This window comes from Sebastes umbrosus, chromosome 16 (assembly GCF_015220745.1).
Source record: "Sebastes umbrosus isolate fSebUmb1 chromosome 16, fSebUmb1.pri, whole genome shotgun sequence".
In the NCBI taxonomy this organism is placed as follows: Eukaryota; Metazoa; Chordata; class Actinopteri; order Perciformes; family Sebastidae; genus Sebastes; species Sebastes umbrosus.
Genome location: NC_051284.1, coordinates 9,199,014 through 9,322,967, shown reverse-complemented (window position 1 = coordinate 9,322,967; position 123,954 = coordinate 9,199,014). Strand labels below are relative to the sequence as shown.

Sequence of the window (123,954 nt, the reverse complement as noted above, 5' to 3'; positions counted from 1 at the left end):
GGATATCATTTATGGATAACCACATCTCGGAGAAAGCGTGGTCACGTTGTGAAGGATTTCGCAGTTCATGAACTGCATCAGTTAAAGTTATTTCCACCTAACCCATAAATCCACTGTTTAACCATACTTAAAATTGAATACAGTCTGACCCCCACAGAGCAATGCTATTATAATGATATTTAATGTTATTCATATACATCTTGAAAAGGTGGTTAGCTCCCAAATGGGCCTAATGGTGTATCTGATTGATTGATCTGGTATATGGTGTGCCCTCGGGGTTAATTTAAGCCAGATGCTGCTTTCAATGCATACTGCACATCTCCACTTGGTCTCGACCTAAGATTGTATATAAGGAGTGGACGTAGTCACCGTGACATCACCCATTGGTGTGTGGACTGCCAGTTTTCAAAGCTCAAGTTTGGCGTTTTGGCTGTCACCATCTTGGTTTTTGGCTGTCGCCACCTTGGTTTTTGGTCATCACCATCTTGGTTTTTTGCAACCAGAAGTGGCACAAGTGGTTGGAGCTAAGTACAACCGAACGCTGAATAAGACATTTTTAGGTGAACAAAATGTTACAATAACTTTCATGAACTGAAAACACACTGTGAAAGGGTTAACGTTCTAAGACAACTCAAAGATTGGACAACACCGTGGTAGCAGCCTGTCAATCACAAGGTAGCCACGCCCTAACGCATACCCTGCTTTATGGCCTATTTCACTCTAAATAGACCCATAATTTACTAAATGAACATCATGCTGCATTGAAGAAGACTTGAAACTAGCGATTGAGACCATGAACTCATGTTTACAATGTTTACTGAGGTAAAAAATAAAATGAGAAGTAGGCTCATTTTCTCATAGACTTCTATACAATCAGACTTCTTGTTGCAACCAGAGGAGTCGCCCCCTGCTGGCTATTAGAAAGGATTGCAGGTTTAAGGCACTTCTGCATTGGCTTCACTTTTCAGACCCGGAGGTTACTGCTCTCAACAGGACATCTATTGCCACTGTGACTCACACAACACATTGCCAGACGTTATAACTTGATTTACCAACTACTTTACATCAAGATGTCAAAAAACTTCCTGCAGTAAAAGGAAAATATAAAGTACATTTGGCACACTCAGTTCCATTAACATTGTCAAGTACCGTCTTGGTTGATGGTCAGCCAAAATTGAGCTTGCCAATAGAAATCAGAGTGATGTTTCCATCAGCAATGATGTAAAAGTTGGCGGGGATTCTAAGAGGACCCAGCCAGAGAAGTCGCACATACATTTCAGTTACAGGAGGCTAGCATCCCTAGCTACGTTTGTGTCCCTCAAGGACTATTTCAGCATATTGATTAAAATAATGTAATGATTTAAACCACAGACTGTATATAAAGATGGACGATGCGTCTTACTTTCTCCCACTGAACAGAAGTGAAGCCAAAATATCCCAGATACTGAAGCTGCCAATCACGACGGCTCACACTCTTTTCATAGCATCAAATAACTAATTATAATCAAACTTATCAGAAAAATTAACATCTGCACATACATCAGTGTGATAAGAACTACCTAAAATGACAGAAACCATTTTTGCAAAAAAATTATTTGATGTGTACTTTGACTTTTTAGTTTGGCCCTTGTCCCATCCGCTAACATGGATGGATTTATGACCTATACTGCAGCCAGCCACCAGGGGGTGATCAAGATGTTTTGGCTTCACTTTTGGGGAGCTGTCATGTCATCCATCTTTATATAAATCTTATCTCTAAGATTTAAACTAAAAAACATTACTTTGCTCATTTCATTCTCTCGATTCTAATCCTATATGCGTATACAGATTACTTCAGATGTCATTTGTAGCCACGGAGGGTGGCTCAAGAGATATCAGTCTGTTTGGTCAGTCCACCACTATGGCCTGAAATATCTTGGATTGGATTGCCATGCAAATTGGTACACATTCATGGTGCCCGAGAAGATGAATCCTAATATTAGCGATCCATTGACTTTCCCTCCAGCTGGTCAAAGTTTTCACTTATACACTGAAATATTTCAACATCTAATATGGAATGTCACAAGATTTTGTACAGACATTCATGGCTCCCAGACAATGTACTGTATCCTAAGGTTTTTGAGGTCCCCTGACTTTTCCTGCAGTATTGGATGCATTGTCATGATAGACATTTATATCCCCCCTCAGGATGAATTGTAAACTTTGGTGATCCCCTGACTTGTCATCTAGTGACATCTTCAGGTCACAATTTTTTTACCATCCAATACTTGTTTATGACCAAATACCTGCAAAACTAATGACATTCCCATCAGCCTCACATTTACTTGGAGATGATTAGCAAATGTTAGCATGCTAACACGCTAAGCCACCCAATTCAACTATCATCAGGCCATTAAATAGGCGTTATCAGTCGCTATAAGCACCATAGATGTGGGTCATTAGGGGCCTACTACGCCTACTACGTTGTAAAAGTGAAAGTGAAACTTAAAAGCAACACATTCTAACATGTTGTAAAACTGAATGAAACGTCACGTTTTGAACTCAAACAAAAAGGCTTCTTTAGGTTTAGCCAAAAAAAACAAAGATAGGTTTAGGCAACAAAACTACAACTTTTTTCTTTCTTTCTGCTGCTGTCACAATTACTACAATCGCTGTTGTGTTCTTTAAACCTTCTTTTGATGATCTACCATATCAATAGATGTTAAAACCTACTATTGGGTGTAGCAGGCCCATATTGACCCACATCTATGGGGCTTGTAGTGACTGATATCGCCTATTTAAGCCCGACAACAGTCTAATCGGCTGGCTAAGCTAAGATGGTGAACATGGTAAGTATTATACCTGCTAAACATTAGCATCATTTAGCTCATAAAGTACTGTAAGTACAGCCACACAAAGCTGCTAGCATGGCTGTAGACTGTTACTATTGTCATAAGCTTTAAAGCAAATAAACAACAGTGTAAAAGATGTTCAATTTCTTATTACAGTCTTTATTATTTATCGAGTAGACAAAAGTTAATCGTTAAAAACATCAATAAAGTAAAAGTGAAGGAAGCAAAGTGATTAAATATAGAGAACATGTCTGTCATTTGATGGTTGGACTGTCTCTCCAAGTGGGAGCAAATGTCCTGAATTCAAAATGATATGTAAATGTAGAGGAAATGGAGAATGGCACAACATTATCAACTCAACACATTACAATGTCAAGACATTTTGCATCTCTGGAAGTAATACTCATGGCATATAAACTAGATTGCTTGACTTTAAGACCACCACTAAAGATGGATAATCCTAACAGCACATAACTGGGTTGTTGCTGTGGGTGGGAAAAAAAAATCAAATGCAAATCCGTTTTACGCACAGCTGGGTAAATGCATTTAATGATGAGAATCGCTGCCAGCTGCACACACAAATCTGCTTTGTCAGGAGGGATTGTGATAAGATTTCATTTACTGTTTATCTTTAATGAAATCTTCGTGATTACTCACAACCTTTTGGTAATGTCAGTTGATCTGCACCATTCACATTCAGCTAATTGAATTAAAAAAAAAAAAAAAAAGCAAGCGACAAGTTCAAAAGGTTGTGAGGTTATCGTATAATAAAGGCAGTGAAGAAACTAATAACTCATGTTTTAATAAATATCATTTTTAAATTAAATTGCAAATCTTCTGGTGGGCACCTCGGCCAATTTTAACGCCATAAATTAATACAGACCCTCTTCTAACAGAAGGCATAGAACACATGAATAATTCATCCAGCAGAGAATAATTTCTCAAAACATTAAAATCACATTATGCTTACAGTTGATCAAGGCGATATATCAAAACTTTAATTCTAATGGCTCATAACAGCAGTACCGATCAGTCTTTGAAATCACGTCTTGAATTGATCAAGACACAAAAGGAAGGCAAAATGTTTTCATTTCAGTAAAGCAGTAACAATCAGGCTTTTAAATGGTTGTCTCAATAATACACGTGTGCATGCATTGATGTAACAATAAAACAAAGACAATACAACATCTGTTTCCATTAACCGTCCAATGCATAAAGTGCAGGTGAGTCAGAAGCTCATGAGTACGTCTCGTTCTTGCATGCTGGTGTAGAACGGCTTCCCGAACACGAACGAGTGCAGCCCCGCCCTCAGCTTCTCGGCGAAGGCCATGACGATGTACAGGTCTCCTTCCACCGTCAGATCCAGGTCGGTCTTTAGGTTGCGCAGGGATCGAAACGGCTTCTTCCCTTTTTGCCTGTGAAAAGAGGAGGAGGAGAGGCTTTTGTAGTGTGAACTGTTAACAAGCTACAATAACTCGGGGTCAGGGGATTTGCATTAGCATCTAGTTGGGCTGCAGCTGTGCACAGGAACGGCCATGCCACGATGAATTATGTATGCTGCTACGGGATGGCAACTGAGCATAAACAATGTTGTCAAGGCACCTGTAAAATAGTATGGCCTTAGACCTCAGGCTGTTAGCAGCACCATAAACAAGACGCCTTTATCCTTCCACACGAGCACACAAATCATGGCTTTGCTTGTGTAGTTAGTGTTGTCTCCGGAGTGAGATATGTTCAGACGATCACATCTCTGGAAACATTTTATGCATTTTAGACAAAGGAGGAAAAATAAAATAAAATAAAATAAATAAAAAAGTAATGTTTTGTAACATCATGGTAACATGTCTTGTAGTGTTTAGTTAGGAAAGAAACAATTGAATCTCTGTATTATAATTTATAGCAATTAATAAATGACTGCACATTGCAATTTGAAGGAATCCAAAACAATTAAAAGAATTGTGCAATTAGTTTTTGCGATCTACAATTGAACATATCAAGCTGTCATAGTGGTAACATAGAATTTTGATCACATGATTGAATCATTCGCTTGCCCTACAATAATACAGATGCACTTTATGTGTCAAATCTGATGTGTTGGTTCTAACGTAAAACACCTATCTTGTTTCTTTTTTTTTTTTTGAATATGTATAACCATATATATTTGTGAACTTCAAACATCTACTCTTGGGGATTAACTATCATAAGAGTGCATTTGTCTGAAGATTAGAGCTACATAGGCCTCCCTGGAGACCTGGAGGTTTTAAATGCAATACTGTGCGTTTCCAATACCCATACTACCATACTATTTAGTATGAAAGGAAAGGATTACCAATATATAATACCAGGCTGTCCTACTGCATCCGGTCGTATTTTGCAATATGCAAGCCAGCATGCTTTTCTGGCTATTCTGACCCACAACCCTCTGCGCAGCGGAAGATACAAAAGAAACAAAAGATAGAGAGCACAGACATATAACAAACTGTGGCAAGATATTCGTGGATTTATCTTGGATAATATTATCTGTAACTTTGAACTTCTACTGTAGAACGTATTTTTTGTTTTCTTGAAAGGTTCAACACAATATATGAGATAGTACTTTCTAATCATGTTTGGTGCTGAGCAGGTAGTGTATAGTGGGTTCATCAGAGCTTCAGTCATTGAAAACAGCTACCTACTGCTGGAAACAAGGCTGATGAGGGCGGTGAGAGTGAATCAAAACAATAAAGTTAAAGTTAAGTAAAATCAAAACAATGAGCTGACAGAGTGACAGGAAATGCTCTGTAGAGATGAGGGGAACTGCAGCGTTGGGTGATGATTCTCGTTAGGTTGATCACTATGAGCGACCCTTTTCACATTACACAGAGTCATTTGATCCACTGGTAATATACAAATATTTATCAGTGCAGTTTTAACATTTTTAAGATGATGCCACAGTGTGGCACCATCTTAAAAATGTGTGTGCAGTGTCGAAACAGCAAGGTACTAATGGAGTCGTGGTGTGTGTAATTTTAGGTGTGTAAGCAATTTGTTTGCACATTTACTGATGCAACAATTCAACCTCTTTTAGCAACCTCAGTGTAATATATAACGCTGTGTCACATAGCTTGTACTATGCAGTGTTAGAATAAATTCACGGTTTTAAAATAAGGTAATAAATAAATAATAATAAATCAAAATAAAAGAAATGTAAGAAAAATGTAGAAAGTAAGAGAAGTATCAACATTACAACCAACCAGAAGTAAGAAGCGCCAGGACCAGAAGTTTAGAAATATTCCTGGCTGCTTCATACTTGTTGCACAATAGAGCAGCATTTGCTCAAGTGACCTCAAATGTCTTGTGTAAACAAGAGAAAAGCCAAATCATGTCGAAGTAGAAAAACAAACCGGGAGTGACTGCTGTCCTATAAGAGTGGGAAGGTCAGTCCACTGTTTGGGAGCACAGAAGGAGATGAGTCAAGCCCAGATGGAGCGATGACCAGGTCGCCACACGGACGGAGGCTTGAAAAAAATCTGAGGAAAGCTAAAGACACGGTGGGCCACAGTGTCTCAGATGAATTGTTGGGGCTTAAAGGGATAGTTTGGATTTTTTGAAGTGGAGTTGTATGAAGTACTTATCCATAGTCAATGTATTACCTACGGTAGATGGCGGTCAGCATGCCCCCAGTTTGGAGAAACAGACAGAAGTTACCGCACGGAAGCAAAGCTATGTACTGCTGTGGATGGGGTCAGCACCAAAAACGTTCTTTAGCCACCTAAAAAAATTATATCAGGATAAGTTTACGCTATACTTGGAATATTTTCACTACTTTACCTTGCCGTAAGACAGCCCTTTCTGGCGGGGAATCGAAGCCGTTATCTATGCTCTCTTCAAAGCCACCAGACTCCTTTGACAAAAACAGTAATTTTACCTCGCAGAACACAGGAGTTGCTGGTCTACCGCTGCCTCCATCAGTTAGTTTGTTTGTGTTATTGTGTGACTCTGGCGTTTTAAAGGGTTAGTTCGGATTCACCAAAGTCACACAATAACACAAACAAACTAAATGATCGAAGCAGCGGTAGACCAGCAAGTCCTGTGTTCTGCAAAGTAAAATTACTGTTTTTATCAATGGAGTCTGGCGGCTCTTAAGGGAGCATAGATGGATATGACGGCTTCAGTTCCCTCTCAGAAAAGGCTGTCTGACGGCAAGGTAAAGCGGTGAAAATATTAAAAATATAGTGTTCACCTAAACTGATACAGATTTTGTTAGGTGGCCAAAATGTGCTTCGCTGCCGGCCCCGTCCACAGCAGTACACTGCTTTGCTCCGGTGTCGGTACTCCTGTCTATTTCTCCAAACTGGGGGTGTGCTGACCACCATCTACTGTAGGTAATACACTGACTAAGGATAAATACCTCATACGACCCAACTTCAAAAAATCTGAACTGTCCCTTTAAGAAGGTGTTTTGAGAGCCAAGCCAGAGCGTGACTAGAGATACAAATATTTCTAGTTCTTTTACAAGCAACTGAACAAGGTCCCCAGAGAGCAGGAAATTCCATGGACTTAGGAGAGTGTAAAGCTATAGTACTGGTCTCTAACATGTTTTATCATTTAGTGAATGTTCTGTTAACAGCCTAAATGAGAGACACATTAATGCAAAGTCTGGTGTGAGGCCATCAAAAGCCACCAGGTCACCTTGACACCTGGCATACAGTCTCATTTCTGCACCTCAGGGGGGGAGGCAAAGAAGTGAGAACTTCTTGTCAGTGATCAAATGATGATCATAAAAACATCATTTAGGGCTTTGATGATGATGAGGGTCTATCAGATGGTGACTGGGGAGGCCATGGCATGTGCTTTGCATCATTCTCTTGCTCGGCACATTATTCACCAAACACGTGCTATGTAGACGGGGAAGCTGTCATTCTCGGATGATGCTGAGGATTCATCGCCCTGCATAGCTCGACAACCAGCCGGCCGCCTCTTCCCCGTTTCTTCCCAACACCAATCACCATCATAAACTGGTCCTGTGAGCCAGACTCACCATCAATCAGGCTATATTTTGTTCATGTCGTTTAAGGTAACAAATCATTTTTTATTATTGATTAATCTGTTGATATTTTTTTTTTTGATTATTCGTTTGGTTTTTAGGTATGTCAGAAAATTGTGAAGACAGAAGTTTACAGTTTGCCTGTTTCATCTTTCCAACAGTCCAAAACACAAAGAGATTACATTTACAATGATATGAAACAAACAAAAACAGCAAATCTAATATCAGCCATTAACTTTTGCAGAATTACCAGCTTAAAGTCACACGTGTGAAATTAACTTTAAAAATATTTGCCCATTCACTTCCATTCTATGCAAGCAAAGTGGCGAATTTGTCTCCTTTCGGTGGCAGAGCAATTTCGCATGGCGTGGAGTTCAACTTTGGAGAACTTTGACAGGTGAAGTTAAAGCCTCAAACAATAGCAAAGAAGTAGGTGTGATTGACCCATAGACTGTATATAAAGATGGACGACAGCTTCCCAAAAGTGAAGCCCCCTGGTGGCTGGCTGCAGTATAGGCCATAAATCCCGCCCCCTTCATGTTAGCGGATGGGACATGAGCCAAACTAAAAAGTCAAAGTACACGTCAAATACATTTTTCCCAAAGATGGTTTCTGTAATTTTAGGTAGTTCTTCTCACGCTGATGTACTGTATGTTCAAGTGTTAATTTTTCTGACGAGTTTGGTTTTAATTAGTTATTTGATGCTATAAAAAGGGGGTGAGACGTCATGATTGGCCGCTGTGAGGCTCTCTCGCTGACAAGCTGCGGCCGTGCTCGCTATTGGATGACCTTGAGACTGGGACTCTACCGCCCGATCACTACTGCAAAGATTCCGGCTCCAAATTACGTAAAAATCTCAAGATGGCAGCTTGAGTATCTTGGATATTTTTGCTTCAACTTCTCGACAGTGGGAGGAAGTGGAGACACGTCGTCCATCTTTATATACAGTCTATGGTTTAAATCATTACATCATTTTCATTGATATGCTGAAATTTGCCTTGCGGGACACAAACGTAGCTAGGGATGCTAGGCCCCTCCCCCTGTAACTGGAATGTATGTGTGTCCTCTTAGAATCACAACCAACTTTTACCGCACTGCTGATGGAAACATCACTCTGATTTCTACTGGCAAGCTCAATTTTGGCTGACCATCAACCAAGACGGTACTTGACAAGGTTAATGGAATTGAGTGTGCCAAATGTACTTTATATTTTTTCCATTTACTGCAGGAAGTTTTTTTTTACATTCAGTACTTGACGTCTTGATGTAAAGTAGTTTGTAAATCAAGATATATAACATCTGGCAAAGTGTTGTGTGAGTCACGGTGGAAGTAGAGGTCCTGTTGAGACTAAGTGGAGCCATGCAGTAGGGGAGAGCGAAGTGGAAGTCTTTTTCGGAAAAGTTTGGCTTTAATTAGTTACTTGATGCTATAAACAGGGCGAGTGGAGACGCGTCACCCATCTATATATACAGTCTATAGGTTGACCCCACTTGGCAATGCCCACATTCAGCACGAATATCGCCTCGGCAGGCGACGGTCACTCGCCTTCATTCGCTCACGTGTGACCGTGCTCTAATTCTGCTTTGCATAACTTCAGTAGTATCAAGGGTGCTACACTTTTACAGTCCTTCCCCACTGAATGTATAGTTTATAGTCTATTCATTGTTAGTCTAATATTATGCTTTGTTTTATATTCACAAGGGCCTTTGACCACTAAAGGTCTGAAATGGCGCACGTGTTGCTAACAAATGTCAAATCCTTTTCGGCTAAACTGAAGGACAAACTTTTTGTGCTCTTTCACCACATACATAAACATTATGAGGCATGTCCCCCTTTGAAGGGCAAAATGGAAGAGGGCAATATGAAAATGCCTCCACTTGTTTCATCAGACAGGAAAGTGCTAACCTCACCCCTCTGGTTGTGTGGGATGTTTAACAATCAGGTAAAGCGTGTCGTAACTTTTGCGTGTTAGAACATGGCTGCTGCTCCGGTGTTACAGAGAAACAGAGGGCGATCATGAATATAGATTGCCTGTTGTTATTCGGTTACTATTACAATATGTAATATCTACAGTACATCTTTACAGCTTCATAGAGGGGGCAGATAGTTGTTGCAAGCTCAGCAACACTGTTGGCTAGAAACATGCTGACACACTAACTCATGTGTGGATATACTATGCAAAAATAGAAAGACGTTGCTTTAATTATGCTCTGGGGTGTTTTATGTCTACTGTAATAATAAGTGTTAAATAAGTGACAAATTAACAAGGTTAAATGTCAAGGCAGGGTGCCTCATCAGTGGGAAAATGTAATTTAATCTTGCCATTTACTATCACCTGTAACTGTAAGGCAGGGGATATGTACCAGTTGCTATGGTAAACTGACAGTATGTAGATATTATTGGACTCCATCAAAACACTTAACAGCTAAGGTTTCTCAGTTAGTGTGTTTGTGCGTATCAGTAAAGCCAACTGCAGTCGTTTTTGCGATGTATCACAGTCAGAACTTGTCTGCTTGTTCAGAACAGGATGAAGAATGACTCACCCGATCATATGAGTTATTTTTCTCCTGCTCAGCAGAATTGTATCTGTGTTCTTTGTACTACTTCTTCTGTAAAAAAAAGTAGCCTGCATGTTCCCCAGGCCATATATTCCATTCTTTCTCCGCGTCCAAAACATTGTTTCGGTTTTAGAACTCTGCAGGTCCTCTGTACATGTACCTAGTGGCGTTTGAGATTGGTTTCAGCTGGGTCCTCACCTAGAGGCCTCTACTATACGAAGCAGGATTTGGGATTATTGAGGTAACTTCAGGGTTAACCCTGCTATGACGGTGGTTCACTTCTTATTGGGGTAGATCGCCATGGTAACTAACCTGCTCCGGAGCAGGTTATGTTCCAGATAAGACATCAACTCATATAAAAGCAACTCCTACTGACCAATCAGAGCTCAGTGCATAGATTGTATGATAATATTACACAAAGACAAAAGAAGTTAGAGTCATAATCCAGGCTAAAAGCAACACAGCTTAAACTGACAAATGCAGGAAGGACAGCTGGCTGTGTGCTGTGGGTGCTTATCGCTTTGAATTATGTTTTTGTATTTTTTTTTTTTTTCAACTTGCTCTCAAGTCTGTTTCACATCACCGGAGTAGCCACAACTTTGTAAAATGCCATAATGTGATTAAGTGTAATCTAATCATCATATACTCTGAAAGCTATTTATATTTCACTGCCCGATCTAAATGACTATGTCTGACTTTTGAGTATTCCGTTAAATCAATAAGTCTGTTAATTTACGCCGAGTTGATAACCACCGTCGTAAGACCGTTTAGTGGGATCGCGGTTGTTAGGGTTATTTAAGCCAGATAACGAGAAGATACCCTGTGTATGTTGAACTCGTTCCGTAGTACAGGCCTCTGGACTAACAGATGTTTCTCAACTGAGTTAACGTTGTAAGTTCCCAATCATTCCATGTATGGTCATTTTGTTCGTAAGAGCAGTGGTTCCCAACCTTTTCCATCATTGAGTAAACTGACGACCCCTGACTAAGTGACTATTTTATGGATGTTTCATATTGTATTCACTGCATAACAATAACAGTACAGAACAACGAATAAACTGTACGATGACCACCAAGTAATGAAGGCAACAACTGCAGGAAGTTTGTGTAAAATGAAAGATTGTGTAAAAGAAGATTAATTCCTGTGAATATTGCATCAGAGATTCTTCCTGTTTTTAATAGTAACTTTGAATACAGTTCTCTGTCTGTATTATGCTTTTTTTCATTTTTAACAATCATACATAATTAGAAGGCTTCTTTTTTTGACAAATTCAGTGTTTTCTTCTCCCTGATGCTTGGCCATTGCTCTACTAGCTCTTTGGTTTGTTTTAATTGCGTACTTTTCTAATAGAGGACGAGGCTGTTCAGCAGAGAGGGAAGGCTCTGTGGATATAACTTGTGTTCAGGTCTTCACTGTGCTCTTATCCTGTTTATATCTTAAATAATAATCCAAACTTTAAAAATAACAATTTCATTTAGCTTCACAAAAATTAAGGATATGCTGAGATAGAAAGTTGTCTCACACCCCTTAAAATGAAGAGGGCCTCGCGACCCACCATGAACCTTTGGTGACCCCCAGGTTGGGAACCGTTGCCTTATGGCCCTCCCTGACACACCAAGCCGACGGTCGGCCGTCGAACAGTTTGGGGCTGTCGGTGAGCATCCATTTGCCTAGTTTTTGTGGTGTGTTCTGGCGGAGCCCGTCGGTGAGAAAAAATCACTCCGATTGGCTGTTCAGCTTAAACGAATCAGTGCACGAAAAGAGAAACGGATGTGAGGAAAGCAAGCCAACGAGTAAAGCCAAGAGGAAACACACAGAATGCTCTTCTCAGTTTTCATCTTCATCTCATCTGATCAATCCAATACTCGGATATTTTCACAACGACATGACCATCTGGAATGAAGCTAAGTGGTGAGTGAGAGTGGTGTGAAAATGGTCGGCAAACCATTGTCTTATTTTATATATGTATCATAACAACGGCTTGGTATATCCGCCGTCCTCGGTCTTCCAGGTTCCCTTTTTGAATGACGAATACAGACTACCGCTATCTGCTGGTGTGCAGGGTGATTTCATCTCACGCAGGCGCAGAACGTACGTGGTAGTTGGCCGTCGGCTGTAGTCTTTGCGGTGTGTTTTCGAGGACAACTTTTTGGCGGAGACAAAGGCAACGTAAGGCGACACAACTTGTGGCCTTCGTCGCTGCTAGTTCTTTGATGTCGGGTTGGTGTGTCAGGGCCTTTAGAGCTTGCTGTATCTTCACCTCTGTACAACAAAACCCCGGGGATAACATTACCATGACTATCTAGACTCCAAACTTTAGGAAAGTGTGTTACATCAGGGCCACAGACTACAAAACTTTAGGGTGTGTCCTGTCTATGTCCCTATCAGAGTAAGGTCAGTGGCTGCAGTGCAAAGTCAAAGCAAATGCAATAAACTATGGCAGACGATAAGTGAATTATCAGCTCTGGTATTTAGGCTGTTTTTTCTGTGGAATGGGTGCGTGGTCTATTGCCAAACAATAATCCTTCCTGTTATTTTGGATTAAAGTCTTACTGGCGACAGCTCTTACGTTTCGTCCTCGATGTACTTGAGCAGCGTGAGGGCCTTCCTGTGGAGCAGCAGCAGGAACTGGGCCAGATAGGTGCTCCGCAGGGACAGGCCCGGCTTCAGCATGAACACCTGGGTAAGACACAGGATGTCAATTAGTAGTCCGGGCTATGGCTCTGCTGTGAAAAGGCTGCAATAATACACTCCACCCTCCTCTGTGCTAACCTTGAGAGAGAAACATACTGCTGTTGTCGCGAGAAAAACTTGTAACTCTGGGAGCATTTTCATAGGGGCGGATGACGGGGTTGTGACCCTTGGGAATAAATTCTACATTTCTGTACCTATGGGCTCTAGAGACTGTATCAGTGAGGTTGGAGCACATCATTCAAGTATTTGCTGCGGCCTGATACAGTACAAGGCCTGGTCTGCGTTCAATAGCACTGTACCGCAGACAAAATATGAAAATGCATCTGACACTTTCAGTGTTACACTGCAGTAAAAAACAAGACTAGTCGTACACCGCAATACGAAGCCAAAAACAACAATATATCTACATTTTTTGCAGTAACCCCTGAACAAGTATCAGCTGGTTGAATCCTCACTCAGAGCTGACAAACTGTCAGCAGTAATACCACTGCAACAACGTTTTGCAATAGAAATGCATACGAGACAGAACAGTATATAAATAGGATAGGCAAGAAAAAAAAAAAAATGTGGTTCCCTATCACTTTGACTAATTCTGACAAGAACAGTTTCATTTTAGGTATGTCATTTTCAGGCTTGTGCAATAAGAAGGGGGTACTTGTTAATTGTTAAACAATACTGAGAGGGCCATTGTAGGTAAAAAAAATATATATTTAAGGAGCCGGGGGAGGGGGGTCATATTCCGAGAAAACCCCCAGAATTTCTGAGATTGAAATCGTAAATTTACGCAAAAAAACTTGGATATTCTCTTTGATTAAAGAAGTAAATTTACGAGAAAAATCTCACAAATTTATTAGAAAAAAGGCTCAAATCAGTATTTTGTTTTCCTCTTAATAGTCCCAATTCAAGGCAATATCTCTTTTTAAGTCCGGACGATTTTTCTTGGAATATTCCCCCCCCCATCCCTCGGCTCATTCATTTATTTATTTATTTTTTACCTACAATGCCTTAATATGCCATCATAAATACACCTCAACTTGGTGTGGAAAAAACATATTTTATCCACATTCAAATTCAGTTGAAAGCTCTATTAATTGCTTATTTTTTGTTTTACCGACCCTGTTATTGTTACTATTTCAGATAGAACCCATTTACATACCTCTCACAAAACACAGCAGGTACGCCAGAACAATGTTAGAGGGTACATTTTTAGCAATATTTATATTCCTGCTGTGGGCTAAAAAAAGATATGACTCAGCAACAACCCCTCCAAAAGCTGCTATTTGATTTAAATGGTAAATAGTGCTTTTATCCAAAGTGCTTTACATTTTCTCTCTCTAATTTTTCTTCTGAATGATGATAATGAGAATGATAACAATGCTTATTGTTATGTTATCTATTATGTTCCTATTTTTGTCAATATGCTGCAGGGTTAATTTTTTCTTTTCTTATTTCTTCTGACTCGGTTGAGTTTTTTTTTTTATTGAAACAATAAAGAAATGGAAAAAAAAGCGTGGCTATATTCTTACCTCATCTATGAATGACCTCACCAAAGTGTCTTTATGCATGACGTCTTGAAATATGTTCCTAAGAAAAAAGGCATTATGGTTAAGATATGACATTGGCATTTTTTAATGTGAGAGGATTTTTTTTTAAACAGTGTGTGAAAAAAGTTTAAATAAAATAGTGTATTTTATATTATAGAATATTTGTGTAACCCACAAACACAACAGATACTGTGCGTGTGCATGGCTTACAGGTCAGGTGTGAAGCTCTCGTCAGTGTGGATGACTGTGTCGGGGGGTATGTCCTCCTCGCTGTCCGTCTTCCAGAGGGCGCTCAGCTCTGACCGCATGTAGCGCCGCTGGTTGTACGTGTGCTCGTGGCACGGCGGCATCTGCTTGACCGTGTTGATGTCGACGTCGATGTGCGTGGTCGGGTAGGGGGAGTAGAGCACCTGGCGGAAGGGCAGGACGAAGCTGCCTGTGGAGTCCTGGGAATTAAAAAAGAAAAAAAGGGGGGAAACCCACATTGAATACCTGCCGAGCCCTCAGATGATCTTACAACCTGGTCGGACTATTCTGGCCCCTCCACTGCATTCTGTGCCAATGTAAAGAGCACACAGCACTATGACACTATGTTTCTTTCTGACTTAACTGTACAATAATTTGTGCAATAATTCAACTATGCAATACTGTCATTAATACTGTATTTATACTTTATATTCAAGAAATATTCTTAATAATTTATTGTTTATATCATTCTGGCATTTATATTTAACACACTTAATATATACCACTTCTCAGTATTTTGTATTTACTTATAAGCATTTTGTATTTACTTTTTTGCACCGTGGTTATATGCTATATATTGCACGTCTTAATGAAAATAATTGTACATATTTCATATTTTTTATACTCTCAATGTCTTATTTGTAATTTTTAGTACTTATATTTCTTTAAATATATTTTGATAATATTGTAGCATCATGTGACTCCTTTTTCTTATGTTTATACAAGAGCAACTGTAACGCCCCAATTTCCCCCTGAGGATCAATAAAGTATTTCTGATCTGATTCTTTCTATCAGAGGAAACAACAACAACAGGAAGTTCCTTGCTGGCAAAAAAAAAAAAAGTGAAATTATTTATCAGACCTTCCGACCTGCATATATAAACAAAGAATGAACTTCAAGGTAGCTCTACCAAAAACCTCCTATATGCATGTCTTATATGCGCATAGAAGCTTTAATAAATTATTTCACCTCTTGCAAGCAAGCAGCTTCCCATTTCCTTTCTTGTTGTTTCTCCCTGGGCCTCTTGTTTCCTGCTGCATTTCATGTGGAAATCTATAAGAGGATCCTGCAGGAGCTCTGTGCACCATACTTACTCTTTATGGCTGAACTAACAAGCAACTGCCTGTGTAACATTAAGCCCTCCTGCCTTGTAAAACAGCAGTAAATAATAAGTAATTGTAATGTTGGAAACTGTGAATGGAATACACCAAGGACAAAACTATACATTTGTAACGCATGTAGCTATGGCAACATCATAACTTGCACATTGCAGTTGCAGGATGATTAAAAATAGAAACCGTATGAAGACAACACAAAAAAGCTGCATGCGTAAAAAAAATGATCTTAATCGTATGCAGTGTAGTAATAAAAAATATCTTATTGCAACAATTTCTAGTCAGAAAAAGAAATTAGGTCAGAACAACATCAAACAAGCAGGCAGAACAGAACAATAACCAGGCTCTAATTCAAATCACAGTGTGCTGTATAATGAGAGGAGAGAACTGGTGGCTACCTTGAGCAGACCCTGAACAAACAGGCCCGTGTCGTATTTGAAAGAAGAGTCAGCCTTGCAGAGGCGGGAGCACTTCCTCTCAGCCGGGGTGAGGAAGAGGCAGAGAGTCCGCACAATCTGTGGAAAAACAGTCAGATTTCAACGCTTTGACAAAAAAAAACTGAGAAAACAACTGGCTTTGATTCTTACATGTGTATTCAGTTAGACATAATTGCAACTATTTGCCATTTGACGGGGTGTGCAAACCAAACTAACAGGGCCAGCTCTAGCCCTTTTGGTGCCCTGGGTGAAATTCCAATGTGGAGCCCCCGCCCCCAGGTTTAAAGACAAAAATTAAGATTTTTATTTGCATAAATAACAGTATTTATTATAATATAAATAAACAATTGGGCCCTGATATTGTTGGCTTAAAAGTGTTTAGTCAGTTTCACTACAATTTACACGTTTATTAACAAATAAGTTTGTCCGGGCAGATGAAAAAGTGTGAGAAAGAGAGTTACAGGGATGAAAAGTGTACTCTTTTCTTTCTTTGTTCATTTGTTACCTCAATGCAGAAAATGAGGAAGGGATTTATTCAAGGAGCTACATCTCAGCACAAAATGTACTAAAGTAGCCATATTTTGGTTATAGACCTTAATCTGACATTAGGCTTGGGGCTTGTTGTTAGATACAAATAAAAGTCTTGATTTAATTGGTGCTCAGTTCAGGCCTCAAGTCAATAAAAGTACATATTAAGGCTGTGTAGCCCTTTGATATTCATTGGGCAAACTGTTAGTGGCTGTTTTCTGCTGTAAATCTCAAAAACAAACAGTGTATGGTGAGCAATATCAGTTTCCTCGGTTAGCATGTCCAACTTTTCTTCGTTTAATTCCAATATCTGCGAATTTGGAGTAGCTGATATGTTTTTTCATATGACTTCTATCATTTTTGGAAACAGTTGCAGCAGTGACTGTGCTGCCAAGCCCAGACAGACACTCAAAATACCGACCCAAGCAGTTACAGAGACTGAAAAAGTGCATGAGGGGCTCATTAAACTCAAAACAACAGCACTTCAAAACAATTTAAATTATGTAGATGCATTGCTTTTGTCTGTGTGCAGCCACTAATATGGTGCATTTACCTTATTTACTTTCTCTGGGTTGCTTCCAACCACTATTGAACAGCCGCAAGTCTGCAGATGAGAGCTGATGGCCCTGAACCACAGAGACAAAGACATGCAAATTAGAGTCAATTAGCTTCATTAGCATTGTTCTAATCATCAATGACAACTTTTAGGAATAATGATTGAGACAAGAGGAAGTGGGTCCGAGAAACAATCAGGAGGCTTTACATAGAAGGGCCAGTGGAGAGTTAACTCTTCCCAGTAATCACTACATTTCCCTATTAACTTATGTAGTTTGGTTAATATTCTAATAGTCTTATATTAATATTCTATAATATACTTTTAGAATATATTCTCAGGTAAATAGTCCATTTCTCACCTTCAGTCATCACAAAAAATAACAACTATTTTGCCTGATTAGTTTTAAACTTCATCTTACATTACCTCAAACATACAACTAGTCTGTACGGAAGCCCTGAGATGCAAGTGAGGAAAAAAAATTCTGGTGATCTATTTTCTATGTCTGATCTAAATTGTTTTCTCTCCTGTGTTTATGATTTAAGAACAGATGAAAAAAAATGTTTTGTCAGGATAATCTTTCTAAATTCCTTAATGTTTTTTTCATCGGTGAAACAGGTGGAAAGTTTTTTATGATTTTTTTTTGTCATGTTATTGTTTGTTGTTGTAATTTCTCCATGCTCTCTAAACACAAGGTACATACAGTATTTTGTGTGTTAGCAAATTATGTAGATTAAAACTCACCCGTCAAAAAAAAAATTAACACCTGCCAAAAAGTTTTTCCCCCCAAATGTTTTCACAGATTAAAAAAACACGTAGAAAAATAATCGTGGCAAAACTTTTTTCCCACCTGTTTCACAGATGAAAAAAAATGAAGGAACTTAGAAATATTATACTGCAAAACCTTCTTTTCACCTGTCACAAACACAGGACAGAAAACAATTTAGATCAGACTTAGAAAATGGATAACCAGAATTTTTTTCTGTACGGAAGCCCTGAGAGCCAAGTGAGGAAAAAAATTATCTGATGATCTATTCTCTAAGTCTGATCTAAATTGTTTCCTCTCCTGTGTTTATTACTTAAGATCAGGTAAAAAAAACTTTGGGGCTTTCATCTTTGAAATAGATGGAAAGTTGTTCAGGAGTAATTTTTTTTTCAGGATCAGTATTAGAACTAAAAGCATTCATGTTTTTTTCTAGAGTTAAATTTCTCCATGCACTTTAAACACAATGTACTTATACTGTATTTTGTGTAAACAAATTATGTAAATTAAATCTCACCTGGAAGAAAACATGAATACTTTTAGTCCTATTTAAAACATGTGGTAGTGGTGCACTTCAGCCTCTTGTGGCAACTTTAACAAACTTAAAAAAATTAATCCGTCAAAAAAAATTATTCCCACCTGAAAAAAAAGTAACTTTGCAATATTATCCTGGTAAAACCTTTTTTCACCTGTTCTTAAGTCATAAACACAGAAGAGAAAACAATTTAGCTCAGATTCAGAAAATGGATCACCAGAATTTGTTTTCCCACTTGCCTCTCAGGGCTTCCGTAAATCTGTTATTCTCTTATTAAAAATCTCCCTCAGCTATAAATATCCTTAAGAATCAAGCAAATAAATTCCAGTGCACAGATGCTTTGTCATCACCACAGGATGCCGAGCTAATCCTGTTCAACTCTGAGCAATTGGGGGCTTCATCGCTGGGATGGACTTTCCAGACTCTCAACACTAACAGCGATTTAGGTATGGTCCTTTCTCTGGAGGAAACTTCGGCTAAGTGGAGAGCCATTACTCATCACTGGAAGGTTGATGGGTGTTAAATGGGCATTGTTCATCATCTGTCTTCCATTTGCCTGTACGGGAGGGTGCTTACTTGTGGAGGAAATCCTCTCGGCAGCTGTCCCCGATGTCATCATCATTTAGCACGGTGTCTTTTATCTACTCGGCGGGAGCGAAACAAAGGGGTCATTTTTAAAAATTGGTCTCAACAAAGACAAAAGTGCTGATGGGCACATTTTGCAGGCACTGCGATGAAAATAAGATGTAAAACCACCATTGTGTAACAATGTAGGAAACAGCAAGAAAGATTCCAGGGAGCTTCTTTTGTGCTAGTATTTTTGTTTCATTTGCATATTAGAGGGGAGCAAATGTGTTGAATCGCACTGGGTGGTAATCTAGGCAGAGAACCCGGATAATTCAAACATCTTGGAAATAGAAACTATGTGAACAAGTGAAATAAGGGAAAAAAATGAAATTTACCAAAGTTGGAGACATTTTTCTTTCTTTTTCAAAAAGTCATATGTGATCGTATTCAATAGAAACTCTGCCATCAACAAGAAAATTATTCACAGATCTATAGTGTGTTTCCCCAAATCTTTACATTCCTGTTGCTGTCATGTTAACAATTATTCAATCGTTATGGTTTCTTCTAGTTCGTTTGCCTCTCATTGTTCAGTTTTGAAGTATGAGTTGTTAATGTGTGTGTATGTGTGCTGCTCACATCGATATCTTCTGGCACACTGTGTGTCTTCATAGAGGCCAACAGCTCCATGATAGGGACGATCTCCAAGCTCAGCACCGAGATGATGTTGTAGCCCTAAAGTTGAAGGAAAGTGGTAACGGTCAACTCAAGAAGTTCATTTCAGAAACATTCCTTTTTACCAGACGGACTTGACAGTTTTTGACACTTAAACTTGCAGTAGGCAGAATATTTTTGGCATCATTGGGCAAAAAATCCATAATAACCTTTCAGCATATTGTAATTCAAATGTTCTGAGAGATAACTAGACTTCTGCACCTCCTTATGGCTCTGTTTTCAGGCTTTAAAAAAATCCAATCACAGGTCCCTTCAGAGATTATTGAGTGTTCCTATTGGCTGTGCTCCAGCTGGTGAGCTTGGTATTTCCTCAACGGATCTCAACACATCAACTAATTTTACAGTTAAACAGTACACTACAAGATGTTTCTGAAAACATTTAAGGTGAGAAATAGGCATTACAGGAACAGAATAATGATTCATATTTGTTCAGCGCTGCCTGGTCTGACCATTTGATCGAAGTTCGCAAGTGATTGACAGCTGCTCAGAGACGGCAGCTGGATGGCAGACTCCAGCTCGGCTCTGATTGGTTGTTTTCCTCCGGTCTGTGAAATCTTGCAGATGCCATTAGGAGCACCGGAAGACACCGGAGGACACAGAGGCACATGATTTTTTTCAGTTTACCTATCTCATGCACTACTGTCAGGATATAGTGAGTTATAAAAATATATTTTTTTTAAATCATATTTGTTCCATTTCTACCCACTGCAGCTTTAATGGTTGGGGGTGTAAGAAAAAAAATCGAGTATCGCAATATTATGTTTTGTGATACTGTATCGATTTTTAATCAATAGTTTACATGCAATGATTAACTCAGTCAATACTGGTAAGGAGATGCGCCCTCTCTGTGTATGTGCCCTCTCAAAGTAGTGCTATGTTGATGTTACAGGGACTTTGATAAATGCAAATGCAGATCCCACTGTTCTGATTTGTATTCAGATTTTATGCATATACTGTATGTTATTCATATACAGGCGTAGGCAAAATTGTTGGTACCCTTCCGTTAAAGAAAGAAAAACCAACAATGGTCACTGAAATAACTTGAAACTGACAAAAGTAATGATAAATAAAAATTCACTGAAAATTACCTAATGAAAATCAGATATTGTTTTTGAATTGTGGTTCAACAGAATCATTTTAAAAAACAAACTAATGAAACTGGCCTGGACAAAAATGATGGTACCCTTAACTTAATATTTTGTTGCACAACCTTTTGAGGCAATCACTGCAATCAAGTGATTTCTGTAACTCTCAATGAGACTTCTGCACCTGTCGACAGGTATGTTGGCCCACTCCTCGTGAGCAAACTGCTCCAGCTGTCTCAGGTTTGAAGGGTGCCTTCTCCGAATGCATGTTTCAGCTCCTTCCACAGATGTTCAATAGGATTTAGATCAGGGCTCATAGAAGGCCACTTCAGAATAGTCCAATGTTTTGTTCTTAGCCATTCTTGGGTGTTTTTAGCTGTGTTTTGGGTCATTATCCTGTTGGAGGACCCATGACCTGCAACTGAGACCAAGCTTTCTGACACTGGGCAGCACATTTCGCTCCAGAATGCCTTGATAGTCTTGAGATTTCATTGCACCCTGCACAGATTCAAGACACCCTGTGCCAGATGCAACAAAGCAGCCCCATAACATAACCGAGCCTCCTCCATGTTTCACATTAGGTACAGTGTTCTTTTCTTTGGATGCTTCATCTCTTCGTCTGTGAACATAGAGCTGATGTGACTTGCCAAAAAGCTCCAGTTTTGTCTCATCTGTCCAAAGGACATTCTCCCAGAAGCTTTGTGGCTTGTCAATATGCATTTTGGAAAATTCCAGTCTCGCTTTTTTATGATTTGGTGTCCTCCTCGGTTGTCTTCCATTAAGTCCACTTTGGCTCAAACAGTGACGGATGGTGCGATCTGACACTGATGTACTTTGACCTTGGAGTTCACCTCTAATCTCTTTGGAAGTTGTTCTGGGCTCTTTGGTTACCATTCGTATTATCCGTCTCTTCAATATGTCATCAATTTTCCCCTTGCGGCCACGTCCAGGGAGGTTGGCTACAGTCCCATGGACCTTAAACTTCTGAATAATATGTGCAGCTGTAGTCACAGGAACATCAAGCTGCTTGGAGATGGTCTTATAGCCTTTACCTTTAACATGAAGGTCTATAATGTTCTTTCTGATCTCCTGAGACAACTCTCTCCTTAGCTTTCTGTGGTCCTTGTTCAGTGTAGTACACACCATGACACCAAACAGCACAGTGACTACTTTTCACCCTTTAAATAGGCAGACTGACTGATTACAAGTTTGAAGATACCTGTGATGCTAATTACAAGACACACCTTAGTTTAACATGTCCCTATGGTCAAATTATTTTACATCTTTTCTAGGGGTACCATCATTTTTGTCCTGGCCAGTTTCATTAGTTTGTTTTTTAAAATGATTCTGTTGAACCACAATTCAAAAACAATATCTGATTTTCATTAGTTCATTTTCAGTAAATTTTTATTTATTATTACTTTTGTCAGTTTCAAGTTATTTCAGTGACCATTGTGGGTTTTTCTCTCTTTAACGGAACGTTACCAACAACTTTGCCTACGTCTGTATGATAGTTCTAAAATTTGTTTTTTAAAAATATAGATATATATCACATTGCTTACAGTATCGCAATATATCTCAAAATATTGAATCGTAACGACTGTGTCATGATACGTATCGTATCACCAGATTCTTGACAATACACAGCCCTATTAGTGGAACAGAATCAGAACAGATACATAGTACCACATACATTTCGGTCAACGCCAAAAAAACACCGATGATCAATATCCAGCCCTAAGGCCAGTGAGCAGTATTTGTCAGCAATGACTACTCTGATATACTGCATGTCTTCAAAGCAAGACAAGACGACTGACAGAGCACCAAAAAGACCGATCTGTGGGTGCATCAGGCAAAATAAAAAACCTACTAAAATATTTACTATGTCAGGGAGAACAGTCTGACAAGAGAAACAACGTTCAGAACATAAGACATTGATAGATAGGCTTACTACTTGTTGACATTCAACCTTGAAGACCTATTTTTACAGCAGTGTCTGCAATGCTGATATATTTTTAGTGTTGTGCGTCACATTATTTTGTCGACCCCTATTATTACCTCCTCACTAGCTCTCTCTGTAGGAGCTCTCAGACCTAATTAGCTAATTTAGTCCTCTGTGCTGGAAGACTGCAACTTTATTATTCTGCCAATGTTGTTGTTGCAATCCCAATTGGGTAAAAGAGAGGTGATAGATTTACTTAATATCCATTTCAGATCAGGAAGATCAGGCCCTTAGGATAGATCAGGTTTCAAAGTAAGTTTATGGGTGTAAAGGGTAATAATTTGCCTATACTCTTGTGTCCGAGAAGTCAAGGGATCAGCAAGAATAGCATCGTACCTTCTGCATCCAAATGCGTCCCTTGCGGATAACGTGCTTTAGCCTCTCCACGCAGATGGTGTGCAGAGGCAGGTAGAAGGCCAGCTCCGTCTGAGGCAGGATAATGGACAAGGCACATGTGTTCTTGTCCCCCTTCAGCTCGCCATCAAAAATGAGCGACACAATGATGACGCCCTTTTCTGCTAGGACGAAGAACTTCACGTCCACGGCACCACACTCTGCGCTACGTAGAATCTCCCCGTTGAGTGTGTGATTGGCCAAAAACGTGACCTCTCCATCGCTGAGGAACATCAGCTGGTCTCCCTTCGGCGTCCAGATGTGGCGCACCCGCGGGCCCAGGATGTTGTCCCAGTAGGCAAAGGTGGCAGCCAGCAGCGGGCATTCTCCATCTACGGCTACCTCAGACTTCGCCACGGCTGGCGACTGGGGTGGACAGCCAGAGGACATCAGAAAGGCTTGGAAATGTCACCGTCTTCCCAAGTGTCCCGAGTGAATGATAATAAACCTACATGATAAACACAGTCACAGAAACACAGAAACAACAGTCATCAGTTCTTGGTAAAAAAAAGTAGAATCTAATTCAATTATAAAGGTCTTTAAAGCATCTGATTTACCACTTTTAATTGCAAAAATGATCAGAAATACCTGTTTTCTGCTCACATAGTAGCTACAAAGAATCATAACATAAGTGGAAATGAAAGTGATTTATTTAGGAAGTTGTTTAAGTCAGCTGATACTGGTTAGAACCAGCCAAAAGCAGCTTCTCTCTTCACAATGTCGTGTTTGACAAACATGAAAATCTGAATGTTTTCTGCAAGGACCAAGGTTTCACCAGACTCCTGTTAAAAGTAGTGCCAATATCATGCTTAATTGATTTTTTGGCAAAAAATACATCAGCAAAATGCAAACCCAAAAGCCAATGCCAGTCTTTATGGACCTCTGTGGAATTCGGCATTGATATTTAATATACTCTCACTTGATTTCAGTACGATTTCTCTTTTACTTTACACTATAGCTTTCCATAAGGTAACAAAGGAGGACAGTCTGCAGGACAGATAATAATGCACACAGTGCACTTTCATAGACTAAGCTACTGGAGTTACTATATTCATTATTAACAGTCTCTTCTGCACTATATTCACTTTTTTAATAATCGTGTATCACAGCTGTTATCCTGCACTATATTCACTTTTAACAGTTTTCTTCATGTCCTTGTATTTTTATATCTGGTATATTTTTTGGTACTTTGCACTACTAACTTTTTTACTGCCTTTTTACTAACATGTTTTGCACTATGGAACTGTGATGCTGGAAACTTGAATTTCCCTCGGGATCAATAAAGTTACTATCTATCTATCTATCTATCTATCATCTATCTATCTCTCTATAGTATCTATCTATCTATCTATCTATCTATCTATCTATCTATCTATAGTATCTATCTATCTATCTATCTCTCTACTTATCTATCTATAGTATCTATCTATCTATCATCTATCTGTCTCTCTCTCTATAGTATATATCTATAGTATCTGTCTATCTATAGTATCTATCTATCTATCTATCTCTCTACTTATCTATCTATAGTATCTATCTATCTATCATCTATCTATCTCTCTCTCTATAGTATACATCTATAGTATCTGTCTATCTATAGTATCTATTTATCTATCTATCTATCTATCTATCTATCTATCTATCATCTATCTATCTCTCTCTATAGTATATATCTATAGTATCTATCTATCTATAGTATCTATATATCTATCATCTATCTATCATCTATCTATCTCTCTCTCTTTAGTATATATCTATAGTATCTGTCTATCTATAGTATCTATCTATCTATCTATCTATCTAGCTATCATCTATCTATCTCTCTACCTATCTATCTATAGTATCTATCTATCTATCTATCTATCTATAGTATCTATCTATCTATCTATCTATCTATCTATCTATAGTATCTATCTATCTATCTATCTTATACTTTGAAGCTTGAGGGATAAGGATATATCAGACATATATTGTCATGTATAAGGCTAAATAAGAAACACAGTTGCTATTTAACTGATTAAATGTATGCCGAATTGACCAGCAGCTTCTGTTCATTTAAGTTGTGTAGCTGTTGTGTTGCCAGATATCTCTGTATGTCTGCAGCAAGCAATATGACTTTAAATTCACGGCTTTTTCAAGCGAATCTGGTGTTGATTTGCATGTTTAACGTTACACAGGTAAGAAAACTCCTCAGATTTACGTATTGTTAACACAAGTGACAGTCTAGTTGGGGTAGTTATAACATATAGTATTGGTAAGCAGTAAGGAACCAAATAACTGTAATGTTTAACCAGTCAATAATGTGTAGCATGCTAACAGGGTTGTGACAAGGCCTATGGAAGGAGGTTAGGACACGGGTCTTGGGTGTGAGGTATGACGCATGCGCAGTGTAACTCAAACTGCGGTCAGATTCTACTGCGCAACAGAGGTGTGACGTATTGCTGAAGCGTGACCTAACCTCCTTCTATAGGCCTTGGGTTGTGATTGAAACTAGCCCAGCTAAGCTAACACTGACAAAACACAGAGGAATGATATATCGCCATGACTTACTTGTTCGGCCTTCTTGGTGCTAACTCCACACAGCAGCGTTTCTAGAGGAATAATTTCAGATATTGCTGAAGAGTCATCATACATGTGTTTCTGTTATTGGCATATAGCAGGTAACACTTGAATTAGCCTGCTGCACTGTTGTTGTCTCTCTACAACACACTTCCTGGTACGTCACGCCTACGTCACCCATTGATAGAGATGCACAGTGACCTCTAGCGAGCGAGGCGTGACAGTGGACAGTGAGTCAGTGATGTCATTTTTATTCCACCTGCAGAAAAATAGAAAACATTTTTTATTTTTATTTTTTTTATTTATTTGCACATATATAAAACTGCACAAAAATCCAGTCAATGAAAAAAAAAAAAGAAATGTGTCAGGAGAGGTCAAGAAGCCACAGGCTTATTTATACAAAGGACCTCCCACCAACCCCCGGAGAAGAAAAACAAAAAACAATAACAAAAAAGGAAGAAAGATCTAAACTAACATAATTTTAAAAATACAACAAAAGTTAAACAACAACAAGAAGTACACAAAATGTGCAGAAAAACCTAACCAAACATTTGAAAACAATCCAGTAAAAACAATGAAATACATACAAAAAACAGTGTAGAAAAAAAAAGATGACATCATTAATTAAATGTGATGATAATTTCCTTTTAAAATGTTCTAAGGATAACGAGCTCTTGATAACATGTATTTTGGTGTTCCATTTAAATTAATTTACAGTCTGGTCATATGAATGAATGTATCTGCGGGCAAAACAGGCTTTTAATTTCATCCTCTGAGGGTGCTGAGTCCAAATTAATAGCAACCCACTTAAGTCCTGGAGAACTATTGCTTTTTTCTTCCCCCCCTTCAATCATAACACTGTAAATTACATTCACGGCATCTCCCTGCCATGAGTGGCTGCAGACCTCCTCCAGGGGAGCCTTAAATGTGTCAATAGCCCAGATGTTAACATGATTGTGTAATAATTTCCTTGAGGATATATATGTGATACTTTCAAATTTACAGGAATTTTAAGCACCCTTAAAGTGTGTGCAACATGAAGCAATTATCCAGTGAGCCCCTCCCATTACAGAAACTTGGCTGAATTACTGTAGGACCACAAATACCTTCACACCTATTTATCAACACTGTATATACACAGTTTACACCTCATTCACAATATTAATCCCAATGGTCTCAGTAAGACACTAATGGGATGGCAGACGCTGTTGGCTCTAAAAGGCTCATCAGAGTGAATGCTCCTGCAAACAGTAAGCCCTAATTACACAACTGCACAGAGTTGAACTATGTATATTCAGTTGTGCCGCCATCTAAGACACTTTTGGTTGTATCCTGTAATTTCAGGAAATATGCTTATTCTTGCCTAACAACATCACGATGACAGCAACATTCTACTGGCCAAGAAATAGTCCGGCACATTAACCCTCTGTAAAAAAAGAGAAGCAGAAATTGATGTTTTTATACTTTAATATTTGCACAAATTAATCAAATAAGATGTTACGTGATAGTTCAACCCAATATCACACCAAAGCGTGCAATAGACCCGCCTGTCCACCAGAGGATAGGGTATCGGTGTCACGTTTTGCCTCTGCTGAAGCGTGAATTACACGTGTTCAAGAAGGTGTAGTACCAGCGGGGGGCAACAAAACCACTTAGTTAGATTTAAGAAAAATGACATGGTTTGGCTTAAAATAAGTACGTAAATTAAGTAAAAATACTTACGGAAACAACGTAACATCATTACAAAAAACACGTCACTAACATCACAAACGTCACTAACGTAACTTTCAAAACAACATAGGTCTTCTGGTTGAAAGTCCTGTGTTTGTTGGGCCCATCCACCTCCCCTCCTGCCCGCCAAAAGCAGTCGTTCTCACTTGTTTATTCTACGTCACTATCTCTGAGCGTAGCATATTCACGTGGATGCTTTTACATTACAGTCAGTACAGACCTGTGCAAATTCAATTCAATTCTATTCAATACAACTTTATTAATCCACGAAGGCAATTCGATTATGGACAAGTAAAAACAGACAGGAAACAGACATAAGCAAAGACAGACATGCACAAGCAAAGGAGCTGTTTTTGGCTTTGTTGGACTGATGGTGCAATTTTTTTTTTAAACAATATGAAATAAATAAGTCATAATAAAATAACAATAAAAATAGATGAATAAAACAATAGTCCACATGGCAGGTAGGTACATTTAAAAATGACACACCTAAAGCAAGAACGGCGTTCTTATCACACACTTTTGACATTTCGAGCTTTAGAAGTGCTGGTAGGTGGGTTTGGTTACTTTCGGACAGAGCCAGCCTAACTGTTTCCCCCTGTTTTCAGTCTTTATGCTAAACTAAGCTACCAAGCTGCTGGTTGTAGCTATATATTAAACAGACAGACATTAAAAGGGGTTCTAATCTTCCCATCCAACTCTCACAAAGAAAGAGAATAAGTGAACTATTCCTTTAAATCATTTTTGCTACCATTTCAGTGATATTGATGGAGTATATAAACGCATAAGGTGACTGTGTCCTTCAGCTGAACTAATTACATTTTGACAGGAGTTGACAGGAGTGTTGCTGTCTCTGAATATTTAGGACCTATGAGAACTTGCTCTAAATAATACAGAATATTCTTTGACACATTCATATTCTTTCTATCACATCTTTCTGTGCTTCTTTCCGTCTGTCCTTTCCCAATGTGTACATTATCCCCTTTTATTTTGTGGATATCCCAACATTTTCTGTGTCCTATCAAAGAGCTTGCTCCTTTGCCTGCCCTTTCCTCTATGACTGAATTTCTCTATGAGCCACATCATGAACTTAGTCCTTTTGTTCTACAGAGCTCAGCAGCAGCAGACAATGTGCGGACGGTCAGCCAGACAGTCAGCTGAAAAAAGTTGGCTCCTGCTGAAGTTTGCAAGGTCGCTGACCGTCAATAGCCACTCTAAATTGTGTGGCTCTACCTCCTGGCCGCCCCACTGATGTGATTGCACTCTGTGAACGGCATTGCAGCCTTTACTACTGCAACAGAGGCTTCCTATTTCTCTGCATTCCTCAGAGGCAAAAGGGTAACATTCTTAAAAAGTATATGGCATATTCATAGAAGCATTTTTAATATATTTAGTTTTTTTTGCTGTGATAATGTACTCTTGGTGGATTGTCTCTAAAATCAAAGGTGTTATAAATACGTCTTCTCAATGAGGTCGAAAGTGTAAGGTCTTCATTTTTAACCGTAGTCACCCCAGATTAAAAAGGACTCTATAACTTGCTTTACATAAAAGTGCCTCAAGATCTTTTCTCTTCCTGTTATAATTCTTTTCATCTTCAAAAGCACTGTCAGGTTCCTTGTCAAGGTTTTCACGATTGAACTTGATTGAGTGCTTGGCTTTTCGTATCTCTTTCGAATCCTCACATTTTTGCCATTTGGTGAACAATTACCTCCATCCTTTGGGTCAAGGACCAGATTAGAATACTTTTATTTTTTCCGTTTATTTTGGGTTAATTCTACCTTATTATTGCCACTTGCCAGCCACCAGCTGTCTGCTGGTATGACGGCGTAACATGTTGACAAAAATACATTACATATTAGGTTTACCTATTCAGGCACTTTGTGGCTGCAGACAACCACAAAAATGCAATCAGACTCTCTAACCACCCACAGTCAGAACAGACCCGACCAGTAACCAATTTACTGGCAGTGTTAGCACACTGTAATGGTGTTACTTTGTTCCTTGCAGGTTTTCTTGCACCAGGACCAAGACTTGGATAATCATGTATGTCGCCCACAATATTTGTGTCTCTAAGTATCACTTCTGGAGGTCTGTTACTGCCCACTGTCTTATATTCACACTTTTGGATTTGTATCATTAGGCTACACTAAATATGTAGAAGCACAAAAAGAACTCTCTGCCTACATGATATCTCGCTTGGAAATGTGGGGATATAACCATTTCCTAATGTTCTCTAATGTTACAGTTATATCATATGTCAGGCATGGTTTAAAGTAACATTTTGGGAAATAGAGTTAAATGGGATGGATACCACACTCATATTTGTTCATAAAATAGGAAGCTGGAAGCTGGAGACGTTAGCTTAGTTTAAGACTGGAAATGGGGAAACAACAAGCCTGTTCAATGGCAGAAAAAAACCCACCTTGCACCTCTGAAGCTAACTGTTTAACATGCTATCTCGCTTGTTTAATCTGTGCAACTAGATTTACTGCCTCGTGGTTGTATGCCTCCGCCAACCAGTCGGGTTTACATCCATGTCTGTCCAAAATGTCATCACTTCATCATTTTATCCTGTTCGACATTTGTATGAAATTGTCATAATTAGGATATAAATTCTTGAATCATGGCCAAAAATGTGTATTGTGAGTTCACAGTGACCTTGACCTTTGACCTTTGACCACCAAAATCAAATCAGTTCCTCCTTGAGTACAAGTGAGCGTTTGTGCCAAAATTTGAAGAAACATGACTCTGGCCTACAACTGTTGCCAGCGCGGAGGCATAAAAACTGAAAAATGACAAGATTCCATAAAGTTTACTGTGCCCTGCCAAAAATATGACCTGCAGGCGCCTGTAAAAATACAACTTGCCTCTTTAACACTGCAGATTAATAGAGCGAGATATAACATGTTAAACGGGGAGCTTTAGAGGTGCTGGTATAGGCAGACTTCTTTTTAACCTTCGGACAAAGCCAGGCTAGCGGTTCCTCCTGATTTCAGCCTTTATGCTATAGGCTAAGCCTGGCTGTAGCTTCATATATACTGTATGAACATGTCGTGATCTTCTCATCTAAGTGTAGCCTATATTCCCCAAAACGTTTAACTACCCTTAACAAGGTTTTGAAGACTAATGCTAATAATAATTGCCCGAAAGCTGCCCATTGCCAATAGTTTGACGCTGTCTTTAAATTGACTGTTTACATGTCATAAAATAACATTTTAGAGACAGTTTATAGGCCTATAGAACCTCTCATATCTAATAAGAGGCTTATATCTGTGTGATATGTTGGCAAAATTATATAGCGCACTCCTACAAACAACTCTTTGTGTGACCTCTCTGTGCACTCACAACACATTTAAGCATCCTGTCTTCAGTCCTGGATTTACTCTTCGTCTGTAAAGATTGCATTGTAGCCTACTAACTTTTCAGCCTCTCTGATTTTGTTAGGGATGTTTTCAAAGTAGACTCTGTTCTCTTTGACAGCAGAAAGGCTTTATTTTAAGTGTGCATCATTTTCATCCTTGCTCATTATTCAACTCGGTGAACAGACTTTTTTAATGCAGTATATAGAACCGTTCTCTTCAACTACCATTTTATCTATACGTGCCTTAAATGAGTGGGAGGTAAATCTGTCTGTGTTGCCTTCTTTCCCCATTCACAGTTCATTTCTTTCCCATTCACAATGAGTGTAAACTTCAGCAGCCCTGGCTCCAAATGATGTCTTTTTTTTGACATGATAATCACTCGCTAAAAGAAACCTTCTGTTTCACACATAGAGTAACTAGCTGTTAAGTTGTGAATCCACAAGCTGCCAATGCTCCAACCTGCTGCTACAATGATTCTATAGGAAGCACACTTGACACAGCACTGACGGCATATTCAGTGACGGTTGACCTATTACATGAATGGAGTGTGTGTGGGTTACTTATTTATGTAAAGATGATGAAACCACTGCATTACTCATCATAAACAGATATAGCAAATGGGTGTCCGCAGTGGGTTTCTGCTTTTACCATGCCAGTGGTGCGGCTATATGGATGGCCAGTCGTGTCGGTTGGTCGGTCCAGACTGAAATATCTCAACAACTGTTGGCTGGATTGCCATGACCTTTTGTACAGACATATCATGCTCCCCAAAGGATGAAGCTTCATGATTTGGATTTCCTCTAGCGCCACCATGAGGTTCCCATTTGTGGTTCTGAGTGAAATGTCTTAAACAAATATTTGTCATGAAATTTGGTGCACAGATTCATGTCCCCCTCCAACTCATCCCGAGTTGCCATGACACTTTGTCAGACCCCTTTGTGTCACTTTTCGGTCGCAGTAAACAGGTGCTTAATGTTGTGAAGTAAACAAAAACACTTGTTTAGGATTAGGCAATAAAACCACTTAGTTAATTTTAGGAAAAAACAACATGGTTGGGCTTAAAATTACTATGATTGTACAGTGAAAATGTGACTGGACATCATGCCTTGTGTGACGGCATCGAACGCCAACTGCCGTGACGAAGCAATAAAGCGGCTCAACAACACCAGAAGCGCACGTCCCCTGACCACAGTTGCCAGAACTTAGCCAAGTGTACCACCTGCAGGGTCACATACAGCAGAGAAAGTGAAAGCCAACCCCCACGTTCACTCTCGTTTTGGGACGAGCTTTGTCAGCCTGGTGTTCGCCTTGCTATATTTTCTCAGTGCTATGTTCGCCATTTTCGTAGCTTCCACTTGGATGCGTGCTTGCACCCAGCGACCAAAGGCTGACGCCCAGAAACGTCCCGAACACAGAAAGGTAAGAATGATAATGTCTTGATGAAGACAGTCAATACACTTAATAGCATCTCGTTAAGTCATTTCTAATGGGTCTGTAATGTGTTTGGCATAGTAAAAACCTAATGAATTGCTAATTTAATTAGGATTAAACACAATTAAATCTGAATTTTAAGTACAAAGAGCTACATTGGATGACTGAGCAGCGATCTGTGCTGTAAAAAGCTCCGAGGTTATGGAGTCTGTGGCTGTGTCTCTGTGTCTGCGGTTCACTTCATTAGCGTCGCTGCTCCGGGAGACGTGATTGAGAGAAGTGACAGCGCAGCATCTCTTTTCATCTGACACTAGACAGACAGACGGGCCCCTGTTTCCGCCCATGCCGGCAGCCTGATGCTCACCGCCAACATCCATTAGGATCGGTTTAACATCAGTCCTTTTCCCCGCTAACCTACATGGCCACGAGAAATGGGGCAAAACTGCCCTCAGAGCAGCCTCCGGGGGCCTCCATGACTCCTAGCTTTCCTCATTCTACCATCCAGCTCCACTCTCTGTGTGGAATATCCTCCTTTCCTCCTTCACATACCCTGTGTTAGATCTGGAAATATCACATATTGGTGGGAAAGGTAGACATGCATGCTGAGTACATGCTGCACAATGACATATAAGATTAGACATCATAAAACACCGACATGAATAGGCTACTCGTTGCAAAATAGAGTGGAACGAAGAACAAAAAAATGATAAAGATGAATCAGATGATCACAAAGATCCAAAGTCTGTCACGCTCGTGATCACGCTCAGCAAAGGCTGATCCTGCCAATTCAAATTACTCCTCAGTTTTTGAAAAGGGGCAAAGTGTGGACAGGCTACTGGGCCGTAATAAGCCCGATCCCTTTGTATGGTTTCAAAGCAGCCTCCAGGTTTAAAACAAGACACAATAACAACGATCGGTGTTGCCATTCAAAAGAGGGAACTTCAAAGAAGCTCATTTTCTCTTGCCCAGCTGCACTGTGGCTCGCTGCCACGGGCCAATCATTATAATGAGTACAAAAAAAAGTACTTTGAATATCTGTCTCAAAATGAAGTCTGATCGTGAGATGTTAGAATGATCAAGAACGGGAGATTTAATGAGAGTTTATGTACTTGCTGTAGGAGTAGCGATACTATTAGATATCTCAATGGGTGTGTATTTGTCAAAGGATTATAATAATACATCAAAATTTGAATATGATGCGCAGTATTAGGAGCCTGTGTAAATGATATAAAGAGGCTTAGTTCCCCTGGGTGGATACATTTTTAGCATTATCAGGGATAAATGTATCTAATAATGTCAAAGTATGAAATGTTCCATTACATTAACATTAAAAAATATGGTGTTATTATGTTTCCCTAAATTGAAAAGAAAAGGCTTAATTTTTTTGAAGAAAACTGGAAATTTGCATTTGAAACGCTGAAACAGGTGAAGCTGGAAGTGGCAATATAAATAAAGTAGAAATCCTGAAAGAAGTTGAAATGACAGTAAAAATGGAAGTGCTTTAAGATGTGTAAGAACTAAATGAAGTTGAGGTGTCCTTTTAATTGTAGTTGAAGTAACAGTTTAAGTGAAAGTTTTGTTTAAAGGTGAAGACCTGAAAGGCTTTGAAGTGTCAGTCAAAGTGTAAGCACTGAACGGACTTGAATTTTTCAGTTGAGGAGAAAGAGATTAAAGGAGTCAAAGATTTAGTTGAAGTTGAAACCCTGAAAGTAATTGAAATGTCAGTTGAAGTGAAAGTGATAAATTAAGCTACAACTTTCAGTTGAGGTGGACGTCCTGGAAGAAATTAGTACCAGTTCAAGTGAATAAACTAAAAAATTAAGCCAGTTGAAGTGAACTTAAAGCAGTTGAGGAGTAAATGGCTTATGAACTGTGGAAGTTGAAGAACTTAGAGGAGGTGAAGAAGGTTTTGTTTGTTGATGTAGGTCAAAGGAGAAGACCTGAGTGCAGTTGAAATGTCATACAATGTGTAACTGGTGAAAGCAATTGAAGTGTCATTTGAAGGACAAGAAATGAAAGCAGTTGAAGTGTCAGTAACAGTGTAAATAAACACTTGCATGTTGAGGAACAAGAGCTTTAGTAGAAGTTCATACTTTATACTTGCTGTCTGAGTAACAATCTACTTTCAACGGCTACATACTGGATCAAAGATTATAATACAAAATGAATTTTAGAATATAACATATGGTATTAGGAGACTCCACGTAAAAGATACAGATAATATTTCGTTTTTCCCATGTTGTCTAAATTTTTAAGCATTGACAGGAATACCTAATAACTGTATCTAACTAGAAAAAAATGTCACTTATTGTCCCTCCTGGCTCCCTTACAGTCAAGATGGCGGCAAAGAAAACAGGGATTTATTCATCTCATATTGTGCCTAACTTTAGTGGATCATAACATGTCGGCTATGGAATGAATCTGCAGATACTCCAGTTCAAAATAAGACTAAACTTTTCTATGGATATCAGTTTTTGAGGCATGACAAAAGGCCACAATGTAGCCTGCAACAGACAAGGTTGACAAGGCTTGTTTGTTTTGCCAGAAATGCCTTGGACGGTTTAGAGGAGTGAGGAGTCAATAAAATAAGTTTTTAAAAAATTGTGAATCACTGCAACAATGAGAGGTCCTTGAGCACACAGTCATACATGAGCACAAAAAATTATTGCGAGATCAGCCGTGGACAGACAGATACACACACACGCGCGACTGAACACATGATCTCCCCACACGCTTATGCCTGGTGGAGATAATAATATCAGACAGTTAATTGTTACATTGTATTAACATTACCAACCTGGTGTTACTCCTTTTTACTCCTATTTTCCCTAAAATCTGCCAGAACTTCAAAAACTTTGGACCGGATCAATACAAATGACCTGAGGTGTTGGTAAAGATATCAGAGTGTCCTAGCAGAGAGGAATCAATAGCTGCTCCTCCTCTAAATAGAGACTTACCAGAATGTATTAAAAGCCCAAAACCATCCCTGGCACATTTTGAGAGCAAAAAGCCTTTATTCTGATAATCTGAATAGTTAAAACTCAGTGACACATTTCACCTTGAATACGTCTTCATCGGGGCGATGCTATGACAACAGCGAACCTCTGATCTCCTTTGATTTTTAAAGCATCACTTCAGGTTTAATCAAGCTCCACTTCAAATGCATTAAGAATGTGATTTTTTACCTTCCTTGTCTTTTTTATCTTAGCTGCTATTATGACTTTTAATATGCGTTGTTGTAGCAGAAGTCATGAACTGTTCACTCCTGGCTCGAAGGCACCAGTTATTGTCCAGTCTACTGGCTGTGTTTGTGTTGGGATTTCATGCCCCACATGTGCTCATCATGCTTTATTTGCTCTGCCGTAAGCTGTGAACCCTTCGAAACACCTGCCTCCGCTCGACCGTTTTGCCGTGATTATATAATTTGTTTATCCTGGTGTTTTCTGGCCACCCTCACACCCCGTGGCGAACATTTGTTTATCCTATCCCGCGGGATGTGATGATGCATGATGAAGAGGCTACGCTCTGCTCGCTCCTTTTCGGCCCGATTTCGAAGCTGCATTCTCTTGGCTTTGGATCAGAACTCAACGGTACACTGGAAATGAATGAGCCTGCAAATTAATATTACCAAAAAATTCCATGGACCGTATCCTGTCTTTGCAGCCTTCCAGCAACAGCCGCTACAGTAGCTCAGCGTACTGTACCTAAGCGTCTTCCTTTCATGTGTCATTTAATACGCCTCCCTGTGGGCCACGGAGCTCCACAACAAAGTTTTCCCAGTGTGTCCCCTGTCTCTGCTTGAGAATCTATTTTAACTCACCTTGCCACATCCTTCTTGCAGTATACTACCTCTGCTAGAGCAGCCTGCTGTTTTCTGAGGGTGTTGCTTTGTCCCTCGCAGGTTTTCTTGGGTCAAGACCAAAGCCTCCACAATCCCTTTGAACTTGTTTTCCAATTCCCTGTGTCTAAGTGCCAGTGGCACTCGGTGGGGCTGCTTTACTCAGAACTCAGACCTGAGCAGTCAGGCACAGAATCCACTCAGTATTTTGTAGAACTTTTTTATATATATAGCTTTCTATTGCTGTACACAACAACACTGTGTGGCCCCATCTCACATATAGGTTTTCATCAGACCATATCAGAGGAATTGCATCCATATGGTGATTTTTCCACAGCTCACGATTTAGATCTAATGCTAATGTGCAGTGCCAGAGCACAGAGTAGAGAGCGTTTTATGTATAGCAAGGCAGAAAGTACAGGTGTGTTTAGGTCGGGGTGGTGGAATGGGCATGTAATGAGACAAGAGTCTGTGTTCACCTTTTTATCAACCCTAACCACAATCTTTCCCTACAACCCGATATCACGCCAAAGCGTGTAATATAGACTTGCCTGTCCACCAGAGGATCGTGTGCCAGTGTCATGTTTTGCCTCGCCGAGGTGCAGTAGCCTACCAGCAGGGGTCAACATAACCACTCACTTAGGTTTAGACAACAAAATCACTTAGTGGGGTTTAGGGAAAATGTCATGGTTAGCCTTATAAATAAGTTCTTAAACTAAGTGCAATACGCACGGAAACAATGTAACATAAGTACGGACAACACGTCACAAACGTCACTAACATGACTTACAAAACAAAAACACCGGTCTCGAACACCAGTCCTGTGTTTGTTGGACCAACTGTCTCCCCTCCAGCATGCCATAAGCAGTCTTTCTCACTTTTTATTCTACGTCACTAGCTCACACAAAATCACTTAGAGGGGTTTAAGAAAAACTTCATGGTTGGCTTTAAAATAAGTATCTAAACTTAGTACAATACATACACTAACAATGTAACATAAGTACAGAAAATAATCACTAAAAAAACATGCTTTGGCCTTACGCATTATCGTGTCATTCCCTTGCCTTTTAGTGTGACCAGGCTGTTCCCTGACATTAACATTAACTTTTACATTTATCATTGTTTATTAGTTGCTATGTACAGGTATTGTAGAAAGCAAGAATTTTGTTTGCATTGGACTTTTAAGCAATATCACACAAGAGGGAGTGTTGTTGTACTGAATATCAACATGGCTGTGATTTGGTTGTAGGTACGACTCTGGTTTGTCTAGGTCGGCTGATGTCATATGTTCGCACCTGGAGGTTTGCACTGAAGTATCCAGGCATCTGTCCTTCCCTTTGTCCTCTTCTGACAACAATTCATAATATGACTCAAATGTTATTTGTGGAAATATGTTCATCTTTGCGGTGCAAAGTTTGTTACAATCTAGGATATTTTAGAACACCTGTAAAGCGGAGTGATTAATGTCATTTAACTTATCTGGGATAGGCTTGGTTTTCATTTAAGTAATTCCTTATTCTTGTATTATCAGTGATATTCACATGACCAACATATCAAGCTGACTCACTTGCATGCACAAATGTTCTTAGGGGTTCATTTATGCCTTGTTGCTCTTATTAACATTCTGCCTTCAGACACTGTTAAGTGTCAACCCCAGTCTTACTTGTACAGATTATAATTCCTCTAGACATCCTTGCTATACTGCAAAGACATTAAGGGACTCCCAGTCGCTTCCAAAGCAGTGACAGACAGTCTTTGGAAGGAAGCCAAGCAGACACAGCCGTCCGGGTTTCCCGTGCGTCTTTTATCCTGGATCAAACAATCAAACAGGCGACATGAAACGCGCAGCACCGGCACTTCTTCTGCTTATTGCTGCCTTTTTTGGGGAAAGAGCTGAACAGGCTATAATGATTATTCAGGCTGCTTCTCTCCCCAGACGTGCTTGAAGTGACATTCTGCCGTCTGCAGGCTCAGTCCGACTCATCCTGCTGAGACAGGGATGTATATATTTAGGAGCAGGTGATCCTTGTTACCCCGGTACACTGCAAGCTTTCTTTAGCTCATCATTTAATTTGGCAAGCAGGCCTCATATTGTCCATAAATTCCCTGACAGAAGGGAGGTATACTCATCCCTGCGACTATGCACTAACGATGATCAGAGTGTGTGCTGTGTGGTAATGAGCCAAAAGCTGTTTGTGCTGCGAGCTTCCTGCTGTACCCACCTAAAAGCGCTGCATATATTTGATTTTTAGCTTCAGGTATTTTAGGGCTTAAAGTTAAAAATTTATACTTTCATCAGCTGATATCTCATGGGTTTATCTCCTCTACTTATGCCTTTCATTCTGTTGGTAATTGCATTTACCCCCTCAGGTCCCCGTCATTCATTCTGTCTAATTAGCTCTCCTGACCCTCTAAGCATGGCTGTGACCTCTTCATCCAGTAAAGACGCTGACTTCTGGCTCATCACTTTGACTGCTGGCTGACACCGGACCGGCGCTAAGCGGAGGATGGATCCTTTTCGGGCCAGGGCGTGCAATTACAGCAAGGTATCTGTAGCGCCTTTAAAGGAGTTTTAATTGTGCATGTGTTAATTAATAAAAAAACAGTTAATGTTGGGCACACACTACACAAGATTCAAGACGATTTTGGGCCTGATTCCCCCCGTACTGACAATCAAAGCCCAGATTTTTTGATGATTCTAAAGATTATCCTCCCAGATATTCCTGTGGTGTGAGGTATGTTAAGAGTGTATTTTATATCTTCCAACCAGCTTGGAAGTCCATCCTGGCTGCACCGATTTCTAATCGTAAATATTAAACATGCTCAATATAAACGATCGGATCTCCTGTTGTGTGTGGGGAACCCCGAGGACAACAGATGACGCAGTCATGTGGGAATGGACGATAGCCAATTGAGAACCAAGCTGACTGAAGAAGGAGGGACAACCATTGGCATCATGGCGGCCCCGGCTAATGCATGAGTATAAAGTAGTAGAAAGATGGACCTCAGAAATGGAGGACCAACTTGTTGATTTGTGGGAACAAAACAAGTGTTTATTTAACCTGTCTCAATGATTTCACCTATATTTTTTCATTTTTCTTCGTGAATTTTCAGTACAAAGTATCGCTAATTCCTCCTACCCGTCGTCCGCCATGTTTGTTTACACTAAAGTCACGTTTTGATCGCGAGAGATTTTGCGAGATTTACGTTTTATTTTTAGTCGGGACTCTAATTGTTCATGAATGGAATCTGTTAATGCATGGTGTGCTGTTTTGGCCAAATCGTTGCTCACCACACACTATAGGAACAAAACTGTTCAATTTAACCTAACATGTCGTTATGTGTGGGGTCTCTTACAAATCTCTTAGTGTGGCCCAGCCTTAACACATGTATTTGCAGGTGTCCCATGCATAGCCTGTAAATAAAAAGTGGACATACTCACCATGACGTCCCTCACTGCCGTTTTGAAGCCTCGGGTTCAGCATTTTGTCTGTCCCCATCTTGGTATTTGCAACCAAAAGTGTCACAAGAGGGTGGAGCAAAGCACAACCAAATGCTGAATAAGGCATTTTATTAAGTGAGCAAAAAGGTTATAATTAACGTTCATGAACTGAAAACACACTGTGAAAGGGTTAAAGTTCTAAGAAGAAAACTCAGACAACACTGTGGTAGCGACCTGTCAATCACAAGGTAGCCACGCTCTAAAGCATACCCTGCTTTAAGGTCAATTTGACTCTAAATAGGACCATCATTTACTAAATGAACATCATGCTGTATTGAAGAAGACTTGAAACTATGTTTACAATGTTTACTGAGGTAATAAATCAAGTGAGAAGTAGGGTCATTTTCTCATAGACTTTTATACAATCTGACTTCTTCATGCAACCAGAGGAGTCGCCCCCTGCTGGCTATTAGAGAGAATGCAAGTTTAAGGCACTTCTGCATTGACTTCACTTTTCAGACCCCACTGGTCCCATTTAAAGTCCAAGAGCACTGCATGTAGGTCACATCTTCGCGTTTAAACCAGCTCGAAATGCATGCGATTGGTAACTAACCGCCATTGGCCAGCCCTCCAGAATACACCCAAAGTAATTGATGACTCACTGACAAGAACGCTGGCACAAAGAGACGTCTTGTGTCTTACGAGAGCAAATTTCAGTTGAACAATAGGCCTATTTAAAGCTGACTGGGAGGCTTGTTGTAGGAGAGTTAATGTTTGAATTAATCAGCACCTAGCTTTGCTTTTCTTCCTCTGTGATTTAGTATCTGCGGGAGGAAGCGGGGCAGGGAGTCATAACTCACAAATTAATCATTTATAATCATTCATCTCACTTGTTGGCTAACTGCAGTGCAACAGTAAGAAAAAAAAGAAAGAATTAACATGCGCTGATAAGATAGGTCGATATGTAAATGACATGTTCCTCCCCGTCCTTTATCCTTCAAAATAAAGTTATGGCTCTGGGGTTTCATAGGAGCTGTACCGCAGTGCTGCTGAGTGCATACGGCAGCTTGAACACTTAGCTGCCTACAGGGTTAGTGTTCACACGGGTTGCAAGTGAAGCCCAGAGGACATCTCTAATATGACTGCAATTCTCCATGGCCTCAGCACAAATCACACTGCATGCCTTCAGGCACCCCAGCTGTAATTCTTTATACACATGTAACACTCCGCAGGGACGAGGCCTTCATAAGCTCCCAGCCCGGGCTCATACAACTCAGGGGATGAAGCCTGTAAAATGACGTCACACTGAACCCTTTTCTACCCCCGGAGGTTTGGACGACGTAGCAACGCAATCCGCACCACGGGGGTCGACGGTACTCAATGCAATGTGCTTCTTTTCTGTTATTGCTCTCATCTTTCAACACTGCACCTCTCGCTGACACTCGCCACAAGCTTCGTTTTAATGGGGCAGTTCCGCTGAGATGAGATGAGTGGTGCTCGACTTTGACCGGAGCGGGGTTAAATGGGGGGGCTGCCGGTGAGTGCGGTTTCACCATCGCTGACAAAACAAGAGTAAAATTCACCACTCTTCAGCATGAAACATCATTACATTTACAAACTGCACTTACGTAAAAAAGTGTGTTTCAATCCACCTGTTTTTATGTGCGTTTTCAATTTGCGCATTAAAGCTGCAGTCGGTAACTTTGAGCAAAAATATGATAAAAAAGTTATCTTATTAAAACTGTTACTATATCCTGACAGTATAGTGCATGATACAGATAATCTATTAAAAAATCATGTTCCTCTGCGTCCTCCTAGTCCTCCTAATGGCAGATCCAGAAAACTTTTGAAATAATGTTTTATAATCATATTAGTTCACAAACAAAAAAAATTCTGATGAACAATTCATTCATTGTTTTACAAAAAGGATATTGTATCGATAAATTACAGCACTCTCGTTCTCATCCCCCTCCTCCGTGCTGTCTGTCGGCTCATCCAGATGCTCTACACATTGTTTTTATGTTCATACGACTTTTGAAGCTCGCCGCAAAAATGCTGGCGCTGTGCCGTTATGAATCTCCATTATGAATCTCCCAGAGAACCTGATATGGAGAGGGCAGAAAAGAGTAACTGCAGCTTGAGAGAAGTGCAAGAAAAAGTCACGGTACGCCAAGGACTAAAATGTAGAAGTGCCAATACATGCGTATACCTTTGAGTACACAGTAACAAATTTTGTGGAGTTCGCGAGTTTTGCTAGCAGTGATTGACAACTCCAAGAGACTGCTCGACTCTGATTTTTATTTTTTTTCTGGGCACGTTGAAATCTTGCAAATGCCATTAGGAGCACTACTGTCAGGATACAGTGACAGTTTTATACAACTTTTTATCATATTTGCTCAAAGTTACCTACTGCAGCTTTAAAGAACCTGAGTGGAAATGCTGGAAATTTTAAAAAAGTCAAAATATCTATTTGTAAAAGTTGAAACAAAATGTGATAAAGTGTGCAATGGAAACAGAATACATTATGACGTGCATGAAGCATTTGACTTATTTGCCACTCAATCTTTCTCTTACGATGACTGCAACGTTCCTCATACAACGAGAACAAACATAAATACCATATTTCCATCAGGTTTTCCACCTTCTGAGGCTTGACTTTTTAATTATGTCATGTCGCTGTGCCCTCTTATGCGATGGCTTTATGGCACCCGACTGGAGAATTAGTGCCACCAGCTGTTTTTCTTGATCCGGCCAGCTCCATATATTTGCACATCAACAGTAGTGGATGGAAAGGCACATTAATTTGCATTTTCTTTTGCAGATTTTCCGGAAATGCGGATCCAATTTGGCACTACATTCGAATGGAAAACTAACTACAGATTGGCACTGTGAAAAGCCACAGTTACCGGTCATACCAGACCAAGCTGTTAAGTAGCAAAATACTTGAGTGTATTAAATTGAGCCAGTGTGTGTTAAATTACTTCCAAATGCAACTTTTCAATGTGTTATTTCATCTTTCAAAAGTAAAAAGCCTTCTGAATGTTTTTCATCTTCTTCAGAAAATGACTTGCTTCCTTCTGTTATTCACTGTTGCAGAGATCTAGTATCTGTGGATGCTTCAGATGAAGAATTTTCCAACACTGTGAAAGATGCCAAGCTGCAATTTTAGGAGCTGTAAACACAATTATAAATCTGGGGCTCCATCTGTTTTTACACCATTAAGTGTATGATTACTTCTGGTCTGAATATAGGCCATTTAAAATATATATATATATATATATGGCACTGAAAACTATCAGTGAATTAAGTTTAAAGCTTGTAATAGCTTTAGTAGCTTTTAATTTCTTAGTGGTATGTGAAGTGACGGGTCAATAACTGGAGTATTTCATGAGTGATGAGAACAGTGATTAATGTACCCACTATATCAGCAGTAACGTACTGTAAATGCAAAGGAGGCTCCTGTGTTGATGGATGATCTGAAGGCGAATTAGTTCAACTATGTGGCGACAGAGCAAGCAAGCTTTTATTACAGCAGTACAACACCAGCACCATCAAAACCAACAGGCTTTAACATTACACTTTTACAGCTCCTCACTGAGGGGCCTTATGGGGTCCTGCGTGGCGTGAACCTGCAGGCCAGCTCGATTAGCGACTGACCTTTCATTATCGTCTGTCCATCATCAGCAGAGCCTCGGGGCACTGGGAAGAGCCACTGCACCAAACTCCAATATGTTTTATGGATTTGGGTTACTGTGAAGCACAGATGTCTGGAGCAACCAGACAGTGAAATGATTGGTAACACTAGTAAGGCAGGGGCAGTTTGGGGAAAAAGTTAAAAACTTAACAAGCTTTGATACAACAATGCAGTAAGGATGTAATTGGGGATAAGTTCTAACAAGCCTGGTGGTAAATTAACTATTAATTAACTATGATTATGAGGTTTTTATATGTTCATTCATTGTCAAACTGGGGAAACAAATAACTATGGACGGATCACTGAACGGGCATACTGGGCACAGAGGGTCTGGCCCAGGGGCCTCCTAACTGGTTGGGCCCCTGTTTGAAGTTACTGCTGCTAACATTTCTTGTTGGGAAGTGGCAAACAGACACAAAACTAACAAAAAGAGACAGGATACGACAACAAAGACATGCAAAATGACCAAAAAGAGACTCGAAATGTCTACAAAGAGGACAAAACAACCAAATAGAGACAGAATATGACCACAAAGAGACGCAAAACGCCTACAAAGAAGCACCAAGCGACCAAAAAGAGACTCAAAATGTCTACAAAGAGGACAAAACAACCAAATAGAGACAGAATATGACAACAAAGGGACACAAAACGTCTACAAAGCAACGCCAAGCGACCAAAAAGAGACTCAAAATGTCTACAAAGAGGACAAAACGACCAAAAAGAGACAGGATACGACAACAAAGAGACGCAGAGCGACCAAAAAGAGACTCAAAATGTCTACAAAGAGATGCAAATCGACCAAATAGAGACAGAATATGACAACAAAGGGACACAAAACGTCTACAAAGCAACGCCAAGTGACCAAAAATAGACTCAAAATGTCTACAAAGAGGACAAAACGACCAAAAAGAGACAGGATACGACAACAAAGGGACGCAAAACGCCTACAAAGAAGCACCAAGCGACCAAAAAGAGACTCAAAATGTCTACAAAGAGGACAAAACGACCAAAAAGACAGGATACGACAACAAAGAGATGCAAAACGACCAAAAAGAGACTCAAAACATCTACAAAAAGGACAAAACGACCAAAAAGAGACAGAATCCGACAACAAAGAGAAGCAAAATGTCTACAAAGACATGCAAAATGACCAAAAAGATGTCTCTTTGAATCTGTGGCTCTTATACTTATGTAGGAGGGGTGGGGACCCTTTACATGTCTGTGCCCAGCGGCCCATTGTCTCATAATCGATCAATGCAAATAACAACAGTCAAAGTTAAAGTTTGGAAATAAAAACATCTGTTTATCATCTAACATGTTATTTAAGTCACACACTCAAAAGCTAATTTCCTCCATTCAGACAGTGAATCCTGATTGGTACATGACATCGTCTTTTCCAAACTGGGCCCCGCCCACTTCAAACCAGCGAGACGAGCAACAAAGAAAACACAAGTGTCTCATGTGAAATAACCAAAACTGTTCTTACTTTGGCATAACATGTTGTGTTCTTGAAGAACCCAGTTGTTGCTCATTGTCAGAAGCTGATTGATTTCAGGACCTTTAAAAAAATCTGCTTTTTTTTCAACTGGAGAATGTAAATTCCTCTCAGTCAGTTCCCCCTCAGCTCAGAAAGCACTGAAGTTGGCTCCGATCTCGAAACCCATCGGCTATCGGTCTGACGACCATAATTGGCGCGTCTTCTCACACAGTAACAGAGTCATGGCAGTGCTGACAAATTCTGGATTGTGTATTAATATTCAAGCTGCTAGAGGTTGCGCGCCCTGATCTGATTGTACATCACACTTCCATGTGGTCCAGATGGGAATCGGAGAACTGTGACTCCATGCAGCTCTTTGCTGTTCACACTGATCAGTAAAACATCAAAACTGGGACACATGAAGGGAAAAACATCAGAATTGGGACACTTTTAAGCAGCAGCATTGCCTAAATATCCTGTAAGCAAGCGAAACATACCACATTACATGACCCTGACACTTAGGCTATGGTCATATCAGTATATTCTCACCCATGCAAAGTGCTGCATTGATAAAGACTTCTTAACAGCTGCCTCCTTCTCTGCCTCACCTGGCAATCAGATAAAAGGAAATGCTAATTTGGCATCCTCCTCAAACAGAAAGCGTCTTTTTCAAACAGCACTTCATGCTATCATGCTAAAGGTAACAAGAATATCTGTCTTTTGTGTGTGAAAGAAGCTCACAGGAAATACCGCTGTGGCATCACGAAGACAAGATCAAAGTCCCTCCAATAGGCTTTTATTATTATCGTTGCACTTCCTCTTTTACCGAGAGAGTGCTGTATACAATGGAGAGGAAATGTAATGAAAGAATTACCGTCTGGGTTCCCTCACATCATATCTCTCATTGATGGAGGATTTCCGAATCAGTTTCTTCAATGATTGGGGCTCATACAAGCAGTTAACGGAGTGTAATTTACACCTCGCTCAATGAGGCAAAGAAACACCATGTTATTAGCTCCGCTTTACGCCCGTGATTAAAATCTGAACCGTCATCTATTGCAGTAAATACAAGATGCCAGGACTGTAAGTGAATTAAAATACTTGAGGAGTGTTTGTTGGCTCTCAAGTGAAAGTGTTCACAGGCTCACGGCCGTGCACTCCTAAATGAATAATTTCAAACATCATAAAAGATCTTCATAAAAAATCTGTCACAACCTTGCAGCCTCATCAAAGAGCATGAATCAAAGCGGACCAGACTCGGTGAGCCCGAAGTGCTGCATCAGTGTGAGTTTAGCTCGGTTGTTAATAAGGAGGAGATTTGTCACAGTATAGAGATCCATCTGAACGTGGGATCTTTGACTCGTTGACCAGTGATTAGAAGCTAGTTTTTTTAGTCGTGGTTATTATAAGTTCATCCCGTCTCATGAGATCATCTTTCTTCCAGAGCCAAATGAATCTCTATAAACAGATGTCTGCACATGAATGCAGAATCTGTAGGCAACAGGACAAGATTTTGGTATCAGAAACATTCTGGTTTCCATTTCTAATCCGAGTATAGTATTGACCAATCACATTTGAGCAGTCTTTGGTTGCATGCAGGTAAACAGTCCTTGTTAAGCAAGCCCCCAGTAAGTGCGTCAGGCTTTGAAGCTAATTTTCGTAGCGGCCAAACGGTGGAATTCTGTGTCCGTTGCGTGATGCCATTGGGCCCAAAAATACTTTTTCCTATAGATTTGCTTTTGGAAAGAGACATCTGTAAATCAGCAGATCATTTGTTTTTGGGTAAATCAACTTCCCAGTACGAACACTTGAATAGCCCTTATTTAAATAATTAGGTCCTAAAAGTTGTAAAATGCACTAATAGCTGAATTCAGAGTTATTTTCCTTCATCCGTTCATGTGAATGAGACCGGGCTGGGAGGCGGAGTTAAAGGAAACGCTACAGCGCCTGCTCTATAGGCTCAATGGATGCGGAAGATTGCTGGACTTTATCACTCGGCTGTCAAGCCATTTCACCTTCATGTACCACTGAGCAACTTTCATTGGAATGAACGGGAGCCCTCTCGAAGGCTGTATCCAGTTCTCTTCATACATCCAGGGTGTGGAGAGCAAAAGAGGCGGAATGCATTGGCCAAAATGCAATCTCAGAACCCATTGGCTATTGTCGGACGACGATCTAGCTTATTACAGTATTAGCTTTTAGCCTCTGGGGGGCCACGGCCAATATTTCTGGGGTTCCGGTATTGCCAGCGGATATCGGGGCCTAGACTTCCTCTTCCGTGCGCCAGTCATTGTTTACAGTCCTATTAGAAACCTGAGAATGGAGTTAGAGTTTAAAGACATCTACGGCTAATCTTTATAAACAGATATCTGCATATGAATGCAGATCAATTTAAGCCTAATCAATGGCTACCTTGAACAGTGTCACCACCTCTTTTCCAATGAAAGTAGCTAGCACTATTATCAAAAGTCACAAAAAGTTGCCAGATGACGTCAAGGCATCAGCTTATAATGCCCATGGTATTGGGCGCTGGAAGTAGGGGGGCCAAGGGGCCATTGGCCCCCCACTTAATGGCCCTGTGAATCCCTGTATCCCTGCAAATGCCCCGATATTGCAACACGGTAAAACAAGACGTTTCAATCATCCCCGTGCATTTCAATACTGGAGGGTGTCAGAAGTGTTTTTGCTCTACAGATACGCTCTCATGTTAATCAATGCAGCAGCAGTCTGCACGGCTCTGTAACTGCAAACTGAACTGAAGTGTTTATTAGCTCAACAATACATGCATAAACGTGAGGTTGCATGCCCAATAAAATAAATCCCTGAATAATATAATTATCCACATTTGGCAATCGGCGGAGCAGAGCGTGCTGTGGATCTTTATCCAATCATAATCAACCATTGTGCAGCCCTAATTCAAATGAAATCAAAGCGATATGACATTCAGCCATTTTTTACACTTCTTAGCTGGTGAGCTTGTTTTACAGCACCTCTCGCCCGGACCTCGCCCCTGTGCCCCGGGGTCGTTGAGTTCTCGCCTGCGCAGTGCAACCTCTCTCCCTGTGGGGAGGGGTGGGATTCTCAGCGCGACTGTCAACCGAGGCTGACTGTCCTCAGTGCGAGGGGTCTGCGGTGATGTAAGCATGTCTCGTTTACCATGCTTATGCTGTGTGACTTTTTGCCATCAGCATTCATAACCATTCAACTTTTATTATTAAATTGTTTACTAGAGCACCAAGTTCTTCATAGATCTATAGCCTCGTAATTTTCCTCTCAAAGGGCTTCAGATTTATGCATTTAACTTTAAAATGTTCAAAATTTTCTTCCGGGGGTTCATGACCCCGGACCCCCCTAGAGGGTCAGACGTCCCCCACCACAGTCTCTCACAATCCTGTTGGAAACACTGTATTAGCCTACATCACCCAAAGCTGCCCCCTTCCCCACTTACTTAAAAACTCATTCTGGCGCCACTGGCCCAGGCGCTATGCTTTTATCACTGTCAGTGAATATTATTCACCATGTTGGGTACTGTACACTGCTCCTAATGTGAGTGTGTGATGATCAGTGTTCAAGCTTGACTAGTGCATTAACACCTGTAACCGCTCTGGACAGGAGACACAGACTGAGCTGTCAAAATAGCCTGCAAAAATGCAAGATGGAAACTGTAATATACAAATCACATCGCCCTTGTAATATTATACTGTAAAAATGACGTAAATGTTGAGTAGTTACAACAAAAGGTTTACTATATGACATGATATAAATAGCAAAAAAAAAGCTGGAATAGGTCATGACTGTAGATCAATACAATACTCAGTGACAGAGAAATATCATGGGTAATAGGAACATTTGTTTTAAATATTATAACTGCTATTATAATTTAGAGAAAATGGTGGTAACACTTCATTTTACAGGTCAGCAAATTTCATGGTAATTAGGAAGTAACCTATTTGAAATATCTTTGGAATTACTGCCAAATTACCCCAATATTTACCTCAAAATGTATTAATAATGACTTTATTATAAACATTATTTAATAATTATATTCCGCTGTTTCCCAATAGCTGGTAATTCATTTAATACATTTCCAGGAAAAGAATACAAAGTTAACTGATATGTTTTATTTCCATGTCTGCTGATAAATAGATAATAATTAGCAAATTATTTATTATAAATTTCTTTAAAAAACTCACTGAATCATGACATTAGCTACCAGGTTACATTAGTGTAGACAATAAGTCTGATCAGAAGTGTCTTCTATTAGTTTTTGGTTTTCCACCGCCGATGAAGAGCAGCGCACGGCCGCTTCTCAAGCCTAAGGGCCCTATTTTAACGATTATATGCTATTTTAGCAAATATTATTAAATCATGTTTATAATAAAGTCATTTTCGATCAATTTTGAGGTAAATATTGGGGTAATTTGGCAGTAATTCCAAAGAAATTTCAAATAGGTTACTTGCTAATTATCACTAATTACCATGACATTTGCGGACCTGTAAAATCAAGTGTTATCAAATTCAAAGGAATTAAAGGATTTAAAGGAAACATCACTGCAAAGTCAGTAAACAAAACGTCAACTACTGGAACTCCAATTTTTGGGGTATGATTAAGATTTATTTCCTTTTGAAAATATACCCATAAATTTGTCATATGAAAACAATTATACAACCTTGAACATTTTTATCACAACAGGATCACACAAGTTAACACCCACGTCCCTGCATTACAAAGAATTGCCCTTAATTGGTTTCACTGTTTTTTTTTTTTTTTCTAAACATTTAAAACATTTTCAACAAAAAAAACTAAACAATACAAGATTCCACTACGACTTTCAAATTTGCCATCTATTAAATACCCAGAACCCCCTTGGTGCCCTAGGGAAGAATCCGGACACGCTATAGTTTGAAGTGGTGCGATCAAAGAAAAAATGTGAGCGGGGGGAAATTCAACCCATAAATCTGTGAAGCTCAACTTTGTCTTGTCCCAAAGAGGGCACCGGCCCGTAAATCTTTGCCATTGTGTCTGGCCACCGACTCTTTTATATCATATCAGGGGATTTGTTTGGCAGGAAAATCTGCCCATGATTTATTATGTTATAAAACGGGTTTAACATGTCATTTCTGTTGCTGGAAGCTTTTCCAGAGTAATAACAGCACTGACCACTGCAATTTCTCAGGAAAAGTGTTGCTGGTAAGTGCGCTCTATGGTGAAGACAAAGCTCAGACTTCACACTGTAACTACTGTATGTGTGTTTCCTTGAGTTTAGAAAAATCCCCATCCAATTCTTGGAGTCCAAGGGGGGGAAAATGACCTATTTCAAAATCTATGCAGCATCTCTCTTGAATATAATAATTGTGATTTTGCATACAAACATAGAGAATCCTCTGTTTTACCCAACAGTGACAACACTGCTGTTACAACGACCGAACAAGAACAAAAGGCCTGGAAAAACTGCTTTGGACCCTATCACTCGTCTCAATTGTTCCGTCCAACGAGAAAGGCAATGCGTGCACATGCACAAGGAAACGCACGAATGTAACATGCGCACACGGATGCACTCACGCAGACACGCACGCACGCACACATGAACACAACGCACACCTCTCGTACTGCAGCTAAGATGGGGGTTATTTAGATGATTCAGTCCCGGCATGTTGCGGCGATGATAGCTCTGCGCGCCGCGCGAAGATGTCCCCGTCGCTCCCGGCGGCTAACCTCCTTCACCTTGATGTCACGGTGAGTCGACAACATCATTACTCATCACGTCACCACTGAAACACATGCCTAGTGCAGCACTATATCACTCCCATATTGATATGTTGGTTATAGTATTATATTCAATGTACTGTATGAGAACATTATGCCATATAAACACGTCCACGGTTTCATATATCACTTTTATATTCACATGCCCACTGTATCACTAGATCACCGTCATATCGACACCCACTATATTAGTACGTCACTTTCGTTTGTCACACAAATCCACTGTGTCATAGAAAAAAAACATTTTTTTCAGCTGATATGTGCACTTAGTTGTAGACTTTTGCTATGCATCAGTCTTCATTGTTTTTTTAAATCATTTTCATGTTGACCCGTCGTGGGCCACTTGATTCTGTCGCGTCTGCTGACGCCCCGTTGGATTTGCGAGGGACATACTCGATATCAAAGTTGCTCTTATGGCGTCCTTTCCCTCGGCTCCAGATGAACAGAATCAGGAAGCAGAAGATGACCACACCTAGGAAGGACAGGCAGCCCATGGCTGTAGATATAATGATAGTCTTAATGTCTATAGGGACTGTCATGTTGTACAGTACTGTCCCATTACCCCATGTGTTGTTAGAATCTGTCAGATAGTTTGAGCTCCTGTTGCTATAGTGAGGTCTGTCCCTAATGCCCAGGCTCTTCACAGCTAAAGAGGCTGACAGGCTAGCGTTGCCAGCAGGGTTGCTGGCAATACACAAGTACACGCCGCTGTCATGCAGCTCCGCGGCCTTGATCTCCAGGGTGCCATCTGGTTGGACTTCCACCCTGCCACTGCTCTTGGTTGTGATGTAGCGTCTGTGAGGTGTAATCCATACCACTGAGGGCCGTGGCGCTCCCTCTGCCATGCAGCTCAGGCGGGCGGGCTGACCCTCATCAGCCATCAGCAGCTGGGTCGTGTTGGGTCCAATCCGTGGTTTGGTGCAGGTCATGTATCTGGAGACCAGAGGCTCCTTGAGGTCACGGAGAGGTTTCCCTAGGAGGTGCTCGGGGGCGCTGCACTCTGGCTGCACATCCAGAATCTGCAGAGAGGGCGGCTTGTGGCTATTGAGCAGCCAAAGCAATCTGCAGTCGCACACTAATGGGTTTCCACCCAGACAGAGCCTCTGGAGGATGTCTGGTGAGGCAAACACTCCGCTCTCCAGAGAGTCCAGGCGGTTCTCTGACACATCCAGTAGTTGCAAAGATTTGAGGCCCACAAATGCAAAGGGCTCGATAGTAATCAGATGAGACCCTTGGAGGTGGAGCTCCAGCAGGTGTGGGAGTAGGCCCAGCTCTCCCTGATGGATGTGCTGGATGCGGCAGTAGGACAAGTTCAGATGTGTGAGGTAGGGCAGGGTGCGCAGGGCGGCGCCGGGGAAGGCAGACAGGTTAGTGTTGGTTATGAACAACGTCGTGAGGTTGAGGCCGTGCAGTGAGAGGGGAGGCAGCGTGTCCAGCCAGGGCCAGTAATCAATCTCTAGTCGGCGGAGACGTGACAACCTTTTATAGGAGAAAGGCTTCAGATAACTAATGCTCAAGTAGCGCATGCGCAGTTCGACCAGGCTGTGCAGATGTGCCAGAGCATCGGTAGGAACCACGGTCAGATTGGAGCGTTCCAGGGTCAGACTTTGGAGTCCAAGTAATCCCGTGAAGGCCCGCTGAGAGACGAAAACCAGCTCGTTGTCACCCACTTCTAGGGACGTGAGGCGGCGCAGATCTTGGAAGGCATGATCCAGGAGAACCACCAGTCGGTTGTGGCTGAGGTCGAGGCGGGTGAGGTTGGTCAAGCCCGACAGCACGCCGGCAGGAACCAGCTGAAGCAAGTTACTGCGAAAGTTGAGCGAGCGCAGGGCGAGCTGGAAGCGAAACGAGCCGGGCTCGACCACGCTGATGAGGTTGTCGCTGAGGTCCAGGTCCTCAAGCTGCTGGAACGAAGAGAAGTTGTCCGGCGTGATGATGCGTAGCTTGTTCTTGCTGAGGTCCAGGACGCGCGTCTCGATGGGGATGCCTTCGGGGATGGTGGACAGGCGCTTGCGGTGGCAACTAACCGACTTGCTTTGGGCAGAGCACTCGCATCGGGCGGGACAGCTCAGAGCCGGGCTGGCCAGGAGAAGCAGCAAGGCCCCTCCCAGGAAGAGGTGGCAGTGGTTCAGGGCCGGGTGTCGCATGTCTCTTTTACCCACGTTGCCCTCTGTCATGGCACAGCTTCTCGTCCATACAGAGCACCATCACGAACAAGCCCTGCAAGACACAATACAAGAAATGTGTTAGAAATACTCCACACTCTTAACTGCCTTCACCTCTTTACCCCCACAACCTCCGCCTTTTTTTACATTTCAACCTTTTACACTTTACGTCTCTTTAAACTGCCATGTCTTTTCTCCCTTAATGAACTGTCCCTTTTTCCTGGCAAGGTGGATGTAACGGAATTAAACTCACAGCGGGGTAAAGACACAGCAAGAGAAATATCAGCTGCAGAAAAATGTGAACGTTCATCAACTGTGTTAGCAGAAAAGGTTGCAGGCTAACTGGGGATGTTTCACGAGAAGAGAAGATGTTTCAGCCCGATGGCGAGAAATGACCCTCGTTAGAGTGCAGCGAGGCTAAATGCCCATGTGGATTTAGTGCTGCTGTATGTGTGCGACTGTGATGTTTGCATCACTGCTAATGGTTTGTATGTGTGTCTGAGGGGGTGGGGTGGTGAATGGACTATGTGGCAAGGGTTCAAACTAAAATACAAACTAAACAGGAAATGAAATGGGAGCTTATGTTTGCTCCTATAAGTGAGTTTAGAGCAGCGTGTGCTAAGTGCACATAACCTCAGCAACAAATATATATGGGTGTTTCTGCAACTAGGGTCAGTTTTGACTCTACCAAATAAAAAAAATAAAAAAATCAAACTCTATGAATTTGAATTTGAACCATCACAGTATGTAATACATATAAACAGGTACACACAATTACATATAGTCGTTATGGTCCTTACCGTAAGGACTCAGAAGTGTGGGACAGGTGCATTTTGATAAAAAAAGGATATAAATGATTTGTAAAAAATTATAATTTGGTGTCAAGTAATATGTATATGAAACAATTCCATTTGAAATAATGTAATATTATAATTGAATTAGCTCATTTTATGTATCTCAACATTGAGACCACAGTTGAGAGACATGAAGAAAAGTGGTGTTTGGAGCCATAACATGCTTCATAAAGTAAATTAAATCACATTATTTGGTAATATTTATTTTATGTCAAGATGGTTAAATTTTGCAGAAACACCCATCTATATACAAGACTCAGTATGTTGATTACTTATTAAGGAGTCATCTCAGTGGTTCTTACATTGAATGCACAGAGTTTCTATATTTATCACTAACATCTTGTGTTTAAACCGTACATCATCTTTATGCTGAGAATGCATATATCTCCTATTAAATAAATCAATAAAAAAAGCAAGCAATGAGCACAAGAACTGTGAAAAATAACAGATGCATACATTTACATAATCGCCTCAACAGTTTCTATTTGCTTTATTGCTCTTTTTTTTTTGCTTTCTGTTTACTGCTTATTACTGCAAATGACTTCTGCTTCTTTATATTCTATATTTGTTTGCATATTATGCCTGCATCACTTTTATTCCCTTAAATGACCCGGCCTTTCCGAAGCAATCAGTAAAGTTTTATCATATGATACAGCCATTTGATGTTTAATGTTTGCTGCATTACTTGCAGGCTAAAATCCCAGTCTATACAGTATATATGGCAGGGTAACATCTCTGCAGTCACTGCTGTGCTTGTCTCTGTAGTGCACACACAGTATCAGCTCATGAAAGCATACAGCAGTTTCTGCTTTACATAACAGGATAACTGCACTTTACATGTGTAAAGCAAGCAATAAAATGCCACATTATTTTACCTTTGTACACTGTAAACAATTGCTGTTAATTTACAGCAGGATTTCAACAGTATTAACCTGTTATTGCTAAAAACAGTGCTATACTGTTAATACAAAAGAAAACCTCATAGGCCGTTTTATAACTGAACTATAATGCATTCTTAAAAAACAGCACTTTACTGCTGATCAACTGTCTAAAGTATCATCAGTAACAGTTTCATGCAGTATTTTTTTAATTCTGGGACCTGATCTGCACATGTGAGGCTTGTACATTGTACATGATTGGAAAATCAGTGAATTAGCTCTGTTCTTCACTCACATCTTGTTCTGGTTGCATTCTGTGCTTGTAGCCAGCTATAGACCTAACAAGTGCCTTTAATTGTATTTTGTGTGACTATTCCTATGTCTGTAACCTGCTAAGTCTATTCATCTATAGGCAAAAAATAATGTTTATTAAAATGTATGAAAAAAATACAACTTAAATAGTGCATTAAAACAAATCAGTAAGATAATGTAAAAGAAAGGTGAAAAACAGCTATATAATGTATCTTTAAACAGTAAATTAACTGTAAAATACTGCGAAATTAATAAAAAAAACCCAGTTCAAACTGTATTTTTCATTAACAGTACAAAGCTGTAAATTTCAGTGACAGTATAATAATGTTAATTTTACAGTAACATAAAGGCAACCCTGCTGCCAGTTCTTTACTGTTATTTTACTGGGAAATTCTTAACAGTGCAGGTATTTTAGAATAAAATGAAATTAATCTGCAAAATTTGCAGTGATTTTTGAAATATTTTTGATTTTTTTTTTTGATTGATTTGATTTGTGAGTTTTGTTCTTTTTTATTTGACATTTTGTACAATTACTCAATGAAACATGGCTCCAGTTCCCAGCACCGCCATACACTGGGGGTGGGGGGGGTTTACGGGAAGAAGAGAAGATAACAGCAGGGTAATGAGGGGGAAGGATTCATCGCTCAACTGTACAACATTATGCTCTCTGAGAGCCGTGCCTCCTCGACACAGACCTTGACAGGAAAAAAAACACCTCCCAGCAGCCACAGGTTGTTGAATTGACAGATGTAGACAGTGAGGCTGACCATAATTGCCTCATTACCAGTACTATCTGCATTCTGCTCATGGCTATCTTCGCCAATTAGGTGTGTAAGACACATCTGTGAGCGTTGGAAAATTTGAGTTCACATCATAAAGGCAAAGCAAAAAAAAAAAAAAAAATGCTGGGAATATGAAAGGTGCCTTTTTAAAGGGCTTTTGACTGCTCTGTCAATCACTGCCGAAGCACAAATGCAGCCAAGGTAAGCAGGTGATGAGCACACGGACAGACACTTTGATAGCAAAGTGAGTGACATTCAGAAAATAGCTGAGATGAGGCAGAAGGAGCCGGAGAGAGCACACACACACTCACTCTTCTTCCTCTTTCCCCACAGCACTCACCCCTCCGCCCGGCTCAGCAGCTGCACTGCTCGCATCTCCACCCCTCTCCTCTTTTTTTCTTCCTAGCGCTGTTTTATCTCTCCGTCCTCCCGTTCACACATCTTCCACCTAACTCCTTTTTCCTCTCTCCTCCAGGTCCTGCCTGGTTTGGCAAAAAGCCCCAGTCCGTTCATCAGTCCCTGCAGGCTGGCTTTTTTATCGATCGCAGCGCAGAAACATCAGATGCCAGGAATGTAGCCTTTAACAAAGAGCAGGCCGTTGCCACAGCAACTACAAACCCTTACTCCCATCCGCTCTATGTAGTCTGCCAATCACATTAATGAAAAAAAAGAGGAAGAAATAGAGTAAGGAGGGTGACATTTTTTCATATACCCTCTTTCCCTCGCATTGAGAGAGCACACAGATTGAATACATTCCTGGAAAATTCAGTTTCAGAGCTATAGCAGAGCCTAGTTTAAGGTGTTTCCAATCTGTCATTCTGGCCGCCTTGCTATTTGTCGACCTGTCTTGTTGCCCATCCATCTGGTGCTCCGGTAACTATCTCTGTCTGTCTACCTTATTATCCGTCCACAAGCTTCGCTTCTGTTTTTGTGTATTTATCTTTCTGCCTTTACCCGTCAGCCTCTGTTCCTCTCTGCTCTCTCTGCTTAATAATTACAGTCCAGTTGTCTGTTGCTGCTGCAGTAGGGGAACTAGTCTGGTGATCTGCCGGAGAGTTGCGTGTGTCAAGCAGCAAGCAGTCTCTCTGCTCAGAGAGTTGGTGCGCCACATGAAAACACCACAGCCTTGTGAGTTATTTAAACTCATATCAGGGAAAAAAACAGCACATGATGAATTTGTTATGCTGGACCTTGTTTTTGCTTTCTCTGGAGTTAAGAATGAGAGAAAGTTCTGCTTCTCTGATAGGCCACTAAAAAAATGAATGTCTTTAATGTAAATATATTGGATTTTACAGAGACTAACAAGTCTGACACATTTACAGTAGATACATAAATAAATCAAAATCTGTCCAGATCCAGTGCAGACACTGAAATAAAGATGAGTCTCCAAAGACTGTAAACACGTCCTTGGATTAAAATACTATTTCAGCACTTGTTTAAACCTGCAGTAGGCAGAACGTTTTTGGCATCACTGGGCAAAAATTCCATGATAACCTTTCAGCATATTGTAATTCAAGTTTTCTGAGAGAAAAACTATATGTTTTTATTTCAGGCTTTAAAAATCTAGCCCTTGATGGGAAACTTTGGCCAATCACAGGTCATTTCAGAGAGAGAGCGTTCTTATTGGCTGTTCATTCAACAGAGGCAGCTGTCACTCACTCACTTAAAATGTTTTCTAGATTAGACAGTGGATACCACCATTATAGCAATAATGGCATGCACAGAGATGCCACTGAATTTACTCAGCAACTCCTTGACTAAAACTTTGCCAAAGCAGGTATAAATAACACAAAGCACATAGATTCTACAAAGGTTTTAGTAAGGATAGGACCAGGCGGACTCTCCATTTGGCCACTTGGATACCAATACTAGCTTGTCGTGAAGGAGGCTAAATAACGCTCCAAACGAGCTACATTTTGGCGAGGAAAAGCTGGCATGGCCGTTTTCAAAGGGGTCCATTGACCTTTGACCTCAGCATATGTGAATATAAATGGGTTCTATGGGTACCCACGAGTCTCCCCTTTACAGACATGCCCACTTTATGATAATCACATGCAGTTTGGGGAACATCATAGTCAAGTCAGCACACTGACACACTGACAGCTGTTGTTGCAGCATATTTGTCCACTCCAATGTTGATAAGAGTATTAAATACTTGACAAATCTCCCTTTGCGGTACATTTTGAAGAGATAAAAAATGTGTGATTCATTTGCGATTAATCACGATTAACTATAGACAATCATGCAATTAATCGCAATTAAATATTATAATCGATTTACAGCCCTAGTAATTATGCCAAAAAACTAAATATACTAAACAATAAAATAATTTTTAAAAATATTTAAAAAATCTAACCTAAATAAAGTAAACATCTAGAATAATAAATCAAACAATACTACTTATTATTAGTGAAACAATAAATAAATACTAACAATAAATAAATAGCTCCTATGCTGTAATCCTCCTGACAAATCTGACATATTTATAGTAAATGCATAAATAATTCAAAATCTGTCCAGATCCAGGTTTCACAGTGCAAACACATAGGCTATAAAATAAAGATGATTCCCCAAAGACTGTAAGCATGTCCTTGGATTAAAATACTATTTCAGCACTTGTACAAGAGCATACACCCTGAACGCTTTGATTCTGCTGAAGACCAGAAGTCTGTTTGATGTCCCAATCCATATCTGGCATACAACTGCTTTTTTTTGTTTTCAGTTATTTGCCTTAAAGACATGTTTCTTCCACCACAGAGTGACTGAATGGGCAGCTGATAAGGCTTGACAGGATGTAATACAATATAACAGTATGTGATCCTTCAAGTTTATATGTCAGAATGCCGTTTCAAAGAAGAATACAATACGGAGAAACAAATATCCAAGAAAAAGTGCTTTGACAATGGCAGTAACTGCTCGCAAATCCCTAAACTGTAGCTAGCGTTTTAGAAAATCACTTCTTCAAACATTGGTAGGATTACAAGAAATAAGTGAGGTCACTGTTGAAAGAAATTGGTGGCTTCTGCAGCTTCTATTTTCTTTTGTGCTGTGTGGCACCTGTTCAGAGTTAGCCGGAGATTTAGTAGCTTGTTTTAACGAGGTCTCTGTTTTTCCAGCTAAATACTGTAGAGCTAAAGCTTTTCAGACTCTCTGGCAATGGCAGATGGTGGTAGGAGTGCAAGGCAGATGGAAACAAAAATCATTTCCAACATGGTAAGGAGAAAGAACAAGAAAACTGCTATAGCTTCATGGGAAATGTGGTCTCACGTAACATTCGAAGGATACCAAATTCTGTGCTCTGTCATCTATTTGATTTGTGGTCATTGAATCAGAGTATCACAGCTAATAGCTAGCACATTTGCAGATAATAACAATGACCTTTTAAAGCACCATTATTTTTATATTAACAATGAGGAAAATGACTATGTGGAATGTGTTTATAATAGTGATAATTATCCCTTAACTCTGAAGTTCCCCTCAGCGCTAAGGAGCATTTTAGCGCCTTTCAACTCATTGTTTTGGTTTTTACGTCCCAACACTGTTAACATTTCTAATAAACCCACCATTGTTACCTGCCTAGCACTGCATTAGCTGGTGAACATAAGGAGCCATGCCATTGTTTCAATGGCCCATTACATCACATTCTGATGCTTTGTTAGCACCCCTTGATGTAACTTTCTAACACAATGGGTAGCCCAAATTAAGATGCTTAAGTTTAGAAAAAAACCCATCATGGTTTGGCTTAAAATTTCTACGTAGAGTGAAAATGAAACTTATGAACAGCGGCCCTGTGTTTGTTGGACGAAAAATGTCCCATTGGACCGAAAGCCCATTTGTCCGACAGCCCGTTATCCCAAAAACAAATACCCATTGTTTGGAAGGCCCATTGCTCCGATAAAACAATCTCCATACAATGAACAGAAGCACATGGCTAATTATTGTGCTAAATTACATCATCGACCCTCCCTGTCACAATATGTTTTCCTACCATGGCGAAGGCCAACCCTGCTCTGCCTCTAGATGGCTTACCCTGATAGGCTTACCCATTACCAATCTAACTCCTCATGCCTAAACCTAACCAACCCAACCAACGAAGGCAATAAGTAACAAGATGCAGAGTGGTGGTGGTCATGCCTTCACTAGTAGGAAAACAAATCAGGAAGGTCCGATGATGTCATTTTACATAATAATTAGCCACGTGCTTCTGTTTGTCGCACGGAGAGTGTGTATTTTAGGAGCAATGTGCCTTCGGAACAATGTTTGTTTTCATGATAACGTCGGACAAATGGGCTTTCGTTCCAAAGGGACAGTTTTCGGACTATTGGGGTTTCGGAATAATGGGGCGTCGGAACAAGGAGCAGTCCCCGAACAATTGTGTAGAATATAGCTACGAAAGAGCCAGATATTTCCCTCAAGAAAATAGAGCTAGAAGAGTAAATATTTGACTTTTATTTACTAGGTGGACAGAAGCACAACTCCAAATGAATGCTAATGTTGCTTCATGTCTCTTGGATGAGTAAATAAGCTGTTTGCTAACATGTTCGCAATATCAACTTCATATAATAAAGTTATTAATGGAAGTTCAAATAAATAATTTACAAACTTGAAGTCATCTAAAGCACATAACTGGCACATGACTCTATACTCTGAGTGGCCTAGTTCTATACAGCTGTGTCTCTGATAGTCTGACCCAGGCTGACCGAGGTTGCACACATATACAGTTCTGCAGTGGCAATTTCTTGACTCCCTTCGAGCTCCGCCATACTTTTTAGAAACACTCAGAGCCAACCGTGTCATGGGCAAGATGGAAAACATACAACATCCCATAGAATCCTGGGTAAATGGTAATGGTGAGGGGGGTCATTGAGAAGGGCAGCCTACAGGGTTGAGCGTTTTGGGATTTGGTTCTGAATTGGATTAGAGTCAGTGAAACTGTAGAAAATCTGACAGCCGAAAAAGGAGCTGTAGGGTGATGCATGAGTCACTGTGAGAGTGAGAGCGAGAGAGAGAGAGAAGAGGGAAGAATAAAGAGAGCGGCGTATAAGATAAAGCAGAAATACATGAAGAAATGAGGAAAGCCTCGCTTACGAGATTACACAAAACCCTTGTTTGCTTGAGTTGACTGTGATTTCTAATGTGAATTTAACCGAGTAAAGCTGGAGAAAGTGATTCCGGCTCTTCCAGGAGATCTTTCGCAACACTCAAGCAACACTCGGTGCACAATGTTGATGTTAATTTGTCAAGAGAAGCATCGCTAAAGCCCCGTTCATTATCACACCGCTTTCCAAATCTGCGGTCTTTGACAGGAGCAGAGTGAATGCGTTTTTTACACTGAGAAGGACTTAATTGGACTGCACCAATTAATTTTTAAAACGACTCCAAAGTACAGTATTGATCGCCGCAAAATTATTTATGAATTAGTAATGACTCTTATTGACAGAATGTGTGCTTGATACTTCTCTCTTTTTTTGCCTTAGGATGTCCATTAAACCTGCGGTAGGCAGAATATTTTTGGCATCATTGGGCAAAAAAATGTTTATGTTAATGTGAAGCGCTTTGGGTACCTTTTGGTTACTGTAAAGGGCTTTACAAATAAATGCTCATTGATTGATTGCTGTAAAATTAGAAAGTTTGCTCCAGCTGGTGGGTGCTGTTTGATATTTCCTCAAATGATCTCAACATGGCTGCCGGGTCACAAACTTTCTCATTTTACAGCTAAACAGTACACTACAAGATGTTTCTGAAAACATTTGAGGTGAGAAATAGGCATTACAGTAACAGAATATTGATTCATATTTGATCAGCGCTGCCTAGTTTGACCGTTTGATCGGAGTTCGCGAGTGACTGACAGCTGCTCAGGGACGGCAAGGTTCCAGCTCGGCTCTGATTGGTTGTTTTCTTGCGGTCTGTGAAATCTTTTAGATGCCATTCGGAGCACCGGAGGACACAGAGGCACATGATTTTTTTTCAGATTACATGTCTCATGTGCTACTGTCAAGATATAGTGACAGTTTTATAAAAATAACTTTTTTTAATCACATTTGTTCCAATTCTACCTACTGCTGCTTTAAATCAATGCTTTGTGAGAAGTACCATCTGCAGTACTGCAATTTAATGTTATTAGCACACCCAATATGTGTGGTTAGAGGTGTACATATTAAAAGGTCTGGGTGGCTGTTGTGGTGACCGTGCATGTTAATGTGGACTATAAATCCTCCCTCCTCCTCTTCACGCAGCCTTACAAACATGGGACTCGGAATTCACTTGCATGGATGCAATTATCTTGCACCAGACTCCTTGGAAAGAAGCCATTGTTATTCCCCTCAACATAAATCTTATTCAATACAACCTCTGCAAAGATGTTTAATGCACAAATTTACACTTATCTGCTCATTTAAAAAAAAAAAAAAGAAAAGCGTATGCATTTCTTTTACGTTTCCATTTGTCACTTTGGATCACCGGAGTCGTAAAAAAACTGCACAGTATTTATTCATCCTGCTGTTTTCCCTTGAATTATTAAAGACAGGCAAGACTGTTCTGCTATGCTCATTCCCAGATATAATAGTGGCATGAATAATGGAATTATTTCACATGAGAGAGTTCACATGTTGGCAATTGTTGCAGCAGAGTGAGCACGTAACATGACATACTCCGCATGATAATTGACCTGAAAGGACACGCAGTTAAACGCGATTATCCTTTTACTGCGTCTACGTGTTGATGCTCAAACAAACGTGCATGCAAATTGTGTTTACGGACCCGATAGCGGCGTTTTACATGACGATGATTCAAAGGGAGACCTTGTTGAGATACAGTGAATTAACAAAACATGAGGGTTACATTCATCAAGTTGTCTGATGAAACAAAGAAAATCCCTGTTTGATTGCTCTTTTGTCCATAGCATTACGCTGAAGATGTAAGGAGAAGCAGAGGAGCGACGGGACTTTTTAAGCTTTGAGACAATTGAGATGTGGATTGTGCAAAAAGCATCAAGCAATCCCTATCGCTTTGTACTGCCAGCCCGAGCTCAGATTAATGATAATTCACTGTTGCATTCACAACAAATGCTAACAAGCCGAGTGCATTTTCTATTCTGGGAATTGAGGCACTTTGCACACCCACTGACCACCCTGCAGAGTGCGAAATGTCAGCGGAGTTTTCAGGATGCTGTTGGGAAATCGGAAGTTGAACCGTGTTCTTCGCGGCTAATTAGTGCTTGTGCATTCAAACTCTGCCAATTATTAAGCAGCTCCTTTCTGCACCACTGGCCGTGTTTCCTCTGAAGCGGCGCCTTGTTGAGCCATCAACAGTGCATCCTGTCTTCCACCATGTGGCTTGTTGTTCGTCTGCTGTGCTGCAGGCTCACAAGGGATATTGCTTTACCCGGCAGTCTCTGGATTTAGAAAAGTCCAGTTAATACTTAGTCAGTGTTTGCTCATACTGATAGACGGGAGGGAGGGGATGGCATAGTGCCTCCAAACTACAGCCTCCAGAACTGAAACAAAGAGCACAAACACTCCGTCACTTTTAAATTCAAATTGAAAGCCCCTCTCACCCTTACCAAAATTAAGTTTATTCAAGTGTGCTATTAGTATACTTCTTTTGAACTTAAAATAAGAGAGTATACTTTCAGTTTACTTTTTATATGCTAATCAGAGATATACTTAAAGTATAGTATACAGAAAAATCTAAGTATACTTGGTTTATACTGACAAGTATACAGAAACATCTAGGTATACTTGGCTTATACTGACAAGTACACAGAAAAGTCTAAGTATACTTGGCTTATACTGACAAGTATACAGAAAAGTCTAAGTATACTTGACCTATACTGACAAGTACTGTATACAGAAAAGTCTAAGTAAACCTGACTTATACTGGCAAGTATACAGGAAAGTCTAAGTATACTTGACCTATACTGACAAGTATACAGAAAAGTCTAAGTATATTTGGCTTATAAGCCTACTTAAACTTTTGATCAAGATATAAGACAAGTATAATTAAGTATTCTTGCCTTGGAGGCCTACAGAAAAGAATACTTGGCCTGTAGTTGTGTTTACTAGAGTAGCCTATTAAAGTGTGTGAGAGTTTGAAAGATGATGTTTTGATATGAATTTACTTCAATTCATCAAGTTTTTGGATTATCCGGTCACTGTAGAGGCATACGAGAATAACACATTTTATAAATTTTTTAAATCTCATGACAAATAATTTTTTGCAAGTCCAAGTCAAGTTTCAAGTCCTGATATGCTCCTTGTTGCATAGATACAATGGCAATTTTTCACATGTCGGGCTCATGTCTGAATAAACACCCAAGACATTTTACGTAAAGGTCGTGACAGCAATCTTATTAGCTTAGACCTCATGACATTTCTGTGACACTTTCAACATGGCACTGTCGGCACACGTCTGAATCAAATGCCATCAGATTAGCAATGGATCAAATGACTGTGTATAATGTGAAAGATGTCACTCATAGTGACGAACCTACAGAGAATTATCACCCAACTGTGCAGTTCGTCACAGCTATCCGGGGAACTTTAGTGTCTTTTTGTTCATTGTTTTGGTTTCATGCTAGCAACTTTACTGTTTTGAATCAGTTTCACTGCTCTCATCAGTCTTGTTTTAAAGGGGACATTTGCTTATTTTCAGGTTCATACTTGTATTCATGTTTACATGCTTTAATGTTCAAAAAACGAAGTATTTTTCTCATACTGTCTGTCTGAATATACGTGTGTTCCCCCCTTTGTCGAAAAGCTCCGTTTTAGCGCCTGTCTCTTTAAGACCCCCTCCCGAAAAAGCCCCGTCTGCTCTGATTGGCTTGTGAGACAAAATATGGTGTACCTATGCCAAAGAACATATATTGCCAAGAACTGAAAGTCAATTAGTTCAATTGCAACATCAGCGCCCAACAGCAGAGCTACACTTCCGCCATTTTGTACTGAAAGCGACTACCAGACGCCAGTAAAACGTCCGCTTACAAAGTGCCGTACAAAAGTAAAACAAAATTATTTCTATTCTACTGAAGTGGCTTGTGTTGAACAATAAAATTGTATATACTGTATATCTAACACACGTTTTCAGTCCAAAATGGCATCAATGGCTGTTGTCAAAAACACACCAGAGTTTTGTCTCTCTGCTTCCATACTCTTTGCCTTTGCAAAGGTAGTTCTCAAGTTCTGAGCGGTAGTATACTCCAATGAGACTACATGTGCAACGTATCCTCATACAATGCTTTGTATGTTATCTTATGAAAAGTTATTCCCCATTTTTTGTGCGTTTTCCTACGGATGTGAAGCAACACGTGTCCGCTCGTTACATGCAAACAGTCTTTTCAAAATAAAACTTCCGTCTTCACAGCAGGAAACAACTTTTATGTAACAAAACTACTTAGTTAGGTTTAGGAAAAGATTGTGGTTTGGGTTAAGATAACTATGGAAGTGGAGTAACTTAAAGTATGGAAGTTATGTGACAAATAAATCAACGTTGACTTCTAGTTTCACACAAGGTATGAACGCCGACCTCCTGGGCAAAAGTCTGATGTTTGGTGTTTGTCGCTCTTTATAGCACTACTTTATAATACAAACATTTTTTTGTAGATAAAGCTACAGACGGTGCATGAGAACAGCCTGGCCTGTAATATAGGAAGGGGAGCCAAATGTGAATGGCTTGTTGAATCACATGTTTTTTGGTCAAGTCCACAAAAAACTGACTCGGGTTGTCTTATTTCACAGTTGTTGGTTGGTAGGCACTCAAGATACCCAAATGTATGTACACAAGCACTAAAAAAATTAGTTTTTCATGACATGTCCCCTTTTAAGATGCAGCAGGCAGCTGTTTTCTGCAAAAAAGCACCAAATGTACAGTAAGATGTTAACAACAAGCTGGTGAACATACTGAAGCATTTCACAGCTAAAGAGACAGATATTTCCCTCAGGACTTGGTGGACATAAAAACAGAGTTAAAAGGAGAGGAAATATTGGACTTTCAGGTAGATGCAATCACGACTACCAATTAATGTTGATGTCGCACATACCTCAAGTGGCCAAAATAATCAATTAAGATGAATGTCTTGTCATTTTACGCTCACGCTGGTGATTAAGGCTTCAACAGCAAAATATATTTTGAAATCCATCGCTGATGCAGCCTTTTAGAGAACAGAAAACATGCACCAAGTACGAATTATCTCCAAATTATCTCGTAGCACCACGTAAACTAACATTGTTATTATACTCTCTCTCTCAAAGCCAGAGAAAAGTACGTGTCAAACTTGTGATGTCATCAAACAGGGCAATTTTAGACTCTTATTAGGGGTCTTATTAGGGGTACATCTAAATTTCATCTCAGTACACCTAAAAACGAATTATCAAACCCCCTGAGACGTTGACATTATTGTCTTTAAGAGTCTGTAGCAAACTCAGTATTAATGCTAGAGTGAAGATATATTGTAATGATATGAAACTAGAAAACCTAAGGAATCCATGCCATGTTAGCTTATCGAGAAGGAGGTTAAATAACGCTCCAAAGTTAGGCTAAATTTTGGCGAGGAAAAACTGGTACGGCACTTTTCAAAGGGGTCCCTTGACCTCTGACCTCAAGATATGTGAATAAAAATGGGTTCTATGGGTACCCACGAGTCTCCCCTTTACAGACATGCACACTTTATTATAATCAAATGCAGTTGGAGCAAAGTCATGCAGTTGTTTGCATGCAGTATAAATGTGTTATTTACGCTTATTTTAACATGGTGTATTTGAATATTTCTGCATACTGGGGTCTCTAAACAGTCTTGGAATTGCATAAATTGGGTATCGCTAGAAGGCTGAGCCTCATGTGGATTCAATGTGTGATGATGTTAGTCCCTATAGTAGCCATGTCATATTCATATCGTAGACCATTTTTTGAAACTTGACGTCGCTGTATAAAATGACCTAAAAAGCCCTACAGAGCCTTACTGCATTATTCCATCATATTTTTGTTAATATTTTTGAATTGTCACCTGGTGCCTGAATTTTGTGTTTTCCTTTACATAAATAAAGACATTTCCAACATTACTTGATGCAGAAAAGGCAGAAATGGGTGCATAAAAATTAGCCAGGAGGCAGGAAATTAAGTGTTTGACACTCAAAAATTCCTGGGGGAGGACCCCCAGATCCCCCATTTAATATGTCTCCATGTGCCTCCCCCCCCAATGTTGAAACAAAATCTACAACAATGACTGTAGGGCACATTCTAATTGGGGGAAAATTACCTAAAAGCCTGATCCTAAAATCGCCCCCTGTCATAAAGTATAGTATGGAGCTGCTCCATAGACAATGAATGGGAGACTGATTTTGTGCACCCACAGAATGTTTGTTTTCTTCTTCATACCCAAATTAGCTTTTTCTGTTGTAGTGTTGTCAGTTGTGAAACAGAACATTTTCCCATATACTCAGAACATTCCCCCTGGGTGCTCTCAGTGTCATCTGTAACATCTCTCCCAATTCATTGTCTATGGAGCAGCTCCACACTTTATACCCTATGACATCACACGTTAGAGTTTTAGCACTCTGGTTTTTGGATTTGGGAGAGAGTAGTTCATGTTTACTAATATTTTTTGGACTGTCTTAGACCATAGGAATAATGGTCTAAGATGAATGAATTTTGAAAATAGGCCTAGTTCCCCTTTAAAAGGTGCTAAATGCGAGCATTCCTATTGTCTCTGCACAGCTCTCAACGTAGTGAAGGCCGAGCCAAGCGGCTCGCAGCTAAAAGCGCTAACAGCGCTAACAGTGAAAACAACGGCAACACCGCTAACAGCGCTAACAGCGCTAACAGCTTTTACCTGTGGGGGGAACTAGAGGGTGGGTGCTACGCTTTCACAATGGTGCCGTCGGTCGGGACGGCGTTTTCAGCTGTAACCGCTGTATAAGAGCAGTGCAGAGCGGCGGCCGTTAGCTAGCCAGTGGGGCACGCTTACATTCACATGCACTAAAAGCGTGTCAAACCGGCCCGGCTATGTCAACAAAGCACAGAGGAGCTTGGATTATAACACACACAGGGTGGGAGAGTGACTTCATTCTCTGCTGAGGTAGGCATTCCTCCACTATATTTTTACATAGAAAATAGTTGTTTGCTGTTATATTAATGCTCTGAATATCGTATAGGTTACCTTTAACAATCCTGTCAAGCCTATTAAACCATACAAAAATGTATGCAACGGACACCTTCTGTAGGTTTGGATGAAAAAAAGCAATTACTTTCTGCTTTCAGACACAACAAAAACTTTAGAGAAGGTTCAGGGTAGTTTTTGAGTGACTAACAGTAATACATGAATAAAAGAGCTTTAATTGATAAATTAATAAGCCATTAAGCCTGCACTTTTTAAATGTTTGTAAGTAATTAATTACTGGCTGCAGCTACAATTGCTTCTTCCAGAAGCTAAAGGACCCAAAAAAAAGTCCATTAATTAAGGTCTTTCCTCATTAATTAATGAACTAGTTAAGTAACACATCTATTAGCTGCTTGCCAAATTAGTCCACTTGAAATGTATTACCCCAAACATCAACATGCAACACACTGAAATCTGTGGCTAACAGTACAGAAAATTGTGTATCAATATTCATACTGTGTCGTACATTTATCCTTCGTGCCATTTTATATTCTACCTCAGCGCCGTTGTCACTCAAGGACAGTCACACAATAATCACATTGTGGGAAATGATTGCTCGAAAAAGACGTCATTGCTTCATTTCAATGGCTGCTTAGGTATCCTCCAAAAGGAATAATCAGATTCTCCACGGCGTGTCGACCGGCATTACGCTTCTCTACCTATCTTGGCAAGTCTTTTGTGGAGTAGCAGATTTTTTTTCTCTCACCCCGTGTGTCTTGTTGTTGCTTATAAATCAAAGTGTTACTTGAAGGACACTCACCATATTAGGTTCCTGTCTAATTTTAGTCTCGGGAGGTAGAGCTCATCCATTTTTCATGGTATATGTGTACCACCACTGATTCACAGGCCCTCGTCCCCATTCACCAAAATGAGATTTGTCTTTGCATATTACAGCAGTTTTTTTTTGTCCCTCGCACCCGTTCTAATAATGTTATCTTCTGCAAACAAGTTCCATGTAATGAGTTTCAAAACTGCATTATCGTTTAGTTCAGAGTTTCAGCAGTTTTTGTTAGAGTGCCGTCCAAGGCTCACTGCAACTGGGGTATAGGGGTTGGGATTATCTTTAGTTGAGCTTGTGTGAAATCCTAACAACCATAATAAAAATAGCCCACAAACAGGGTTTTTACTTAAATCCACACACAATGTAACACATGATTTTCTTTCCCAGTAGGTGAACAAACTCCCGTGGCTCCATTCAAATCTCTGTCTCTTTCGATTCCAGATGACGCCAAACCACAGCAGCGGAGAGGCGTCGCCACTCGAAAAAGGTCAAGTGTTAACTTACATCTATTCAAAAATAAAAGGGGAAAAGCAGCTCGGTGATGACGGTCTCTTGTTGTAGACATTTTTATGTTCGCCACAAAACTCAGGGGAGGCATTTGTACTGTCCGAGTAGGGGCCTGTTGCAATTATATGGTGCGCACATCGATCCCCGAGTATTGATTAAAGTCCGTCCTTGATTTTAAGATTCAACAGGCGCGTCTCTCCATTTCAGAGGAAATGAGGAACAATGGAAAGTGCTCTCATTTGAAAACGGTTGGGGACCTCATAAATAAGGCATTTTTATTTACTTTAAGAAGAGAAGCATAAATGACTTCCTACGTCTTGTGTCTGTGTTGTGTTCATGGGAACTGATGCCTTGATAAGAGCCAATATAAACAGCAGGATTCAATTATTGGGAGAGATAAAGCAGATATGATGCCATAGCCTTTTTTTTTAAATTCACTTTTATAGTACAGATGGTATATTGAAAAGAATCAAGTTTAATCCATCATAGCATTACGACATGAATACAGGAAGCAACACATCTCGCTCGCTGTATGCAGGTTTTGGTACAATGCCAGTTCTCCATGTCCAAAGGCTCTCAATATACTTATCTCATATGCACAAATTAATTAATGAGTGGAACATGATAAACGTCCATGTAAGTATAATATTGTTACTATTTTAATTGTAGTGTAAACCGGGAATTTTTTTTAGTGACTGTTGAAAACCGGGACATTGAATGTTTTTTACAGATATTTGTCGGGAGTCGGGACATCCAGCTTGAAACCGGGACGTCTGGTCACCACAGGCGCATCAGCTGTTTTGCTCTTTTGGAAGCGGCTGCGCCTATAGCGACGCGTCTTGATGTGATCGGCACTTTAGATGAGAACGTCTTATATCTGTCCATTCAAAGTTAAGCTGGAGTCATGCAGAGACGATTAGACATTAACGCGTCATATTGTGTTTGCTTGAATTAATTATGGAAGATTATGTGCCAGATTATTTTGTTTAGTGATTCCTGAAGTCTTGTTGTCAGCGGAGACTCCAGCAAGTCACTACTCCCGACCAACAAATAGTCCCACACATAATACCCCCCCCCCCCCCATGAAACCACATTTTGTTGTTTTTACGCTTCAATTTTGTACGGATTAAACAAAAGAGATATAACGTGTTAATTAGTGAGCTCTAGGGGTGCTGGTAAGCGGATTTTGTTACCTTGGACGGACTCAAGCTAGCCGTTTCCCCCTGTTGTCAGGGTTTAAGCTAAGCTTACCAGCTGCTGGCTGTCGCTTTATATTCAACCCACCATTTGTATCATATTTGATATACACAAGTTTCTGAGACCTCTGCATTGTGAACAAAATCAATAATTGCCTGACAAACCTATTGTATACCATCTGCCACGTTTAATGCCCTCTAGCAATGTAATGCTGGAAGAAGACGGCCCTATTTAACAAATTCAAGATGGCTTGTTGGATAGTGACTCACATGACTGATCAAGCTAATGATTTTGCTAATATTGAGGAATTTGTGGTAAGGTTTTTAAATGAGTGTATCAAATATGATACTATAGGTAGCTAATTATCAATGTACTGTATTGCATTTCATGTTTTCATGGTTTTAAATGTTGCAATAAGTAGAGGAGAGTGAGAAATAAAAATTAGATGCAATACCCTTAGTCCATGTACATAAATGTTTTATATGCATAAGTAATTAGTAATATTTGTGCAAAGAATGATTTCATCCAATAGTGGATATTCCCGAGGATAGTGAGATAGTGATAGATATAATAGTATATTAAATAGTAATATACTGGACTAATAAAATATCAAGAAATAAATAAAATAATTAAATACAACATAAATATGTATATGATGTTATATGTTATCAATCAATATGTACGTTATACGTGTTTTAAACTGTATAATGTAATATGAATATAATAGTTTATACATAAATAATATTGTATATATGTAAAATATTAGTAAAAACAAAACTAAATACATAAATATAATGAAAACATATTTTTGTTGACAACAAAAACCATTGAGATAAATAATTTATCATAAAAGTATACTCTGTGATACAAACAGAAAAAGATATATGCAAATTAAATTTCCATTATATATATATATATATATTTTAAAATCTGTCTAAATGTTCAATAAACACCTGAATTACATTTTTTGATAATTATTTCAGACAGAGTGATCTTCTCATCTATCAACTCTTGGCAAGCAAATGAATAAGCGTATTTCCTAAAATGCCAGATCATTCCTTTAACTTTGTCCATTTGTCTGCAAGCATGCTCTACAATCAAAAGATCATTTTTAGACCTTTATGTCATATCTCTCTGTCTCATTCCCTCCGAGCTTCAGCCCTCTTGTTCGGTCAGAAACGATGATTCATCTCCGTGAACGAGAGGCCCAGTTAACAATACTGTAGTTGCATCCGATTGCTAATAATTAAGCGAATAAGTCATGCAGTTTGAATACAAGTTTCCAATTCATTTGCAGTGCTTGGGGACATAATGCTTCTATTTTTGCACACTACCGCTGGGTCACTGCTCATTTCCATTATTTCCTCTTAAAAATAAATTATATCAACTTATTGTAGAAATTAAATATCGGAAACTAAAGCAAGATGCTCCTGACAGCTCTATAATTAATACCAGCTTTAAAAGTCACTCACTTCCTATTAGCTGCCAAGGGATTTGCGTTCATGATATGCTCTCATTCCCAATTTCTTTTCTCTTAGAACTTACACTCCTCTCATTCCCTGGAAAGTCTCCCCCACTTACAAACTGTGTCAGCATGGGACCTATAATATTTTCTCTGTATTCAGCTCCACATTTCTAGGAAGTAATTTTTGCCTCTTACCAATTATTAATAACAAGACCAAAGCCTGAATGCTGGGTGGATCTAGGGAGCAGCAAGTTTTTCAGACAGATGTTCGAACTCGTGCGGACGTTTTGTGCCAAAGCCACAATATGTTCTCACTGGCTTCAAATCAGGTTGTATTCAGGAAGCCGGATGAGAGAAATAAGCTTCTTTCAGTAGCTACACTTTTAAATTACACACACCAACCAAACATTTAGTGAGAGAAACATCTTATTATCCAATATTAATGATATTTGAATGTTATGCTTGATATCATATTCAGTTTCTCCACTGAAAAGATACAAAAAATTAACCCTGAAACAGGTGTAACTTTAAAAAAAGGTTTTTAAATTGCACAGAATTCCCCATCATGATTTCTATTCGGAACAAAATGTCTTTTCACTCTGCTGTCCATCACATTAAATGCGCTTTTGGCTTGGAATCAAAAGATATTTACTACAAAAATACACAGAGCAGCAGTAAATATTGGCGGTGTTAATATCAGTGTGTATTGGAAGCGTGAACTTTCTCCCATCATTTTTTTCCTAGAGAGCCGTTTAGTTGGCGTCATCTCTTTTTACATCAGACCCTCAGCGAGGGATTAGGCAGTCCTCACTGGCACTGAATAACATGGGAGGATTAGCACTTTCGCCTGTCACCAAATCATTCTGACGGATTAGCAATCTCCACCGTCACTCCCGAGAATTCACTCGGGCTCTGGGCGAATTCAAGTCGGTGTGACAGCCAAGGTGACATTGGAAGGGAAAGGGGAGAAAGAGTCGTGCTCATCAACCCTTGCTGACGGAGTCTGGCGCCACGCTCAGAATGGACAACATTAGCATTTAGTGGGTCAATAGACAGCATGAGCATCAGGTCGGCTTACATACTGTTGAAAGAGTGAATCAGCTATAGCTCAAGGGTCCTGTTTGTGAGCTGCACAATATAAAAGTTCACATTCACAGTAAGTCAGGTATCTGGGTAGGAAAAAAAAGAAAGTTTAAAGGGGAACTACACCCATTTTCATAATTCATACATGTTATTCCTATGGTCTAAAACAGTCAAAAAATATAAGTAAACAACTCTCTCCCAAATCCAAAAACTAGAGTGCTAAAACTCAAACTTGTGATGTCACTGGGTATAAAGTGTGGAGCTGCTCCATAGACAATGAATGGGAGGCTGATTTTGTGGACCCACAGAATGTTTGTTTTCTTGTTTTATACCCAAAATGAGCTTTATTCTGTTGTTCTCAATTGTGAAGCAGAAAATGTACCCATAAACTCAGATCATTCCCCTGGGTGATCTCAGTGTCATCTAGAACATCTTTCCCAGTTCATTGTGTTACAACCCGGCCTAGGGGAAACCCTGGCGCAACATGAAAATGAGGCTCCCCTCTTCCAAGCTCCCAAGAACCACCAGCAACAAGGAATTTGCAGCCCTTTTAAAGGTTGATTTAGTACATGTATCTTCAGGGTAGGCTTACAGCAAAACAATAAACAAAAGGAAGCTAAACAACCTAAACTTAACTACTCGAAAAGAAAGGAAACAAAAGAAAAATTAAAGCTGCAAGCAACAACGATCGGGCCCTCACACCTTCGCGCAAGTCGGGGTTACTGGTGGGAAACTGGTTGAAGCAAATGTGCATTTTTGTGACACAAGTGAACGTTATTTTCTGCGTGGATTGAGTGGCACAGGAAATGACGTATTGCAATTTTTTCACCACTTCCTGTGTCCACTATGTGGTGCTAGAGAACATGCACTAAACATGCATAATGTTGCTCTATATCATGTGGAGACCATACAATATAAATTTAAGGTAAATCGGATGATGTTTGTAACATAACTCTGACTTCCTGTTGCCAGTAGGTGGCGATATGACTATGAGTCAATATTGTCATGTAGATGTCCTCAAGCCTGGACTGCTATGAAGTAGGTCAAGTTGAGGCAGATTGGACCAAGTACAGTCGAGTTACAACAGTTTGTTGTTTAGTGGTGAATCATGTAAATTCTCCACCACGCCATGGCATCGCCGTTTTATGAAAGCTCAAACTTTTAACAACTTTTCACCGCAAAGGTCTTTAGATTGTACTGACCAAATTTGAGGTAAATCGGGTTAAATCTATAGGAGGTTGTTTGTTAAAGTACAGAGCCTGGAAATGGCCAAAAATACACGAAAAATTCACAATTCAAATAAAGTTAATTTCTAATCGTTGTGGAGTTACTTTGCCCATGAGGACCTTCTTAACCATTTGAAGGCCCCTCTCTTGGACTTTTAATCATAAAGACTCTTGGAACCACCCTTTTAGCTCTATCTTGAGTGTTTTTATCAGAAGAAACAGGACATCCATCCTGCCTGATATCACCACCACACCATCAACTACAGCTAAAGGCAACCAGCCAAGAGACTTTTTTTTACATCTACATATGATGCATGTGCCTACCAAATTTTGTATATCTAGGTGAAACGTACTGCGTGGGCTGCTTGGTGGAAATTTTGTAGAGGGCGGTATTGAGCCACCGTGCCACGCCCAAGCACAACAACCATACCGGATAACACATTTTAACATTTTTGATGGTTGTGCCAAGCTCTGGCCCTAATTACTAACCTAACTCCTGAACAAAAACAGGAGCAAAAAGGGTTAAACAAAAATGCAATCCAGCACCCTACCAAATCTGGGCTGTTATATTGATAAATTTGTATCGTTAAATTTCAGTACATTCCATATGGTGCGTTCTTGTTGACAGTCTGGCTGTAAGTGGAAAAAGGAGAGCCCACAGCGGCTGAGGGAAGTCGGCCTTTTAAACCACTTGCTTGAAGGCTTCACCAATCAGCTCCATGGAACCACCTACAAACTCCCGCACAATCAATCAACCACTCAGACAATCAACCAAGCTCACCTGCAACTCATCACACACACACACACACACACACACACATGCAGCAGAGAGAGAAGAAAATCCAGCATGTTCCAGCATGAGATAAATGGGATCTTTGGGTTGTAACAATTGTCTATAGAGCAGTTCCACATTTAATACTTGATGACATCACAAGTTTGAGTTTTAGCACTCTGGTTTTTTGATTTAGGAGAGAGTTGCTCATGTTTGCTAATATTTTTTGGACTGTCTTAGACCATAGGAGTAACATGTATGAATTTTGAAAATGTCCATAGTTCCCCTTTAAAGCAAAACCCCAAATCAATCCTCACTGGGGTTTCCACCGACCAAACTAAAGTGGGTCCTACCTAATCTCATGGCCCTTTCTTTGTTGTGTTGAATCATATTGCCTCAAGCTGACAGAAAAACAAAGACCATTTAGTACTCCATCAGGTGTACTTGATGGGGACGGGGGAGATTAATAAGAGCCTGACAAAACACGTTAGCCCCGGGGTCCCCCAACAGGTTAATCCGGCCATGGCTCTACACAACACATTTCACTCCAAACAAGCTTAAAAGCCTTGTTCCCTAGCCAGTAAACAAAAGCCAAATCACATTTAGCATTTTAGTATTTTTTGCAAGATGATTACTTCATAGGTTACCTCTTCACTAGAATGTTTCTGTTTGCCCTGTTTTCACAAAGGTTTGGATATCTGTCAGAAATAACATATTTTTCGATCATATTTTTGTAGAGCTGCCATTCTTCTTTAAGCATAGCCTCAATGTTACTGAACATATGAACACAAGACTCTCCCAGATAATGTCACAATACTGTAGGTTTATGTTATTGCTTCTGAGAAATCACGTCTTAGCTTTCCGATGCTAATATAGTGATTAATGAGTTAGGATGGACAGCAATAATCTATAAACAATATTGATCTACCTTCTAACATCAAACTAATCAATGCATAGCATTTAGGTTCGAGGACCATTACAGTCTCACGCTACATTCATAAACCTTGAATTTGATCCGATATGTGCTACTGACGTTTCTACCCCGGGGACCACCCTCAACATGCCCACAAGCAAGGGCATTTTCATTAAATTTTCATTTTAAATGTATTTATTGAGAATATTATTGATCCAAATAGCACGGACGAGGAAGTAGATGTGCTGCAGCAGCTCCTAAAGCAACCATCAACTGATAAAGTTTAAAGTTTAAATGATCTCATATCAGCAGCCAGGAACAACTCGACCAGATTTCAATAGAAAGCCGAGCCTGAGACCAAGACAAGTCCGAGTCCAACAAGGCACGAGTCCAAGACAAGTGCAAGACTTCAAAAAAGTGGACTGAAGTCCGGATTCGAGAAGGAGACCGGTCAAGAACTACAGCCCAGCCTAAACCTAACAAAGTGGTTTTGTGGCCGTAACCTAAAGTGACGCCAAGGGGGCGCGACAAAGCGGCAGTTTGTGACGAGTTGGGATGGGTTGATTATATTGTTAGGCCAATAAAATTGTCAAAAACAGCAGAGACCAATGTGACAAAATGGCCTTTTATTTTTTATGCAACTGACAATTCAAAATCCAAAGTTATTCAATCAATAATATATAAAGCAGGTAAAAGCGGCATCTAAAGTTGGAACCAGTAAATGTTTCACATTTTTTCTTGATAAATTAGTTTTTCTGTCAATCAACTAATTGATTAATCACATTGTTTGAGCACTATTTCAAATACAAACTAATTTCTTAAAAGATCCGGTTCCTCAGTTGGACCAGCATTGCTGCAGTTTGCACTGGTCAGCAGCGAAAGATCGATAATTACTTAATTCCTCTAATGTATCTGTTGTTTAGGTGAAACTCTTGCAGCAATAAGAGCACTGACTGCAGTCTACTGTTTGTGGATTTCTAACTACGAATGTGACAGAAGCCTGAGGCTCGCTGAGACTGAGAAGCTCTTCTCCTGTGATTAGTTTACGCCAGAATGCGGATCCACAGAATTAATGTAACAGCATCAAATTAGTGTGTGTGTGTTTGAGCTTACTGGATGCTTTCACAGGATATTACCTGCCTTTTACACCTGCTGTGTAATTGGCTGCCTGCGAACATAGTCTGAGACTGAACCCTTTTGGGAGCGAAGTGGGTCTGGACCGCTTAAATGCACTTAAATGCACTTAAATCCCAGGCTATCTCATATTCACATGCATGCATAAATATTCCGAGACATTATGCACAGTCTGATATCCACTTGAAAGCTTTGTGACTAAGTGAGAAGGAAAAAATTCTAGCGCTGCACAATGACTCGAGCTCGTACTGTTTCTGCTCGAAGGAAGTGTGGTTTGGATAGAGCTTCTATTACATGTTTAAACAGTGTTTCCCTCAGGTAGTCATCAAAACCACTGGTATCCTAAAATGTAAATCTCCTGGGGAAGCTAGTTTAAAGACCATCCAGCTGAGAAAGAAGCACAAAAAGAATCATTTAGCCCGACTCCTTTCTGGCAAAGCGAAGCCGCGCGTTTTCTCCTACAGACTTCTGTGTGTCTATATGAAGCGGCTAAGCTGTCCAAACATTCTGGATCTTACAAATTGTACCATTCAAGAAAACCAAGCATATGCCAGGAAATCAATACGGAGAAACTGAGGACAAAGGGGCCTCTGTAGCAAAGCCCGTGTCTTACACAGGATGGAGAACTACTGGTGGCACGCATCAATTAGCACCTCATCTATTTTCTATCAACGGAACACAGAGCAGCAGAGTAAATAGTGGCAGCTGCTCCGGCTAGCAGAGACATGTCGAAGCAATGGATGCTATACCTCTTTCTAGTAGTGTTTCAAATCTGGACCTTAATAATTTGTAATCCTGTTTTTTGTTTCCGAGCGCCCGAGTCAGATCCCTGTACAGGTGATCTAAGGCAAGTAGAAAAGGAGCACTGCAGTGGAATTCTGAGTGTGCCTTTTCCTTACAAAACGAACCCTCATCTTACCAACGCAGTTCACATAGAAGGACTACAGACTGGGGACCCTGGGGAACCCAAGAATAAGCTACTGCAAGAAGCAACCATCATAGCAAAATTATGTCTGTCAATCGATTCAAATATTTAATTGCGGTTTATCGCATAACCTGTTCGAAATGTACCTAAAAGGGAGATTTTTTCAAGTAGTTAATACTCTTATCAACATGGGAGTGGGAGAATATGCTTGCTTTATGCAAATGTATGCATATATTTATTATTGGAAATTACATAACGACACAAAACAATGACAAATATTGTCCAGAAAAACCTCACAGGTACTGCATTTAGCATAAAAAATATGCTCAAATCATAACATGGCAAACTCAAGTCCAACATGCAACAACAGCTCTCAGTGTCTGTAAAGGGGAGACTTGTGTGTACCCATAGCCATTTTTTTACCAATGGATTCCTTACATCTTCTAGTTTCTGATGCCAGTATCTTCACTCTAGCTTTAAAACTGAGCGCGGTACAACCTCCAAAATATCCAATAGTGGCCGGGCCCAACGGCGGCCTGTTGGATTTTCGCAAGTTATGTTAATGCGTTAAAGAAATTAGTGGCGTTAAAACAAATTTGTGTTAACGCATTAGTATTGCGTTAACTTTGACAACAAAAAGCAAAATGTTAACTTTGTATCGTTGCAATTGTGCAAGATGCTGTCATAAAACTTGAAACAGATATGAAGTCGACACCAAAATGATGGCCAAGTTTGAAGGTGGGTGTGGTCCGAGCAAGGGTGCCGGAAGTGTGTGTGTGGGGGGGGGGGGTCTAGGCATCAAAACTACTTAGTTAGGTTTAGGAAAAGATTGTGGTTTGGGTTAAAATAACATCAGAAGTGGTGTAAAGCCACCCACCCCAACCTCCTCCCTTTGCAGCGTTTGTCACTCTTTATACTTCCTGGTTACCAATTACGTGAATTACATACAAATTGGTTTTGTGGGATATATACGAATTACAGTGCATTACTTGTTTGTCGGTATAGCTACAAACAATGTATGAAAACAGCCTGTCCCATTGCAAGATGGTCTCCAGTTAGTTATGTAATCAATGTCATCTGAAGAAAAAAAAAAAGAGATTATTATGATTTTTGACAAGTTAATTTGCATGTTGTGTAAAACGAAAGTAGACAGAGCACATGAGGAAATCTGTGTCAGCTGCATCTGTGCCTTCACAATGATTGACAGTGTCCCCTACCCCCCTGATAGTGTGTGATACTATTTAATCTATTTTATCAATTAAAACTGCATAATTGGATGCTTTTGACTGGGATCCCCCAGGGCCTCAATACATTGGTATTTAATTACAGAAACATAAAAACAATGACATGAAGTCATTAGGAACAAATTGATTGACAAAATCATGAAAAATTGGAATGATGGAATAAAGCACCTGTGAGATATAACAAAAAGTGATGAGGGTAGAATACACTGGACCTAATAGTATGCAACTTTAGTTCAGGTGTTTAATATTCAGTTTTAACTATGTCTTATTTTTACTTACCGAAAAATCATAAGAAGAATTTGGGTATCAAACATATATTTTAAATCTAATGATGAGGTCCATCCTTCTGTTCAGTCACAAGCCATGGATTTTACTGCTCATTTCGTTCATATCTTTATGAAAAACCAACTAATATTCTTATATTACCAGGATTTTTGGAAACCCGAGAAATCAAAGCAACTTTTTTTGGGATGAAAAGCGTGTAAATAACACATGAAGAGATATTGATTTCAGAGACATGAGCAGCTTTGCAAATGATTATCCGAATATGGCAAAACCCAATGATCGTGGTCCTGTTCATGTGGGAAGGCTGAGTGCACTCTGCTGGTTCCTTCTCCTTTAATGACCCATTAAAACTGATAAACGGCCGGAAACATTACAACCACTTAGTTCCCCACAGAAATAGTATTCTTACCTTTCAGAGAGCGATCAGCAACAAATTGCTTAATTAATTTCCTTCAGGCTTTTGTAGCTCAACAAGCCATGTCCTGTTTGGCACAGGTTAGTACACAGATTTCTCCTTTTCCCAGTTAAATAAGACTCAATAGACCACAATACAATGCAGCCACACAATATTTTTAATACGGGATGTGATGCTGATTTTCTTTGGAGAGATATTTTGCTCTCTTTGTATTTAATTTACATGTAAAACCCAGCTGAATGCTGTAATGATCCTATTTCTGGCAGAAGTAAAAGGGCATTGTGAACTTACTTACTGTATGAAATATGAAGTAGGCGATGCAGTTTAAAGTGGGAACAACAAAAAGGTAAAATTACAACACTGTGTCACACCAGAAATCCCTTAATGCACGTAACAAGAGAATGATGCATATTGTGCAACACTGCAAGTGTCTGATGGTGAAATTAGACGCAATGCTCTCGTGAAAACTCTGACTTCGGGGAACTTCGGGTGAAGGAAAAGAATTGTTCTTAAGTAAAAGACTCCGGCAATAATTCTTCCTCTAATGAAGCCCAGGGCGAGTCACTGAGCACATTATGTCTCCAAAAAGGAGAGAAGGGGACACAACATCCCAAATAATCTTCTCAGTTTATGAAGTTGTCGGGATCTGCATTTAGAAGTTGAAACTTTGAGTGCATTAACACATTCTGTAATCCACTGACTTTATTAATGTAACCTACTATTGACGGTTTGGGATTTTAGAGTTATAGTCCTTAGGAAACCCAGCTTTATTGTATACTACTTATGGCTGGCATTTATTCTGCTATAGCCATTAAATGTAATTACACCCATTAGGTACCTCTCCATATAGTAGTTTGCATTGTCAGTGGCGGAGTCCGCCATTTCCGCACTGGATCCAAATGGCATTCACAAGGGATTTATAGAAAATGACGCATGCTCACTCTGCACGAAATTTGAAAGACAAGAGCCGTCGAATATGCACATAGCACATAACGACATAATGATAATTACAGCGGGAACACTGGACATTTTTAAAAATGTCAAAATTTATCAATATAGAGCTGATTTTCAGCAAATGCTTCAACTTAATAATAATTAACTTATTGCTGTGTGTCACAATCAACAGTTTCTGTTGGCCCTAAGCTAACGTTGGTGGGAGTAATGGACACAATATGCTTGTTTTATTTGGTGTAAATGGTCCCCATCTGTAGATATGAACTTTATAATGAACACAATTTTATAATTTATAGTAAATTATTTTCGCGGACCCCCCGACAGAGTGCCACGGACCCCACTTTGAGAATCACTGCACCAGAGGATAGCGTTTAAGTGTCAAGTTTTGCCTTGCAGAGACGTGAACATTACACTCCTGTATTAACGTGCAGTACCAGCAGGGGGCAACAAAGCCACTGACTTAGGTTTAGGCAAGAAAACCACTTAGTTAGATTTAGGGAAAACATCATGGTTGGGCTTAAAATAAGTATGTATACGAAGTAAAACACGTACGGAAACAATCAGATTACACGTGGCAACCGTCACTACACAACGCGTGACAAAAGTCATTAACGTAACTTACAAAACACCGATCTCGAACACCGGTCTCCCGGTTGAAAGTCCTGTGTTTGTTGGACCCTTCCACCTTTCCACCCGCCAACCATAAGTAGTCTTAATCACATTTTTAAAAATGTTTCCTTCTCCCAGTGATTAACAAACGTGTCATTTTGAACAGAACTTTGGAACTTGTGTTATTAAAACATTCTTAGCGTTCCACCAGTAGCCTATCTGCAGTTGTCATTAAATCAACCAGAACTGAAATCTTAAGGATTATAACAACACAATAACCTCTTAGCTGTTCCAAAATCACCTAAAATCAATCTAAAATGTAAGACAGCCTTGAGTAGCTTATTGTATCAGGTGTAAAAAGCAATAATAGTAATGAGCTAGAAGATTGTTGCACCAAGTGATATGACCCTCGAGCAGCAAAGTACCTGAATTTCAGTGAACACATTATACCTGTAAATAATGAACTGTTAACAGTCTGGTTTCACCCCTCAGCTGAAACTGAGAGAGTTAACAGGTTCACAATGCTGCAATTAAAATGTGTCAAACTACAAAAAACAAAGCAGCATCTTAATTTACACCCAGTGTAGGGCACTGTAATATTATGGGGTAGTGAAATTAATATAGTATTACTTTTGATACCAAGTAATAAGCAATATTGCAATATTGTTACTTTTAAATTGAGTGATAAATAAAAACTAACTTATTACACTTTCGGAGTAAGTTGCCCAACACTGTTTACACCTTTAGATCTGATGTTAATATGACACTGGATTTGTTATAACAGCTGACACTTGTAAATAAGAATTTGTTCTTAATTGACTTGCCTGGTTAAATAAATGTTAAATCAAAATAATAATAATAATAATAATAATAATAATAATAATAATAAAATAAAAATAAAAATATCTAATTACTCATTTATTTATTTAATTTTAATTATTTCCTTAATATTTTCACTTAGTTATTATTATTATTATTGTTGTTGTTGTTGTTGTTGTTGTTGTTTTCTTTTTCATTTTCAATTTATTTAAGATGTTATTACTAGAATTATTATGACTATTATTTCATCTTTTTTATTTTGTTATGTTGGTTTTGTTTGGTATTTTTGGTTTGTTATGTCTCATGTATTGTATGTCTCTGAGCGTCACCTTGTTTTCTTAGTCTTTTCTTGGGTATTTCTCCCCTGCTCTAATAATTATTGCACTGCTTGTAAAGTCACTGTCGTTTTGTTCTCACTAAAAAAACGAAAAACAACAACATTGCTGCAAAGATCCTCTTGTAAAACAAGTATTTTCAGCACGAGTGGGTAAAGAGGTCACGGTATTATTTTACAGAAAGGTGCATGTGACATTCCCCTGTTTGACACAAGCAACACCTTGCTGTTTCTACTCTCTATCTGTCGGTTTCCTGAAGCATGAGCTGTCTATTTCTGTGGGAGCGTGATGCTGGCCCACTAAACAGCGTGCGAAATAAGGGACAGTCTCATTCTGCACTGGATCCATTTCCAACACTGCTATGCTAATTAATCCCCAAAGCAGCTGACAAACACAGTGAGTAGGACGGCTTGCACATTTTGCAAGATTAGCGAAATGCAACACATTCAGGATGTTCTCTGTCACTGTCCCAACAGCAGCTCTCTCCGTTCGCTTACCCTCTCCAAAGTGTGACATTCAGATTGCTCCGCAATGTTTGTTCTGCAAAATCTGGCTCTCACCAAGTCAGACGCTTTAATTCATTCCGGCGTGTTTGCCAGCTGGGTTGTGAAAATCTTACAGCATTACAGCAAATGCTCTTATTTTGGCAAACAAGCAATTATTTAAAATATGCACAGCTTGCATTAATGCTGCACTCAGCTAGATGATTATGCATAAACTCAGCCATCTTATCTTATCTACATCTCAGTGTGGAGTTACAACATCCCATTTGCAAAGATCAGCTTCTTCCTATTTACTCTAATATTCTTTTGGTGAATGTTTACAGATGTCAGATTTTCATTGAAATGGAATATTTTATATATTTTAATATATCATTATCAATCTGATTTCAATTAGGGCTGTTCATTGATTTAAATATTTAATCGTGATTAATTGCATGATTATCAATAGTTAATCACAATTAATCACTCATTTCTTGTCTGTTCAAAATGTATCTTAAATGGATACTCTTATCAACATGGGAGTGGGCAAATATGCTTGCTTTATGCAAATGTATGTATTTATTATTAGAGATCAATTAACAACACAAAACAATGACAAAAATTGTCTAGAAACCCTCACAGGTACTGCATTTAGCATAAAAATATATGCTCAAATCATAACATGGCAAATGCAAGCCCAACAACAGCTGTCAGTGTGTCAGTGTGCTGACTTGACTATGACTTTCCCCAAACTGCATGTGATTATCATAAAGTGGGCATATCTGTAAAGGGGAGACTTGTGGGTACCCATAGAACACATTTTCATTCACATATCTTGAGGTCAGAGGTCAAGGGACCCCTTTGTAAATGGCCATGTCAGTTTTTCCCTCACCAAAATTTAGTTTAGAGCGTTTTTTCTGGTTTCATATGACACCAGAATCTATCTCTAGCTTTGAAACTGAGCCCGTTACAACCTAAAAATCACAAGTTGTGTTAATGCCTTAAAGAGATTAGTGGCGTCAAAATGAATTTGCGTTAGCGCATTTATTATCGTGTTAACTTTGACAGCCGTAATTTTTACTAATTTTTACTACCCAGGGAACATTTCTGCGTTAGTTTTATGCCTCCTTGACGGCAACAGCCGTGGTCGGAGGCATTATGTTTTCAGGTCATCTGTCCGTATCCGTATCCGTCCGATCCATTCTAGTGAATGCGATATCTCAGGAACGCCTGGAGTAAACTTCTTCAAATTTTTCACAAAAGTCCACTTAGACTCATGAATGGACTAATTCAATTTTGGTGGTCAAAGGACAAAGTCACTGTGACCTTACCTCGGTCCCATTCTTGTGAACGTGATATCTCAGGAACGCCTGATGGTCAAGGGTCAAAGTCAATGTGACCTCACAAAATGTGTTTTTCGCCATAACTCAAGAATTCATATCCTAATTATTACAATTTCATACAACTGCGAGTTGGTAATTCTAGTATAAATACTAAAGATAGTTTTAGTCCTCATTTTTATGATGTTTCTGCCAACTAAGTTCTCATTAATTTTTGTATTTCAACACCCCCTGAAAATCCTGTTTTTGCTGACTTCCAGTGGTTTAACTTCTCTCCTGGTTGCAGTGATGTAGAAGTGTACTCCAGGTTGTGTCAGTACACCGTGACATCACTGCTGGGTGTGGTTACAGGTGCAACAGAGGTACTCTTTAATGGGTAAGTTGCCTACAGTTTCAGTTTTATTTGCTGAGGTCTTGAGATGTCTGCTGCTGCATCTGCCATACAATGGAGGTGAATGGAATTTGAATTAAATTATTTCTACTGCTCCTTTGTCATCCTCCTCTCTGCCTGTCTTACACTATAAACTTTTTTTCTGCACAGTCAGATAAAGCGAAAATTATTGATGAAAAGCCATCTGTGGCTGTCTCCCGAATCTTTGATATACAGTATTCAGACAAACAACCCACATCAATGCAAACTTTTCTGCAACCAGAGTTCCAGAGTTCCTCTCTGCATGGAAATGTGAAACACTTTAGAGAATATTACAGGTCACACTGAGTGGGAGACGCTATACGAAACACTCTCCTTGTGTGACTTTGTCTCAATGGAGAAAGTCACAATCAAGCTACATAATTACATAAAACTTCCCCAGTTAGATTAACTCTTAGGTCACTTACTATTTTCCAGAGGGAATCAAAACAATGCCAGATGCCAAGGACAATTTGTTGCCGCTTCTCGCCTCGAGTGCTTTGAGCATGTGGCGCGTGCACATTTCAACAGTGAGGATACAGTCAGTCAGCACTAAAGATTACTTGGTGTATCTGAGCAGCACACTATAACTATTAATACAAATAACTTGTAGAGAAATTTTGTATATATTTATTTTGTTTTATCTATCTATCTATGCACATTACATGCATTATGCCAGTGATTAACAAAGTGGGGTCCGTGGCACTCTGTCAGGGGGTCCATGAAATAATTTGTTATAGATTATTAAATTGTGCTGTATCATTAAAAAATTGCATATCTACAGAAGGGGACCATCAAGGATATTGTTCCCATTACTCCCACCCATGTTAGCTTTTGGGCCAATAGAAACTCAATATGATTGTGACACATAACGTCAATCTGTCATGAATCAGTCTTTTCACTCACTCTAATGCAAATATTCCAAACCAAATTTTCTGAAGTAATATGCTTAATTACTATGATGTGTTTTTCAACACTGTTATGATACTGTAACTTCTGTTATGGTTTGTTCAGAGCTTTCTGCCAATGATTTCAATAAGGAGCAATACGTTCATTGTTTTAAAGTTGAAGCACTTACTGAAAGTCAGCATTAAACTGGCAATTTTATCTAAATTCATTACAACTTCGGTATTAATATGATTCAGTTTCTATTTATCACTATGAAACAGGTCTGAAGTATTTATGTTAAAAAATTTTACCTAAAAAATAGTTCCAATGGCTAAGAGTACAAATGGTAGTAAGCATATACTTATTACGATTGTCGATTACGATTAATTATTATGATTATGAGGGGGTCCCTGGGAAAGTTTTCTACCCTGTAAGGAGTCCGTGGCCCCAAAACATCTGAGAACCTCTGTGTTATGCCACCAATACGCAGTGTAAATACTCAACGTATCTTCATACAACGGTTTGTATGATATCTTACGAAAAGATGTTCCTTATTTTTCGTGCGTTTTCCTACAAATGTCCAGCAACGCATGTTTTTGTGGTTTGGGTTGAAAATAACCACATAAACAAAGTAAAATATGTATGTAAACAACGTGACATAAATACAGAAAAAACGTCACTAACGTAACTTCAATCTAACTCAACAACACTTTGGGACACAAACATCGGCCTTCTGGTTTTAAGTCCTGTGTTTGTTGGACCACCTCCCCTCCGCCCACCTCAAGCAGTCTCATTCAGTTTTTATTTTACTTCTAGCATATTCACTTGAATGTGTTTAAATTGCTTTCCTACGAATGTCCAGCAACACATGTAAATTTCCGCTCATTACATGTATACAGTCTTTTCAAAATAAACTTCCGTCTTCAGAGAAAACAACTTAGTTAGGTTTATGCAACAAAGTGACTTAGTTAGATTTAGGCAACAAAGTTACTCAGTTAGGTTTAGGCAACAAAACCACTCAGTTAGGTTTCAGCAACAGAGACACTTAGTTAGGTTTAGGCAACAGAGCTTCTTAGTTAGGGTTAGGGTTAGGTTAGGAAAGGGGCGCTGCATCCTAGCTGGGTGCACCGAGGGGCCCGGGCACAAGGGGATTTATGTTAGGGTTAGGAAAGATTATGGTTTGGGTTAAAATAACTCCTGAAGTGGCGTAACTAAAGTACATAAGTTACGTGACAAATAAATCAACGTTGGCTTCTGGTTTTACACGGGGTACAAACAGCGCTGTCCTTGGTGGAAGTCTGGTGTTTTTTTGACCCACCCATCCACCCCTACCTCCTCTCTACGCGGCATTTGTCGCTCTTTATACTTCCTGGTTCACAATTATGTGGATTACATACAAATTGATTTTGTGGGATATATACAAATTACAGTGAATTACTTTGCATAGGTATAGCTACGGACGGTGTACGAGAACAGCCTGTAATACACCACATAGAATGTGAACTACATACTCAAATATATATTCAAATCCAAACCTAAACTAAAACAGAAAATTCTAATTACCTCGACTGAGAGGCAGCTCTGCACACCAGTTTGGGTTCAGATGCTCAGTGTGGCAGCAGCACAGAAGGACGCAGCCATCACAGGGCATGTGGCCCCCGTTGACGCTGTCATCCTAAAAAAGCCACTGAAGCTGTGGCTTTGGCCGTCAACCAGCCACACATGGCCCCGCAGCAAGGAGTGTGCTCTCAGGCAGGAGGATCAACCAGAGCGCTGGCGTCCACACAACAGGACAGCTGAGAGGCCACGGGCTCCACAACCGGAGACACACACGGGCTCTGGCGCTACGCTGTCCGTTTAATGGCCTTTGTGTTCTTTGAAGTGCTTTATAATGATGAGGGGTGTAAGTGCATTACTGACTACAGCTCGCTGGGGCCGATCGTATTGACAGGGTGGTTACTAAAAGTATAGCAGGTGTTCCCTGGGAGCGCTGCTCTGTTTCCTGCCCGAGCAAACAACCTGTTCCGTGTCTGCACTCGCTGTTTTTTATTTGTGCTATTACCGAGCACTCCAGCGAAGCCATCCTGCATCCTGTCACAGAGGCGAAATAACACCATATTGACCACCTTAGATTGGAACAATATTTGTTGTGAAATGTGTAACAGCGGGGCCGTCTCTCCCCCTCTATCATACATGACAGGCAATCAGCAGTTGTTTTTATTACCGCGCATATGATGTCAGGAAATCAGTATGATTTGTGTTCGTCTATCACCCGGTGTCATTTATTACGCTGCGGTTGGGCCAGGAAGCCTAACATGCATAGTAGCTATTTATACTGGAGTTTTATTCTGCTCCTAATAAAAATATGATGTTGCATGATGACAGCATTGTTGAAGACGCTGCCTTATCTTTACTTGAATGAAATGCTTAAGGGTATGGTGTGTTATTTATCTCCATTGCTGCTGCAAACACATCAGAATCCAACACATCATAGAGAAAAAAACATGAAAGCAGAAAGAATCAATATAAGCCTTGCAGAAAATGAACTTTCAAGGCAAAACATCTCATTTAGATCATGCACCCACTCACCTATACCACCCCTCTCACTTTCACTTCCTGTATCAGATTTACTTTATTTTATGCTGCGCCGTTCGTGCACTTTAAATGACATTCCAAAATGCCTCCCTGTTGACTTTTGGCATCGTTTCCGCTCTATTATCAAGTTCAGTAAGGTCTTTACAACCTTTCCGTGCTCATTTCGGTCTCCTTCTGTTTTAGTTTAAAAAAAAAAACTCCGGGCTCTCACTTCTATCACTTGCGCGATGTGTAATCTATTTCCCTCGTATGTGTTTCTATCATTTTTACTGTACTTGTGACTAAAGTAAATTTGAAGTAGCGGAGACGGAGGGGAGGCAGCGGGAGAGAGGTCGGGGGAGCTAATGATAGAATATGGGCCAGATGCAGGCAGAACTCCTGGGGATGCAGGGTTACGGTCCCTGTTGAAATAAATAAATACCAAAGTGGAAAGAGATGAGGGTGAAGGCGGGAGGGCCGGCAGGTATACTCTGACATTTTGATATCAAAGCTACCTTTTGGCTTAATTCCTCACGTCTCTGTCTGTTTCCACAATAGTCTGTCTGCTGCAAAACCCAGTGAAACACAAATATGTTGTATGTAATCTTTTTTGTTTTGTTGCCTTTATAAAAGGTTTAACTTTTTGGACTAGAATATGTCTTGACCAGGATCCAACCAGGGTCCTTTCTGACACTTGTTAGATGTTAAAGAACACAATTTCCATATAGCTCAGGTATTATTTTTTTCATCAGAAAGTAGTATTAACAATGAAATTGTTACAGATGTCATTTGTTTCAGTCATAGAGGGATATCTCAACAGTGCTAAAAACATTTTGTTGCACTGACTTTTGAAGTTAATGGTGTTGAATATCATTTAAAGGAACAGTGTATAACATTTCGGGGGGATCTATTATTATCTATAATATTAATAAGCATGTTTTCACTAGTGTCTAATCACCTGAAACTAAAAATCGTTGTGTTTTCGTTAGCTTAGAATGAGCCCTTCATATGTACATAAGGAGCGGGTCCTTTTCACAGCGTCCGCCATCTTGCTCCGCCATGTTTAGCACAGAACAGACAAACTTTCATGTTTTTATGTTACCTGAAGGCCACCGTAGTTCTCTGACACGAAACTGGGGTAATGTGAGCTGCAGAGTGCAAAGCTGTGGTACCGCCAGACGCCATCTGACTTCTGTTGCTCCTAAAGTAGTGTTATTATGGTGAGGCAAACTGCGTTACCATGGTTCCATGGTTGGTTGCAATCTGCAACCACACCACTAAATGCCACCAAATCCTATACACTGTACCTTAAAAGTAAAAGAAATGACCGTGTTACTACTAGAAATCTATATCATTATGCTGCGTCATGACCCGCCTTACTCTGCCTCTGATTGGTTGTACTTGTTGCCTTCATTGGTTAGGTTAGAGTGAGACTGCTTAGGGATAGGGTAAGAATATCAGGGTAAGCCAATCACAGGTGGAATAGGGTGGGTCATGCCTAATGTAGCTTTCTGGCTAATGCTTAATTAATTGAGATATTGGATGAAGTCAGTTAAGGCTTTTTAAAGGTTGTGAAAAGGTGAAACTGTTTGGATATTCATTTTATATTAGCCACCCAGGAGAAGCATACTGCATGCCAGAACTCCTCGTTAGCTAACAATGACAGAACTCGCATAAAAAGCTCCGGAAATGTAATTCAGAGGGGAGAAAATATCTTCCTTAAAGTACACTACTGTGTTAATGAATGTGCTTAAAAAGGGCACCCAGCTCATTTTACTGACTGTGCTCTCTTAAATAATGTAAAAATAGGCTTCTGAGGAACAACTGATGTCAACCTTCCTCTCGGTTTGCGATAATGCCAGAGGAAGGGAAGCCCACACTAACCTGAGAACGCCATCGTGCTGAAAGCCGTTTTTTTCCTATTTTACTGTCATCTCTTGCAGGAGTGTGTCCTCCAGAGACCTGCCTGTTGCTTTTGTTTTCTCATTTCTCAATGGGAACTATGTGTGCCATTACATGCTCTTGACATTGCTGAGAGCTGAGCATCTTTATATATAGCAAGCAAGAGTGACAGGTACAGCTACTTATAAACATTTTGGCTTTTAACATCTCAAAGGTGTTTTCAGACATTAGCTTGTCTGTATGTGCTGTGCTACAAGACAGAATATAGATTACCTTACATTAAGGAAATAAATAGCCTTATTAGTTATTAATGCAATGAGTAATTGCGGTGGGTCAAGACCTTGCAGAGCAGTATAGACACAGAGCTCTTAAAGATGCCCCATGTGGCATTTTAATGGGATTAAATTGATGAATAAGGCAGAAATGTGTGAGAGAAGCTGTAACAATAAATCAATCTCTAAATTGCAGTTATCACAGTTTATTTGATAAAACATACAGATCTTTTAAAATACTACACAATACGTCATACCATCTGTACATCAACCAGCTCCAATCCTGATCTGTGTTCGTATTAAACTGTGTTTCTGTGTCTGTGGGAATATGTGTTCCTGACTTAGATAAAAGCTGTGTCCCCAGTTTGGCAAAAGATGATTTTTGGGTCAGTGTTTTTGGGTTAGGGTTAGGGAAGTAGTGGTTAAGGTTAGGGTTTGGGTAAGTCTACAGTAAATTAATGTATGGTTGCATTCACACCAAATCAGGCATTGTGGCAATTAGCGCAGGGTTGTGCATTGGTTTGGGAGTGTCACTTAATGGCCCAATACCACCAAGCAACTGCACAACGATTAACGTCTTTTGTTCCCACATGGCTGGCTTGTACAGCTCTGGATCGCCGATTACGCGATTGGCCACTGCAGCGTGATGTTGGGTTGTCGGATACTTCAACTCAAATAGTCACAAATAGACTCGCTTCTGTCTCTTTGTGTCTATTTGAGTCCTTGTATTGACTTTATACTGTATATAATAGCCTTTGCATTGCCTTGTATGTAATCGCGCCACCCAAAAAAGTTCACTTGTTTCACATGTTCACATGTTTGGTAATACGTAATGTCCCCAAAAGTGACTTAAGTAAACATAGATGTGTGCGTGAATGTGTGTGTGTTACTAACTTAGGCTACTTTTGGAGACACACGTCAGACTAAAGAACAGTTAACTGGGGACGGCTTGTCCAATTGGGAACAAAAGCTTTGTCAGCATGGAAAAAGGTAACGTCTGCACACTACTCCATGCTACAATATTTTTACTGACTACATTTCGATCCTGCTTGGATGTTCGTCAGGTCAAAACGTTTCTGTGACCTGACGAAGATCCAAGCAGGATCGAAATGTAATCAATAAAAATATTGTGGCATGGAGTAGTGTGCAGACATTACCTTTTTCTTTACTGACGCTGTTCTGATAACCTCGCACCTACATGATGTTCGTATAATTAATCTTCTTTAACAGACAAAAGCTGTGACCCCATTTGGGAAGAGGCTGATTTTTAGGTCATAGGTTAAGGTTAAGGTTAGGCAAGTAATGGTTATAGGGTTAGGGTTTGTCTCCATGAAATGAATGTAAGTCAATGTAATGTCCCCAAAAGTGACCTAAGTAAACATGTGTGTGTATTCAGCAGGTTGACACCAATACAGTATATGGATTTTCTGATAAATGACCCGATACTACAGGCTTTCATTAAAAATCAGCTTCTTACTGTTGTCTACAGCGATGGATATGATGCAGTGTGATTGATCACATATTTATTTTAAGATGGCTCAATACTGCGCTGGATGTCTGTGTGAGGACCGTGACCTGAGTACATTTTTTGTGTCTATAGGACCCCCTCGGAAATGAGATGCTACATCTCAAGGGGCTATCCTATCCGTTCAATAAATTCAAATTCAAGATTTTAATGTAGAATTTCAGCAGGGTTACATAACCATGCATATGGTATTATTGTTATGATCATTATTGTGCCAATGGGTGTGTTTGTTATTATGATTAGTGTTATGTTTATTACTATAATTATGACGGTGCTTATGTTTACGACTATGAATTTAGTGCAGGATTATGATTATTTGAAAGGTTTTTTAGCAGTGCTCCTGTTCCAGAGTTGTCTCCACACTGCCAATTATTGTCTTTTGTCCTTTGTATCTCTAGGAAATTCACGTGACTCACATTTCCAGCAATGTCCTCCTTCACATTCACACATTAATTTTTGATATCGAATATATGCAGAAAATAATAGCTGTTGGCAGCTTTGAGCCGATTTTGGCTCCGCCGTCGCAAAAACCCATGTGGGTCGAGCCTTTGTGTGTATTTATGTTTCGAGAGAAAGAGCATTGTGCAGGAGGAGGTGCGTAACATATACCTGAGCAAAAAATAGGCTCTGTGAGTGTCGGAGCATAATTCTGCTCTTGTGAATTTCCCACGCGCGACTGTTACATTTTAATCATGCACTGGAGACGGCGGGAGGAGGGGGGGGGGGGGGGCCTTGAGTTTGTTGAAACTGACGCCTACAGAAATTTGCATCTGCAATGCTAATCACACTCCAGCAAAGGGCCCTATGCACAGACTAGCCTCGTCTCCCCTGTCAAACTAAAAAATTCGTCTTCAATAACAGGCGAGCGCTCCACAGCTCGCTGCATGGCTAATGTGTTGCAGGGCTACATCTGGAGAGAGCCTTCACTGTCCTGTTACTTTGGCTAAATCTGTATTCAGAACAAGCGCACGGAGAAGTGTCAGCACACTGTCTGCTACACTGACTGTATCATTTTTATCCCACGATGATGCATGTATGTATGTTATTTTCTATTTTTGCTTGCTCTGTGATGTTAGTTGAGCGCAATCCATGTTCTCAATGTTTAATTCAAACATCTGTGAAACCATTTATCTGCCACTTCCTTTACATAACGGTTAAGTTAAACCTCAACAATCCAAGATTTGCAGAATCTTTTTTTTATGAAGTTGTCTTTTAGCGTTTTAGCCATTTTGGCAGAGCGCCGATCAGTAAACTGAGATGCACCCTGTTTTTGAGACTATTTTGAGAATACTCTCAGAGAGCTCTTAACATCACCTAAAAAGCAGTTCCAGTTTAGGAGTTGTTCCATCCCTGCAATTTGAAGCACTTAGCATCCGAATGACTTTTCATGTCATCACTTGTTGCAGTCACCCCTTTCTATACTTAAGACCTGTCTACACATATACAGATATTTTTAAGAATGAATATTTTCCTCCACATTTTGGCCTCTCGTCCACATGCAAACAGAGTTTTGGGTCACATAAACGGATATTTTTGAAAATGTGCAGATAGAAAAGGTGCAGATTTTTTCAAACTTCGGTTATATTGTATCAATGTGGACATGTAAAACGGAATGTTTGGGAAACAATGAAGTCCTCTCTTCATTTTGTGCGTGTTCATTATTGCGTTGTGTAATGAGCATGTGCCAGAAACAATAACAAAGATGGCGGACTAACAGCTTTTCTACATTTTATTAGTACCGCACGGACTAATTACTACTTTACATTTGAAAAAAGTGACAGTCACAGGAGGCCAAAGCAGGCAACACATTAAACATGTCGAGACCGAATGGTGATTGAAGATATATTTTGTAAAACGAAGGTCGTGTGGACAGATTTCTTTTTTTAAACAGAGGGGAAAATAATCAGTTTTTAAAAATATCTGTATGCGTGTAGAACCCTGAACTGAATGCACCTCACTGACATCTATGCAACCTGGATAGCTTTTATATTTTTACTATGATTTAATCTTGTTAGAGAAAATCCTTAGAATACGTCACATTTCTATTTTTTGAATGTCACCCCTGGGGCCAAATAGTACTCAACAGCTTTGTGTATATCACTCTTCAGGTGTGATTACATGTTTTTGCAGAGAACATCCTTTGAAATGAAAGTGAAGCTTTTTGTCTAATGCTTCTACTAGAACATGTTTGCATGCTTTAATGTTCAAAAAGCACTTTACTTTTCCTCATACCGGCTGTGCAGCAGCATCTCTTTTCACCCTCTGTCTGATATGCTCTTTGAGCTCCTGCCCAGTCTGCTCTGATTGGTCAGCTTGCCCACTCTGTTGTGATTGGTCAACCGAACCAAACTCTTCGGACTCCGCTCCAGCTCCGCTCTAACAAGTTTTATGTGAGGGCGTGCCAAACTAGCCGCTAGGCAGGTATTATGGAAATGTGTTACTTGGTGACATCACCACGTTACGGAAGAAAAGGCGGGACTTCAAGTAAGGCGTTTTCCCTGGCAGTTCAGGAGCAGAGTTTCTGTGAGGGAGTGTAACCCCCTGTGGCGTGGACTTGGACAAAAAAACTATGTACCACACTAAAGGAAAGGGAAAAAGCGCAAAAGTGTAAGAGGTCCCCTTTAACATTAAAAGAGAGAAAGGTTTTCTGCGCTGACTCATACACATGATGACGTGGTGGATCCTTTGCTGCTTTAAGACCTGATGACCCCAAGGCCTAGTTACCACAATCTACACAAGAACCTACAAGAAAGGACCTGAATTAATGATATACTCTCAAGGAATGTTACTGAATATTAATACAATACACTGCAAAGCACTACAATAGTTGTTTTCCAGTGAAAATCGCTTTTCTCTTGTTTGTCTGTCAAGACTACACTGGTGTTGTTGCAAAGGTAATCTTTACATTACTGCATTTTTGCGCACATGAGTGTTTTGCAGGCGGTTTAATGTTTAACTATCATCCAAGCATCCACTTTTTTCAGATAATCTCAGTACACTATTAAAATAAAATTGAAAAGTCTTGAAACTGGATTGGACTTGGTAATCCATTACATTTTACATTATCATTACATAGTAGGCTAATAGGGCTGGGCGATAAAACGATGTTGAAAATGTTCACGATAAAATCTTCCACGATAACGATGGTTTATTTATGAGATATATTTTTGATAGTTATTTTAGAATCTGTTTTCCTATACTTACAAAAACACTAGATGAACATTCAATACGTCGTAGGCTCCACCGTAGCTTACTCCATCGTTATTGTTGTGGCTGTAAAACGGTGGATAAATTGTTCCGGAGTGTCACAACCCCCATGAAATGACTCGTTTCACTATCAGGATTTAATCAATTCGGTCTGATAACATTTGGAAAGTCTAGAAGAGCCACATAAATTAATTATTCGTCACATACTGACACTTTGTCAGGACCCCTTGGCGTCACTTTCTAACGCACTGCGTAGCCCAGCGCGTCAAACTATGAGGCGCTGTGCTTAAGGTTAAGGAAAAAACATCATGGTTGGGCTTAAATGACTAAGTTTATGAAGTGAAAATGAAACGTTGTTGACACACATGAGACGCATAGCGGTCTCCTGGATGAAAACCCAGTGTTTGTTGTAGTTCTTTTTATGTTTCATCCCATGTCACTATGTGTATGTAAATTTATGTACATGCATAATGCATATGTCATTATCTTAGTGAACAGATGTAGATGTGTTATGCAATATTCCAGTAACTTGATTGTCATATGTAATGTCTACTCCATAATGAATGTATTATTATTATTATTATTATTATGAGTACTATTAATAATAATAATAATAATACTAACAAAAAACATTTAATAATAATTGTGATAATTGTTGACATCGATCATGAAAAAAACAAATCCTGACTACATTTTTGGCCATATTGCCGAGCCCCGTACACAGTAAAACAATTAAAAAGCGTGACATAGTTTTGGCCGAAACAGAGTTTTATTCATTAGTTATGCTGTAGAAAAATTAAAACTCAAAAGGTAATTATTAAAGCAATTAAAGTTGTGCGTGTGAATTTTTGCCAAGTCCTTGCATTAATAATGGTGCTGTTCGGCAGCCAGCTGTTCTTTTATTGTGGGTATAATAGTTGATTGCAGAACAATGACTTTAAGTGTGTGCACTAATAGAATAAGGACATACACACAGCTCTAATTTGTCTGAATATAAATAATTTTACTCTCTAATTTGGCTTATTAATTTCCATTCTTAGCCTACTTTAGCAAGCACAATAAAACAGACACCGGTTGACTGACAGCTGATCATTAACTATTACTAAAATGATCTGGTAGGAGCTGCACTTACACACAGTAGACTATAGGCCTCACCAATATGTCAGCACACCTTGCATTTCTTTAAGTTACCTTATCCTGCATTCACACCATTAGAGAAAGACAGGTACAAGTTAATACCATATGTTATACAGTATACCATATATCAAATTCCAATTTTTTTTTCTCATGCATAAAATTAATGAGACTAAACTATTTTAATTCACTAAGGTATAATATGCTCAACATCTGTGAAAGTAGCAGATCATTTTTGAAAAATCTGGATCTTTAGGTGACACCTGTTGCAGCAACATGTGGCTAATGTTCCTCTACCATGACAATAAATATTAAGGATATATTTTACATCATCAATTCAAGAGCTTTCATGTTCTTGCCTATAAATTCTTACATTTGGCTTAAGTGGATATCCTTGGAATTTTGGATGTAACAGAGATGTTGGGCTCTTTATAGATTGCCTGGTGGGTGTGTCATATGGATGTGGCCAGCTGTAATGTGGGTGTTCAGTTGAAGCAAATAGCCAACAGAACATGGAGGTCCTTACAATATACCAATAAAGCTAATCAGCAGAAGTAAACAGAACTAAACGCCCAGCAGATAAAGCCCAAACACTGGCTGGTTGCTTAATCGCATTATCGCCACCATCTGAGGGAAATAAAAGTGCCAAGAAGCAACCAGCTGGTTGGTGCTGCGGCCACATGGGTGGGACGTTAACTCGTTAGTTAGCTCATCAGGAGGAGAGCGATAAATGCAAGGGGTTTGAACTTTGGCCAGTGAGACCAAGATCTTTGGTCACGGTTAGTATATGAACTAAAGACGCATCAAGGAAGTGTTAAAGTGCAAAAGTCAAGTTTCACGCACTTGATGACAGCCGTGAAACCCTTCCCCCCAATGTGACACAAACACACAATGTGACCTGCCAGTTACTTCCAGATGAGAAGAGGAGGTGGCGTGAGGAGAGGTAAAAGGAAAGCCCGCGAGGAGAACACAGCACGGGAAGAACAAACAATAGGAGGTGGTGGTGGTGGTGAGGGAGACAATCCCACCTTCCTCCTCTTCCCTCCATTATCTCCTCTCCCATCCCCCTCTCACCCTTAACGAGGGATAGTTTTCTCCTCGCCTCTCATCTCTCTCTCCTCCCCTCCTTTCCTCACCGTCTCCGGGGACCAAACACACCCCTGACAGGTTGCCATAGAAACGCCTCACACACACTCTCTCTCTCTCTCTCTCGCAGACACACACTCCCTCTCTCCATCTCTCTCTCTCTTGCAGCGGTAACGCCTGTATCCTCTCTCTCCTCCATTAGCATCCCTCTTGCTTGGAGACAGCAGGGGCGGCAGTTTGTCGAAAAAAAAAAACCTGACGTCCAAGTCGCTTGAATCCATTTGTCACAAGAAAAAAAAACTTTGGTATTCTGGATTTGTGTGGGCGCACAAGATGTAAGAATTTTTCTGATAAATTATTTCTCTCCAAACTGTCTTTATTTTTAGATATGGCTTACACAAATGCATTCCTGGCAATCCTCCCCGCCCCCCCCGAACTTTGCTCTCCATTATATAAAGATAAGGAACAAGCAAGATTTAATTTGCACACAATTACCGTTAGCCATGCCATACTCAATTAATGCCCAACCAAAGTCAGACGAGAGACAGTAGCTGAGTTCCTTTTGGCTGGAGCATAACTCATTTATAATTCAGTCTTATTTCTCATACTTAAGGTCAGGATAGAAGTGTGTAAAGTGATTTTTTTTTCTTTGCAAGCACTCATCCGCATGAAAGGATATATCTACACTATATATCTCACCCCCGCAGGCTTTTTAGAGATCCTGGTCCACTCTGGGGGGTGTACAAAAGAAATAAAAAAAAGAAAGAAGGACTGTGTTCCTCTGCTGCAGGGCCACTTTGACTCACACAGCAAGAGCACCAGTCGCCAACTTCATACAGTGCATGTGTCATCCCCCCGCTGTGCAGCTCGGGGAGGGTTTTTATATCCACCTTGTGAAGTGTGTGTTGGTGTCATCATGTCGTCCATGAGGGTACAGATGCAGTCTCTTTGCTGCATCAAAAAAAAAATCCACAGGCGTCACCGAAACCATTCACACAGGGGCAAATTTTATTATAATTTAACATCACTTAATTCCCTTTTTTTCATCCCACAATGCTTAGGGGAGGATGGAAGTGTCGTCATCCACCCAAAACTCACACACAGTGAATGCACCACATTTTTCTTCCCCTTCAACACCTACATCACTCCCAAAAACTGAGCTTTTTTTTTTATCTCCATTCTCATTCATCACAAAGCACCATGGGGACTTCATCAGCTCAACCTTTATTTATTTATTTATTTATTGACTTGCATCCTTTCCCAAAAAATCCTCACAGATAGGGACTACGCCTAATAGTCTGCTGATGAAACCAAGTGTCAATATCTTCATTCATTCATTTTTTATTTTTTTTTAACACAGACAGTTAATATTGGAGTCGTGCAATGAAAAGATTTCCATTCATCTATATGGGCAACAGCTTGGAGCTCCAAAAAAACTGGAGTCAGTGAAGTGTCATCATGAGTCTTACCTTCTACCTGCTCCTCCACATGCCAAAATCCACCTTCACGTTTTTACATCACTGAGCGGGGAGTCCGAGGCTGACACACACTCACACACCTGCTGGGTGACACAATCCTCTCACTGAGTTGCTCTCCTTCAGATCTGGCTTCCATGAAAAACTACCTTCATTTAAAAGAAAAAAAAATTTATAATAAAAATCCGTTCTTTCCTTTAATTTTTTTGTTTTTTTGTTGTTTTATCTGGTTTTGTCTCCGGTAACCGGGCAGCTCATCCTTCCTGGCGGCGGCATCCAGGTTTAACGAGGCTTCAGCACAGCGCTGGATGACGGAGAGGAAGAGAGAGAGAGGGAGGAAGAGGAGAGAGAGAGAGAGAGATGTGCGTCAAGACAGCAGCTGCAGCCACAGCCGGGCTGAGGTGCTTCTGCCTTCAAAGTAAAAGCATGAAACAGAAAATATAAACCCCTTAAATCTGCAGTAGGCAGAAGGTTTTTGGCATCATTGGGCAAAAAATTCCATAATAACCTTTCAGCATATTGTAATTCAAGTGTTCTGAGAGAAAACTAGACTTCTGCACCTCCTCATAGCTCTGTTTTCAGGCTTTAAAGGTCCAATATCATGCTCATTTTCAGCATCATACTTGTATTTTGTGTTTCTACTAGAACATGTCTACATGCTGTAATGTTAAAAAAAACAACTTTATTTTCCTAATACTGTCAGCCTGAATATGCATGTGTTTAACCTCTTTCTGAAACGCTCCGTTTTAGCGCATTTTGACGGAATTGCAACAGAATTGCGTTGCTATAGGCAACAGCTTGGGTCCATGTGTACTTCCAGTCAGCTGATGACATTCACATACACTGCAACCAGGAAATAAACTGGGACACATTTAGAATGTTTACGTTTAAAATTGTGTCAAGGGTCTAAATATTGTATATTTGTGACATCACGAATGGGCAGAAATCCTGACGGCTTGTTTCAAATGCAGAGTTTCTGAATACGTGCTGTGTCTATTTCCCTGTGGATTGAGTGTTTTGATACTTTCACAGTATTTATATAGAACTTAAGCCTGCTTTATAATAAAAAAACATGAAAAATCTCACTTTTTTATAATATGGGACCTTTAACAAATCTAGCCCGTGACGGGAGACTTTGACCACTCACACGTGATTTCAGAGAGAGAGCGTTCCTATTGGCTGTGTTCCGGCTGGTAGGCGGTGCTTGGTATTTCCTCAACTGATCTCAACATTGCTGCCGGATCACAAACTTTTTCATTTTACAGCTAAACAGTACACTACAAAATGTTTCTGAAAACATTTGAGCAGAGAAACAGGTTTACAGTAACATAATATTGATTCATATTTGACTGGCGCTGCCTAGTTTGACCGTTTCATTGGAGTTCCCGTCTGTGAAATCTTGCAGATGCCATTAGGAGCACCGGAGGACACCAGAGGACACCGGAGGACACAGACGCACATGTTTTTTACTAGATTACCTGTCTCATGTACTACTGTCAGGATATAGTGACCATTTTATACAAATCCCTTTTTTAATCATATTTGCTCTAATTCTACCCACTGCTGCTTTAATACAGATGAAAACATTCAATGACGATAAGACAAGGTGGCTGACGTCACTTGTGTGCACTGCAAATGTTGGCATAGAGGATCACACAGACAAAACCTGCAGGACACCTTAATTGTGGATGCAAGTCAGGCGTGTCCTGCTGCTGTCATACGGAGGAATGAATGAACTGAAGTAATGAATGAATATGTTAAAATACATTGAGAAAATAAAAGATAGATACAATTCACAAATAGGAATATGTCTTCTATAAGGATTTATTTTTGCTCAGGAGTTTTCTTTCACCAGGACTTTCTTTCTTTTTTATATGATATGTAGTATATAATTAAAAAGAAAAATGCTTAAAGCTGAAGTAGGCAGGTTGGAGTAAATTTGACTAAAAATAGTTATTCCGAGATCAGCTTTTATCCGCTCTTACCTTTATCCTTTCTGCTCACACACACACACCACACTTTCCCTTATCTTTCCTGTATTAATCTTCTGTGACATCCCCTCACACAGTGAGTCACAGGGGACACCCGACTCACATGTGGCATAATGAAGATATGTGTGTGAGAGTTTTTTCTCACCTGTCTATCCTTATGAGGACCAAATGTCCTCACAGAGACAGCGAGGAATGAGAAAAATCCTCCAAAGTGAGAGCGGGTTTAATAACGTAGGCTATTATACAGGTTTGTTTCAGGGAAGGGATTTAGATTATGTGCTGGGAGACGTTAGCTTAGTTTGGCAATTAACACGTTATATATCTGGTTTGTTTAATCCATGCAAAAACCAAAGAAGAAAAAAACTTGTGGCTTTATGGGGAGTTTTACGAGATACAACATGTTAACTAGTGAGCTTTATTTCATATAGCGTTTTAGGTACTCAAAGGCACTTTACATGGTAAAAACAGACACAGTAAAAGCAATAACCATGAAAGACAATCAAATTATATTAAAACAGTATAAATACAATTAGATAAAATTTAGAACGGTCACTATATCCTGAGAGTAGAGCATGAGACAGCTGATTGACATCCGCCATCTCTGAGCAGCTGTCAATCACTCGCAAACTCCGATCAAACGGTCAAACTAGGCAGAGCTGATCTAATATGAATCAATACTCTATTACTGTAATGCATATTTCTTGCATGAAATGTTTTCAGAAACATCTTCTAGTGTACTGTTTAGCTGTAAAATGAGAAAGTTTGTGACCCGGCAGCCATGTTGAGATCAGTTTGAAGAAATACCAAGCACTGCCCACCAGCAAGAGCACACTTTCTCAATTTTATTTTGGGAAATAAAATGTTCGATAAATCAGGTTATGAATGATATATGAGCAAACCCTTCTGTGAAAACCTTCAGAATATAGATAGGAATGAAACTGGAACGTTTGGTGTATGTAAGTGCTACTGAAGTGGAGATTTCTATCTCAGAGTCTGAGAAAAAAACTCATTTTGAGAAAACGGCCTTTGAAGATATGTAATTTTGCAAGACACTACAGGGGAATAGGGTAAAAAAAATCTTTAACGAATTGATAGCACCAAGAACATTCCCCAGTTGGTTTACATTTACATTAAGATGATTATCTTTTGTATTACAAGTTTTCTGAAATGTTATGTTTAAATGCAAATGAGGCCTCATAATGCTAACTTTTGACGAATCTACAGACAAAAATATACAAAGTGTAGTAAAATAAACACCTAAATGTGTATTTTGGATCAGTTAAAGAAGTCATTAATAGTAGATTACTGGAGAGACCATGGAGATATTAACAGATGAAGGTCAGTATAGGGCGTAGAGGGAGTCCGATTGCACAGTTGAAGGTGCTGGATAACGGCTGGGAAAGAGTAAAGACTACTGGTGAGTAATGGAAAAGACTGGCAAGAGATAAAGATATGAAGGTAATCATCTGGGACCCGGAGGGCTTCATTGGCTTGTAGTCCAATCAGGCCTCTTTCTATGGCTGTTTGTCTTGGGTCTTTTTGTCAATATGTCTTATACCAAAGTGGTTCCCAGCATTTTGCTATCAGCTCGGATCACATGGTGGGTCAATTTATTTATTTAGTTTTTATTTCTCTGGTCATTTTGATCCATTTCCGGATTTGATCTGTTTTAGTTACATTATCCATTTATCATGTGTCAAGTTATTTATTGACTAACGTATTTGACCATCCATCCATCCATCCATCTATCCATCATTTATTCATAAATTCATTCATTTTCAAATAAGTCAGTATTGGTCCTCCGTACAGTAGGATATTTGACCAAAGTGGGACAAATCACCAACACACTGACTCTAGTATGGCCATTTTCATGTAAAAAAGAAGAAAAAAATTCATTCACTATGCATAGGGCACTAAGCCTCTTGTGACAACCCCACATTTAGAATAATGAGAAGCACAAGGAGACAACGAAGAAGACGCGACAATGACGGCGAACACACTCATAATTGTGTGTGTGGAATCAGATCAGAATGTCACATTAGCATCAGCTGAAAGGCTTCTCATATACAACCAGCGTTCAATCAATCCTCCAATCAATGTCTGTTGAAACAAATGAATCATTACATCAGCGGTGGCCAACGTTGACTTCGAGATAAGCTTATCTGGGTTTTAAGAACGGGTCGATACCTGGCTCACATATCACTCAAAACCCTGATCACATCGTTCCTAAGCAGGAATTGATTCCACGCCAATATATATAGACAGCAGCGACTACTTTACAACTAGTGTATCCGATGAAAACGTGAAATATATATATTTTTATATGACTGATTTCAGGCGGGGTTGCAGTGGTTAGCATTGTCGCCTCACAGCAAGAGGGTCACAGGTTCGAATCCGGCTTGGGGTCCTTCTGTGTGGAGTTTGCATGTTCTCCCCATGTTAACATGGGTTTACTCCAGGTTCTCAGGTTTCCTCCCACAGGCCAAAGACATGCCGGTTAGGTTCATTGTTGACTCTAAATTGCCCATAGGTGTGAATGTGAGTTTGAATGGTTGTCCGTCTCTATGTGTCAGCCCTGTGATAGTTTGGTGACCTGTCTAGGGTGTACCTAGCCTTCGCCCAATGCCGCGAGCCCGAATGAGATAAGCGGTTACAGATAATGGATGGATGGATGGATGATTTCAAATGATTTCTTTTTGCCGTAGAAGTCTGAAATGTTTGTAAAAAGCACTCACGGCTAATGTTTTATTTTGAAAGTTTTCAAAGGAAGCCTTATTTGATATTCTGGCTGACTTGCTGCTAGGATGGTGGGAATCCAGTCTTCCAAGTTAATCAGCCTGCTATTACCAGTGAACAGCAGCTCACAGCATGAGGCAAAAAAGAGAGGAGTGCCTATGGGATCTATTCCGTTTCCACTTCACCCTTTTTTATTATTTCTTCTTTCTTTTTTTCTCCCTCTGCTCTGTGCGACTTTTATTCTGAGATCAGCTTTTATCCATTCTTACCTTTATCCTTGCTGCTCGCACGCACACACCTCACTTTCCCTTATCTTTCCTGTATTAATCTTCTGTGACATCCCCTCATACAGTGAGTCACAGGGGACCCCCGACTCACATGTGGCATAATGAAGATATGTGTGTGAGAGTGGTTTCTTACATGTCTATCCTTATGAGGACCAAATGTCCTCACAGAGACAGCGAGGAATGAGAAAAATCCTCCAAAGTGAGAGCGGGTTTAATAACGTAGGCTATTATACAGGTTTGTTTCGGGGAGGAGATTTAGATTATGTGCTGGGAGACGTTAGCTTAGTTTGGCATATAACACGTTATATATCTGGTTTGTTTAATCCATGCAAAAACCAAAGAAGAAAAAAACTTGTGGCTTTATGGGGAGTTTTACGAGATACAACATGTTAATTAGCGAGCTTTATTTAATATAGCATTTTAGGTACTCAAAGGCACTTTACATGGTAACAACAGAAACAGTAAAAGCAATAACCATGAAAGACAATCAAACTACATTAAAACAGTATAAATACAATTACATAAAATTGACAGCATGACGAATAAACGAAAAATCCGAAATACTCGCCTGCGAATATTGTATGTCTAGGGCTATTATTGTGAAAGGCAAGAACGGAAAGAGTGGATCTGGTCTTTGTTGCCTTTGTTAAGGTTGAAAGGAGTATTAAAGTTTGCTGTCCTTGTTCGGACTATTGAATTACAGACGCAACTCACCCGTTCCCCACAACGTGATTGGCTGATGCCTCTATTCGCGGAAAAAGCTCAGAAAATCAACCTCGTTCTGAAAAAAAATGTACGTCGCTTTTTCGCCGCGTAATATTCGCGTTCTCTGTGAAAGTATTCATGACAAAAAGCAGAGTATATTGACGTACAAATTAATTGCATACAAAAAAATGCCCCCGGCATGTAAAGGCCTTAAAGGTAAGGTTGGTAAAGATTTTAGATTTTTTTTTTTATTGTATTAGGCGAAATTCTCAAATACATCCCGAAAGCAATCATTAAAAATCAAATGCTCTGACAAAAAAAAAAGGAAAAAACAATCTGTTATCTGTGGCTGTCGCAGGACTGTAATAAACCCATCCAATAATTTAATTTGGCCTGAATGTAACGATTGGATTAACTACCTGTCAACCTGCCTGCGCGCACTCTCCCCGTGCACTCATTGCACGTCACCGGAGTTTTCCACAAGCTGCTATAGCTTAACAGCTGTGACTTCTAACAATAGCCATGTTCGTTGTTTACATTCGTAATGATGATTTTGGGGAAATGGCTTTGACGAGAGGCCTGAAGGGACCAGGAGGGGTAAGTGTTGCCAACTTGGCGACTTTCTCGCTAGATTTCGGGACTTTTGGAGTTAGTGCTGCTATAGCTACTTTATTAGAAAAGAGTTGGCAACACTGGGTTTATTCTTTTAACATTACTGGTCTCTTAGAATGCATAATGGTTTACAAAATGCATTTTGAGAAATATGGAGAAGTAACTTACTGAAGTATGGAAGGCAGTTTGAAGCAAAGTGGGTTCTCCAAAAAGTACTGAACACAATGAATGAATGATATTTAACAGTACAGCATCATCAAGGTTGTACTTTAGCTTTCAGGTGCAGGACTCAGGACTAAATGTATTCAATGCATGGACGGTCCTCACAAGTACAGAAATACAAACGTGTGTGTGTGTGCATGTGTGTGTGTGTGTGTATGTCGCTGCAGGGAGGGATGGCAGGAATATTGATTCCACTGTCTTCATTAGCATGTACCTGTGGGGCTGATGTCTCTATGGGGTTCTGGCTAGACAACCTAACACTCTGCTCCTGTCCCTGTGGTGAAAGGCTGGCTTGCCACTCCCCTCCTGCGCCGCCTGACACTTTGGACTGAGAGGGAGACCAAAATAGAAGCAGTAAAGACAGAACCGGAGACCAAACAGGAACACAGTTCTGGCATCTATGGCAACCGTGCCGAAGGAAGAGATAAAGCCTAAGCTAAAACGTCTGTAGCTGTTCACACGTTTCATCGCTCCGTAATTCATGACGCTCCCATTACTCGTGATGTTAACATCAAATTTTTCCTCACCCAGTTTGATGCATTGCCCATGTTTTCCATTGTAAAGCAACTTTGATTACATTAACTTCTATAAGGTTCTATTAAAACACTTAATTTGATGGATTGAACGTTACTGAAACACCTCAATTAAAAAGAAGGAAAAACAATCACAGTAAATGAGAGGATTTTTTTTAATCCATCCATTAGCTTTTTTTTTTCAAGTCAATACTTTTATTCAATTTGCACGTCTTAAATTAGGGTCCAGAAATTGAAATCACAACAATAAAAAACTAGTTTATTCTCATTTGCTTTAACATTGGAAGCAAACATTGTGTTCTCCCATATAGAAACATCTCTGCATGCCATTTATTTTCTGTAATTTGCTGTTTATCCATGTAATGATGTGTCTATAGGAGCCTGTAAGTATGTTCATTAAATCTCTGTTGAACTGCTGTGCCTAAAATATACCTGCTGTATATAAATGAGCTGATGGTCTGCAGTCCGCTTCTCTTTCCTTATTGCTTTTTGCCTATTATTTTTAAGTTTTACCTACAAGTAGGCAAAAAAAGTTCCTTATTTCCTTTTTCAGATTTTAGGCATGTTATATAGCAGTGTGGCTCTAGGGATGGAAATGCCGTCTGTTGGTCAGTTCAATATCTCTACAACTATTGGATGGCCGCTCTACCTCCTGAGCCAAAACTGCCCCAAAAACATGCAAAACGAACAGCGTTAACCCATCAGGTCTACCGGTGTTTAGAGCAAATTGGCAAATTTCAGCATGTCAACACACTAAACTAAGGTTGGTTGACATTATACCTGCTAATCATTAGTGTGTTAACGTTGTCGTTGTGAGCATGTTAACATGTTGACGTCAAATGAGTATCATTCTGAGATGAGCTTGAAGCATTTAGCTCAAAGCACCACAGCGCCTCACAGAGTTGTTGGTGTGGCTGTAGAATCTTAGGCTGTGGTCGAATAGTAAAAAAAAAATGACATCCTATGTCGTCTTGAGGTCAAGGAAAGATGTGAAGGAGAATTCATAAAGACTTAGGAAACGACCACCACGGTGCTAAAAGGATTCCTACTGCACTTACACACACTACACACAGTTGTTGACGTGGGTCTGCCGCGGCCATGCCAAGGACTTGTGAGATGACAATATCTCCTTTCCTTTCATAAAAGATAAAATAAGATATTCATTTATAAGTCCTTCAGTGGGGAAATTTGCAGTGCACAGCAGCAGAGGGGATAGTGCAAAAAACAAGATGCATCAACTAACACAGTAAAAAAAAAAGAGCTAAACAAAGTGAATCAAAATATGAACCATTTAAATAGAAGGAAGTATAAAAATAGGAGCAGTATATACAGTATTGACAATAAACAGACTATTACAAAAAATTGCACAAGTGGAAAAAATTATACTACACATTGAGAATGAAATTAAATTCGACCTGAAAATATTGCACAGTATGAATGAATTACACCTGAGTAGTAATGACATTGCAGTCAATATACAGTATAGTGCAGTTATTGTCATTTTTTGGTGTCTAACAAAAAAAATATAGCAAGATTTAGAGTTTTCGACCAGCTCTTATCATAGCTGCCACTTAGATACTTCTGGGTCATTTCACTCAAAAAAGACTCTTCACAGCCTAACACCTCTTCCTAACATACAGCGACTGAGCGAACTCTGGCGAATGGAGCGCGAAAAATTGTCCAGATATACTACAATCAATATCACTCTCTCTCTCTTAATTAATATCACTCTCTCTATGTAATAAACCGTCAGTTCCTGTCAACGCCAATTTTGACCAAAATAGGTTGGAGGTGTGCGAAACTTCACATTTGTCACTGCTATATAAAACATTAAAAAGACAATCTTTTAAATAACGTGTTTATATACTAATGTTCAAGTAAATTGTGTGCTGAATAGCAGAAAAAAATTAAATAAAACAAAAACATTGAGTGGTTCTCTGTAGAAAAAAGACAATAAAATATGACAGCCCCGGTAAGGTAAGAGTTAAAATGAATTGTTTACTTTGTTAATTAGTTAAATTCACCTGCTGGAAATCAGCCCCTAATTAAAGCTACAATGAAAAATAGCTGAGAGCTGTGGAGGTGGATACAGTAGTGGAACAAATATAAGTAAGTGAATGAATATTACTATTAATAAGTATTCTACTCATGTCTGCACAATTACAGACTCCTTTTTTGAGAGACTATTTTCTTGACTGAAGGTAAATAATGACGGAGGCAGGGTTATAAATACAAGCATCTTGCATTTTGACATTTCATATTGATAAATAGGAAATATTATATCCACTGTATTAGCATCCCGAGTGATTAAAACATAGGGTGTGTGACATTTCAATTTTCTTGTTTCTAATCTAACTCGAAAGGTCAGACGAGGAGACTGTAAACTTAATTTGAGACTGACAGCCCTTTCATAAATGAGGAGCGCGCGCTTCCAGATCTGGATGACAGTAATTATGCTTTATGAAGTAAAAGTCACTTTTGCAATCATCTAATTTGTCCTGAAATTAATACCTGTGATAATTAATATCTGTTTGCTACTCCCACTCTTACTAGCAGACTCGTTATGTTATTAGGTAGATATAGCCTGGGAGAAAATAAACACATGATGCCAAGAAATGGGAGAGTGTAAAAGGAAAACCCTAAAATGCATTGACATATTCAACATGTAGCTAATAGTGTTTGAACTTCTTGTGTAACCTAATAAACCTAATTTTAAAAAATTTGAGCGGCAAAGTGACAGGCTGCAGGTCGGGCCGGTACTCATTGGTACGCAGTACCGGCACTTCTACATTTGACTCTTTGGCGCACCGGGACTTTTTGTTGCACACTGGCACTTCTCCCAAGCTGCCGGTAATCTTTTTCTGCCCTCTCCATATCCGGTTCTCTGGGAAATTCATAATGGCGATTAATAACGGCGCAGCGGCAGCATATTTGTGCTGTGCCTCATAAGTCATATGAACGAAAAGCATAGAGCATCTGGACGAGCTGGCGCACGGCACGGCATGGCACAGGGGAGGGGGGAGTGAGAACGAGAACGAGGTTGCTGTAAATTATCGATACAATGTTCACGTCCTTTTTGTAAAATAATTATCGAACTGTTCGTCGGAACTTTTTTTTATTTGTGAACAATATAATTAATGAAACATTATTTAAACGTTTTCTGAATCTGTTCTTTTAGGACAAACATTTCCAGAAGAATTAAAGCAGTAGTGAGTAGAACTGGAGCGAATATGATTAAAAAAAAGTTATTTTTGTCACGTCCAGCAGCCGTCTATGAGAGCCACGAGTCAATCACTCACAAATATAATAATCAAATATGCGATCTGACCAAATATGAATCAATATTCTGTTACTGTAATGCCTATTCCTCACTTCAAATGTTTTCAGAAACATCTTGTAGTGTACTGTTTAGCTGTAAAATGAGAAAGTTTGTGACCCGGCAGCCATGTTGAGATCAGTTGAGGAAATACCAAGCACCGCCCACCAGCCGGAGCACAGCCAATAGGAACGCTCTCTCTCTGAAATGACCTGTGATTGGTAAAAGTCTTCCGTCACGGGCTAGATTTTCTAAAGCCTGAAAACAGAGCCATGAGGAGGTGCAGAAGTCTAGTTTTCTCTCAGAACACTTGAATTACAATATGCTGAAAGGTGATTATGGAATTTTTGCCCAATGGTTCCAAAAACATTCTGCCTACTGCAGATTTAAATGTTCAGACGAAGGCTGTGATATGTGTAAATAATAAAATAATCATTTAACTAGTAATAATAATGGTCCAAAATGATGTAAAATTGCATAATTTTAAGTAAAAAAACTTAAGCCACAAACCCAATATCTCCTAGTAACGTTTATTCACTGTAGAAATTCAGAATGTGTCTCTTTATGTTGCTGCATAATATGTAGGAGCATCCTGACTGGGACACTGCTCATAAAACCTGAATGATACCCTACTATAGGCTACAAATAACACAGGAAAGCACTTTAACTATTAACACTATACACACCACCTTAACCCCATAGGATAGGCCTGCTATAGAAGATGCATAACCCAAGTATAATAATATAGCAATAAAACCACAGCTGATTATGACTGACACAGTATAACGTGCTTAAAGAGATAATGAATAAATAGGAATAAGTCTCAAGAGATTGATGATACCGGCCGTTACACACGCCAACATGTGAATAAGAGGAGTACTGGCACTTATTTTTTTTTCAGCACTGCTTCCACTTGTCCTGGAGCCTGGTGGCGGTTAGGTGGAGCCTCCGGATCGCAAGCATCTGGCTTACATTGTAAATGTCGCCTTGTACTCACGCAGAGGTTGTGCAGAATGGCAGAAACAACACAGAGACAGAAGGCACACCATTTGGTCTCACCTCCAAGGCCTCGACGAGAACAATCGTGCCATCTTGACTTCATCATTCCAAAGGTGAACCCTGGATGTACAATGTTGGTGCCATTATGCTGCAATGCTCGAACAACAGTGTCGGGGACAGATCTTGGCTTGGCTCATCCATTCCTCCTCTTGAGGACAGAAACTGTCAATATGCATCATGAACAACAGTATTCATTGAGGCAAAAAAGTGGGAAAGTTACATAACCCCTTACACCTTCTCCACAAGTCCATAGTGGCATGTCACCCATATGCATGACCAGCCTCCTGGTGATTTTGTGAACTGCAGTGGGGGTTGCGTAAGTCCTCGGATGGATGTTAGGTTGTGTGACAACTCGCCTTTAAACAACCGGCAGCACCTCCAGCTGATGTGCTCTGCCACGGCCGTTGCTGCGGTCCAGGGGTTGAGTCAGGTTGTTTATCGCCACTCAGAGCAGTCAGAAATCTGCTTAAAAGGTCACGCTCCGCTGTAAATACACGGCACAGAGATGTTTGGTTTGCTCTGGCTTTGGCGAAAAGTCAAATGTTATTTGACATTTAGTAATTGCTGAAAACTGTAGACTCATAAGAAATAATTTTCATGGGTCTGGAATGGACTTCATGGTCAGGGTCTATTTAAAGGAATAGTTATTAGATATTTTGGGAAATATGTATTGTAATATGTATATATGTATATATTTGCTTTCTTTCAGAGAGGTGGATGAGAACATTGATATCACTCTAATGTCTGTACGCTAAATACAGCACAAGCACCAGGAAAAAATGTTGGCATCGTACGTTTCTGCAAACCACAGATACATTGAATGTCTACGCTTTCACATTCGGATAGAGCAGGGGTCTGCAACCTGCGGCTCTGGAGCCACATGCGGCTCTTTAGCCCCTCTCCAGTGGCTCCCTGTGGATTTTTCAAAGAAATTAGTGAAAATGAATAACTGTTTTTTTGTTTACATTTTCATTTTTATTTATCATTGTTGTAGGTCTATGGTTTGACGGTACGACGGAGTATTAGGGCCACATTGAGGAAAAAAAATAAATCTGAGATTTAGAGAATAAAGTCATGATATTATGAGAATAACTCATAAATTTAAGAGAAAAAAGTCGTAATGACTTTATTCTCGTAATACTACGACATTGTTTCTCGTAAAGTTATGACTTTATTCTCGTATTATTACAACTATTTTCTCGTAATATTATGAATTTGGTATTAATTGAATTATGGTATAATAACAAGTATAACAAGCGAGAAAGTCCACTATGGGCGGGTGGGTGGGTCCAACAAATGCACGACTTTCCCCCCCAGGACACCGCTGTTCGTGGCCCATGGTGAAACCAAAAGTTGACTTGTTATGTAATGATGTTAAGCTTGTCACGCTTGTTATGTAATATTACGTAAAAAAAAGTCTGCTAAGGGTGGATTTATTATAGTTTTTATGCTCATATGATGGTAAAGGTTAGGGTACAGTAAGGGTCTTGGGAATGCATTATGTCAATGAGTGTCCTCACAAAGATAGAAGTGTACATGTAGCACAGGTGTGTGTGTGTGTGTGTGTGTGTGTGTGTTGTGTGTTCAAAATAGGGGGAAAAAAACAGAGGCTTCAGTTGCTGGATATCATTTAATCCACATGAAAGTGATTAGGTTTAGGATTAGGATTATAATCTGTCACTGAACATTGAATATTGATAAAAAAGGAGGCAATTTTTTTGGAAACTTCTCTACCTCCACAACACAAGAGAACAAACATTAAACCATGTTAATGGCAGAATTTGCAATGACCTTAAATCTCAAAATATTTCTGTTTAGCTCACCTTGGTGTGGCTTTATTTCACCATCTGCACAATTTTAAGACTTAACCTATTTTGTAGGGAAAGAGATGCAGGATGTTGGAAAATAAAGGATAAAGTGTGGATAGCATTAGAGACAGGACAAGTATTAACTATCACTGGTCAAGCACCCTGTGACTAAACAGCACCAGCATGGAATACTGCGACATCTCTTCCTTTTTTACTGTGTTGTGGGAGGCAAATAGGTCATGAGAGAGCAGCAGAACCCGGTGACCGCCTGTAATAACAAGAGGCCGGGTGTTCAGAACGCGTAATGAAATCATTTTACCACCTGGTAAATGAGAACACGGAGGCAGTGATCAGATGATGAGGATTCAGACCACAGAGCCATAAACAGGTCATTATTGGAATGGCACGGGAGGCAGACTGAGCCTAATGTTAATAAAATATTCAGGGTATTGTGATAATTTTCAAGTTAACTGGCAAATTTAAAGCTTTTAGATGCTTCGTCTGCTCAGTGAAAATGTGTTTTATAGAACAACAAGATGCTAAAATGAACATAAAAGATAAAATAACCCCTTGTTTAAGCCTTCCTTCCTATTGCCGTTTGTAATTACTTTAAATGTTCATTAGCCTGAGTTAGGCTTGAAAGAATATTGTATCATGTCAGCTGTAGTCATGTAACTCAAGCAACAGTTCTGTACTGTAAACGCCTCAGAGGAGCAATTAAACGAAAAGCAAAGCCAATTTATTGCGCACATTAAAAGCCACACAACCCAATCCTTTATACAGTCTTGCACAAATGCACATGTTTGGAGAATTACTGAGAGATAACAACCGTGAAAAAGTGACAAGTGGCTCCGAGGTGGGCGTTGAATAGTTGGAGGCTGCATCGGTTGGTGAATGCGAGCCAAGTGCACAAAGGCAGCAACTGACTGCAAAGTACTCGAGGCATTAAAAACAAGCAGCAAAATGAAATAAATAAATAAATGTGACAGTCGCCAACACATCTAGCTGTAAAATTACTGGAAAACACTAGGTTTTTTAAAAGATAAAGTTTGGCTGTATGTCCTCAGACTCAATTAAAGTCAATTATGTACATACATGTAGAAGTATTATGAATGTTTGCTGATTTAAATTAATCATTTATTTAATCTATTCAAATAAAGGCAAAGCTCAGTATATCACTACAATTGTGTTAATGATTAGGCTTCCCTGTAGGGACACCCAAAATAAATATGTAGTCTGTGCACTCACTGACATACTGGTACTAGAAAGAAACCCTGTTTTGAAGGACATCCATGCTTTTTCAACTATAGCAGCAATAATGCTGCTGAAGTCCTCGTAGGGCAGTAATGGCCTCAAGGATATACTGTATAATCCACAAGAATGTAGCAGACAGCATAATGTGTTTTCCACCTTTTTATTGTACGCATACAGTGTAGCTTTAGAGCCTTAAAGCAGTGATTCTCAACCTTGGGTCCAGGGCCCCCTTAAGGCCCTGATATACCAAGCCAACGGTCGGACAGTTTGGGGCTGTCGGTGAGCGTCTGTCGGCCTAGTTTCGGCTCTAGTCTGCCCTAGTCTGCCCGTGTTGTAGTTTTTTCGGCCGATTCAGAATGTCGATTCAGCGGCGGAGCCCGTCAGTGAGAGAAATCGCTGTGATTGGCTGTTCAGCTTAAACGAATCAGCGCACAAGAAGAGAAACGGATGTGAGGAAAGCAAAGTCAAGAGGTAAAGTCAAGAGGAAAAACGCAAAGGGTTCTTCTCATTTTTCTTCTTCATCTAATCTGATCATTCCAATACACAGATATTTTCACAACGACATGGCCATCTGGAATGAGGCTAAGTGATGAGTGAGAGTGGTGTGAAAATGAGCGGCTTTGTTTCATGTACATGTCATAACGACAGCTTGTATATCCGCTGTGCTCGGTCTTCCTAGTTTTCCTTTTTGAATGATGAATACAGCTACCTTTACCTGCTGGTGTGGACAGTTCTTTCCTCTCACGCAGGCGCAGAACGTCCGTGCTAGCTAGCCATACTAACTGTAGACACTATGCACCATATGTTAATTGTCATGGTGTAGTGTTTTTGCAGTTAGTATACAAAAAAAATCTTTGTACTGACAGGAAATAATGGGTACACCGACAGATGTCAACCATTTGCAACTGTCAATTAAACTTCACTAAGGGAAGGCAAATGTTTTCCAAAGGTTTAATACATATCTTTTTTGATATTTTATGTTTTGTTATGTTTTATTTTGCACATTTTTAAAAAGAAGGGTCAGGCAGAGAAAAAGTAAATAGAAATTAAATGCATGTGCAGGTGAGGTATAAACCCACTACAGCCTTGTCTAAAAACCTCACCTATAACAGAGAAAACAATATAAATATATATATAAATAAAAAATAACAATCCAAAATAAAATATCAATTAACATGCGAATCGTTTACATGCCTTGTCACGTTGCAAATTATGATTAGCTACTAATGAAAAGACAGCACTATGAACAAACAAAAACAAACCAAAATCAAATGATTCATTCCTAGATTCGCCAAGGGGGTGCGACAAAGCGGCGGTATGTGACGAGAACAAGTTGGAAACTATGTTTCCCTTGAAACGTAATTAAGAATGCAGTTTAGTTGTATTGGATTGTTATTTTGTAGGAGACGGGGTTGGCAAGGTAGTAAAAGTCTCCAAATGGTTCAGAATGCAGAATCTTAACTAAAACTCGATTTTTTTACCATATTATACCAATTTGATCTTTCCTTCATTATCCATCCAGCTCACTATCCATGTCAAATCATTCTTAAAGGTGCTTCTGATGTCTCACACACCACTTTATACCTGTCTCATCTCCTTAAACCTGATTTATTTCATCCTGTGCTCTCCGCTCTCAGAATACAGGACTCCTGTGTGTCGGATCTTTTCCTATCATGCCCCTTGAGGTCTCTTCAAATTTTTTCCCCAATTAGTGTTTTTTGGGGGATTTTTTTATCCGAATCGTGGGTCTATGGTTGGAGGGTGTCATATAGCTGTACATATTGTAAAGCCCCTTGAGGTAAATTTGGGATTTGTGATATTGGGCTATAACATTGACTTGTCCACATGATGTGTAAATAGGACATTGTTTGCTAACAAGTTTTGCCATAGCAACCTTATAGGCTTAAGGTTATATAATATGTCAATGTTCAGATTCATGTACTGCTCCTAATTGGCCAAAACAAACTGATTATTGCAACTTTAAGTCTTTGGTTACGATAAAAATCTGCAGACCCTTCTCAGTAATTTAGAAAACAGTGTCACCATTAAATGGTGGATTTTTCAACTGTAAAATGTCCTGCTTGGTCACAATTAAATAAATAAACTAGAAGGGCACTGGGAGAGCGCAGACCTCTACCATGGCAAGTCTTTTCCAAAATTGAATGTGTTCTTCCCTGACCCTAAAAACTTCCACCAAATTTCATGAAAATCTAGTAGTAGTTTTTCCCCAATGCTGCTGACAAACAAACAAACAAACAAATCCATAACCTCCTTGGCCGATGTAATAAATACATTTTTTACATTGCCAGTGGATTACGGGTGGAACATAACAAAATAGCATGAAGTTAAATGTTAGGAAAATATTCACCTCGATGAATCGAGACAACAAATTAAATATGCCTACTGAATCTCTGGAGCTCATTTGTCGCAGATGAATGAGGCGGGGAGAGCACATGGGGTTCTTATTACCAGTCAATTTAATACATAACTGCAAGTGCAAACACTGTGAAACGTCACAAAAGGCTACGCTAATTAATCTCCGGCTTGTGTGAACCCTGCCAGTTGTGACTTCGCCGTCCTTTGTCGGTTAGATGAATGCACAGCTCGAATGAATGAGAAATTCTATTGATTGAATATCTTCAGCTGCTTCGAAAGTGCTCAAATTCATTGACTGACCCAGTTGTTTTAGCAGAAACAACCTTTTCAGGGGTTTTTTTCCCTCTCGCATTCTTTTTCAAAGCTGTGGTTTTACATCCTATGGTTTCACCTCAGCCATGCTGGCTTTTATACCAGCCATCTAATGAGGAGACTAATTGACACCTGCGATGCCAGGTGAATGTGATTAACTGCAATTAACCACCTGGTAAGATAGATAACCAACCAGCAGCACTGTGGGTCCTGAGGACAGGATTGAGAACCACTGTATTAAAGACACCAATCACTGTGTTAATTAACACAATGCATGCTAAATGTCAATTTTTCAATTAGCAAAGGGGAAAAAAGAAAAGGGCAAAGGGGATTGTAGCAATGATTAAATGAGAAAAAGTCAGATTCTGAAAGTCTAAACTAAATGACCACACACCAAAGCAGTTGGGATATTACAAATGGCTCAAAGGAATAGTTTGACATTTTGGGAAATACAAGTTATTCACTTTCTTGCTGAGAAGACATCACTCTCATATCTGTCCGTTTAATATGAAGTTAAAAAACTAAGAGTCGGCTAACGCAAAAACTGGAATTGTGGTCCCTTTACAGGTGCAGTGTGTAGGATGTAGTGGCATCTAGTGGTGAGGTTGCAGATTGCAACCAACTGAAACTTCTCTCGTGTGCCAGCCCGTTCTCATTCCCAGGGCTGTAAATATACCGAGGCTTTGTCACGCCCACCGGTGTGTGTTATCACCAAACAAGGCACTCGTTAGCGCCGGTATGAAACGCACTGGGCGTTCCACTAATGTTAACCCATCCACAGCAACAGTAAACACAAAGGGAAAGTGCTGTGGTGGCGTAGTTTAAAGATAGTTTCAAGCCCAACCAATTATAGTGGTTTGTTGCCTAATGCTAAAGTGACGCCAAGGGTAACTGTTATGGTTTTGTTGCCTAATCCTAAAGTGACGCTAAGGGTAACTATAGTGGTTTTGATGCCAAAAATAAAGGGACACCAAGGGTAACTATAGTGGTTTTGATGCCTAATCCTAAAGTGACGCCAAGGGTAACTATAGTGGTTTTGATGCCGAAAATAAAGTGACGCCAAGGGTAACTATAGTGGTTTTGATGCCGAAAATAAAGTGACGCCAAGGGTAACTATTATGGTTTTGTCGCCTAATCCTAAAGTGACGCCAAGGGTAACTATTATGGTTTTGTCGCCTAATCCTAAAGTGACGCCAAGGGTAATATAATGGTTTTGATGCCAAAAATAAAGTGACGCCAAGGGTAACTATAGTGGTTTTATTGCCTAATCCTAAAGTGATGCCAAGGGTAACTATAGTGGTATTGATGCCGAAAATAAAGTGATGCCAAGGGGCATGACAAAGCGGTGGTAGGCTATGTAACGAGCTGGGATGAGAACGTGTTGCGCGTGCCATCGTGTAGATGAACTACGGTGGCCGACGCAAAAACGCAAATGGCCCTCTCTAGAGCCAGTTGTTGTAAGAGTAGCATAGGTCATTTGGAGCAGAGCCAGTGCAAAGAGTGTGTGTACTGCATGTGGGAAGTGAGTGGGGAAGCTAGAGCCAGAGAGTGGCGGCGACAGGAGCAAATAACGTTATCTACCACAACATGTCATTTTTACACTTTTGCTTTTAGCATGAAGTAAACAAATAAGATACAATATGTTAATCGGTGAGCTTTAGAGGTGCTGGTAGGTAGGCATATATTTTTTAAGCTTAGACAGAGCCAGGCTCGTTTTGTTTCCCATCTTTGTGCTAATAAGCTAATGTCTCCTGGCTTTAGCCTTATATCTAATGGACAGAGTGGTATTGATCTTTTCATCTAACTCTTGGCAAGAAAGCAAATAAGCACATTTCCCAAAATGTCAAACATTTCCTTTGCCAGGTACTGCAATTTCAGGCTTTCAGATTTCCATACTTCTTTCAAGAGTGTGCATTAAAGCAGGACACAAAGTTGGAAAGCTGCCCAAGGGACCAGAGAGCTCCCTCACAGAGAGTTGAAAGTTAAGAGAAATAACTAGGTGTTCCAAGATGTACCTCTCAATAAAATGATAAAATCAATGCCACGCTGCACTGGGAGCCAGCAACGTGAAGCTGAAACGGGGGATAATATGGTGTTTCTGTCAGGAGTTGGGCTTTATATACAGTACATACACTGACTCAGACATGTGTACAGTGAGTTTGGATCAATACTAAAAACCCCACCATGTGTACAATGTGTTTATGCAGTGATTGAGTCTCATGGGGCGTTCTATATATGTTAAGCATATCCGTCTGGGCTTTAAATGTAATCCGAGCATCCTCGATCACAAGCCCACAAAGTATAGGATAACTGCCTCTCTGATTACCCTCTTCATTCATTTGATCTGGGTTAACAAATCCCGCCATTGATCTGGATACTACGGGGAGAGAAACGAGCGCCCAAACGGACCCCTGGGGAAATTGATCAGCCATATACAGAACGGTAAGCTGATAAAGCACTGAGCTTGACAAATGGCGGTGGCTTAGATCCTTTAGTTGTAAGGGTATGTAATGTCCTAATTATAGCTGCTGGCAAACGTACGCCATATGTAGTACATGCTTCTTCGCTGTCAAATGCGTGATATCACTGTTTCTAGACATTTCTATTCACGCAATACATTGCCAGTCATGTTAAAACACCAAACAGTTCCTTTTTGATGTTTTATGTTGATTGTCTGAAATTCCCTCTTCACTTTCGTACACTACATTTTTCAGCCGCTACCTAAGTTCATTTCTTTCCCTCTGAATTGTGAGCTGCCACCTTCAAAGCCCCAGCAGACTGACAGATGGACAAGACCACGGTGTAATCCACACAACAAGCCCCTACATCACCGCCCTTTTAAGTTGAAAGCCAGCAGGATGTAGACTCGTGGCTGTAAACAACAAAATCCATCCCAGCACTGCCTACGCACCAGTTTAAAGTTAAATGGGGTTGCAGCTCCCTCCAGTGTAAAGTGATGGACAGCAGTGAAATGATTACCTATTAAAAACCTGCCTGGAGCCACGGCATCAACAGAAAATGCCCCAGTGCAGCCCTAAAACAAGTCAGCGGGAAAAAAATATTCCACGGTACGTTTTTAGTTTAGGCTCTTTGTGCTTTTTGGGCTGGATTCGGGGACAGAGTTATAGCTCTAAATCAGATTGCTTTCGCTATACTTTTTTCTTTTGGAAGTCTATTCTGATTTTAGCTGATTCATTTCATATTTCCCCTGCTGGATTATGTTCTTCTGACAGATTGATTCGGCCGGTTATCTCACATCGGAGGGTTTGGGATTTCGATAAGTGCCTCTGATTGGAAAACAAGGAGGTCCCGCTTGCGGCAACTGGGGCCGACTGGAGACGGAGAAACTGTGCTCAATTCAATTCACCACATTGATTGTATTCATTGCTGCCAAGGTTAGCCTGTAACCCCATTTAATAAAGTGGCCGTGTCAGTGGCCTTGTGTTTACCTGTCTGCACAGAACGGGGGCATTTGGTTTTATTACTATTCACAACAGAAAGATAAAAGAAATATATTCAACTGTGTTGGTGGACAGTTTTCAATAAATGCAAATGTGGGCAATTTCTTTTTTTATTCCTCCGCACCAACGACGGCCATGGCCACAGGCATTTTGTTTTCAGGTTGTCCGTAGGTCCGTACGTATGTCCGACTCATCGTGAACGCGATATCTCAGGAACGCCTGGAAGGAATTTCTTCAAATTTGATATATACATATATTTGTACTCATAGATGGACTGATTTTGGAGGTCAAAGGTCAAGGGTACTGTGATCTCGCTTCTGTCCCATTCTTGTGAAAAGGAACACCTTGAACAAATTTCTTCAAATTTGGCAATATGTCCACCTTGGACTCAGGGCCGGCTTAAAGCAGCAGTGGGTAGAAATGGAGCAAATATGACTAAAAAAAGTTAGTTTTATAAATCGGTCACTATATCCTGACAGTAGTGCATGAGACAGGTAATCTGAAAAAAAAAACAAAACATGTCCCTCTGTGTCCTTCGGTGTCCTCCGGTGCTCCTAATGGCATCTGCAAGATTTCACAGACCGGAGGAAAACAACCAGTCAGGGCTGATCTGGAGTCTGCCGTCCAGCTGCCATCTCACTCGTGAACTCCGACCAAACGGTCAAACTAGGCAGCGCTGATCAAATATGAATCAATATTATGTTACGTTAATGTCTATTTCTCGCCTCAAATGTTTTCAGAAACTTCTTGTAGTGTACTGTTTATCTGTAAAATGAGAGCACAGGAACGCTCTCTCTCTGAAATGACCTGTGATTGGTCAAAGTCTTCCGCCACGGTCTGGAAAAACAGAGCCATGAGGAGGTGCAGAAGTCTAGTTTTCTCTCAGAACACTTGAATTATAATATGCTGAAAGGTTATTATGGAATTTTTGCCCAATGATGCCAAAACGCTGGTCGCCCTCTTAAAAAAACAATGAATGAATGAATTTTTAAAAAATGCCGGTTGGCGCCCTTCCTCATTTTCTGCATTGAGGTAACAAATGAACAAATAAAGAAAGAAAGAAAGAAAGAAATACATTTTAACCCCTGTAACTCTCTTTCTCAAGTTTTCATCTGCCCAGCGGCACTTGAACATCACACTGCGGCTGTGCTCATCACAACAGCCCAAGTACGGGTCAGGATGCAAGATCGCTAGACGGACAGATGTAGAGGGTCTCCAAATCCGAATTTCGCCTTGGGCACCAAAAGGGCTGGAGCTGGCCCTGCTTGGATTCAAAGATGGACTGATTAGATTTTAGAGGTCAACGGTCAAGGTCACTTTGACCTCACATTCGTCCCATTCTCGTGAACGCCATATCTCAGGAACATCTTGAGGGAATTTCTTCAAATTTGGTAGAACCTTCATCTTGTAATCAAGGATGAACTCATTAGATTTTGGTGAAAGGTCAAAGGTCAAGGTCACTGTGACCTCACAAAATATGTTTTGGCCTTAACTAAAAAATTCTTATGCAAATTATGACAATTTCACACAACTGTCTAATAAGATCAAATGATGAAGTGATGACATTTTCGACAGACATGAATGAAAAACTGCATCTTGACTGGTTGGCAGAGGCAAACAACCACGAGGCCGTAATTCTAGTTTATGACTGTTGCAAAAACAATATGCCACATGCCATAACTTTACAAATAATACACTGTATAGTTGCAATTTCTATGTTGATGATGCAAATTACTGAATATTTACACTGCTTCTATAGGTGATAGAATATTTAGTCCACTCCATTTATGTTAGCACGACAGTACGATACACATCACCACAAACTACATGTACAGCCTCCAAAATGACAATAAAGTTGAATCAACACCTCTCTAGAGCAGTTTCAACTAAATATGAACATCATAACCTCTATGAATGAAGGCTTCATTGAGTCATTGGAGGACTGCATTAGTTTTAGCAAGGTGAACCTAACCAACTGGCAACTGGGTGTACAGTATACATAATACTAATCACAAAGGACGAGACGTATAGCGAAGCAGATGAGTTATTAGATATGTCTCATAGTTTTTAATATTTACACTTCAAGGAACATGGTGATTATTGAGAGACCAGATCAGACATCAAAACATCTTAAAAATGTCATTTATTGAATTGAAACTGAAATGGTATGGTCTTTTTAATTAACGTAGAGGACACTTTTGGACATTTCCCACCACCCAATCTCAATGCTCTATATTGCACAGTGGATGTGGGATGCTCACCACATTATTTGGTTATACTGGTGTTAACTACAATCATTATTTGAGTTGTTGCATTATTAATATTTGGACTAATTTTCTGTGCACCCTTATATTGATTTTGATTTTTTGTCAGTTGCTTTATTGTGAGGTACTTTGTTTAGACTTCTCTAGAAAGGTGCTATACATTTTACTCACTTCGGTGTTTATCATTTGAGCGCGTGCTTGCAAAAGGATCTTACATGATAGATCAGCTGGCCTTTAAAGGTTACTACCACAAGCATGCCATAACTTCAACAAGGACCTAATGAAGCTTCGGCAGTCACTTAACGCTTCATCAGATCAAGGAGGATCTAGTTGTGGATGCTTCGCCTGCTGGCTTAAAGAATGCCCATCTTTGAGAACGTGATGACATTTGTCATGTTGAAGTGACATTTTTAAAGGTGGCAATAAACTGAGCTGGGGAAGCCATGTTGCCCAAAGTAACCTTTTCTTTCAAAGTTCTTTTTACACTGACATTTTAAGGGATCTCAGGATGATAGGGGGTGGAGGTGGGGTAGGTTTGAATTTGGCACTTTCACTAAGGCGAACGGTGAATCTTAAGCTACTTGGAAGCCAAGGAAGGGACTTTCCCCGTCTCCTTTAGTAATCTTATTCATACAGTGGGATGGTCTACTATAAACGTCCTCCGCCACTAAATGTCAATATCCTACAATACAGCACCACTGCAAGTCAAAAAAGCAAATCATTTATAACAAGGAATGTACCGATTACAGGCGGCAAAAAAAAAGTACTACACAATTTAACAACTAATAATTGCAAAACCAAAGTTTTAATTATATTAAACACTCAAATGAATATGAGTCATGAAATACTTTTAAAAGGTTGATTACGTGCAACAGTTCAAGGCAAAAAAAAAAAGCATAAAACAAAGGCTCTAACAATCTAATCATATGCAGGCAAATTAATAATAAATTAAAAGGGTTTAATGTCATTAAGGATTACAGCAAACCAATGCTGCTGTAGTAAATGGGAGAGAAATATACATTACTATATATTTTTTGCATTTCAGGATTCCCTGACATTAAAAAGAAAAAAAAATCAACACATATTTCTTTAGTAGAGTATAAAGCACTCCTAGGCCCAATCCCATTTCTTATTTTTACCCCAACGCCTCGTTTTCGAATGCCCTTCGCTTTTTTTGACTTGCCCCTCGGAACAGAGTTATAAGGGGTCGTGGTTGAAATCTTCCCCTGGGAAATGGGACAACCCTTCGAGACCCTGATACGTCATCGGTAGTCGCCGATGGCGTTTACGTAAACGGGTGCGACGAGTTTGTTGCCGGGATCTAATGTTACGATACCGTCTTCAGCTGTGGTCGTTTCAATGACTTTTGCTGATGGAGATAGAAAAGCGTGGACGCTCTCGATTCGTTTACAACTTATAAAGTTACGCTATTGATCCATCAAACAAGTCATCAAATCAAAAGAATACTGGTTCATTATCAGGCCGCTTCGTGATAGAATAGCGGTGCTCTGTAGGCTAGCAACCCGTGCTCCTACCCTGCCAGAGGACTGGTAACCAATGCAGCAACTTAGCTGGAATTTTGAGTGTCACATGCCATCAACGAGGGAGGGAAATGCAACATGGAAATATGTTGAATGCGGGACTGTCATGCACAAATCAGCCTTAAAGTGGCAATCTGAAAGATTTCAATCTGGTTGTTTTAGAATTTCTATTTGAGCGTATTTTTTGTTGATGCACGAGCATAGAAATACAATAGAAAAATTATATTTCTATATACAAGGTCTTCAAGTTTTCAGAATTGTGTGCATAGTTCCATTTTTTGCGTGTATACCAAAGAACAACAGCTGCTGCCGCCATTTTGGACTGAAAACGCTTATAATGATATTTTATTGTTCAACACAGTCCGTTTCGGTAGAATATGACAACAGAATAGAAATAGTTTAGTTTTACTACTCTATGGCACTTATTAGGCAGGATTATGGTGTACCGGTGTCCGGTAAGCGCTTTC

The 123,954-nt window shown here is 39.8% G+C and overlaps 2 protein-coding genes and 1 long non-coding RNA gene across 5 annotated transcripts; 1 reads left to right on the top strand and 2 right to left on the bottom strand.

Annotated features, from left to right (window-relative positions):
• Positions 1 to 2,969: 2,969 nt before the first annotated feature.
• Positions 2,970 to 26,373, bottom strand: c9orf72 (C9orf72-SMCR8 complex subunit). Of its 2 annotated transcripts, none has more exons than XM_037746764.1 (10): positions 26,160 to 26,373; positions 23,553 to 24,057; positions 20,034 to 20,129; positions 19,407 to 19,471; positions 17,533 to 17,605; positions 16,413 to 16,529; positions 14,864 to 15,099; positions 14,636 to 14,693; positions 12,985 to 13,094; positions 2,970 to 4,246 (listed from the first exon to the last, which is right to left on the bottom strand). In XM_037746764.1, the coding sequence occupies exons 2-10, from the start codon at positions 23,997 to 23,999 to the stop codon at positions 4,060 to 4,062; spliced, it is 1,389 nt and encodes a 462-aa protein (XP_037602692.1). In that variant the 5' UTR covers positions 24,000 to 24,057; positions 26,160 to 26,373; the 3' UTR covers positions 2,970 to 4,059. The 2 variants fall into 2 exon arrangements, with proteins under 2 accessions (XP_037602692.1, XP_037602693.1); XM_037746765.1 differs by lacking the exon at positions 26,160 to 26,373 and adding an exon at positions 24,198 to 24,274.
• LOC119474629 lies at positions 25,596 to 42,938 on the top strand. Its single transcript, XR_005203601.1, has 3 exons — positions 25,596 to 25,786; positions 38,901 to 39,076; positions 42,794 to 42,938. It is a non-coding gene; the product is annotated as an uncharacterized LOC119474629 (long non-coding RNA).
• Positions 42,939 to 49,736: 6,798 nt separating this feature from the next.
• Positions 49,737 to 99,330, bottom strand: lingo2b (leucine rich repeat and Ig domain containing 2b). Of its 2 annotated transcripts, none has more exons than XM_037747137.1 (2): positions 99,005 to 99,330; positions 49,737 to 53,130 (listed from the first exon to the last, which is right to left on the bottom strand). In XM_037747137.1, the coding sequence occupies exon 2, from the start codon at positions 53,085 to 53,087 to the stop codon at positions 51,219 to 51,221; it is 1,869 nt and encodes a 622-aa protein (XP_037603065.1). In that variant the 5' UTR covers positions 53,088 to 53,130; positions 99,005 to 99,330; the 3' UTR covers positions 49,737 to 51,218. The 2 variants fall into 2 exon arrangements, with proteins under 2 accessions (XP_037603065.1, XP_037603066.1); XM_037747138.1 differs by lacking the exon at positions 99,005 to 99,330 and adding an exon at positions 56,242 to 56,859.
• Between the last annotated feature and the right edge of the window lie 24,624 nt (positions 99,331 to 123,954).

What these genes read in the sequence shown, in the direction of transcription:
- lingo2b (XM_037747137.1), bottom strand. Translation starts at nt 53,087, where the DNA reads ATGACAGAGGGCAACGTGGGTAAAAGAGACATGCGACACCCGGCCCTG.
- c9orf72 (XM_037746764.1), bottom strand. Translation starts at nt 23,999, where the DNA reads ATGTCCTCTGGCTGTCCACCCCAGTCGCCAGCCGTGGCGAAGTCTGAG. An exon ending in GTGTGCCAGAAGATATCGAT is followed by an intron (nt 19,472 to 20,033) that starts GTGAGCAGCACA and finishes CCCGCCGAGTAG; the next exon opens with ATAAAAGACACCGTGCTAAA. An exon ending in AAGTACATCGAGGACGAAAC is followed by an intron (nt 4,247 to 12,984) that starts GTAAGAGCTGTC and finishes CTCTTTTCACAG; the next exon opens with GCAAAAAGGGAAGAAGCCGT.